Source organism: Cnephaeus nilssonii (genome assembly GCF_951640355.1).
Source record: "Cnephaeus nilssonii genome assembly, chromosome: 1".
In the NCBI taxonomy this organism is placed as follows: Eukaryota; Metazoa; Chordata; class Mammalia; order Chiroptera; family Vespertilionidae; genus Cnephaeus; species Cnephaeus nilssonii.
In genome coordinates this window covers 30,774,348-30,918,526 of record NC_137072.1, presented here as the reverse complement: position 1 = coordinate 30,918,526, position 144,179 = coordinate 30,774,348, and the positions used below count along the sequence as shown (strand labels likewise).

Sequence of the window (144,179 nt, the reverse complement as noted above, 5' to 3'; positions counted from 1 at the left end):
TCAACCCAGTCCCCACAGGCCAGGCTGAGGGACCCCACTGGTGCACGAATCTATGCACCAGGCCTCTAGTATGCATATAAGACCTTTGGTTAATCTCTTCCCACCCTTCTCCCTTCCCCCTTCCCTCTGAGATTCATCAGTCTGTTCCATGCTTCCATGCCTGTGCATTGAGCTTCTGCCCCCTGGTGGTCAGTGTGCATCATAGCTACTGGTCGAACGGTCAAATGGTTGAATAGTCACTTAGGCTTTTATGTATATAGATAGTAGGCAGTTAGGCATGAGCATAATAGGCCAGGTACAGAAGCTTATCAGGGTGGAAATCCCCGGGTGCCTAGCAACAGGCAGAACTGGGAGGTCAAGTATTGTACAGTGGGACCTTGGCCCTGGGGTGATCTTTTCCTCCCCTCGCTTATAGCTAGCCATGCAGTTTAGACACCCTGACCCTTCATATTGTTGGCCATATGGTTCAGACCCTCCCCTGACCTTTCCTCCCCTGGCATGTCACTAGTCATTTGGTAGACCCCTAGAGGAAGAACAAGGGGGCTGAAGAATGGCCTCATATGACTCCTTGCACGAGCACTTTCTTAAGCATTAAGCCCTCAAGACAATGAGGTTCTGACCCACATTATATAATCTTAAGAATAGATGTGCTCTCCCTCCTGAGAGCATGCCAATGCCTTTCCCTCCCCCTCTTCTTCCCCCACAGGCTTGCATCTCCTAAACTGTAAGAGGCCCCCCCAGACTTGCAACAAGGGGAGCAGTGGGCAGCAGCAGCTTGTCCTGACTTTCCAGTGAGCTGACAGCAGCCCTGCCTTGGCTCGCTTTCCCATAACATTTCTAGAGAGCCAAAGAAACACCCCCTCCCCCCAGGCTCTGTCCTGTTGCTTCATCTATTCTAAGCCCTTCCTTGTTTCACTGTCCCCAGCTTTAATAAGTGTATTCTCAAAATAAAAAATAAATTTTTTTTAAATAATCTTAGTAACAAAGCCTCGGGTCTATGGGCCACAGAGACAGTTGGTCAAACTAGAGACAACATCTAGGCCAGGTACAGAAGGTTATCAGGGTGGAAAGCCCCGGGTGCCTAGCAACAGGCAGAACTGGGAGGTCAAGTATTGTACAGTGGGACCTTGGCCTTGGGGTGATCTTTTCCTCCCCTCACATATAGCTGGCCATCAGCTCCAGGCACAGGTCCTCTAATTCCCAAGAAGACTCTCTTTATACATCCTATTTCTTCAAATACAAGACACCAGGAATTGTAGGACATGTATTCCAAGGTATTCAAGCATGAAAAAAAAAAACATGTCTTAAAATAGATGGAATACTGTAATATTCCATCCAAATAGTTCCAAATTGAGATAATGTAACCTCTGCCTTTATTTGGAGAACAGGATTCTCCCTTGTGCCATAAAGAGAATGTTTCCATTACGGTGTAATTCCTCCATTCAAAACACAGGATCTGAATAAAGATTTTCTTTCTGTGACTTAAGAACCTGTGGGGGGTGGGGTGGAGAGGGAGTGTATGGGTATTCCCATTAGTTAGATGAGCTCATGTGAGTCTTCCTGGAGAGACTGGAGCTGGGCGAGGGCCACATGATTCAGGGACAGCTGGCTCTAGCACAGGATAGGTAGGATGGAGTTCCTGGGATAGACAATCAGCTACTTCCTGCCTGTGTCAGACCTCAGGAAGGGCTCTGCTGAGTCATGCAGCAGCAATGGAGGTGGCTCTCCTGAAGAAACTGACATGTGACTCCTTCTCAACACCTTCTCGCTGAGTCACAGACCAGCTATGCAGAGAAATCTTCCAGAGCAGTGACACCTTCGACTGAGAAAGGAGCAACTTCCAGAAGCCACGTAGGCCAGTGCCATGATAACAAGGGCCCAAAGAAGAGGAGCACCAGGCCCTGGCGCCAAGCCCCTAAGACCCAAACTGGAGGAGTAGTGGGACCCAGGCAAGCAGCCATAGACATCGGGCTCAGAGTGGAACCAATCCAGAGTCACCTAATCACACATCTCAACAGTCCCCTAGACAACACCCAGTCTAGGAGTGAATAGAATTTGGGAAGATGCACACTTGATGGTGAAAAAGAAATCATTGCTTCTGTGAACCAACAACAGATATTTAGCATTTTAACTAGGAATGTGGGCAACATACCACATCAGTGGCATCTGTGTCTGCCACCAATAAAAATCATGATATACCCGTCTCACATTATGGTTAATGGCAGATATCATTCACCCTTCATCGGTACTTGGAATTTACAGTTGTATTTAGACTTTTCACTATATCTTGCTATATAATAATCCCTTTTTTTTTTAAGGCAAACTGCCACATGCAGCACCTCATTTGGAAGCTTGACTACCCTACGTTCTCCTACAAATGGACCTTGAGAGCTTGTTTGAAGGCTCTACTGGGGAGCAAGCTACTCATATACCCTTGACTGAAGAACAGTCCTCTCCTCTATCAGGGAAGGTCGTCCTCTTTGACCCAACACGCAGCTTCTGGAGGGACAGGGATGCACATGGAGCAGTGATGGAGGAAGGGGTCGCCTGCCTAGCCATCCAGATCAGCTGAATCAATCCTGGCGATCAATGGGGTGATCAATGGGGATGCCGCAGCCAGATCGCCCTCACGTCCTGTAATCCATTATTAAAGTACACATATGTACTATGCCACAAATGTTTATGTTTGGTATTTTGATAACTGTATTTCAATAAATGTTCTTTCCTTTGTAATCCAATGTATTTTATTTTTTTACATTTCAGCATTATTCTGAGAAGCCGCCCAGAGTCAGTCTTAGACCACCAAAGGGGTCCATGGCAGGGGAAAAGTTTAAGGACATCGTGTTAGTTTGCTAGGGTTGTTGTGACAAAGGGCCACAGACCAGGTGGCTTAAGCAACAGAAACTTATTGTCACACAGTTCTAGAGGCTGAAAGTCCAAAATCATGGTGTTCAGCAGGATTTGTTCCTTCTGAGGCCAATCTCCTTGGCATGTAGACACCATCTTCCCCTTACGTCTGTTCACGCTGTCTTCCCTCTATGTGTTTCTGTGTCCAAATTTCCCCTTTTTACAAGGACATCAGTCATATAGGATTAGAGCCAGATCTAATGGCCTCATTTTAACTTTATTACCTCTGTGAAGAGCCCATCTCCAAATAAGGTCACATGCTGAGGCACTGGGGGTTAGGACTTCAACATATTTGTGAGGGGACACAATTCATCCCACAGAAGACACATACTCTAGCCCATTCTCCATGTTTCCTCATGAGGCCCCATGCAATGGAGCGCCTGACAGAACTGCTAATAGACACAGGTTTCCTGGTGCCTCCTTCAGGGTTGGGAGGGCATTGTACACTGTAAAGACCCACACAATTGTAGGTCAGCTGGTGACTGAAACCCCTTGGAAAGTGGGGAGCAATCTCTCCACCTGCCGATGCTCTCAGAAGCCTGAGAGGCCCAGTCAGAATGCAAAGCTTTTCACCCACTGGGCAACTAGTTCTTAGGCGCCTGAAGGGAAGCGGGGAACTCTTCAGCATCATTTTATTACCTTCAGTTGGCAGCTGCTTCCAGTCTTGTCTTTAACTTTTATAACAGTCATGATCATCTGTATCACACATGTCAGGGGGCAGGTGATGGGGCACAGGGAGTCCACTTGTAGTCACCAAGAAAACGCCTACAACCTTGACTACACTTAGTAGTAGAAGACATTCGAACACTTCGGGAGAGTGGGAAATATTTTCTCACCACTCTTTTCTCTCTGAGAATCGCTTAGGTCCTCGGGCTTGTTATCCAAATCTGAAATCCTGTCTTCTCCATCTGACCCTGTTATCAAGGGAGCTGAAATGAAATCTGTCCACAGAGCAGCTGGCACGTACAAATCCAGGGTTTGGAACTAGTCCAACAGCATTCAGTCAAAGCAGAGAGCAGTCAGGGACCCGATAGACCTATTTCATTACACTGGCCATAAATCTGATGTATCATCCAGGTTTTAGTTAAGAATCCCAGCACCCTATGTCCTAATGGGGCCATCAGAATGACCTCATTCATTCTGTAGACAGTGTGACTTCAAGGAGGAGACAGGGAGACTATTACCTGCCAGCCCTAAAGTGACATCAGAGTTAGGAACTGGGAGGAGGGGGGTAAAGGGGAGGAAAATGGGAGATATCTGTAATATTATCAACAATAGAAAGAAGAAAGAAAGAAAGAAAGAAAGAAAGAAAGAAAGAAAGAAAGAAAGAAAGGAAGGAAGGAAGGAAGGAAGGAAGGAAGGAAGGAAGGAAGGAAGGAAGGAAGGAAGAGAAAGAAAGAAAGAAAAAGAAAGAAAGAAAGAAAGAGAGAGAGAGAGAGAGAGAGAGAGAGAGAGAGAGAGAGAGAAAGAAAGAAAGAAAGAAAGAAAGAAAGAAAGAAAGAAAGAAAGAAAGAAAGAAAGAAAGAAAGAAAGAAAGAAAGAAAGATCAGGGACATTTTTCATCTCTGAGCAGCCACCCTCCCCACCAGCCATTCACTAAAGCAAACCAACTTTTTTATAGCCCCTCAGTCCCATGAACTCAGAGCACTTTGTTCTTCTTTGTAACATGCTGAGTGCACACACAGGGTTAATTAAGCACACATTATTGCTTCACATCAGTCTGTCCTGCTAGATCGTAAGCAATATGAGGGCAGGAGCCATTGTGTACCTTGCCCACCACTGTATTCTCCGTGCTAGGCACAGATTCCCACAGGTGGCAGACACTGGTCAATGTTTTCTCAGCAAATAAAGGAAAGCCTCTCCCACTTCCACACCCACCTCTCTGATATCCTATTGCCCTGTTGCAGCACTTTCTCCCCTCCAAGGTTGCCCAAGTTCATCTAAATTTAGCTTTAAAAATATAAAAGCATGCCCAAATGTGGGAGCAGAAACTTGCGCCCAAAGACCCACCCCCAATCCCCCCGTCCCCAGGTTGTTTGGGGTATTAGTGTCCAAATTGCCTTTATTGAACACACTTTCTGTTACCGGTTGTGAGTACACTGCCTCATTCACTTCACACAATGACCTGCTTTAGAGACTCATAGGCTAAGGGGTTGAACATCTTGTTTGAGGTCACAAAACTACAGGATATTTGCAGAATAATATATATATAAAATTATCTTTGTCCCCATTCCTGGGACAAAGCCCCTTGGAAATTACTGCATAATAGGACTGTCTTTTGCTATTCAAAAGGAGCCCCTTTTGATCACACCTGAGTTTATGCTAATGAGGTGAAACAGGTAGTGCCCCTAGGTAGCCTGGTCACCTAGATGAGGCTGGTCAGCAGAAACACCAGGTGATGAGAGGGTTTGAACTTTCAGCCCTACTCAGGACCTCCGGGAAGAGGGGTGGAGCTGCAGATTGAGCTCTGTGGACTCTTAAACAAGGAGATAGGCTGAGCTTCCGGGTCGGTAAATACGTGGAGGTGCTGGGAATATGGCCCACCCAGACAGGGCATGGAAGCTCCACACCCCTCCCCACAAACTGTGTCCAATTCATCTCTTCCATCTGGGTGTTCCTGAGATGCATCCTTTATAATATATCAGTAATAGCAAGTAAACTGTTTTCTCTGAGTTCTGTAAGTCGTTTTAGCAAATTATCAAATCTGAGGAAACAAACTTCCCACCTTCACGGCCAGTGGGTCAGAAGTGCAGGTGACAACCTGGACTTGCCACTGGTGTCTGAAGTAGAGGATCTTCTGGGACTGAGTCCTCAGCCTGTAGGGTCTGCGTCAACCCAGGCAGATAGTGTCAGAATTGGACTGACTCGCTGGCCACCCAGCTGGTGTCAGAGAATGGATGGGTGTGGGGAGAACCCTGGCACAACTGATGTCAGGAGCGCAGATATGGCTGGTTCAAACATTGTGCTTAATCAGCCGGTTGTGCAACCTGCCAGGAAGTGGCTTCATGACTTTCAAAGAACTTTTAGATTCATTCCCTTCCCTGAACACGGTTATTTCATGGTCACGTTTGAAGTTTGACCTCTTGCCTCTTGGCTTCCAGGCTCCCAGCAGGCTTCCTTCAGAGCCCTTCAGTGGCTTAAAGGGCTTCCCAGTTGTCACACATGCACCAGAAAATAAACCAAAAGGCTAAACTCTTTTTCTGTTCTCAACCCTCCCTTATCTGAGGTGTCAGAGACGATGCTGACAGTGAGTGCACCAGTCCCAGAAGCAGCGGCCCTCACAGCCAGTCTGCCTTTCCCTGGCTGATTAGCAAGTGGCAGGAGAGGGCTCCCCAGTTCCTGAAATACCAGTGCCCCTCCCCCTACCTGGTAGGTCCTCACTACAATGCAGTTTTTTTAAAAAATGAACAAGTAAAGAGCAAAGATTTCTCATCCATAGCCTAGTGTGGATATTTCAGCAATTGCATTGCCACTGGTGTTTCCAGGAGAATCGGTTTAAATTCTAAACATGTTTTCTCTTGGCACTTGAAACCAGGTTCCAGACAACGGAAGTGGTTGAATACTAATCACTTGCAGCCAAGGACATTTGAAAACCATCTTTCACTTTTGTCACAGTTTAAATCATCTGCCCCTAATGCTTCTTGCCCCAACGCACTTTTCAGAAAGCAAGTTAATAAACTGACAAAATCTGTAGTTAGAATGAAATTAACAAGACTTCTTTCCTTCATTCATTTATTTGACAAATATTTATTGGGTGCTTACTATCCCCAGACAGTGGCCTTGAGGCTGAGGAGAGAGTGATGACCAAAATCCAGCATGGTTCCTACCCGTCAGGTGCATACTAGTAAGTCTAGTGAGAGAGCAGGCAGGAAGCAAATAATTACACCAATAAATGTAAAGTACAACAAGGAGTCCTACAGAAGAGAAGCATGTGGTCCGAGGAAGGCATGTCACAGGATCTGAACTAGTCCTGAGGTTGCAAAGACTCTCTTGGAGAAGTGACACTAGACACTCCCCCTGACGACGTGACAGTAGATGCATCAGAAACTAACTGGGCTGGGAGGAAAGGGGGACGTTTCTAGCCAGAGAAACAGCAAGGACAAAGGCCTTACAAATGAAGGGAGCACAGCAAGGGCAAGAGAGCTACAGAAAGTCAATGTGACTGGAGGAGGGTGGGCTAAGGTGAAGCAGGGGAGGTGGGTAAGGGCCAGGCCACCCAGTTCACGGTGAGCTGTGATTGCAGGTGTGTCATTAAGCTCGAGAACAATAGGAAACCATTGGAGGGCTTTAATCCTTGAGATGACAATCTGTTACCTCAACCACACTGCTCTAGTTTCATGGTAGAATAATGAGTAATATCAGCCACACTGCACTTTTCATGTGAAATGGGAAAAGTATGAATTATCATCTCCTCTAGAGATGATGATACTGACTCACAGAGAAGGAAAGCAACCTGCCCAAGTGGTAGCATACTAGAGGCTAAAACACAGGACTCTTGTCCCATGTTCCCAAGTCTCTCAACATCCATTTCAAAAAAGTAGATTATATTGGTCCAGAAAGAAACTTACTACAGACTGATGCATTTGCCTGTCAGCATAACTATTATTGCTCGTCTCACATTCGGTTCTTATAAGTATATTTCTAGTAACACATGATCTCACTCATCTAGGGGAAATGATGAACAACATAGACTGGTGAACAAGAACAGACCCAGAAACAAGGAGGCATGGATCGGACTGTCGGGCCTCAGAGGGAGGCGAGGGGAGGGGAGGGGTAGCGGGGAGAGATCAACCAAAGGACTTGTGTGCATGCATACAAGCCTAACCAATGGTTAAGTTCAACAGGGGGTGGGGGCATCCATGGGGAGGGGTGGGGGATGGGAATGGGGGGATGAGGACAAATATGTGACACCTTAATCAATAAAGAAATTTTTTTTAAAAAAGTAGATTATAAATTTGTCAGTAATCACTCTCGGTGCCCCTCCTCACTTATGCATTTGACATGCTGACTTCTGAAGTTGAAGTATAAATGACTTAGCCAGTGGCCTGAATTACAAACCACCTAATATCTGCCCCTAAGGATGGCTAACCCTTACTACCTCCTCTCTCTACACACTTAACCTATTTCTCCTCCCATTTCCCCACACTGAGTCACTCCCAACTCCTTAACTGCAGTGCCTTGCCTCCGGCAAAGGCTTTGTCCCCTACACTTTCAACATGACCTCATCACCACAGATGAAACAGATCCTGCAGTCTTGAAAAGGAAAAGAAAATGTTGTATGTCACTTTCTAAAACAAGTCTAAATCACCCTAGACCACTGAATCTGTAATTCAGCCTTCACTTTATTTAGGGAGAGTTATTTGTGCTCTCTCAGTCTCAGTATCTTCATCTATAAAATGGAAATAATAAGACTTCCACTCCTAATAATGGAGAACTAGTAATTCCAAAGTTCCTCCTAAGAATACGTAGGGCAGCTGAGAAAAATATTAGGGAGCTAAAAATACAGTGACGAAATGCCATTGAGGGAAGCTGAAGATCCAGAGAGATGAACCTGTCCATGTTGAGAATTGCTTTCCTCCTGGAGGTGTTTGCTCATTTTGAGAGGGGTTGGTTGAGAGGGTAAGCAGTGATTCTGTGGATTGGAGCACAGGGACAGGCATAGGAGTGGGACATGGTGAATGCCCCTCACTTTGGGCGGGAACCTCACAGGACTACACGATTAAAGTAAGGGTAACCCTATGGAACTGCTGCTACATTTCAAATGAGCTCAATGACTGAAAGTGAATGGAGGTCATTACAGAGTGTCAGTGCCCTCAGGCACCCAGCAGAAAAAAAATGTAAATCTTCTCTGGGAAAAGATAGCATCATATGAATTATTTCCACAAATAATTTTATAAGAATGTCCTGCACACAATAAAAAGTGACAAGGCAGATGAGGAGACAAAACAACATGACTAAAAATCTGCAGAAATAATAAGCAGTAGAAATGGACTCAGTGACTCCAGTTAACAAATACAAACTGTTAAATGCTTGCTATGTCCAAGAAGACAAAAGACAGTGGGGCAGTGAAAGCCTGGGGTGGGGGGCAGGGGCAGGGGAGGTGGGGGTCAATGGGGGAAAAGGAGGGACATATGTAATACTTTCAACAATAAAGATTTTAAAAAATAAAAACAAAATAAATATATACCAAGGAACAACTCTATGAAAATGTGGATGTACAATCAAATTACCAGAGAAATAAAACTTATCAAACCTGGCATGATAAAGTAGAAAATATGATTAGTGATTTAAATCCATAATTTAATACTTGCCCCTCCCCCACTCCCCCCAAAAAAGGCTCCTGGTTCAGATAGATTCATTGGGAATTCTGTCGAACACTCAGAGAAGAAATAATGCTACTCTTACACAATCTCTAACTTTTAGATCATGTTTGAGGTCAGCCTAACCATGATCCAAAACCTCTGAAAAACATCACAAAAATGGAAAATTTCAGACCCATCTTACTCATGAACACAGACACACACCACACACACACACACACACACACACACACACACACACACAACAAAGTAAGCATAAACCAAATCCAACAATATATAAAGAATTTCATACATCCCAGCCAAGTTAGACTCATTCCAAGAATGCCAGGTTGGCTTCTATTCAAAAAGCAATGTCAGAATCACATGACATCTCAATAGATGTGGAAAAGGCATTTGATAAAATTCATCATTTATACATCTTTAATTTTTTTTTCAAAACTTATAGGAGATTAGGAATACAAGATAATTCCTTGTCGTTTTAAGCATCTACAAAAGCATAATGTTATGGGTGAAAAGTTAAAAGCTTTCCTTCTGAGATCAGGAATGAGTCAAGAATGTCCATCATCACCACTTCTATTCAACACTATCCTGGAGGACCTAACAACAATAACACAAGAAAGATGGGTAAAAGATAAGAATTGAAAGAAAGAAATAAAATTGTCATAATTCTCTAACCAGATAATCAACTTAAGTAAAAAGAAAATTATTATGCCGGGGCTGACCAGCAGGCCTTGAGCAACAAATGAATGATCACTCTGATAAAACGTCTGCTGTGAAAGAGAGGGCTAAGAGACTGCCTGGCTAAAGGAACCAGACAGCCTTGATCACCTGCCTCATTAGGCTTTTATTATAACAGTAGTTTGAGATAAAGTTTATCTTTAAGATATAATCAGTAGGGTAAGTAATCTTGGAAGGACACATGTGTTTGCAGTGTCCTTTAAGCAAGGACACCCAAAGGTTAAGCATAAGGATTCCAGTAAACACCCAGGGATCTGCACGTTCACAGACTTGTTTGGAAAGATCAAGGAATAATTAGGGGCACTGCCTTCAGCACTCCCCTAAGTCAGAATTCCAATAAATAGGGCAGGCTGCCTTGAGCACTCTTTCCTGATCTCGGAATGTCCTCCTTACAAACTTTCCAACCAAGTCTCCTGTGCTCCCCAACACTATTAGAGATAGTTCAATAAATTTCACAAGATCCCAAGGTATAAAGTTAATTTTTAAAAGCAATTATTATTTCTACATAACAGCAATAAATAATTTTAAAAATTAATACCTTTTTTTATTGCTGTTGTTAATACTCACTGGAGGATATTTTTTCCATGGATTTTTTAGAGAGAGTGGAAGGAGGCGGAGAGACACAAAGAGAGAAACATCAATGTGAGAGAGTCACATCGATTGGTTCCCTCCTGCATGTGCCTTGACTGAGACCAGGGGCCAAGCCTTCAAATGAAGTGTGTGCCTTTGACTGGGAGTCGAACCCACCACCCTTTGGTCTGCAGGCCAGTGCTCTAACCACTGAGCAACCAGCTAGGACTTAATGATATCCTTAACCTCTTTGTGCTTGATCTTTGTGAATGTATTATCCAGCCCAAACAAATGTTTTTGATTAAAGTATTTTGTTGGGGCAGGGGAAGGGTAATTTTAACTATGGCATTTAAAAAACACACACAGAGAGAAACTAAGATGGTGGCATAGGTTAAGCACCTAACCTGCAGCCTCACACAACAATTTCAAAAATACAACTAAAAGTCAAAACAGACATCATCCAGAACCACAGGAAAGCTGGCTGACTGAAACTCCCACAACTAGAAGGAAAGAGAAAACCACAAGGAAAATCAGAGGAGCCGTAAAAGCCTGAGGTATGGAGACATGGGCACGCGCATGTGCGGGGAGGACGGAGCCAGAGAGGACGGGGCAGCTGACGGCCTGGCCGGCGTTCTCTAGCGGGAAGGAGATGAAAGCTCCAGATTGCGCTGAACCCCAGCTCTGACTGCACTGAACCCCAGTTCCGGGCGAGACCCTGGGAAGCCAGGCTCATACTGGGGGAATCTGGGCTGTAAGGCGGAAACGCAGGGGAATGGCGGAAGGCAGAGCCCCGGAGGCGCGCACGGGAATTCGCGCAGAGGATGGTCTGTTGACTGTGCTGCTGAATTGCCCTAGTGGGAAGGAGACAAAAGCTCCGGACTGCGCTGAGCCCCAGTTCCGACTACACTGAAACCCAGTTCCGGGTGAGAATCTGGGAATCCAGATTCATTGGGGGAAAGACTAGACTGTTTGGCAGCGAGCAAAACTCCAGGGTGCCTTTCTCTCAGAGGTGCTTACAGGGAGTACAGAGGGACACTGAGACCCAGGAACCTCATAGGGCGGGGCTGACGGGAAGCCAAGGCTGTAGGCTCCACCCTGAAACTCCGCCCCATCCAAGCTGAGCACAGAGGCTTTTACAATTTTGCAAGTCTAGTTGAATAAGGCTGTCTCCCGGCATAGACACAGCTGATCCTCACAGCCAATTGGACTGGAGGTCAAATCCTCCCAGTGTACCAACAGCAATCAAGGCTTAACAACACCAAGACTTTGCACTCAGCCCACAAAGAGGGGTACCAAGAGCAACCACCTAGGGAGATTGGGGAAGCTGAGCTACTGGCCCCTATAGGTCACTGACCACACAAAGCCACTCCATCAACATAGGGAGGCAGCCAAAATGTGGAGACACCGAAGCAGGTCACGAATAGAAGAGATGGAGGAAAGTAAACTAATGGACAACACAGTGTTCAGAACCACATTTATAAGGTTACTTAAGAATCTTCTGGAGGACCAAGATGGCGGCATGGGGCGGACGCCTGATTGTTGCCTACCACAACAATTTTGAAACTACAACTGGAAAACAGAGCAGACACTATCCAGAACCACCGGAGGGCTGGCTGAGTGGATGCTCTACAACTAGAATAAAAGAGATGCCAGTGAGCTAAAGATCACACTTTAAGAACTACGGCTCTGGAGACACAATGGCGGCCTGGAACGTGCTCGACGCGGTTCCCCCGGCAGTCTCCAGCTGAGGGGACGGCTCCGCTCACTGCCGAGCACAGACAGACGAGCTCCTAGGGGACATGGGGTGGGAGACTCCGCGCTTGCTGACCTCTGAGTCCTTCGAGAATCTCTGCGCCCCGGAAGCGGCCAGGTGCACACGCCCGGTGACTGGCCACCGCTGCAGACCCGAGCGCCGTCGCAGCGACCTCAGACCAGCCCGCCGCCACGAACCGGGTGCACCGGAGCCTCGTCGAGCCCGCCACCCAGCGAGTTCCGCTGCAGCCGCCCCGGAGCTTTGAGAAAATGGCCGGAGGATTTGCTGAGAAGGAATTGACCGATGGGTGTTGGGATCAGGAAGACGAGGCCCCGCTGGGTCCTGGATCCAGGTGCGCTCGCCCGGCGACTGGTCGCCGTTGCAGACACAAGTGCCACCGCAGCGACCTTGAACCAGCCCGCCGCCACGCACCGGGCGCACTGGAGCTTCGCCGAGCCCGCCGCTCAGCGAGTTCCGCAGCAGCCGCCCCGGAGCTTTGAGAAAATGGCCAAAGGAATTGCTGAGAAGGAATTGACCGACAGGAATTGGGATCAAGAAGACGAAGCCCCGCTGGGTCCCAGGTCCGGATGAGGCCGCGCGCCCCTGGGTCCGGGCGAGGCTGAGACCCGGGTCAGGGTGAGGCTGAGTCCCGGGTCTGGGTGAGGCTGCGCACCCCTGGGTCCAGGTGAGGCCACGCGCCCCTGGATCCGGGTGAGGCCGCACGCCCCTGGGTCTGGGTGAGGCTGGATCCCGGGTCCGGGTGAGGCCGCACGCCCCCGGGTCTGGGTGAGGCCACACGCCCCTGGGTCCGGGTAAGGCTGGGTCCCGGGTTCGGGTGAGGCCACGCCCCTGGGTCCAGGTGAGGCCACACGCCCCTGGGTCCGGGTGAGGCCGCGCGCCCCTGGGTCCGGGTGAGGCCGTGCACCCCTGGGTCCGGGTAAGGCCGCGCGCCCCTGGGTCCGGGTGAGACCAAACCAGAGGGAGTCGGACCTGCATTACCACCATTTGTCCACCATCCAGAACTGAAAAGTCAGTGCTGACATGTACACATAAGGAACTGGTGGACATTGAAATTGGGTCTCAAAAGAACTGTTGGTCCAGAAAGAAACTCACTACAGACTGATTCATTTGCCTGTCAGCATAACTATTATTGCTCGTCTCACATTCGGTTCTTATAAGTATATTTCTAGTAACACATGATCTCACTCATCTAGGGGAAATGATGAACAACATAGACTGATGAACAAGAACAGAACCAGAAACAAGGAGGCATCGATCGGACTGTCAGGCCTCACAGGGAGGGTAGGGGAGGGTGAGGGGAGGGGGGAGAGATCAACCAAAGGTCTTGTGTGCATGCATATGAGCCTAACCAATGGTTAAGGACAACAGGGGGTGGGAGCATCCGTGGGGAGGGGTGTGGGATGGGAATGGGGGGATGAGGACAAATATGTGATACCTTAATCAATAAAGAAATTAAAAACAAAAAAACAAAACACACACAGAAAAAAAGTTTTTAGTCTGAGGAGTAACAGCAGCCACTAGAATTTAAAATTTTTCATGAAACCTCCAAAAAAAAGCTTAAGATCTTCAAGGAGTGAAAAGAAACCAGACATGTCTTCAGCATTACCAGGACGAAGAGAACTTCAAATTATGCAGGGAACTATGCACCTATTCACACAAAGCTACTCCTGGAGCTCTGCTGCAGCATCATCACCTTGGGAATAAAGAATGGAAGAGCAGAGTCTTAGGAAATCTTTAAAAAATAGGAGACCTGTGAACTATGCAGTCTTCAGGGAGGACACTGTGCTAAGAAGGACACTGCACTTGGTTTAATGCTCTGTGACACCATCTTGAAATTCATAATAATTTTATCTTTAAAGTGATGTTTTGGGTGAAAGTGAAGTCTGATGCTATGATGCATGGGAATTCAGTGAGGCTCAAAGAGAATGCAAAGAAAATGTTATGTCTACAACAGGGTAGGTGAGCACATGCTTTGACCCAGAACTTGCTGTAACTGAGGACCGAAGGCAATGGCATCCTAGGAAACACTAACAACCAAGGAGCCTTAACATGACCTTTCTTACCCCACTTCTACTAGCCAGCCACATATGCTGAAAATGATGGCATGGAAAGAAAGGAAAAGATAGGTCAACCCAGAGTTCCCCTTCCTTTTGATCCTTCCTTACTCATCAATAAGAGAGTGTTGGTAGCCCGACATGTGTGGCTCAGTGTTTGAGCATCAAACTATGAACCAGGAGGTCACTGCTCAATTCCTGGTGGTCAGGCATATGCCTGGGATGTGGTCTCAGCCCCATGTGGGGGTCATGCAGAAGGCAGCCAATCAATGGTTCTCTCTCATCATCTTTTTTCTCTCTCTCTCTCCCTATCCCTTCCTCTCTCAAATCAATAAAAATTATTTTAAAAAAAGCAAAAAGAGTGTGTCGGTAAAAATGTGAACATATCAAGAAGTGAAATTAAAACTGTTGAGTTAGTTTCATATAATGATTCCATTATTTTGGTAAGAACAAAATGCATATGCATGTACAAGTTAGGAAAAACTAATTGTGTGATTTTGATGATTCTGCTGATGGGTAAATGCTCTTATATTTGCATTTAAAAGTGGCATTCCACAATATAAAGATGATCAGTAGAATTCATGCTAATTATATAACTTTAATTTTTCTTTATTTAGAATGATACTAAATCCAAATTTAAAAAAACACGGTAAATCAGAAGAAAAAACTTTATATTTAAGTATCTTTAATGACCTTTTTTTTTTTTTTTTGCTTTGTGAACAAATGGTTTTGTATTTTCATTTTGCACATGGCCCCCACATGAGGTATTGCCGTGAGTAGATGATGTAAAGCCCTGAGTAAAGCTTTGAGTTAATATTGCCAGTGAGCATTCTCACTATGAAAAAGCTTAATATAAGGGATGATGAAGGCAGAGCCCTCTTCACCTGTGTGAGACCTAGGTAGTCACACAGGGTCCCATGCTTAGGAAGGGCCCCTTGCTTGGTTTTATGCCCTCTGTTTCTGTCTTGAAATTCTGGACACATTTTGAATAAGCAGTCCCACATTTCATTTTGCATTGGACTCTGCAAATTATGTAGACAGTCCTGGGTGATGGCATGGTAGAATCCTGTGGGTTCTACTGGAATTAAAGATATCAATATAAACTTATGTTTCAAATAATATCCTGTCTAATAAAACAGTAATATGCAAATTAACCATCACTCCTCTATACCCATAAGCCACACCCACCAGCCAATCAGGAGCAAATATGCAAATAAACCCAACCAAGATGGCTACAGCCACAGAGAGCAGGAGGGAGGCTTGGGTTTCCCAGGCAATGGAGGAAGCCAAGCTTTCCGCCTGCCCTTGCTGGCCTAGGCCTCCACTCAAGGCTACAAAGTTTCAATTATAGAAGGTAAACAAATCCAAACAGAAATGGTGGCAGCCACAGAGCTGGAAAGAGCAGGAGGCTAGGGTTGTCTCCAGCAATGGAGGAAGCCAAGCTTTCCGCACACCCTGGCCAGCCCAGGCCTCTGCTTAAAGCTACAAAGTTTCAATTATAGAAGATACATAAACCCCAACAGAAATGGGTGCTGCCACAGAGCAAGCAGAAGGCTTGGCTTCTCTCCAGGCTACAAAGTTTCAATTGTAGAAGATAAATAAACCCCACATACCAGGGCCTCCGCTTGGGTCGCCAGGGGCCATGGCCAGCCTGCAAACCACCACAGGCCCCTTGCCCAGGCCGCCCCACACCCCAAGGGAACCCCCACCCTGATCTGGGACATCCTTCAGGGCAAACCAGCCAGCCCCCACCCGTGCACCAGGCCTCTATCCTATCTAATAAAAGAGTAATATGCATATTGACCATCACTCCAACACACAAGATTTCTGCCCTCATGTGGTCAAAGATCCTGCCCCCATGTGGACACAAGATGGCCACCACAAGATGGCCATCAGGGGAGGGCAGTTGGGAGGGACCAGGCCGGCAGAGGAGGGGATTTGGGGGTGACCGGGCATGCAGGGAAGGGCAGTTGGGGGGGACTCAGGTCTGCAGTGGAGAGCAGTTGGCGGGGGACAAGGCCTGAAGGGGAGGGCAGTTAGGGGTTACCAGGCCAGCAGGAAAGGGCAGTTGCGGGGGACCCAGGCCTGCAGTGGAGAGCAGTTGGGGGGGACCAGGCCTGCAGGGGAGGGCAGTTAGGGGTGACCAGGCCTGCAGGGGACAGCAGTTAGGGGCAAACAGGCTGGCAGGGAAGCAGTTAGGCATCAATCAGGCTGGCAGGGGAGTGGTTAGGGGGTGATCAGGCTGGCAGGCAGAAGCGGTTAGGGGCAATCAGGCAGGCAAGAAGGCAAGTGGTTGGGAGCCAGCAATCCTGGATTGTGAGAGAGATCCCAGATTGGAGAGGGTACAGGCTGGGCTGAGGGACACACACACACCCGTACATGAATTTCGTGAACCAGGCCTCTAGTATGCTAATGATATGCTAAGGCTGCTCAACTGCTTGCTATGATGTGCACTGATCATCAGGGGGCAGATAGTCGACTGGTTGACCAGTTGCTATGGCATGCACTGACCACCAAGGGACAGACGCTCCGACCGGTAGGTTAGCTTGCTGCTAGGTCCAGCCAATCAGGACTGAGAGAGATGGGCCCGACACTCCCTGGAGTTCTCCTTCAGTTCCTCCCTGGCTGGTCAACCTCCCATGTCCCTTCCCGGCTCCGATCATGCACCAGTGGGGTCCCTCAGCCTGCGCCCTCTCGCAATACGGGATCCCTTGGGGGGATGTTGGAGAGCTGGTTTCAGCCCAATCCTACTCAACACAGGAGCTTCACCCTGATGGTCAGTGCACTCCCACAGGGGGAGCGCTGCTCATCCAGAAGCCAGGCTCATGGCGGTGGTGGGAAACTCACCCACCTCCATGGCTGTCGGACATCCCCCGAGGGCTCCCAGACTGTGAGAGGGTGCAGGCTGGGCTGAGGGACCACCCTCCACCTCCAGTGCACAAACTTACACTAATAAAAGAAAAATATGCAAATTGACTGTACTTTCACGACACCCACCAGCCAATCAGGAGTGAGTATGCAAATTAACCCAACAAAGATGGTGGGTTAATTTGCATGCGTAGGCAGGGAGTGAAGACCAAAGGCTCTGGCCCGAACAAAGACTGAAAACTGAAGACTGAAGACTGAAGAGGCTTGGCTTCTCCACTGCGGCCAGAGCAGAGAAGCCAAGCCTCATTGCAGCCGGAGCAGAGAAGCCTCAAGGCTTGGCTTCTCTGCTACAGCCCGAGCGAAGGCCTGGGTCCTGGGTGGAGGAAAACTGGTGCCGGCAGCCAGGGGAAGGAAGGCCTATTACACGAATCTTAGTGCAACAGGCCTCTAGTATAATATAATAAGCATTGAATACATGGTAGTTATTATCTGACTAGAGGCCCGATGCATGAAAATTTGTGCAAGAGTAGGCCTTCCTTCCCCCAGCTACTGGCACCAGCTTCCCTCTGGCACCTGGGACCCGGTCTGCTTCCCTCCAGCCCTGGCTTCATCAGGAAGGACATCCAGAAGATGTCTGGTCTAATTAGCATATTACCCTTTTATTATTATAGATGTAGTACTACTGAGAGATGAAAGTAACAATAAACTTTGAGCTAGAAAAAAACATAACCCTAAAAGAGGGCTTACAGTGCTTTCTAACATATACTCAAGTCTGCAGGTAAAGGTTGAAGGTTAGTTTCAAGTGTGTTTACTACAGATAAATGCCAGGAGATGAATTATGCTTGCTGCAATGCCTAGCTCATGAGAGTCTCTCAATCATTATTAGAAATATGGATGGATGGATGGATGGATGGATGGATGGATGGATGGATAAGTTGAAACAAAAGTTAGTCTGATGCAAAATTGCAGTTCCAAGAATGTAGAGACGTTCTCCATGCAGTGCTCTTTGCCCCAAGTTTAATGCAGCATCATATACAACAGGGCTTCAGGCTTTGTTATAACAGGAAAGACCATTTTTGCTGAACATTTCATGGTACTTCCTGGCTGTGTACAGGCCAGGGTAATGGATTATATCAACCTGGATCTATAATATCTACCAAAGTGGGTAATTTCTTCTACCTACAAATTAAGGGTTCTTCCAGGGCTACCGATCTAGGCTCAAGGCAGAGTATGGGTAGTTTCTCCACCCAAACAGCCTCCCACAGAGAGCAGAGGCTAAGTTAACGCACATCCAATGGACAGGGATTCAAGCATGAAGGGGAAGAATTGACTGAAAACCTATTTTCCTAAGACAGCCTAAAATGACAACCAGGCATCTGGAATGAAAACCATCGAAGCCACAATTTCCAGTCCAGTATTGAACATAATTCTAGATTTCAAAGTATTGTTCCTTGCAGGGAAACGTCACATATTCTCTAAGTAGCACTATGCTCCTCACTCAGGATGGCCATCTGATTGTCAGAACTGCAGACCGAAAAGCCCAACAACTACAGAGGCACATGCTCTGGTTCATGGCAGAGGCCTTGTACATTGTGTTATTTTTTATTCCTATGATAAAAAAAACCTCTGAGTTGCAGGACAGCTTGTCTGAGAAATGGAATATGAAAAGGCATTGCAGACACAATTGCATTATCACAACCCTGGGACCAGGTGGGTACAGACAAAGCCTTCTCCTCCCTGTGTTATCAAATCTCATTCACCTGTAACTCTCACAGTCTCTTATGTCCCATCCCTTACTGTACTGAAAAAAACAACACCTCCAATTTGTGTCCTCTGGTTTGAGGAATAGTGGATCAAACCATCCAGATAGAGAATATGTTTGCTCATAAACTCTGAATGCCTTTACCTAAAAAAAAAAAAAAAAAAAAAAAAAATTAACACCTCTACCTACTCCTCCACCTCTCTTCCCCAACCCTAATCCCTCCTGCAGTAACACTACAGTTGGGTCTTTTTCCTTCCAGACTTTTTTCTTTACATGCACTCGTTTCTTTTTACTTTAAAAAAAAAATATCTCAGCCCAGCAGGTGTGGCTCAGTGGTTGATCATAAACTTCCAAAGGAAGGACTTTGCACTCTCACATCATTCTTTCTGTTAGTTGCATAGTAAAGCAGACACTCTAACCAGAGCCCTTGCAATCCCTTTACCATTCCAGTGTGAGTCCACCCCTGGCATGTGTGGCTTTTCTTTAGCTGCCTGCACCTGCATGTCTCTCCTGAGGCCTGACATTGGGCCTCTGGAGCCATTGGCCTGAGAGCACTGAGAAGCAGGAGGACCTGCAGGGTGATTATGAACGCCCAGCTCCTGGCCCCCAGTTGGTACAGTTTATGCTCCAGAGTTTCCCAAAGGGACCAGGCAGGTGCCGGAACTTTATAAAAAAATCACTCCCTGACTTCATTTCTTTTTCTTCCCCACTCCTGCCTCCCTCTCCTGATAAAGGAGACACTTCCATAATAAATCACGTGCAGCTGATTCCTCATTGCAGGTGTGTTGGGGAAAGATGACTTATGACACGTAAATTCCATGGTACATAAAATCTACCTAAACAGTCTCCTATTAGTGGATTTTATGTTATTTCCTGTCCCAGACCATGCTGGACACATACTTACACCTGCAACAGAGTCCTTCACCGCCCGCCAGCTGTTCTGATGAGTTGCTTTGGTGGTTAAGTCAGTTGTTTTGCCTCCTGCCATTATAGTTTAAAAACAAGAACGTGAACATGACTGCGAGGATCCCACTACCTTTATTAGTGACTGTGAAGTAAATGACTGGGCAGCTTGTTTGTTTTTCCTGGAGTTAAGTAAGGATCAAAAAGCTCAGCCCACACAACTTCCGAACTGCCTGCTCTCAGGTTCCGAAGTAATCAATGGTTATTATCACACACCTTCCCCAGAGGCTGGGTCCAGCAGACGAATTTTCAGATCAATGGCTCAGGAAGAGTCCTTTGTCTGAGGAATTACAGGGTCTTATTTCTCCGTGTCTAACCTCTTCCCAATGCCTTGGATAGTCCCCAAACAAAAAAGGTGAACTCTTACTGGCGGAGAGACTTCCTTTACTGTGAAGTTGTTTTCTGGAAATTTCTTAAATGAAAGGGCACCATGTGAGTTGAATATTGCTTTCAGAAATGAGCAGCAAGGACGTATGGAAATCTATTCTGAACCACTTTGTGTAGAAAACCTCTAAAAATAAACTAAACTGTCTTGCTCTCTGGGGAATCACCAGAGTAGAGAAATTCTCTGCACAGAACCTAACACAGCAATAACTGGGTTTCTTCGTTTTACCCTCCTCTTGGGTGAATTTGTTTTACCAGTGTCTGAAAGACCCCTCTCATCTCTGACTACAAATTTCCATTCACTGAATAGTTCCAAATGGAATGTCAGGATGACAAATCTCCATCACATTAACTGCCTCGTACTTAAGAGCCCCACCTCATTTTTAAAACTTTCCAGAGGAATTAACCTTTGCATTCAGATGTCGAGTGTGACTCGACACGGTTAGCATTAGAATAAAGGAATCAAGAAAAAAGCAAGCGAGTGCAAAGGGTTAATAAAGTCAGCCCTCTTACAACAGGCAGCCATCGTGTGAAAAAAAGAGGTGTGGTGGTTGCAACCTCTGAGTTGCAGGACAGCTTGTCTGAGAAATGGAATATGAAAAGGCATTGCAGACACAATTGCATTATCACAACCCTGGGACCAGGTGGGTACAGACAAAGCCTTCTCCTCCCTGTGTTATCAAATCTTATTCACCTGTAACTCTCACAGTCTCTTATGTCCCATCCCTTACTGTACTGAAAAAAACAACACCTCCAATTTGTGTCCTCTGGTTTGAGGAATAGTGGATCGAACCATTCAGGAAGAGAATAAAATCTCCTCCCAGAAAGCATCTCACGTCTGATGCTGAGAACAAAAGACACAGTAAAAGCCGAGAACATGGGCCCTAAAATCTGAGCTAGAAGGAAACCCAGAGATTAGACCACACGGGGGCAGTGGACAGAATAACCATTTTTCAGAGTTTAAGTGGCTTAACCCAAACCAGCTCCTTAGTGGCAAGTCAGAGACTGCAGCCTGCTGTCCTAACTCCTAGCCTGGGGTTCTTTCCACTAAAAGACGTTGCTAATGTTATTAGAAACACAAAGAGCATGGGAAAGAACAGAAGGTAAACGTCAAGGCCTCACAGATCACCTGCCCGCACATTATGTGCATTATTACAGCATGTTGTTGCCACATTTCCCCACACATGTGAAGCCACAGGGAAGCAGCAGCACTCCTTTTCCATCAGCGTTAGCATCATGCCTCCCCAAGCCTCCCCTCTGGGCCTCGGACTCGGAGCACTGCCAGCCAGGCCGATGTCATTCAGAACACCAGCCTTCACCCCATGGAATTCCCACAGCCAACTGGCGCACAGCACAGTCTGCCCATCCGGCACCAACGCTTGCTCGGCCTGGCAGAGTTCTGCATACTAAACAAAACTAAACTTTTTTAAAAATGACTATTTCCTTCGAGTGTACACAGTGAGATAAGGGAGACCCCTGTTGAAATAATCTCATCCTGCATTTTTGCATTAAGATTGATTGCGTTTTTAAAAAGTCGATTCAATTTCATTTCATTTACATGGAGATTAGAAAGAAATAGAAACGATAATGCTATGAATGGGGCCTGAGAAGACTAACGGGAAAAAACGTCAGGTTTTTAACAGAAAACAACATTTTCATTTGGTCTGTACTGGCACAAAACCACGGTATAGACACAAAAACGTATTTTGTACAACTGACGCTGGTCTGAGCAAGTGCCAGACAGAACAAGAAAACCTCTTTGAGGCCTGTCTTTGTTTCAGGTCAATGTGGTTTCTTTCAGCCAAGTATCTTTAGGAGCTGCTTCCAATAGAATCAGAGCCCCGCCGGCGTGGCTAGCGGTTGAGCGTTGACCTAAGAACCAGGAGATCACGGTTCGATCCCACCGTCAGGGTATAAGCCCAAATTGCGGGCTCCATCCCTAGTTTGGGGTCTGCAGGAGGCAGTTGATCAGAGATTCTCTCTCATCATTGATGTTTCCATCTCTCTCTTTCCCTTTCCCTTCCTCTCTGAAATCAATAAAAAAAATTTTTTTTTAAAGAGAGAAGTGGAGAAGCAGTACAAGTGCCTCTCTGGACTCCAGGATGCTGGGGGCAAGCCCCAGTTTTGCGCTTGGATATTGGTCACCTCTCTAAGTATCCACGCACTGCCCTGCCAGTCAGGGGTTGGACTAAGTGACCTAGGGTCCCTTCCAACATTGCATTTTTTTTACTCCTAAGTAGGAAAGAGCACATTTAGATTGATTGGCTTGAGTGGATAAACAAATGGGGATAAAGAGGGAAAACTAACCATCTGAAAATACATGAATTAAAAGACACTATTCCTGTCCCAAGTGAAATGTGCTCTTTTTCTTGTCTTGGTGGAGTACCAACGGCCCTCTCTGCTGCCGCCCGCCCCCATCCCCAACACCAGGCTGTGACATCACCTTTTCTTCCCCTCCCTATGCCAGCCACTAAGGTGGAAGAATGCTGGAACCAAGGCTAGGGGAGCTCATTCTGAGCTAACACTTCGCATCACAGACACACCTCACCCACCTGGCTGTTGGATGATGACACTGTCACTCTTGCCTGGAAAAAATCAGCTGCATTAGGAGGCTACATCCTGCCCCCACAGCCATTGACCTCAATGACTTGTTTGCAACTTCGTCTGGTAGCCAGTTCACTTCAAAGCAATTGCACAATTAGTTAAATTTCACACTTCAGATTTCTAGAAGAGAGAGTAATTTTTTTCACCTTTCCATAGGCAGCCAAGCTCTAAGAAGATGCATAGGAAGAAAACTAAAAGTCAATATATTATAAAGGAGCAGTTAAGATTTTATTATTTTTAATTATATATGTAATAGGTGTAAATGTTTTCATTGTAAAAGATCCAAATGTAGTTTATAGACTAAAACATACAGGCCCTGCTTTATCATCCCCACCCACTTCACCTCCAAAACTAATTTACCTCTATTAACATTCCTTCTAGTCTTTTTCTGTGCATTGCCATATAATATGTATAAATGGCATATATACATGTAAATATAAATAGAGACATACTATACTATACAATACAGCCATGTGTTGCATAATGACGTTTGAGTCAACAGCAGACCACATATACAAAGTTGGTCCCATGACATTATAACAGAGCTAAAAAATTCCTATTGCCCAGTGACAACATAATGTGGTAGCCAGTGTCAATCGCCACACAAGGCATGACTGTTTTTTGCTCAGCTCAGTCTACTGATAGTCATGCAACTGATAGAAATGCCTGAGGACTCCCTGGTCCCCGGTGAGCTTCCCATGGACCTCTCCCCTTTCTAAACCAAGGTTACAACTGGACCCAGCCTTGTGGTTCTTATTACCATTGCAAGATACCCTTCAGCACTAACCATTAGGAAACTTTGAAGAAAAAAGTTTATTCCTTACAGGCCGTGGGGAGTATAAGGCAGGCCAGGAGATGCACAGCCCGGTCATGGGTAGGGAGAGAGCACCCAAGTACCTGGGTTCTGCTTTTGTTGGGGTGGAGTGTGGGGGCTTAGGGTTTCAATGGATTCACTCTTTATTGGTGAATTTTAAACATAAGAACAGAAACTTAAAGCATCCAACATAAAGCTTTCCTTGTGATAGATACTCAACTAATGTTCTCGAGGTGACATTACATGCACCCTCATGAGAGTCAGTCTTAGGAACTCAATATCAGGAATAAAATTTAAAATCACAAATTTAATACTTCAAATAAAAAAGAGAAAATAACATTTCCAAACTAGATAAATTCACATCTTATACTTTTACATTGGCCCAGGAAAATGGAAGTGAATATATTTTCAGGGAAAGCACATCAATAAAAATGAAAGAAAAGGTTGGATTTCCCATTTCAAAAAATTGCTCCCACAGGGTTTCTTCTCTTTCTGGAGACTCATTGATTTTCTCTAATCAAGTTGGACCGAGCAAAACAGCAAAGACAGTGGCTTCCTGGCCACCTGGTAATGACGGTTACCTGGTTTAATTCCCTTTCTATCCATGACATTCTGTGTGATATAAGGCACATCACTTAACCTCTGAGCTGGAGTTTTCTCATATATATTGTTAAAAGATAAACTGAGACATATTAAAATTTCAAGATTTTAGAGCAAAAAAATCAATTCAAATTGGTCCACAGCATCTAATCCAGCAGATAGAAAGGAGCCCCAAGCAGCTGTACAAAATGGAAGGCTTTACAGTGGGAATAGGAAGCTATATTAGGTGAAACAGCAGTTAGTTACTGCAAGGTCACTTGCCTTTAGCAATTGGCAGGGATCTGCTGGGCAGATGATCTAACTAGTGCTAATCAGGCGATTCCTGATTAACAGGTTTAATGTTCCATTTCTGGAAGAGCCAAAACTGTGATTAAGTCTAAATTTGGTGACATGGGACTTAACGTAAGTGACTCCATTTTGGGACTGTTGTCTTGTTTTTAACAATGTAAATGGCAAAAGTATATAAGTACCTCATAAACTTGTGGTGAAATTTCAATATAGTGTTCTAAGAGTAAACATCTAGCTCATAGTAGGCATTCAAAAATTACTTTTGTTTATTCTTTGGGATCATTTCTTCATTTTTACCCTGGTAAGGAAATCCAGTTAAATTCTTGCCTCTAGTTCTTATTGAAAGAACACTTCTAATACTTTTGACCACCATAGAGGTAAGATTCCCCCATCAAAACCAGAAGTGGTTCCATTAGGAGGGGGTCTGGAAGGTAAAACATCACAGCAGTGGAATGAGAAAAGAGGTCTGGGCTAACCAGGGGAAAGAAAGATGGATTTTTTCTTAATGAAGGGAGAGATGAACTCTTGAACCAACTGGATGTTTTCCTTTGTTTTGCCTTCCCCTGGACTAGCCAAAAGCAATGGGCGGGTGGATGTGACTGCCTACTTCCTCCCGATTGTTTTTACCGACCTACATTTTGAGAGGGCTAATTGTTGGAGTCCTCTTCTTTCTTCCCCACAAGAAGAGAGCTTTGTTAGGCAATTAAATCAGGCTGCCTGAGACGCAAAGCCTTACCATTTCAAATCAAGGTTTGGCCCCCAAAATAAAAGAAGTATTGCCTCATTTTCACTTAGCTGACAGTGTTTACTCCTGCAGAGACTGAACTGGAGTTTTCCATCCGACAGAAATACTGGCCCAACCATGATGCAAAGCAGAGCATGAAGACAATTATTTAGATATCTCTGTTCTACTTGCAGTTGAAACGCAGAAATTAAACTGGAATGCATTGTTTTTCCCTGGGCAGGATGCAAAGGTGGCTTCCCGGGGTTCTTGCCCAAGTGGATTCGAAGAATGAAGCCACAGACAAAAAGGTGGTATAGGAAAAGATGGAAATTTATTGAGAAACAAGCACTGACTCCCATGTGAGGAGGGGGAGAGTGTCCCACCAAGTCCCTCTTTCTTAAGGTTTATAAAGCTTGCAGTTCTTTGTGTCCTGATACCCCTTCTGATTGGTCACTATAGTGGCTTCAGAGTTCAAACCCCACATGAGATTCCCCTCTTTTTCTCCCCTTTGTTCTTCTATTCCCTTTGGCCTTCCTCTTCCTTCCCTGAATGAGTGGCTTCCTTTCCTTTATTCTGTAAATGTATACCTTCTGCAGCTCCCAGCTTTGCCGCTCTGTGGTTCTCCCACATGGACCCCCTAATTCCTAAAGCTTCCTAAACCTGCCTATTTTACCCCTAAAAACTCCTTTCACAGTGAATGAAAACAAGCAAAAATTGCCTTTGGTTTATCTACATAAAATGGCCCAGCCCTCTCTCTTCCTTTGTTTGAGACTTACTGCACTCCAGACTCATAGAGAAAGGTCACCCCACCAGTCTCTGGGGGACGTGGGCTAGTCCTTGCTATCTCAGGAGGTTTGTTTGGCAGCCAGCTTTGCAAAACCGACACATTTTGCCCTAGCCGGTTGGCTCAGTGGATAGAGCATCGGCCTGCAGACCAAAGGGTCCCAGGTTCAATTCTGGTCAAGGGCACGTACCTCAGTTGCAGATTTGATCCCCGGCCCTGGTTTGGGAGGCAACCAATCGATGTGTCTCTCTCACATTGATGTTTTTCTCTGTGTGTGTCTCTCCCCTTCCCTTTCACTCTCTAAAAATCAATAGGGAAAAAAAATAAAAATAAATGGAAAAATATCCTTGGGTGAGGATTAACAAACAACAAAACAAAACACACACATAATTTTCTCTGATGTTCTAGAGAGCCCCAGAGAACTTCTCATTGTCGCTGTCAAAAGTGATTGTCTTTTCTGAGATTAAAGGATCGCATTCTGTGGCTTAACCTGCATGTAAACTACTTCAGTCCTGTCTTTGGGAAATACTGCCCATGTTTCCTGGTGCAAGTCACTTGGCAAAGTCACCCTCTAAGCAGGAGACTCTAAGGAGTGTGACTCTAGCAGGGTAGACAGCCAGCATCAAAAGGCAACCCCACTTGGACAGTAGAGTTGAACTGGAGGACCTGGAAGATCGCAGTTCGCACAATCTAGGCTTCTAAGACTAAAAAGCTCATATTGTGATGTGTTATCCTTCTCTTTGATAGGAATTAATGTTTTTCTCATCACCTGTAAAATTCCTCCTAGCATTTAGCACAATCCTGGAGCATAATAGGAGCTTCATAAATTCTGAATGAATGAGTGAGCAAATGGACAAACGAACAGAAGAACCTGGTTTAACTCAGTTCGTCTCACCTCCCCATACAGCACCGTAGTGACGTGGTGAGAGCCCCCGATATGCTTTTGTCCTTAACTTCCCTTTACAGCTTCAAAATCCACCCTAATCTTTTGTGAGCTGTGAATTTCAAAGACGAAGAATTCCTTGTCCATATGTAATCTGCTTGCCACAGAACAGATTTATTTTTGTGGAAAAAAGCCCAGGTGCTTGACTGGACTAAGTTGTGTTTTAGGGTCCAACTGACCCAAAGTTAAGGTGACCAGACGTCGCGCTTTTGGCGGGACAGTCCCGATTTTTAACAATTTGTCCCGCGTCCCGCGGCGTTTTAGAAAAGTCCCTATTTTTGGAAAGAATGCACGACAAGCTAGGGAACGGCGGGAGAACGGGAAGGGAATATACGGTTTTCGGCGGCCATGTGGCTATTTAGCCAGGATATGAGTTTTATATTATTTTTGTTAATTTTATAATGTTAAACTTTAATAATAACAAATAATTGTTGAGAACTGATTATCAAGAACTGCTTATCAAAGTTCGCATTGTTGATCAGTTGTTAGAATTCGACCACCATTGTTTGGACTTAATGAACAATGGCATTTTTTGGGATTGGCAACGACGAAAACATTTTGTAACTGTCTCTCAGACGATACACATCGTACTGCGTGCTAGTAAGCTAGTTAAACAAGTGATGTCATTACAAATCAGCTAATCAGATAATTTAGGTAAGTAATTTATTTATTTATTTCATAAATACATAAATTTTCTTGAATTTAGCAGACAGTACTCGTATTATTTATATTTTATAGTGGCGGCAAAAAGTCTAGCGCCGGCCTTGAAAGTGACACTTATGACTTACGTTACGGCAAATTCAAAGGAAAAATAATACAAGTTAGTATTGTTATTATTTAGAAAGAAACATAGGATTAAAATTAAAATAATTTTTAAAATATAGTAACTTTATAACAATCAAATTAATTTAATTTATAAACTAACAATAAAATATGTTCATGTAATTATGTACCTACTTACTGCGTTTTTAAGCAATATGTATATAATAATTTATAATACAATTTAAAAAAAATTTTTTTAGATTTTTAACATAATGAGTAAGAAAAGAGGATGCAAATTCAACGATGATCTAAGAAGTGAATTTCCTTTTATTAAAAAAACCAAAAGCGATTACAAAATAGACCAAATTTTTAATCAAGAATCCTCCCCCCAACCCCCTCCGGCCAATGGTGTCCCACTTTACCAATGTTAAAATCTGGTCACCTTACCCAAAGTGCCTGCTGATTATAGCTTTTCCTGGGCACTGTGTTTACTCTCAGGCCTGGCCCAGATTGCAATATAGTTAATATCTTTTTAAAACAGAGGGAGCAGCCTGATTGCCCTAGAAAGACCATAGTCTCTCCAGAAGTTCCCTCCCACTTTGACCAAACTCATCTTCCCGTGGCCAGTGGTGGTTCATCTACTTGGAAGACTGAGAGCTTGATCCTCACTAACTGGGCTTCACTCAGTCTCCCTGAGTATAGTGCTTTCTTATCCTCCAGGTGATTTGGTGTCATGCCCTTCCTTTGCCATGTGAGACCCAGAAAGGCTCAAACAGCTGAGCCAAGGCCACGCTGCCCTCTCCATGAGCTGAGGAAACAAAGAGCTAACACATTTAACTCAAAAGCCCTGAAGTTATAAAATGATGAATAACAATTTGTCTCACACCTTCTTTCCACTTCAGCTGAGGAGATGCAACGTGAGTTAGAAAGAGAACAGGCCCCAGGAGGAAACTGTTCCCAGCTCAGGAAGACCTCTGCCTTCAGCTGATGGCTCAGATGTGCAAATGAGATAAGAGTGAGAGCACCCAAAGGCCAGCCTGTTCAGAACAGCCAGTCCTTGCTTCCTTTCAGATGGAAGGGAGGGTTTCTCTGAAGCTGTCTCAATAGCTTTACCTCCTTCCCCTTCCTGTTCCTCTCTCTGTATTTGTCATTCCTCACTAAGTTCATCCACTGATGCAGTTGGGGATTTAAAAACAAAACACACAAAAAAGTAAAGCAATCTTGGATTGAGTTTCCTAAAATCATAGAGCTAGACAAAAGAAACTAAATTAATCATTCTGGGACCAGGTTCCTGGGACCAGCAGCAGCTCCATTTCTGATCACTACAATGTGGTATTTAAATCTCTCTTTTTTTTTCTTCAATGAGAGTCTTTTTCTTCAATTAGACCCTCGGAAGCTCTTGCTTTCTTCTCCACACGGCTACCTTGGCCATCTTGGAACTTTAAGAACCTGAGCATCTCTACTGAATCTATTAGATTGCTTGCTATAAAAGTGATACCACTGTAATTAGCCAATTAGTAATAGGAAAGGAGCAAGGAGAGGCCAGACATGTCATTTGGACAGCTTTCCCAGGAAGCTGCAAATTCACACTCCCCAGGGAACCCCTAAAATATATATATATTTTTTATCCATAAAATCTTTTAGGATTGATGAAGGAGGATGGTCTGTCTTTAATAACTTGCCTGCTGATAATAGTCATAGTCCCTGCCCATGTTACAGTATGGAAGTCTCTATCCCTGCCTGATCTAAGGGAGACAAGGGAATGAGATTTGAGACTGGAATAGAGAGGCCATTGGTTGGTTTTTCTAAAGTAGGGATGGACTGGAATTCCTGAAGTGTCATCATTTTGACATGGAGTCTCACTTCTGGAGGTAGTGATGTAGATAGACCTATATTATGTAAACAAATGATCAGTTATTTAATAAGGAGTATGCCTATGAAAACAGAAGAAAAAACAAAGGTTAATAATCATAGCAAATTATAAACCAGTTTCTGAGTCTATAAGACTGTCAATCTGGAGAAGGCTTAACGTTTCTTTTGCTAGAATGAAAGCAAGCAGTGACAATCTGATAGATCCTTTTTATCTGCAATTTAAATATCTTTGATGATGTCATCAGATGTTCAAGTAAATTCTGTATGGTTGACATTGTGATAACCAGAACAGTGAGCTGAGTTTTTTTCCCTCAGGGTCATGTCTCATGACCCAAAGAATGAGCACCATGGACCAGAAGATTTAAGCAAAAGTGTGAAAAATTTATTACAAGTAGATTCAGACTCCCCTGTATGGAAAGGCAGCCCAAATAATGGGTTTCCAGTGAAGCTAGTAGGTCTAGAGGTATATATGTGTTACAAGCCTCCTCTACCTATCTGTGTCGACACCGGATTGATTCCCTCATTGTTCTTGCCCAGTAATGGACCTGAACTTTCTCTGTTCCTATGCGTTAGTTTACCTTGTTGTTTGCAGGCGCTCCCTTGATTTCACATGCCTCCACTCTCAGTCCAAAAACATTCTATTATTACTGCATGGTTGGTTCCTGTGATTAGGCTTGCTCAAACTGCCGTGTCTGCCACGTCCTATGATCCACCTGCCTTTGTTTTCCACTGGCCCCCTGCCCTGTCTGCCTGCGTATCAAGCCAGTTCCTCTCAATTGCATCAGTAGGTCTCAATAATGCCAAGTCAAAGGATGGGGTAAAAAAGAAAACATTTGCTTGGAGGGTTGAAGGCAACTAGGAGAATTCAGAAATCAGTTCAGTTTATAGGTAAAAATAAAACTTTAGAGATGATCAACTGCACTAGAGTCCAATAATCACAATTGGGCATTGTGATTTCCACTGAAACACATTTTTCCTCCCTAAAAATCACTCTCATTTTTTTATCAAATAGACTGTATTAGATCCAGTTTTAATTTGACCTGATTATTTGTATAAACACAATAAGAATATCAATTGATGGAGAGAAACCAAGATGGCAGCATAGGTAAACACCTAATCTGCAGCCTCACACAACAATTTCAAAAATACAACTAAAAGTCAAAACGGACATCATCCAGAACCACAGGAAAGATGGCTGACTGAAACGCCCACAACTAGAAGGAAAGAGAAAACCACAAGGAAAATCAGAGGAGCCGTAAAAGCCTGAGGTACAGAGACACAGGCGGAGACACGGGCGCGTGTGCATACGGGGAGGACGGAGCCCGAGAGGACGGAGCGGCTGAGTGCCTGGCCGGCGTTCTCTAGCAGTAAGGAGATAAAAGCTCCAGATTGCGCTGAACCCCAGCTCCGGGCGAGACCCTGGGAAGCCAGGTTCATACTGGGGGAATCTGGGCTGTAAGGCGGAAACTCAGGGGAGCGGCGAAAGGCAGAGCTCCGGAGGGGCGCACGTGAATGCACGCAGAGGACGGACTGTTGACTGTGCTGCTGAATTGCCCTAGCGGGAAGGAGACAAAAGCTCCGGACTGCGCTGAACCCCAGCTCCGACTGCACTGAACCCCAGTTCCGGGCGAGAATCTGGGAATCCAGATTCATTGGGGGAGAGACTAGACTGTTTGGCAGCGAGCAAAACTCCAGGGTGCCTTTCTCTCAGAGGTGCTTGCAGGGAGTACAGAGGGACACTGAGGGACACTGAGACCCAGGAACCTCATAGGGCGGGGCTGATGGGAAGCCAAGGCTGTAGGCTCCACCCTAAAACTCCGCCCCATCCAAGCTGAGCACAGAGGCTTTTACAATTTTGCAAGTCTAGTTGAATAAGGCTGTCTCCCGGCGTAGACACAGCTGATTCTCACAGCCAATTGGACTGGAGGTCAAATCCTCCCAGTGTACCAACAGCAATCAAGGCTCAACAACACCAAGACTTTGCACTCAGCCCACAAAGGGGGGTACCAAGAGCGACCACCTAGGGAGATTGGGGAAGCTGAGCTACCGGCCCCTATAGGTCACTGACCACACAAAGCCACTCCATCAACATAGGGAGGCAGCCAAAATGTGGAGACACCGAAGCAGGTCATGAATAGAAGAGATGGAGGAAAGTAAACTAATGGACGACACAGTGTTCAGAACCACATTTATAAGGTTACTCAAGAATCTTCTAAAAACTGCTGATAAAGTTAAAGAGACCTTCAAGGACCTTAATGAGAATACCAAAAAAATAGAAAAGGACCAGTCAGAAATTATGCATACACTGTCTGAAATAAAGAATATACAGAAACTCAACTGTAGATCACCATACCCCAAGAGTCAAACCAAAGATCTGGAACATGAGGAAGCAAAAAACACCCAACCAGAGAGGCGGAAAGTAAGAAGAATCCAAAAGTGTGAGGATAGCGTAAGGAGCCTCTGGGACGGCTTTAAGCGTACCAACATCCGAATTTTTGGGGTGCCAGAAGAAGAGAGAGAGCAAGATACTGAAAACCTATTTGAAGAAATAATGACAGAAAACTTCCCCCACCTGGTGAAAGAAATAGACTTACAAGTCCAAGAAGTGCACAGAACCCCAAACAAGAGGAATCCAAAGAGGACCACACCAAGACACATCATAATTAAAATGCCAAGGGCAAAAGACAAAGAGAGAATCTTGAAAGCAGCAAGAGAAAAACAGTTAGTTACCTACAAGGGAGTACCCATATGACTGTCAGCTGATTTCTCAACAAAAATTATGCAGGCCAGACGGGAGTGGCAAGAAATATTCAAAGTGATGAACAGCAAGAACCTACAACCAAGATTACTCTACCCAGCAAAGCTATCATTCAGAATTGAAGGTCAGACGAAGAGCTTCACAGACAAGAAAAAGCTAAAGGAGTTCATCACCACCAAACTAGGATTACATGAAATGCTGAAGGGTATTCTTTAAGAAGAGGAAGAAGAAGAAAAAAAGGTAAAAGTAAAAATTATGAACAACAAAAAGACATCAAATACATACCTACCAACAAGTGAATCTAAAAATCAAGTGAATAAAAAAATTTGAAGAACAGAATGGACTGGTGAATATAATAGAATCAGGGACATAGAATGGGAGGCAACAGACAATTCTCAGGGGGAAGGTGGTGTGAGGGGTGCAGGAAGAGATTGGACAAAAATCTTACACCTATGGATGAAGACAGTGGCGGGGGGGTAAGGGTATGGGGTGGGGTGGGGAATCAGGTGGAGGGGAGCTATGGTGGGGGGGAAGAGGAACACCTGTAATAATCTGAACAATAAAGATTTATAAAAATTAAAAAAAAAAGAATATCAATTGATTACATAGGCTTTGTAAAATCTGCTTTGCTGGAATTTTATTCACACGAAATCTGCAGATTGAGCTTTAGTCAGCCCTTCAGGGCACAGAAGCCAAGCCACACAGCTACCATCCAGCTTTTCCTGCAATGCCTATAGGTTTGGGTAGATTCCTCAAGTTCTTGAGGTCCTTTCTTTGCCATCTCCCAGGAAAGCAACCTTCATTCTTACCTGAAAAGACTGCCATGAACCATGTGAATAAGCAAGGTACCAGGCCATTTTTTCCAAGGGGTAATTATGGGCTTCAAAGTCAATCTCAATTCCTTAAGTCTCTCTGATGACATCCAGAATTCTGGCAAGTCTCTCTTGATCATGACATTCCAGTCAAAGACTTGGTTAATAAAACCACAATTGGAATCTGGTTTTGTGTGTCCTATTATAAAGATGTGGACGAAAGGAACCACATACTAACCTGACAAGCTCAGGGAAGGCCTGCATGGCAGTCTTGCAAACTCAAAAACCTAAAGTAACCACAAAGGATGGTCTGAAGTTAAACTTTAAGTAAAAGCAGTCATGGTGGCTAGTCACCTCCTAGGCTGGTATCTTCCCAACAAGGTCAATCTTTACCTTAACTTGTTGTGGCAGAATGCACGGGAGAACAATCAGCCCGCACTCTGAGGGAGGAAAGTTTAACTTTTATTTTGCAGATCTGCTAGTCCAGGGGAATTCTGGATCCAAAGCCTGAACTGAACTCGTGGGGAGGCTCTGACCTATATATCTCCTCCTGTGGTGAGCCCCTGCGGGTCCCCGCAGCTCAAGTCAGTCTTGGCAGGGCCTTGGGGGCATGCTCCACAGCTCTGCCCAAATCAGTCAGAGTGGGGAAGTAAGACTACAGTTTTAACCAGATACTGAACTAGGTTGCAAGCCCCTTCTCCCCCCCCTCCCCCCCCCCCCCCATTTTCCTTTTCATTCCCCTCTCTTGTTCCAAAAGCTATTCTTAGCCTTGGGGATTACAAAAGACTCAGGAACTGAGGGTAAGGTCGACAAACCTCTAGCTACTTCCTGCTGAAGGGGGGCTGATGAAAAAGGGGGTTCAGTATCCTAAGACTTCACCATCTTCCCCAAGGGGGTCAGAGAAGTTCTCCTCCTGGTACCAGTCTGGGATTCTGGAGACACTTGTACTAGAATTCAGGTCGGTCAGGTGGATCCACCGTCTTCTTGAAGATGATCTGCAGGGGGTGGTTCAGGTCAGAGGTCACCTTCCACTCTGGATGCTGATTGTCCAGCTGGTGGCTGCTTTTACCCAGGAGTGGTGGATCCAGGTGTTCAGTCCTGCAACTTTGAGAGCTGAGGGGGTGAATAAGGTCCCTTCCAGGTTGGCTTAAGGGGTTCCTTTTTCCAATCTTTTACCCAAACCTGATCCCCAGGCTTGTGAGGGTGCACAGCTGTTCCTAGAGAGATGGGCAATCTATCAGTAACCCATCTGTGGACTTCAAGGATAGTTTTCCCAAGTCCTTGTAGCTGTTTCTGAATTTCTAAGTTCCCTATTTCCCCTAAATCTCCCTTTGGCTGAATTAAGGGAGGAGCTATGCCATATAGAATTTCAAATGGAGAGAACCCTACCCTGGCTCTCAGGGCACAGCGCACCCGCAGGAGCCCAAGTGGTAAGATATCTGTCCAGGGTAAGTTTGTCTCCTGGCATAGCTTAGCCATCGCCTGCTTGAGAGTCCAGTTCATGTGTTCTGCTTTCCCTGAACTCTGGGGCCTGTAGGCTGTATGTAAGTTCCACTTAATTCCTAAGGCCTTAGTTACCTGCTGTACTACCTCAGCTATAAAGGTGCCACAGTCTTTTCGCAACAAGGGTTCAGTAATCCGGAGAAGGGCTGCACATAAATGAATTGCGACTAGACAAGAAATATAAATTTGGAAGGCATTTTGGGGGAGCCAGATGGAGGCTTCACCCTCTAGTGGGGTGGCTCCCTGAATCTCCAGACCCACGGCTTTTTATTTACTGGAAAATACATTGGCCCTTTGGGAATGCAAACAGGAAAAGATTATCAGGTTAGAGAAAATGCCTACAGGTGTTCAGCAGCAGGTAATAATATGCAGATTTTCAGCCCTGCTGAAAATGTCCATCAGCCTTCTGATGAACTTCTCGCATTTATTATGCTAGCTACTGTTCTTAGCCTCCAGCATAAAGGCTGGGCCATTATCTGACCCTATGGTTAATGGCATTCCATGCCTCGGAATTATGTCCTTCAGTAACACCTTAGTGACTTCTCTCGCCTTCTCCGTGCAGGTAGGATATGCCTCAACCCAGCCTGAAAAGGTGCAGACAAAAACTAAAAGATATTTATTTCCTCTAGTAGGCCCTATTTCTGTAAAAGTCTACCTCTAGATCTTCAAAGGGAGCCTGCTCACAGCGCTGAATTCCTGTGTACCAGAGGAGGCAGCGCTGGGAGACTGAGGCACATAAGAAGGGGAGACAGGCAATTAGATAGCATCTGCTTAACAAGGCTTCCAGAGCCATCTTCCCTAAATGGGTAAGTTCATGCTGCTGGAGGACTACTCTATGAGCTAACTGTTCTGGAATGTAGACCCTATGACAGTGATGGCAAACCTATGACACGCGTAGCCATTTCTGATGACACGTGGCCGCTGAGGCGGCCGCATGCCGAGGATGAAATATTTGCTGCTCCTGAGGATGAAACATTTGCAAAATAATGTTTTTTCCTCAAAGTGACACACTACCCGAGTTATGCTCAGTTTTTTGGCGAAGTTTGACACACCAAGCTCCAAAGGTTGCCCATCACTGCCCTATGATCTGGGAATATCCACCAACCTACCTTCATCCTTTTACCTCCTTCTCGTTGGGCCCATTTTTTTTCTTGAGGGGTGTATTTCAGAGGTTCAGGTAATTCAGGAACCAGCATGATCCACAATGGCTCCACCGGCTCCTTAGCAGCTAGCCTTGCCGCTGCGTCTGCGTGACGGTTCCCTCCTGACACTGAGTCTTTTCCTTTTTGGTGTCCTCTACAGTGGATGACTGCTCCTTCCCTGGGCTCCCAGACCGCTTCTAGTAACTTCAAGATCTCATTCTGATTTTTGATTCCTTTTTCTCTGGCCGTCAGGAGCCCCCTTTCCTTGTATATGGCCCCATGGCTATGCAGGGTAGTGAAGGCATAGCGCGAGTCAGTGTAGATGTTGGCGTGCTTATCCTTACTGAGATTTAAGACTCTGACTGGGGCCCAAAGTTCTGCCCTCTGTGCTGACCATCCTTCAGGCAAGGCCTGCGCCTCTATTATCTCAAAGTTTGATACCACAGCATACCCAGCTCATCTTTTTCCTTCATCTAGGAAGCTACTGCCATCTATAAACAATACTAAGTCCGGATTCTGTAGAGACCTATCTGTTAGATCTGGCCGCCTGGAGTAAACCTCCTCTAGGACTTCTAGACAATCACGCTCTGGGGTTCCCTCTTTGATGGGTAGGAAAGTGGCAGGATTAGGAGTTGTTACTGCCTCTAATCTTATTTGTGGATTCTCACATAGGAGCCCTAGGTATTGAGTCATCCGAGCATGAGTCAGCCAATGTTGCCCCTTAGCTTCCATTAAGGTGATAACAGCATGAGGCACTTTAACATTTAAGTTCTGTCCCAGAGGCAGAGCTTGTCTGCCTCTTTGACTAAAAAGACTGTGGCTGCAAGGGCTCTGAGGCATGGGAGCCACTGGAGGCAACCAGGCCAATCAGTTTGGAGAGGTAGGCTACTGGCCTCTGCCAGGGTCCCAACTCCTGAGTCAGGCTACCCCGTTGTTCTCTTGAATGAAAAGGGTAAAGTCCCATGTCACATCTGGGAGCCCTAGGGCCGGTGCCTCGGTGAGCTTTGTCTTTATGGTCGTGAAGGCTTTTTCCTGTTCAGGACCCCAGTTAATGGGTGCCTTTTCCTCTCCTTCGAAGGCTTCATAGTGGAGCTTAGCTAGATCTGAAAATCCTGGGATCCAAATTCGACAGAACCCTGCTGCCCCTAGGAAATCCCGAATCTGTTGCTGGGTGATGGGGACTGATATGGCAATTACTGCCTATTTTCTTTCAGTCCCCAGTCTTCATTTCCCTTGGGTAATTCGGAAACCTAGGTATTTGACTTCCCTCTGACAGATTTGAGCCTTCCTTTTGGACACCCGGTAACCTGTTTCAGTTAAGAGTCTTAGAAGGGTTCTTGTTCCTTCCCAACACTGAGTTTTCATGGAGCTAGCAGGTAGGAGGTCATCTACATACTGAAGTAGAACATACCCCATGTTCTGTCCTGGAAATTTGGACAAATCTGCTGCTAGTGCTCCACTAAAAAGAGTTGGGGAGTTCTTGAACCCTTGTGGCAGTCTGGTCCAGGTGAACTGTTCCTTAGTCCCTGTGGTTGGGTTTTCCCACTCAAAGGCAAACAGGGGCTGACTGGAGGGTGCCAGCTGAAGGCAGAAAAGGGCATCTTTTAGATCTAGACATGTAAACCATTCCGCTTCTGACGGAATGAGTCCCAGGAGGGTGTATGGATTAGGCTGTGCCAAACGCAGGGTTATAACGGCCTCATTAACAGCCCACAGGTCTTGTACCAGGCGGTAATCATTGGTCCCAGGCTTCTTGACAGGTAAGAGAGGGGTGTTCTATGGAGACTGACACTGCTTAAGAAGTCCCCATTGAAGCAGTCGTTCTAGGTGGCCCTGGATACCTAGGCATGTTTTCCTTGGAATTGGATACTGGCAAAGTTTCACAGGCTGTGCCCCAGGTTTCAAGTCAATTAGCACTGGGGCGTGGTTCTTAGCAAGGCCCAAGGGATTTCCTTCTGCCCAGACCAGTGGGAATTCCTTCCCTAGTTCAGGCTCTAATGGTGAGTCCTTTGACTAGGAGGTATAAAGTCTCCATTCTTCCTCCGTAGGCACTGCTGAAGACAGAATCATTGGAGAGGTCCCCTCACCTAAGCGCAGTTTTGCTGAGCCGTCTGGGGCAAAGGTGATTTCTGCTCCCATTTGGATAAAAGGTCTCTGCCCATTAGAGGGACCAAGCAATCTGGCAAGTACAGGAATTCATGAACCACCTGGTGGCTGCCTAACTGACATTGGTGGGGGCAGCAGAATGGTCCCCCCATTCTGCTGCCCCCACCAGGTGGTTCATGAATTCCTGTACTTGCCAGATTGCTTGATAATGGCGACTTCCCATCCTGAGAGGGGAGCTACTTTCTGAGTAACTACCGAGTGCTCTGCCCCTGTATTAACCATAAAGTACACAGTCTGGTCCCCGATTTTCACTTCAACCATGGGCTCATGGGGGCCCATTTGGAAAGAGCCCGGTCTGTCTTAGTCTGAGTTGGCTGCCACCAGTCCAAAGAGGTCTGCCTCAGGCGGCTCTGGCTGATAGCAGCTGGGTGATTTGGACGGCCTTCCCTGCTTCTTCTGGTGGCTCAGACATTCATTCTTCCAGTGTCCTAATTCTTTACAATAGGCACACTGGTCCCCTTTAAGACTCGTCCTTCCTTTTCCTGACTTGACTCCTTGATGTTTCCCTTTCCTTTTCTGGGAGCTAGTTTCTATAACAGCCACAGCAATCAGAGTCACTTTTCTTTGTAGTTTCTCCTCAGCCTCCTTTTTAGCCTCATTGCCCCGATTAATGAAAACATTGTTTGCTATTTCTAGTAGCTCGGTTGCATTCTTTCCCACAAATCCTTCAAGCTTCTATAGCTTTCTCCTTATGTCTGGCTGAGCCTGACTACCGAAGGTTGCATTGACCATAGTTTGATTCTCTGAGGCCTCTGGGTCAAAGGGAGTGTAAACTCGATATGCTTCACAGAGTCTCTCATGAAAGGCTGCCGGACTTTCATCAGACCTCTGGAAAACCTCAGAGGTCTTGGCCATATTAGTGGGCTTCTTGGCCCCAGCCCGGAGCCCCTGGAGGAAGGCCAGCCGATATCTCTCTAATCTGGCCCTCCCGTCCTCCGAATTCGGGTCCCATCTGGGTTCCACATCTGGGAGAGTCTCCCTGGCCCATCTGTCTGTGTCTAATGTCCCTGGTGGGGCCTGGGTCTGGAGCCACTTCCAAGCTTCTGTTATTATTCTCATGCGCTCCTCAGTGTTAAAAAGCGTGAAAAGGAGTTGCTTGCAGTCGACCCAGGTGGGCTTATGGGTCTGAAAATTGACTCCAGAAGGTCAACCATGGCTTGAGGTTTTTCAGAATAAGCAGTAATGTGATGCTTCCAATTTAAGAGATCAGTTGTAGTGAAAGGCTGGTAGTAAAAGACCAATCCCCCCTCTTGTGGGGGTCATGTTTTCTCCAATTATATGAGGACCCCGCATTTCTCGGACAGGCATCTGGAAAGCCGGGCGTGTTTTGGGTCCCTGATCAGCTGAGCACGAACATCATCCAACTGGCTCTGGAGAGTCCAGTTGCGGGGAGATGGAAGGAGCTTCCCTGGCTAGGCGAAGGGGCACTGGGTACCACTTGTGGCACATATGGAGGTGGTAGAACTGGCAGGGCTTCCTCAGGGGGTTCCTGCAGAACAGGAGGTTTATTCTCCTTCTGAGGAGCCTGTCCTTTTTCCTTATATACACAAAACTGGATCCAAAGCGGCTTAAGCTCTGCTATTTCTAGCCACTGGTCAATATAAGGGAACTGGTCGGATGACCTGGGTCTCCTGTGATAATTCTGTGATCATTCCTGGTGGTGGGGACAGTATCTGGTTAAAGCTGCAGTCTCACTTCCCCACTCTGACTGACGTGGGCGGAGCTGCAGAGCCTAACCCCAGGGCCCCGCCACAGCTGACTTGGGCGGAGCTGCGGGACCCGCAGGGGCCCGCCACAGGAGGAGATATATAGATCAGAGCCTCCCCACGAGTTCAGTTCAGGCTTTGGATCCGGAATTCCCCTGCACTAGCAGATCTGCAAAATAAAGGTTAAACTTTCCTCCCTCAGAGTGCGGGCTGATCATTCTTCCGTGCATTCTGCCACAACAGTGCAGGAGGCAGCCAATCAATGTTTCTCTCTCTCTCTCTCTCTCTCTCTCTCTCTCTCTCTCTCTCTCTCTTCCTCTCTCTCTAAAATTAATAAAAACATATTTTTTTAAAAAATTAGAATTGTAGAAAACATGTGGTTGTCACTATAAAATTTATAGCTTTCCAATATTTCAAGAATTTTCTGATGAGAACAAAGGGATATTAATCAATGTAATTTTTAAATATTGTGTTATGAAATGTGTCAACATTTGGAAGATCTTCATAATGTTTGGGGCAAAATAGAATATTGGGAAATAGCTATGGTTATGAAATATTAATCATGCTCTATTAACAATGATTGCCTTGTTCTGATTGAAGACATTCTAACTTGGCTGGAAGTTGTATGCCCTCAGGGCCTGGGAGTCAACCTTGGAATGTGGTCCATTCTCATTTAAGATCTGCCTGTTATCATGGAAAGATTAACCACCTTGTTGCTCAAATGATGGAGTCCTACCCCAGCCTACATAGTTTACTTCCCCATGCCTGTAATCCCTGCTTCCTCATGTAATCCTGTCCTATCCTATATAAGCAGCTGGCTTATGGGGGAATGCAGAGCAGATTTCTGTGAATGACCAGCTGCTCTCCCATACTGCCGGCAGTATTGGAATAAATGCTCATATATGATTCAACTTAGTCTCTGCTTAATTGGCTCAAGTTGTACAGGCAGCACGGACCCATTGATTATCTGGTTACAATAACTCCAGTGAGCTAATACTTTCCAAATAACCTATGTTGGTTAAAAAAAAAAAAAATTTAATTCAAGCCCTAGCTGGTTTGGCTCAGTGGATAGAGCATCGGCCTGTGGACTGAAGGGTCCTGGGTTTGATTCCGGTCAAGAGCACATGCCCGAGTTGCAGGCTTGATCCCCAGGAGGGGCCATGCATCGGGCAGCCGATCAGTGATTCTATCTCTCTCTCCCTCTTCCTTCCTCTCAATAAAAATATATTAAAATAAAATGTTACTTTTTAAAAAATCAATTCAAAGAGCAAGATTGACAAAATGAATTTTAATCTAACAAAGTATAAAAAGTTCATTGATATAGCTTCAGATTTGACACCACAACTATTCTTTAAGAAACTATAATTTGTTCAGTTTGGGTATAGAATCAGAGAAAAATATTCACAATTATCTGAAAAAGATATTAACATACTCCCCCCTTTTCAGCTACATATCTGTGTGAGGCTGAATTTTTTTCATATACTTTCACCCAAGCAATAATATCACAATAGGTTGAATACAGAATCAGATAAGAGAATCTGCCACTAGAGAGACTTATAAAAAATACTAGAGGCCCGATGCATGAAAATTCATGCTCTGGAAGGGGGGTCCTTAGCCCAGCCTGCCCCTCTCACAGTCCAGGAGCCCTCAGGGATCAGAGGTGACCCGGCGATCAGGGGAAGGCAACACCCCATCACACCTCTGCTGCTGCCACTGCCGGCAGTGCAAGCCTCGGCCAGCCCTGGTTACCTGAGCCTCAGGTAGCCCTGGGCGGCTGGGAGGCTGGGAGGCTGAGGGGACGGGGGGACTCCAGAGGCAGGCGCCTGGCCTTGCCGTGTGCCTACCACCCCGGCGGGGCTGAGGGGATCGGGCACCGCCATCTTGTGGCAGTGGGTGCTGCCATCTTTGAGGGCATGGCAGTCAATTAGCATATTCCCTCCTTATTGGCTGTGGGTGCCACCATCTTTGCAACAGCGTGAGGGTCAATTAGCATATTCCCTCTTTATTTGATAGGATAAATGCTATTCTCACTAAATATTTTCAACAAAAGTAGTTATTGTGTATAAAACATATTAACTAATGTGAGGGGCTTTTCAGTTTTCATTTCAAACACACTAAATATGGACAATCTAGCCCACATAAGTAAGGGCTCTTTAGAGTCCTTAATAATTTTTAAAAGTGTAAAATTCTTATATACAAATATCATGTCATCACGTTGTGCATCAGAAACCAATATAATGTTGTGTTAATTATACCTCAATAAAAAAAAAAAACTTTTTTTTTTTTTTTTAGGTTCTTATTAGGCTTCGGGGAGGAAAAAGAGTGCAAAAGAGTTTTGAGATCAAAATGTTGGGAAACTGCTGCACTAACTTATACTGCTTCAGTTGTTCTAAAGTCAAAACATTCCAACCTTTAACAAAAAGATGGTGGAGGAAAGAAATCCCTGGGGGTATAGTGCCTGGATTAATCATTAAAGGAGCTTCTCTTTGTTGGGTGTCCTAGAGGTGTTTCCACACTGGGGGCAATGCACTTTAGTAAGCACTTTGGGGTGGGTGAGGGCATTGCCTTCTGTTTGCAAAGCAGAGAAACTATTTATTGTGCATATAAGCAAACTTCCCAGACTGTTTTAGAAAGGGTGAATGTAGAAGCTGAGGCTCTGGAAACCTATTCCTCTAAAACTATCTATGCAAGTGTACCCATGGGAAAGTCTTCATGTAACCTAGGAATAAGGTTTCCCAAGATGCTGGTCTCTAGGCCCTATTTGGAAGAGATGGGAAGGGGAAAACACGGAACCTTAGATACTGGATATCTGGTAAAGAAGCCTTTTATTCATTTGGTTGCAGAGATCTCTCTGTAGCCCCAGGAACACAAAAAGGGTTTGCTAATTAGCATGTGACTCAGTCCAATTCCTGCGGTTGATGATCCATCCAGCAGGGCCTTGCCCAGCTCTGTGGCTCTCGGGCTGTGTGATTGACAGTCTGACAGACCTGGGGCTTTCCCCCAGTTATGACTCAGCAGGATCCCTGAGTTCTCCTAGTCTCCACACCTGCAAAGTAGGGATAACATTACCTACTTGGCACTTAAAGCCCGTGGCACACATTATTAGATTAATAACTACCATTTCAGCGCTTACTCTGTGCCAGAAACTGTCAAGGGCTCTTCCTTTGTAAGATTTAGTCCTGACAAAAAGCCTAAAAAATAATTGAGGTATTTCTTTACTCATAAGGAGAATTTTTGTCTACATTCAACACATCTAAAATTGAATTTGGTCTTGCATTTGATGTGCACGTGGTTTGTCCTGTTTTGTACAAAGCTAATAAATTGATGATGCATCTTGTAATAAAAAATACAGTATGGATTTCCCCATTTTATGAATAGGGAACAAGTTAAAAAATATGAAGTAACTTAAGTCCACACATTTGGAATGTGGTGGGACAGAGAGGTGAAGCGTGAACCGTCCATCTCCAAGACCTGGGGTTGTTTCATTGATTCATCACACCTGGCTGGCGCCTCTCCTCTCCCCGCCCCTGGATGCTACTACATAGCCAGGACTTAATGGAAAAGAATCTGGTCCCACCCAGGCCTTGGGTGCCTCTTCTGTCCCTTTGTTCATTGAGTGTATTTGTCAGCATATCCCAGTGAGACATCTTTTGTTCAGTTAATCCTATATTTCCGAGACAGAGTTCCTCTGAGGCCTGCAGCTTAAGTTTAGTCCTCAAAGAACTAAAAGTGGACAGCGTGCATTGAGCACTTACGCACAATGCAATGTTATAAAATATTTTACATATGGGAGACACTCCTCCACCCCATCCCCACCACCACTAGGTTTCTTTCTAACAGTCCACCAACTCAGCCTGCCCCTAATCAATTTATCCTATGCGTGGAATCCAATGTGGCTACTGATCCCTGTGGGTGTCAAAGGAGATGAGGCTTCTACCACCAACGCCCACACTATTAAATAGACTTCTCTCAGAGAGTGGGCAAAGGGTCCTCTTTAGTCCTAAGTGGCCAAAGTACCATGCTTTGAGGTGCTTCTGTCGTCTTTACAGAGGTTCTTTCAGTATCATTTTAGGAGTATGTCAGAACCTGTAGTTGAAACCAGTGTCTTCATAGATTACCTGGGCCATCAACACATTGCCTGTGAAGACCTGCTCAAACTTCGAGAAAAACTAGATCTGAACCCACTCACGTTGTGTTGAAAAATGTGAGCTCAAAATGAAGTTTAGAAAACAATCTTTAGGACTTAACTCCATCAAACTTCCACTGTTTCATCTTTATTCTTTAAAACACTGAAAAAGTTTGTGATAAGGATTAAATAAAAGCCTTTGTCCAGGTATCTAGAAGAATCTCGGTGTTTTTCTTATCAATTCAGATGGGTCTCCAATATATATTTTAGGATAATGGGTGGTGGTGTTGGTGTCAAATTTGTTGCAAATGTTTCTTAGTATTTTTTTCCCCTTTTGCTTGATTTTTGATGACTTTGAACTTAAAATATTTACATTGTGAAATCTCAGTATTTCCTTTGTAGTTTTTCTTTTTTTTTTTAATTTTATTGATTTGAGAGAGGAAGAGAGAGGGGGATAGAAACATCAATGATCCCCTACTGGGGATTGAGCCGGCAACCCAAAAATGTGCTCTTGACCAGAATCGAACCCAGGACCCTTCCATCCACAGGCCGACGTCCTACCCACTGAGCCAAACCGGCTAGGGCTGTAGTTTCTTTTATTGCTTTTAATCTTGATCATTGTCCATCAAAAATTTAGACATTCACCAATATTTTTCTCCTTTTTAATAGTCTGATTTTTCTTTTAAACATATAGGCCTAACCCTGGCCAGGTAGCTCAGTTGGTTAGAGCGTCGTCCTGGTACACCAAGGTTGTGGGTTTAATCCCCAGTCAGGGCACATACAAGAAGCAACCAATGAATGCATAAATAAGTGGAACAACAAACTGATGTTTCGCTCCTCTCTTTAAAATCAATAAAAAATTTTAAAAAATCATATAGATCAAGGTAGATGGTACAATGCTATGATCTCATTAGCTTTTTCTTTCCAAATAGTTGACCAATTCTTATAGTGGTACCATTTATTAATTAATTCCAAGTTAAGATATTCTTAACCATGTTGGTGAGGAAAATGGAACGTGAGCCCAGGGCAAGGTGAGATGAGAATCAATCTGACCTGAGACTCGGATCAGCGATCAGCGACACTGGCCTGTAGGAGGGGAGCCCCTGGGGTGAGGAATGCAGGCTCAGACCAGCCCCACTGCTGTGTGAGAACTGCTGGTGTTGGAAAGGGATGGGGAGGCAGGGGGTGGAATGAAGAGAATAAAAACCGATGGGCATACTGTATACCATAATGGTGGATACATATCAGTATGGATTTGTCAAAACCCATAGAACTGTACAACACAGGGCGAACCCTAGTGTAAACTATGGATTCTAATAAACAACCATGTATCGATACTGGCTCATCAACCGTAACAGGTGCACCACGTTAACAAAATATGTTAATAATAGGGGAGACTTTGTACAGGGACAGGGGAGGGCACATGGGAACTCTGTTACTAGCTGCTCTTTCCAATAAACCTGAACTGCTGTAAGAAATCAAGTCTCTTATTGTTATTTTAAAGTTGACACAGCTTGTTTCCCAAAAGTTGGCACTAGGCGATCAGTATCTGCATGTCCTGTTTTAAGGAAGCAGTGCAGAGGGAGGTCAAGAACTGAGGGGTAGAAACTTCTTGCCCTAGCTGGTTTGGCTCGGTGGATAGAGCATTGGCCTGTGCACTGAAGAATCCTGGGTTCAACTGTGGTCAAGGGCACATGCTTGGGTTGCGGGCTTAATCCTCAGTGTGGGGTGTGGAGGAGGCAGCCGATCAATGATTTTCTCTCAGCATTGATGTTTCTATCTCTCTTCCTCTCCCTTCCCCTCTGAAATAAAAATATATTTTAAAAAAAGAAAAAAGATTCTTCTTCCGCCCAAAAAAGACCAGAAGTACACTACAGTGTATTTCAATTGGGTATTTTATTGTTCTGGCAACTGCAAAATATACAAATTTCTGAAAGGCAGCCCCTGTGTGAAAGCCGGCACAGCTTCATCCAGGTAATTAATTCAGACAAATATACAGAATGCAGAGAAGTCTTAAGTCGCACGTAAAAGGCCCCAAACCAACCGACAAACAATAAACCCAATGTAAGAGGTTTTCTATTTTCAAGCTCCCTTATACACATTAAATAAATAAATAGCACATTTGCTATCAAAATAATAAAAAAATAAATTTCAAGTATTACAAACGAAATCATCATTGGTGTGGTTCAAACAGTTTTTCTTCTTCCCCCAAATGAAGAGTTTTGTCCATGGTCTCAGGACAGAAAAAGGAGAGGGGTACACTTACCCAAAAACAAATATGCAAAGTTAAAAAAATTGGTCCCAGATATTTTTTGTGGGGGGGAGAGGGGGTGAGAGGCAATAAAGTAGCAGATGCTCCATGCCTACAGCTCCCATACACCCTCCATCCAACGCCTCCTCAGCGGTCACCTCAGCAGCATTCTGCTCCTCCAAAGCTCCCTCCCCATCCACATTCATGCCTATGCCCCACCCAGGCCCTTACAACTATGTTCTGTGGGAGGCAAAGCCTCATTTATCTCTGTACCTACTTCAGGCTGTCTGAGGCGAGGGGTGTGCACCTTCATGCAGCCCCACTCAAATCAGCTATAAGAGACAAAAACCAGAGCTAGCTCTGACAACCAGGAAGAGAATTCCAGAAAGTGGGACACAATGAATTCTTCCTCAAGAGCAGAACCACAGGCCCCTCTGCCTAAATATACGACCACCCTATAAGCACACACTCATGCCAACTGGACACAAGATAGTGAGAAAGAGGGAAAACAACCCATCTTCAGTGGCACAGAATGTTACATACAGATCCTCTCAGGCAGACTGCCAAGTAAGGGACAGGGGTTGAGTGATTTGGTGTGAAAACCTCAAATTTTATTGTATGGTATCTGAAGCATGTCCCACTTCCCAAGTAATCCCAATCAGAGAAACGTACACTCTCCAAAAGCTCCTCTCAAGTAGAAATAGCTGTTCTCTCCACTTCCCACTCCCGCTGTCTCAGCCTGCCCACCCCTACTCTCAGCTAGCTCACAGGCTAATCGGGGTGAGGATGTCAGGCTCAAAAGCAGAGGGCAGGAAAGGAACATGACCTTTGGCACCAGCTTTTAGAAAGATCCTTAAAGGGTCATTTGGACCAAAGCTGTCTCCAAACCGTTTCTTCTGGACCTCAGGACACCCTGTACTTGGAGGCAACAAGGAGATAGAAACTACAGGTATTTAGAATCACATGTTCCCCAATTCCTGCTCGAAATGCACCCCCCCCCAAAAAAAAAAATGTCACAGGTACCACTAAGGCAAGAGGGAACATTTCCCGAGGAATCCAACACCATGCTCAGCATACAGCAGATGCTCCATGAAAACGTGCGGGAATGAGCGGACTCCTGTGGGAGGCCATGAACACAGCCTCTCGGAGGAAGCGGCCCAGAGTGAGGCCTGGCTTGGGCCCTGTCCCCACCTGGGAAATATGGGAAGTGATGAACGTCCTGAAGGCAGGAGGCTGGATCCTTGCTCTTCTCCATGCGGTCTCCCAGGGGCTGTCTTGCAATGATCTGAGCTCTTGCTCCCAGCCATTTACCGGGGTTCCTCTGTGCGCCCCATCTCATGGGAATGCCTGACTCCCCACATTCTTCCAGAGCTCTAGCCCCCAAGGGCACAAAACCCAGACATCTAAATTCCTGAAGGGAAGGTGTCATTTTCAGGTCACATGTTCTGCCAGAAAAAAAAATCTGAAAGCAAAGCAGCCCCAGGGAAGCCATGTCTCACTCAGGTGCCGCTGATCCAGGCCTGAGGCGGAGGGACCATGCAGCTCCCGGGGAGGGGGAGGCCCCGGTGCCATCTCCTCTTGCCAACACCGCCAGACTGTCCAACATCTTCAGCGGCTAAGCACAGACCTGGGACGGTGTGTGGACACGGAGAGGGTCACTGCTTAGCTGATGAGCAAGTCCAGCTCAGGGACTTCTGTCTGTACCTCCAGACTGGCTCTCTGGCCGGCTCCACCCCAGCAACTCGTCTTTTCTTCACAGGTCAACATCCCAGGCAAAGACGCACCAACAAGCCTGATGAACGTTTTCTACATCCCTGAACCGTCAGCAACGGGGACCTAGGCCCCTTTAATTTTAGGATTCTGAGATCAGTGTCATCTTCCCAGCTGGGAACATTTCAGGCCAAGGTCACAGACACGAAACAGAACAGCACAAGGTGCCCAACGTCCCCTCCTCAGGGCCTTCTCTCACCTCCTCCACGGCTCATTGTCCTCACCAAGTCTTGTGGAGGGTCCGTGAGGCCACAGCCTGGACAGTGGGGAGAGCATGGGATGGGGGTGGCCGCAGAAGCATGGATTCTGTGCACACACAGGAAAGGTGTGCTGGGGTCTCGGCCGCCCAGGTGCTGCTGGGAGCAGAGGTTCACTTTGACCAGCAGACCCCTCTTCTACGTCGCCCAGCCCTTTCTGGGAGAAGTCGTTGGGATGGTCGGCCTCGGGTGGAGGGAAGAGCCCTACCTAAGTTGCGGGAATGGAAATGGAATGGAACCGACAGGTCTGCCTCAGTGTGTCTGGGAGGAGTCGACGCTGCTCTGGGAGCCATTCATGTTCTGTTTTCAGGAGAAAAAGGGTGGGGAAGGGGAATTGTTATTACTGTCGACTAGGTTTCCAAAGCAAGAGACTGAAGGCATGCAGCTGAGACTTCAACCTCCCTCCCCCCAGACAAAAACACAACCCCGGAGAGCATCAGTAACCAAACTGGTGGCAGTTGCCCAGGGAGGCCCCGGGAACATGTGGAGGTTAAGGCCAGGGTCGCACGGGAGAAGGGCCTCGTGGCAGAGGAAGGAGAGGAGGGACAGCAGGCAGCTCTGTAGGTCAGAGCTGTCCTGGGAGCAATGGGGCCAGCACCCTCCTCAGCTCTCAGCCCTCGCGAGCCGCGGGGCTGCCCCTGCCCCGGGAAGTCTTGTTGGCCACGCCAGGCAGAAGACGCTCCAGGGGGCCCTCTAAACAGCATTAGGACTCTCCTCCCCACCCGGCCCAAGCAGGGCCGCACACCTCAGCCCCTGGGGTCCAGATCCTAGGAACACGAGCTCGGCAGCTGGAGCACAGGTGCCGCGAGCGGGCTGGACGTGGGCACGGTCACTAAAGCTCTCTTCCCGTTCTCATAAAAGTAATCCCAGCCAGAAGCCTCACCTGTAAGAAGCGGGCCAGTACCAAAACCCCCTAAAAATGTTTTTCTAGCCCTGACCGGTTTGGCTCAGTGGATAGAGCGTCGGCCTGCGGACTCAAGGGTCCCAGGTTCGATTCCGGTCAAGGGCATGTACCTTGGTTGCGGGCACATCCCCAGTGGGAGGTGTGCAGGAGGCAGCTGATCAATGTTTCTAACTCTTTATTGCTCTCCCTTCCTCTGTAAAAAATCAATAATATATATATATATTTTATTTTTATATTTTATTGATTTTTTTTACAGAGAGGAAGGGAGAGGGATAGAGTGTTAGAAACATCAATGAGAGAGAAACATCAATCAGCTGCCTCCTGCACACCCCCCACTGGGGATGTGCCCGCAACCAAGGTATATGCCCTTGACCGGAATCGAACCTGGGACCCTTGAGTATGCAGGCTGACGCTCTACCCACTGAGCCAAACCAGTTAAGGCAAAAATATATTTTTAAAAAATGTTTTTCTATCAGCTGGGGACAGGTGATGGCTGCCACCGCACAGCAGCAATCTCTTTAACCTCCCTAATTTACCCACCAAAAAGGGAGACACTTTTTAAAAAGTGTTCTCTCCCATCCTGAGTGTTTACACCAAGATTGTCTTATAGGGCAGGGGTACAGAGTGGAACCCAGAGAGACAAATATGCAAGGACCACCTGGGCCCACTCCCCTCCCCTGCAGAACGGAGGGCGCTGGTGCAGGAATCCCTGCAGAAGAGAAGCTCGGGCTGGGAGCACTGAAGGCCAGATCTGAGCCTGCTCTCAGCTGGACTCAGGAGCCCAGGCGACCCGACCTCCAACTACAGCACATCAGACAGTCTCTGTGAAGTGGGTGTCTGTTGGGGAAGACTCTGTAGCCTTGAAACCAGAGAGGACCCAGTCAACTTGTGGGATCCGAGCGAGGTGCTGCCCAGCTGCCTCCAACCCACCCTCACACATGTCAAGCCTGACTCCGAGCACCCACAAATGGTGATGATGAGACAATGACACTGGGGGCCGCAGGCACAGGCACTGTCAAACCATTCACTCATGGTGTCCCTGGCTCAGGACACATGGAGGGAAAGGAGGAAGTGAGAGAGGGACCTCGGGACAATGGTGCTGCTCTTAAAAAAATCATGAGTTCTCTGGCATGGGGTGTATGAGTCACACACTTCACAATGGCCAGTCTTCACACAGACCGAGGCGCCCTGCCAGGCAGAGATGCCATGACTCAGAGAGATGCGGAGGGGACCGAGAGGGGCATGCACCGAGCCATTTACCTTTCCAAGGTTAATAAGGAGAAAACTTTGAGAAAATGTGACAGACAGTTCGTCTTTCAAGCATAGTGGGGGCAAAGGAAGAAACATGTTGGAAAAGAAAAAACAAAACACAACATCTTTAGTAGCATTTTGTTGTTAGTGTGCATTTGAAATTTCAAAGTCAAGGATGCATGGTGAATGGTTGGCCCCAAGCACAGGGAACAGCCCCCAGGACTAGATTGGAGGACACCACATTGGCTGGGCCGTCATGCTCGCTTTATTGGGAAACCACACTCACTGGCATCCTCCGGCCACAACCCTTAAGATCCCAAGGGTTCCCCCACTCCCCTCTCTCTTGATGCTCCTGCTGCTCTTGAGAAGAAATGCCACTGGCCTGTACAGAGGGAACAGGGGGCATCAAAATGCAGAGTGGAGTGCAAGCCAGAGCGCTGGACGTCCCCACCAAGGCACAGGGCGCCATCTCTCCCACCATAATAACTACCGGCCACAGGGCACTGGCTACGTGCCAGAGATTCTCTAAGTGCTACGTTACCAAAACACCTCGCAATGTTCCTATCTCCATTTCACAGACGAGGAGGTTGGAGTCCTAGAATGGCACCACCTTGCCCAGAATTCCAAAGAGAGAGGTAGTAGAGCCAAGATCAAACCCGGCTCAGTGTGACTAACAATACACTTTGGGAACTGCAGCCATAGACAAGGGCTCGTGCTCCCAGGCTGGGCTGAGCGCCGAAATCCCAGAGTGAATGCAGATGTGAAGGGTCCAGAGAACACTTGTTTGCTGAACTGGAGGGAGTCTAGCCAAAGGTGCTGTTAGCCTTAGAGATGGGCACGTTCAAGCCTAGTAGGTAGGGGGAGCCCAAATGGCCCCCTCCAGCAGAAGGATTTCTTTCCTGGCAGCTCCAGGCCAGGAGTCGAAAGAAACAGGAAATGCACAGATACACGGGGAGACTCCTAAAGCCTGAATTTCACGGACACGCCCACATTAAGTAAACACACCTCCGCCATGGGAAACAGCTGCATGGGAGAGGCGGCAAGAGCTAAAAAGATCAAACAGCTCCAGGCAGTGTCCCACCAGCGGTAAACGTCAGGTGCCCCAGGCAGGGGCAGGGGAACAGTATCGTGACTGTTCCCAGAAACCAGCCCAGAGAAAGCAGCCGGCCTCAGGACAGCAGGCCTGGTTCAAGTTCTGGTCCTGCCACTCACTGGCTGACCTGGGCCCAGTAACTGCCCTCAGACATCCTGGGGTTATTTTAAGGATCAAAGACAGGAGATATGTGCAAGCACTACAGGTGGTGCCACCTAATCTAAGCGCCAAACAACTCCTGTTTTCCCAGAGCAAGCCCAGCTCTTAAGCTTATCAGGCTGACCTCCCAAAGGCCTTTGGCTTCGGCATGAATGGGGGGAGGTACAGGAAAGGGGAAACCAAATGGGTCTGACTCAAAAGCTGCCCCAATCCTGAACATGACTATTAAGGCTGAGCAGGTTCCCATACAGGACAACCTGATCCAAAACCACAGTTTCCAATCAGACCTCTCCAAAGTGTGGGGGTCCTGGAGCCTGGGGGGGGCGGGGGGGTGGAGGGGAAAGGCGGGGGGGTGGAGAGGGAAGGCGGGGAGAGTCCCTGCCAGGACAAGAGGGAGAGGCTGCAGAGTCTCTTTCTCTGTTTTGCAGATTAGGCTCTGGGTAAATGTTCCCCTAGGAATGGAAGGACTCTCCTAGGGGGAGACACAGAATTTTAAATAATAGCAGCAGGCAGAAAACTTAGCTCACCACCAAAATCTGATGCCAAGGGAAACAAATGAGATTTAGCACTAACAGTAACCCAGGGCGCCAAGAGGGAGTGAGGAGCCAGCTGTGGCAGTGACAAGAAAACAGCTGGGCCGTAATTACTTTTGTGTCTTGTGCTCTAAATTCATGAATCCCTCCTCCAGTGGCCATCTTGCCTCCTTCATATTTCACAAAAACTCATTAACCTCAACATTTCAACAGACAGGAGGCCAAACTGGCAAGCAAGGAGAAAGAGGTGCTAGCAGCAAAACCATACAGAGAAAAATACTTACAAACAGGCTTTCCCTAGCAAAGGCTGCAGAGAGAAAAGGTTGAGAGAGAGGTCAGTAGAGGGACAGGGTACAAGGCCCAGGTCGTGTGAAATCAGGATTCCTCTGCTGGGACCCCCAGCCTGGCCCAGCTTCCAGACTCCCTGAGGATTCAGCTCAGCAGCCCCGAAGGACTGTCCTGCCAAAGTTGGGAGAGCCCCAGCTATGCATCCTCCGTCACCGGGGATAGTGCAGCCCCACACACCCACCACCGAACCCAGCCCAGGCCAGTCCCTACAAGTGTCGGTGACAGGAGCCTCTAAACTTCCAACTATGACCCCACAGTTTACACCAAAACAACGTCATAGGCATGCCACGTAGAACGTCAGTTGTTTTCATAAAACAAAAAACCCTCTCATTTTAGACCTAAAAGGAGTATTAATTAGATATCTCCAAGTCCTACCCCCTCATTTGGAAAGCTATTTGAAGGCCAGGGAGGGATGTAACCTGACAATAAAAGCCTATGGTTAGTGCCAAGGGCAGACACTGTGCTTGATGCTCAGCACGTATTCCCTCCTTTGATCTGCTATGGCAGTTGGCACTACTCCCCTATTCTACAGATGAGAAAACCGAGGCCTGAAGAAGTTCAATGACCAGCCCGAGGCTGCACAGCACTTGTCCCCACATCCCATTTCCAGACACCACAGGATTTAAATGAGCTTCAGGCAAAATGCAGGGAGAGTGCAGGCCTTAGTGCCAAACTCTTAGACAAATCCAATTCAAAGTTAGCCGTGACTTATTTGTAAGAGATAGAGGCCTGGTGGGTGGAGGTGGGGAAGACCCTGGGTGGGACCCAAATTTGTGCCCAGAGATTTCTATGTCTCACAGATTCTTCGCTGCCATTGAAGGAAAAAGTGGTTTTCTAAAAACAAATCCTAATTTGTTCGCCCAGTAGCGAAGATCTTTCAGCCTTTAATCTTCCCAGGGAATAAAGGGAAGTCTGGTAGGTTTTTTGCTTTTGGTTTTTCCGCTACCTGCCGAAGTAACTGCTGTGAGAAAGTGGCTGTTTCCAGACCATGCAGCCCTGGGAGTTGGGTGCCCAGGTCCCCACTGGGCCATGTGGGCTCCGGCTGAGGGCATTCTCCGAGGGCCCCCTTCAACTACAGCTTTCCCACAATGGGGAGCCCCGGGGAGAAAGGAAGGAGCAATTCTCAGCCATGGGCCTGGGACAGAAAAGACGTCCTCAGGCCATGCAGAAGCCAACGGCCCAGAGCTGCATGGAGACTTCCCAACCAGGGGCTGCCTTCCCCTCTGCCTTCAAAACCTACCCACCAACGTGAGTAGGACACAGGCACCACCATTTCTCCGGCTCTGCCCAGTGAAGGGAACCTCCTCAGAAAGCAGCTATGCACGCTCACAGCCATGGTCAGGACGGACCTGACTGGACCTCCAGGATGTTATAACCTTCAGGCGCTATCGCGTGTTCTTCCCCTCCCCCACCCACATGCAGGCGTGGGTCTGAGGCTATGGTGGCACCCAGGGGCTTCTCCCCATCCAGACAGGAGACACGACGGCCAGGAAGGAAAAGGGGGGTCACGCACTTGTCCAGGCAGCTGCGCGGGCACCTCCGGGGGCAGGCAGTTGGGCAGGGCAGCGGAGGCAGAGGCCACATGCTCCTCAAAGCTGTTGATGCGAGGCTTTTTGGTGGGCTCGGGGCTGGCTAGTGGGGTGACACTATTGCGTCTCATGAGTGGGTTAGGTCCCTTCTTTGCATCCTAAGCGAGACAAAGACAAAAGAGAGAAGGCGACAGTTACACGGAGAGGGGAGGTAAATAAGCCAAAAAAAAAAAAAAATCAAACCCAATCAAAACACATTTCTCTGCTTCTGGAGTTTAATGACAGGACAAGACCGACCATGGTGAACGACCCTGGGACCACGGGGTGCCATTCTGTCTTGCATCTCCCAATCGACAAAGGATGATCTCCACCTGAGGCCCTTTTCCAGATCATTCCAAGACACCCACCCAGATAAGCTCGACGTTCACAAAGCAGGCGAGGGGAGAACAGTAGGACCAGTTCTCACAGTCATTCAGTTACAGCGGACAACGAGGTGGGAGAGAAGGACCTTGCTGCCAGCCTCCCAGGGGAGACGTGGAGGGGAGAGAGGCCTGGGCGTGAGCTCGGGGAAGGGGACAGGACGGCAGGACAGGAGGGCCGGAGGGAGGTGTCGGTGCTGGACGCCCCCGTACTGACCGAGAGCCAGGATCTGCAGAGCAGGCGTGGAACAGCTCCTGCGTCCACACTACACCCGGCTCAGGACAGGAAAGGCGGGTTCCAAAGCCAGCAGGAGGCACGAGACCGGAGGGAGGCAGAAACAGCCAGCCAGAGCCAATCACTAGCCTTCCGACCAAGTGACACTGCGATTGGAGCGATCCCCGTGGCCTGTCACTAGAGCTCGTCACCCGGGAGGCCGAGTTGGAGTCTGTCTCCACCAAGGACCTGCCCCGGTTCTGCACAGTGTTCAGGGACCATCAGAGCCCCGTGCAGCCGAACCCTGATGCTGGGGGGTCAGGCTGGGAGGCTGCTCCGCACAGAGCCAGAGGAAATGCAGCATCCGCCACCCACAGATGTCCAGAGAGGCGGGTCACAGAGCCAGGGGATGCTGCCCTCCTGCGTTTCAGTCAACCAGACAGGCAACTGCCGGTGGAAGCCAGGGTTTTAATGCCAAAATCTTCTGGTCAAGCTCCCAGGGAACAGGAAAGTCCCCTGTACAGACGGGAATGTCATACTCGGTGTACAGGAAAGTGTGGGACCGATGCTGGCAAAGCACCACATTTCGACAGTTGGTACAAAGTAAATTCCAACTTTCTTCCATGACATACACGTGGGCAGAAAGTGGCTCTGCCCTGGGGAGAGCCCGCCAGGCCGAACATCAAATCTCGGCCCTCCCAGAGGATGATCGGATGCCACCAGGCACTGCTGTCTCCTGGAAAAGTTTCCACCCACCATCCCTCCTCTCCCTAATTTCCAAATCATAGGTTTCTCCACCCGGCCAGCATGGCTCAGTGGTTGAGTGTCAACCTATGAACCAGCAGGTCATGGTTGGATTCCCGGTCAGGGCACATGCCCAGGTTGCAGGCTCGGTCCCCAGTGTCGGGCATGCAGGAGGCAGCTGATCAGTCATTCTCGAATCATTGATGTTTCTATCTCTCTCTCCCTCTCCCTTCCGATCTGAAATCAATAAAAAATATGTTTAAAAAAATCATAAGTTTCTCCAGTCCCACTTCCCTTTTCACTATTATCCTTTCCTGGCAATTCTGCACCTACCCACAAAGAGGTGACCGTTTTAACCAGTGGCCCTGGACACTGAAAGCAGTTTTAGCTGCCTCACAGGAAAAGGCAACATATGTGTGCTGTGGCTACAGTTAAAGAGCAGAATGTGTCTCCCTCGTTGCTACTCCCTTCTCGGTCAAGGAGAAATGGGGGAAGAAAGCATGAAAAGAGAAAAAAGAAGACGGCAAAAAGCCACAAGAAAGACAGGGCAGGAGCGCACAGATGCTGAGAAAAGGGAGGGGAGAAAGTCACCCAGGCCCTCCTGGTTCCAACAAACTATCTCCGTGAGAACAGAGACTTCCTTCAGCGTTTACAGGCAACACAATACTAGGGACTTCCCAAGAGCTCACACGTATGGGTCCCGCCCCGACAGTCCTCGGGATGGAGGACAGGAAGGGGTGCTAAAGGGTGGAGGCCCGAAGCTTCCACTCACCTCTGACCTCTCCCGGTGTGTGTTCACGGACTCCACATTCAGGTAGATGGACTCTACACGGCAGCCTGGCCGGGGGAGAGAACAGCTCACGGTTAAAGGGGACAAGCCGCCTGCAGCCCCGCAGGCACCAGGAGCCACCATCCCAGGGCGGCAGGGCTCACGCGGCGCGGCCTGCGTCACCACACTCACCATAAGCGACTGGCGTCAGCTTCAGGACGGTGTGAAGGGGGCATCTCAGGTAAGGCATTTCCTCTGAAAAGATGAGAAAGGGCCCCACGATCAGACATGAGACTTGGGGACGGACATTGCCAGGCCCCCAGTGAGAGCTCGGCCAGGTCGGACCCTCAGCGGCATCTCCCCGGCCCCACCCCTCACACAGGCCCTCCTGGAAGGTAGACAGCCCTAGAAAAGACACCTAGCCCAAAGAACAAAATCAGAACACACCCCAAACCCGCTCTCACAGGAGTTACAGTTTAAAAAAAAAAAAAAGCGTGACAGGATTCAGCTGAACCTCTGGCCGACTCAGACTTAAATTTTTCAGGTAGTTTTCTGGGCTATTTGTTCATTAGAGGGGGGCTGCAGAGACGAGCTGGCCCCTCCCACCTGGCCCAAAGCCACTGAGAGTGGACGAGAGCTTTCAGGGGCTGTGACTAAAGCTGTTGGCCCACATGCCTCACGTCCTGCTATGACGGTTCCCAGGGGATGGCCTGAGGGCCCTCAGAGGGGGGGGGGTCCTTGCTAGCCCTCAGAAGCACAACAGCACCCTGCGCAGGTCGGGTACGGCAGGACCAGGTCCGCTGCTACCCCAGACTCAGAGGTCATTTTCCCCTCCTCCTTTCAGGATGGCAACGAGCTCCCAGCCCCCACCCCCCACCCCCAGGACGCTTTGGGGGATGCGGCACCTGCACTCTTATCCAGGAAGTAGGCCAGCAGGCAGCGCAGGACGGCCTGGTGGCAGATGACCAGCACATTCTCCTGCCGCTCCAGCTCCATGATCACTGGCTCCAGGCGCTGGACCAGGTCCTGATAGGACTGCAAGATGGAGGGACAGAGGGACAGGCGCTGTGCTGGAGCCGCACACACAGGAAGGCAAGATCTGGGCCACCTTGGCCACCCCTCACTATGAACTAGAGGACATACGATTGATCAGTCAACACCCAGGCGTGTCTTAGTGCTGCTGCCTATGGGCCCTGGGCCCACCTCAGCGGGCTCCCTCGGAAAGGAAAATCGCCCGTGTGTTGCTGAGGATGTGGAGAAGCGATCCTGAGGACACTGGCCTGTACCCTCCCTCTCTCACCGCTCCTTCCCTTTCCTGACCCTCTGCAGGGGGAGTGAGGACTGAAGTCCGACACACGCTGCAGCATGGATGAACCTCGAAAATGGTACACTAAGTGACAGGAGCCAGATACCGAAGCCCACATACTGTACAATCCCATTTATATAAAACTAGTGGCCCGGTGCACAAAATTCGTGCACAAAGGGGGGGTTCCCTCAGCTCAGCCTGCACCCTCTCCAATCAGGGACCCCTTGGGGGATGTCTGACTGCCAGTTTAGTCCTGATCCCACAGGGATCTTGCCCCCAACTGCTCTTCCCTGCCTGCCCACAGGGATTGGGCCTAAACCAGCAGTTGGACACCCCCCTCACAATCTGGGACCGCTGGCTCCTAGCTGCTCACCTGCTTGCCTACCTGATCACCCCTAACTGCCTCTGCCTGCCCCTAACCCCTCTGCCTGCTGCCTGCCTGCCCCTAACCTCTCTGCCTGCCTGCCTGATCGCCCCTAACTGCCCTCCCCTGCCGGCCTGATCTCACCCCCAACTGTTCTCCCCTGCCAGCCTGATCTTGCCCCCAACTGCCTCTGCTTGCCTGACCACCCCTAACTGCCCTTCCCTTGCTGGCCTGATCTCATCCCCAACTGCCCTCCCCTGCTGGCCTGATCTCTCCCCAACTGCCCTCCCCTGCAAGCCTGGTCTCGCCTCCAACTGCCCTCCCCTGCCAGCCTGGTTGCCCCCAACTGCCTTCCCCTACTGGCCTGATCTCTTCCCCCAACTGCCCTCCCCTGCTGGCCTGATCTGGCCCCCAATGGCCCTCCCCTGCTGGCCTGATCTGGCCCCCAATGGCCCTCCCCTGCTGGCCTAATCTCGCCCCCAACTGCTCTCCCCTGCCTGCCTGATTGCCCCCAACTGCCTCTGCCTGCCTGCCTGATCACCCCTAACTGTCCTCCCGTAAAGGCCTGATTTCGCCCCCAACTGCCCTCCCCTGCCAGCCAATTTGGTTCTGATTGGTCGGTCTCTATGCCAGTCAGTGTCAAAAGCTCTGCATCCTAGGCAGCCATTGGCTCCTCACAGTTCACCCAGATTTGGTTCTGACTGGTCGGTTTCTATGTCAGTCAGTGTCTCCGGGCCTATCTCCAGGTCTGATCAGAAAGGTGGGGCTGATCAGCAGCCCCCGCGGAGGCCTGGAGAGAAACAGAGTTGTGGCTGCTGGCGAAGCCCGGAGAGAAAGAGAGAGGCAATGGCTGATCAACAGCTGCCACGGAGGCTGCAGATGAGACCCTGCCTCTCTCTTTGGGCATCTCTCTGGGCCTGATCCACAGCACCCTCAGCAGTCAGTGCTGGGTCAACACAGCAACCCAGCACTGACTGCAGGACTAACTTCTGGTTGGTCGAGCATTCGGTCATTTTGGACATTACGGACCCTGGGTTTTTATATATGAGGATGCCCAGAACAGGCAACTCCACAGGAAACAGATCCGTGGCTGCCAGGAGCTGGAAGTAGGAGAATGGAGACTGACCGCTAACAGGTTGGGGTTTCTTTTTGGAGTGATGGAATGTTCTAGACCTAGTGGTGATGGTTGCATGGTATTGTGAATATACTAAAAATCACTAGATTACATACTTAAAAATGGTTAAAACAGTGAGTTTTATAGTATGTAAATTTTATGTCAATAAAAATAAGTTGAAAAAGGCCTCTCTGCTGTCCCCCTTCCTTCTCTTACTAACCAGGTCCCAGGAAAGAGGGCCAGGGTGACACAAAAGGATAGCATCTTGGGCTATGGGGAAACTGAGATGACAGGCCCCAGGTGGGCAGGGCTCCCGCTAGGTGTCACCTGCCGTGGACCCCCAGAGCACCACCTGCATTCCAGACTCTCTGACTAGGGCTCTAAGCAGCTGTTCACTTGGCCGAAGTGAGCTACATACGGCCTTTGGGGACTGCCCGCATCAGGGCCAATTCAGTCAGCACAGTGACTTGCGATGGCGGGTCTGCATCTCGCCTGCGGTCAAGGGGAGAACCCTCGCACCAAGGGAATAATCACCCGCCACTGCTATTCCTTCCCGCACTTGTGTGTGTCGTTAGAGAAACACATCTCTCACTGATGCTCACGGTACTTCCCTTGGAGCTGTTTACAGATTCGGTGTAGGAAGACCCGATTCAAAGGTGAAAGTGCCAGGAACAAGCATCAGAACAGCGCGTAGCTCACTGTGCAGAATCGGTTACCAGTAATGGTCCATCGGGGTGCCCAGCGGCCCTCTCTTGGCCTAGCCCGACACCGCAGCCCCTGAAGGACCGTGGTGAGCTCCACCAGGCACAGCACATAGCAGGTACACCTGACCATTGCTCGCCGAATGGACAATGACCCTAGGAGGAAGGACAGCAGGGCCAGCACACGTACCTCCCCAGTGGGGTACCGGTAGTAGTACTTGTCCTGCTCGCGCAGAGCGTACTCCTCAGGGTAGGTGTCCTTGATCTCCTCGTAGGTCATCTCCTCACAGACACCCTGGAGAAAACACCCGGTCACCTTGAGTTGGTCAACACACACGTGTGGTCTGAAAGGGCTCTCACGATTTACAGCAGATTCAGCAAGAAGAGGCTCCCTGGCCCTCTCGCTCCTGCCCCCCAACGGCCATAGCCAGACCCGGAACTCACAGCGTCGATTTCATTGAGCGCTTTCCACTGTTCATAGGGAAGCTGAAGGGCTTCTGCCGTCTGGATGGTGCTCTTCAGCTGGCTGGCCCACACCTTGAGGTCCTTCAGGTTCTGCTCCTCCACAAATTTGCTCAGGGCGTTGGCAAACTGAGGGCAGGGACAAGAGGGACACACACTGGACTCCAGGCTCCTGTGCCCCCTGGAGAGGCAGTGCCGGGCTTGTTCCCTGCACTAGGGACGGTCACTTGGTTGTCATTAGGATGGTGATGAGACAGAGAGCAACTGAGGAGCCACCCCCCACACACCCTCCTCACAGCCCTGGAGACACTCCCTTCCCATACACATACACACAAGCACACACACAGGAACACACACACATACATACAGAGATGCATACACACACACACACACACACACACGTAGACATATACACACAGGGGCACACAGACACACACAGAGACACACACATACACACTCACAACCCACCCTTCAGCCCCATACCTTTCCCCCTGTTCCCCTCCTACCTTCCTGCCCCTGACGGACAGGCCTGAGTCCCCTCCGATCTTCCCCTGGAGGTTGTGCTCGCTCTCTCCGTGCCGACACAGGTAGATGGTGCGGGGCTGCACGTGGATGTTCATCAGGTAGTACACAATTCGGCTCTGGATGTGGTCCTGAACTCTGTTCACCAAGAACCGCCGGCCCACGTCGATCACCTTGATCAAGGACAGGTCCCTGCAGAGGAAGGCAACCAGCAGGTCAGAACCCGCTCCCCCCATCAGCGCAGCACCCAGCTGGGGCCAAGGGCAGACTGGCCCCAAGAGAACCACACATCTGCCTGTATGTTCCCGGGGGGCACAGTCTGCATCTATGTGATCTAACAGTGAGTGTGTAACTCACACACAGAGTGTGTGGTCGAGAGGCTGACGGCCTCCCAGAAGAGGGGGAGAGAAAAGCAAAAGAAGGGAAAGAAAACCAAAGGGACCCAGCCACTGGCTGAATATTCACTTCCCGCACTGCCTACAGAGTTAGTGTCTGAAACAGTTACACTGGACATGCAGTGAAGGATTTTTTTTTTCAAAAGATACTTTAAGAGAGTTCCTGAAAGTATCCAGGAGCAACTGCATTGTGGGAACTTAAAAGCCCTAAAGTAGGTGATTCAGAGGGGATCCCCTCCGAAGAACTACCTGTCACATTTGTCGGGGTCGAGGGGCTGATAGCTGGCTTCATAGCAGTTAATTCTCTTCATGAAGTCCTCCATGGCCTCTGCTGAGTTGCAGTCTTTGTAATCCGGGCTGGAGATTTTCACTTCCTGTAACACCACAAAGAGGCAGCTCATGAATCATGCTGGAGACTTTCTGCTAAGTCGAAGCAGGATTTGGGGCAGGCAATCGGGGAAAGCACAGACATCCTTGGAATAATGATGATCCGAACCAGTGTTTAAGGGAAAAAGGAAATACACTGGTGCTGAGTCATAACCCGACAATTATGCGGGGAGGGCACCACGGCAGACAAAGGATCGCTGACTGGATGGACAGAGACGGGGGACCCACGAGGGTTCTAATGAACACCTCTGAATGGGCCACGATTCGGAATCAACCCAGTAGGCATGTCACCTTCAGCATCCCAGCCCTCAATAGCTGAGCTCCGTGTGAGCACCTGTGACATTCTCCACACCAACAACAGGCTTTCGGTTAGCAAAGCTGCCCCCGGTGCTGCTGCGATGGCCCGGACCCTGGGTGTCAGGCAGGACGCTTCCTCCACCGCCCATGGACAGGCAGCAACCAGTCCATGACTAGCACTTTTCTAACCCAGGCCCAGTTCCTTCCAAGGTTCGCTCATATGGGAAGGAGATGGAGGAGAACCAACTCTCGAGCCTGCCATCTCCTCCTCTACGTGAACAATAGGTCTGAGCAACCTGGCAGATTGTAGGGGAAATCTCTGAATTTTTTAATGCATGTGTCCTTTTCCTCAACAACTACCACAGCCACAAAAGAGAGGCAGCTACTCTTTCTACACCCGAGTCCAGCGGGGAGTTGGTGTTTCATGGTGCAGGGCTTCAATCGGAGAAGACGAAAAAGTTTCTAGAGCTCGATGGTGGTGGTTGCACAATCCTGTGACTATGCTGAAGGCCATGGAACGGATCCCTTAAAGACAAATCTTTTCTCCCAGCACAGCCACCCACACAAAGGTGACAGTTAAGCTGCAAAGTCGCTTTGAGGCTTAATCAGAGAAAGAGGCTTCTGAACACGAGTGAGTCCTGGCCACACACATGGTGACAGCTGCTCACAGGGAAGCGTGACTTTGCAGCGACTCTGTCCTTTCCTACCAAGTGGAGCTGGTAGGACCAAACCAAAGAAATACAGCAAAACCCTTTGTTTAGATTACAACAACTTCTGTTTCCCCGTCCTTTGAGCCTCTTCCGCTGAGACCACTCTGGGCTGATTTTCCACAATATGAATAGCCCTTCCTGAACTATGAACTCACTTCTTAGAAATGCGTGTAAATATTCCCACTGCCTTGGAGAACAGGCCCAATACCAGAAGCTCAGGAGCAAGCAGCAGCCTTTTAAAGATGCACACTTTATATGTAGCAATACCACACCATGCCCTGCAGCAATACCAGACCTGTTGCTCTGTATAGCGGTGTCTTATTCTGATGCATTTGAGCTAGACAGAAAATTATCTAGAAGGTGACTTGTGGTAAAGTCTTCACGGTAACTGTTTGTATTTACAATATACTGTTATCAAGTGATACAATTTCAGAATTAATCAAATTAAGCTGCCAATTACCCTCAGTTTATGCGGGCAACCTTCTCTTGGCACAGGGAGAAGAGGAGGATATGTTGTAGATTCACCAGCAGGAAGAGAGTTTGACTACTCCCATGCTTGCCAAACTGGGAATTCTGCCTTTAGTCCACTGAGTCCTATGGCCGCTGTCAATCCACAACCACTTACCTGCCTGGAGGGCTGAGCTGCCCCTTGCCCCAAGCAACCCCATCACCACCCAGCCTCAAGCTAATGCCACCCCCAGAAACTGTTCCCGGACGCTGCCTTACCTCCCATGTGCCACAATGAATGCTTTCTGCAGACTGTCTGAAAGGGCCCTGGATAAAGCCAGGCCAGATCGCTGAACATGCTTCTAAGTTAAATACCACTCGGCACTTCTGACCTCCCTGGATCCCACCTCCCAGACAATATCAACAACACGCTGAGAGAGGCAGCTTGTTCTCAGAGTCTAGATACTTTCTCTGGGCCTGACCTGGTTCCCTGCTTTTCTCAGACTCCGCCACTGGAGCGGGGGTCCTGCGTTGTCTTACCCTAATATTGGAGGCCACAACTGTAGGGTCATCGCACACTGACTCGATGAAAAACACCTGGGAAGAAGAGAGACAGAAACGTTAGGAAGCAATAAATGCGGTAACGCAAAGGGCCAACTTTGGTATCGCTGTAATGCCATCACAAATCCTCAAAACATAAAAAAGGAACCACTCACTCAATCTCAAGTCCTTCCCCAACGGAGAGATGCCTCCCCCACCCCACCAGGCCTGGTAACCCTAAGAGCCAGCGCCAGGAAGGCCCTATCTACATGTGGCAAAACCAGGGCAGCAGGAGCTGAAGGACCAAGTATAAATCAGCTGATTCCTCAGGGTTCTCCTCTCTCCTGAGCACTCCAGGGCAAGACAAGCCGTTTGACTCACCTTGAAATCATTTTCTTTGGCAAAATTAAGGATCATGTGTCTCCTCTCTCTAGTGGTATTGGTGGCATCGAAAACCTGGGAGAGAGCAAGGATAGTGAAGAGAACCCAAGTTTGAGTTTTAACAGCATTTATTTACCAAGTCACCAAGGAGATCAGGCCTGTCACTTCTAGGTAGAAGCCAAAAAAATGTGGTTCCCGGAGAGACTGCGCCCTGCCCCACGGCCCTCGGCTCTCTGCCCTCTCCCACAAACTCCGGCTCCCAGGGAGGGGAGGGAAGGTGGGCACAATCCTTAAAGCAAATGAGTCACAGTAACCTGCAGGGAAGGTGCACATGGAAGGGACACTGGCTCCGTGGCTGCGGCCACCCCAGGTCCAGCCTGCCTTGGAGGGTGGTGCCCAGTGCACACAGAGGAGGGGTGAGCAGAGCACACCAGCTGGCTGTGCCCGAGTCCGCCCGCTACCCACCTTCCTGGGTCCCTGTGCTACGCTAGCCCCCTGCTTCCCTCAACCCTCAGGACAGAGGCACTCGTCCCTATTGGAGGTGTCCCCACAATGGCTCTTGGCAATGGCTCGGCTGTGTCTACATTTCACCCTCTCCAGGGCACCATCCCACTTCAGGACTGGAGATAGAGGCAGCATACTCCCGACTTACTGAAATTTGGCCCCCTTCCTTCGTCAGGTAACTTTTGACGTCTCTCAAGGCAGCGAGGGCACACTGCCTGCAACACGAAGAAAGAGAACATGCATCAGAGCCTGCCCATCCAAGCAGTGACTGGCGATCCTACTGCTGAACTGCCCTGCTGGCCGGGGCTGCCAGGTGCACACCCCGCAGGCCCAGAGGCTCCCCACCAGAGCTGCACAGAGGGCTGCAGTTACCGTCTGGAAGTGGTGCTCATGCTGGCTGCACACTGAAACCCCCTGGGAGCTTTTAAGAAACCGATGCCCAGGTCTGGCCCATAGATCCTCACCAAACTGGTCTGGGGTAGGCCTGGCATTGGGATCGTTCCAAGCTCCCTGGTGATTCTAAAGTGTAGCCAGGGGTGAACACCATTGCACTTGGGTTTCATGATCACCTTGGGCTTAAAAAACAAAACAAGACACCACCGCCCTTTTCAGTATAAACGGCTGATTTCCCATAAAAACGATTTTGTTCATTCTTAATAATGAAACATTGTTGTCGAGCTGGATTAGAGCATCCGGAGCAGATAAAAGCAGCAAGCCTCAGAGCGGCCAGGAAATTTCTCCTAATACACATGGAGGTGGGGCCAGCTCTGATGGTCACCTACAGAGAGCCACACTGCTCTCTGCAGGCCAGCTTCCTCTTTCTCTTACCAAGCCTGGCTTTCAAAAGCAAAGCAAACCAAAACCCAAAGCCTCCTGCGGCAGCTCAGCAGCTCGGGCCTTACTTCCGGACTCGCATGGCCTCCTCATTGTCAGGGCGGAAGAAGTTGTAGGAGCTGTAGTGCTTCACGGCCTCCCGGCGGTACTCTCCAACGTTGAACACTGCAGAGGGCACAGAGCGGTCACTCAGCTGGCCCCCAGGAAAAAGGGGCCACTCACAGCTGGGAACACTCTCCAAAAAGGGAAGCCAAGCACACATACACACACACACACACACACGCCAACTTGAATAAGATCCCGGTAAGATGTGGAAAGCAGAAAGTGAACTGCCTTGTCCAGTGCAATCACTGACCTAGAAGGCAGCCCAGCTTCCCCCAGACCAAACACGGCTCAGAGCCACCTGCTTTTCCACAGGTTGTCGCCTACAGCCCAGCCCTGTCCAGCCTCATGAGGTCAGGGGCTGGAGGCTGAGACTGTGAGAATAGGTGGCAGCCATACATCTAACGAAAACAGGCAATGCTTTCTGCCGATGGTGCCCAGGAGAGAGTGGGCTTGCGCACCACGGCCAGGTCCAAATCAGCCACTCTTCTGCGGACGGGGCCGCCTGCCCCCACAGGAAGCACTGGGTATTTACTGGGCACTTACTATTTGGGGCGCTGTGCTGGGCCCAGCGGGGAACAGCAAATGTAAAAGTTGGTCCCTGTTCTTAAGACATTTCCCATACAGTTGAGAAACCAGGCAAAGATTCATCACAATATAGTCAACCGTATGGAGCACTTTATGACTGTCAGTGATGAATATCACAACTAAGTGCCACAAGAACTTAAAGGTAAAAGCTCAGCATAGACTTCGGGGCCAGAGAAGGCTTCTTGGAGGCATGGGCTGAGCTAGGCGGGATTCAGGGCAGAGGGACTAACAGAGCAGCCAGTCAGAAAAGATCTCAACACAAGGTAAGGGAGTGTAAACAGCATGGTGGGACACAGCCACAAAAAGTGCCCCCAATATAGGGAGAGATCAAGCCAAGATAGTCCCTACGTGGTGAGCCCCAGCAGCTGGAGATGGGGCAGTGGGGGGCTTGGTGAGCAGGATTTGCAACACACAGTGTGACTCTCAGCCTTGGGACATGGCCTCACCTTTCGTGGGGACACCAATCCAGTTGAGGTAGCGAGTCAGCTTCTTGGATATGTAGGTCTTACCCCGGGCTGGGAGGCCCACCATGACAATCACTGTTGGGGAGTTGGTCAGCTTTGGCCCACAGGCTGCAAAGAGAAACCAAGAAAAGTGCCATGGATGAAGCAGTGCTCAAGGATGGACCAAGTCCTGTGCCCCACAGCAAACTTAAAAATTCCACAGAAATTCCTATTTCATTCCCACCTTAAAGCTCTGGGCATTACACAATCCAGTGGGGCTAGCGCCCCCTGGTGGCCAGAGCCCTTTAGTCACACCTTGTAGTCCACCTTGTTTTCAGGTGATGAATGACAGGAATCTTAATTCCCAGCCTGATACCAGAGCCCTAAAGCCAGCTGGGAAGCCGGTTACTAACCCCAGAGTAGAAGGCACTCCACCCCCCAACACTAATTAGCATGAGGTCAACAGGTTCCAAATACAATCTGTAAATTGAGGTGGCAGGTAGGAGTGGGGCTTCTACAGTTGAAATACAGAGAGGCCAATCATCAATTTCCCAACCTCCACACAGTAGGTCTGGATGACCTTCCTTAAAACTGTTTTTAAAGAAGACAAGTAAGAGTTTATCAATTGAAAGTAGGTCAGGGACCCAGAATGCAGTCCCACCCCCATCAAGGGTGACAGATAAATTCCTCTGTCCTTGAGACTCTCCTGCCCTTTTCTGCCAAGTTCTGACTGATGCCAGGGCTCTGCTTAAGAAATGGCAGGTCAAGCCCTGGCCGGGTAGGTCAGTTGGTTAGGTCATCATCCCCATATGCTAAGGTTTCGTGTTCGATCTCTGGTCAGGGCGCAAACTAGAATCAACAGCCAATGAATGCATAAACAATGGAACAAGAAATTGATGTTTTTCTCTCTCTCCCTCTCTGAAATCAATAAATAAAAATAAAAAGGAAATGCAGGTAACAGAGTCCCAGATGCTCCAGGTCACAGAGCCTTGGCAGAGTCCCAGGAAACCCAGAAGGTCTTGCCTTGTGAATCTCCTCTTGGCTTCGCTGCTTAACTACTGTCCCATGTTCCTCAATAAGAGAATCTCAATAAGACGAAACACCAGGGAGAGAGGTTTTTCACTGTGTTTTAAGAAAGCAGCCAAAAAAAAAAAAAAAAAAAAAGGGGGCATCCCAAAGAGCACCACTCTAAACATTTCACACACAGTATTTCCTTGGCTGGCGTCTTGCCCCTGAGACTCTCAGGCAACTCCAGTATCCTGGTGACGAGTACACGTGAGCCAGGGGCTGCCCACTGGGAGCAACACTGGCCATCTGCCCACTCCCAGCCCAGCAGCGCTGCCTGGAGCTCACTGGCTGCCACAGTCAGCCCAGCTCTCCTCAGCAGCCAGGCAGCACTGCTTCCCAGGCACCGGCTACAAGGGTGCAGGCAAAGGTATTCAGGCCGCACCCCAAACCTAGACCATGGTCAGATTTAGACAGGGGCTCTGTTTCTAATAGGCCAGTGCCAGATGGGGGAGAGGAGAGAGAAAGCCACCAGGCTACTGACAAGCACGGGCTTGAAGGAAGAACGCCTCCTCTGAAGCTGGATGTGCCCCCACACAGACCCACACTCGGCCTGGTGACCAAACCGAGGTCAGATGTCCAAACGCCCACTACAGGTCTAGGATCTGTGCCCTGGACCTATAGGCTAGGGGCAAGGAGGAAGCAAGCACACTACACAGGGGCTGTTTCTTTCATGGTTTTGACCATCAGTGACCTCCATGCAGAGTGAGGAGGAGTAGGAGGAGAAGGAGGAGGAGGAAGAAAGGCCATCAGGAGGCCAGGACACATTCGGGAGCCACAAAAGCTCAGGCCAAGATTCCTCAGATCCCGGTGGCCATGACCAAACAAGTGGCTAGAAATTTCCCTGCCCAGAGTGAGCACATGAGTAGAGGAAAGAAGCACCAAAGGGCTTTCTTGTATCCCAAGGGACAAGCAGAGAAAGATGACAGGCTCCCCAAAACCAATGGGAACATAAGACACACCCTACTATATACGTTGTGGCAGCTGTAGGTGATACAGGAGGAAAGTGTTCTCACTTGTGCCCCAAAACAATACTTACTGTACTAATCCTTCCCCCAAGCCATTGGTTTTTCCCTGGTCTTATCTGATGCCCTCACAAAGCTACTGCTCCCAAGAGCATCCAAACATGCAGAGACAGATGGACACACACACACACACACACACACACACACACACACACACACACAATCTCTGAGCTGTGCACATTTAGGAAATACTTTCGTTGGAGTCATGCCAAGGAAGTGGAGACAGATATTGACTGATTTATCAAACTGGGGATTAGTTCTACTATCCACTAATCATACGAATGAGCTCCAAATCTCCTCTGGCAGTAGATGCTTTGGCAGGAAAAAAAGCACAAAGACATGGCAGAGTAAATATCCTAAGCTAAAAAATCAGGTTAAATCTCAAATCTAAATAAACCATCAGTCCCTTGTTTGGCAAAGCAGAAATCGTTCTTCCTATTCCTTTGGCTTGTTGTATAAGAGTCAAAGGAGCTGGAAGGGGGACTGCCAAAGGTGGCCACAGCTGTCCCTGGGCTCAGGTGCTCCGGGGTCTCAAACAGAACAGGAAAACCACAAAAACTTTTGACTAAACCTTTGGGTCTTAATCTCCATCATCCCTCCCTACTCCTTATTTTGTAATATTTTATTTAATGCTCACCAGAGAATATGTTTTTACTGATTTTTCTTTTTTTTTGAGAGAGAGAGAGGGAGGGAGAGAAACATCAATGTGTTGCCTCTATACATGCCCCAACCGGGGAGCAAACCTCACAACAGGGACATATGCCCTACTCAGGTCCATATACCAGAACCTCTGATGTATGAACTCCAGTAGCCAATCCTGAAAATGGTCAGCCAGAAGGACAGAGGCTGCAATTCCAATACCAGCCCTACAACCCAGGTTAATCCTATTTAATAAAAGCATAATATGCAAATTGACCATCACTCCAACACAAGATGGCTGCTCCCATGTGGACACACAAGATGGCTGCCACAAGATGGCCAGGCCTGCAGGAGAGGGCAGTTGGGAGGAAACAGGCCTGCAGGGGAGGGCAATTGGGAGGGGGGGGAAACCAGGCCAGCAGAGGAGGGCAGTTGGGGGTGACCAGACTGGCAGAGGAGGGCAGTAAGGGGAGACCAGGCCAGCAGGGAAGGGCAGTTGGGGGGCACCAGGCCAGCAGGGGAGGGCAGTTAGGGGTGACCAGGCCAACAGGGGAGAGCAGTTGGGGGTGACCAGGCCAGCAGAGGAGGGCAGTTGGGCGGGGGGGGGGGGGGGGGGGGGGAACCAGGCCTGCAGGGGAGGGCAGTTGTGGGCAATCAGGCCAGCAAGGGAGGGCAGTTAGGGGTGACCAGGCCAGCAGGGGAGGGCAGTTGGGGGGGACCAGGCCGATAGGGGAGGGCAGTTGGGGGTGACCAGGCCTGCAGGGGAGGGCAGTTGGGAGCGACCAGGCTGGCAAGGAAGGGCAGTTAGGGGCGACCAGGCCTGCAGAGGAGGGCAGTTGGGGGCGACCAGGCTGGCAGGGGAGGGCAGTTAGGGGCAATTGGGCTGGCAGGGGAGTGATTAGGGGGTGATCAAGCTGGCAGGCAGAAGCGGTTAGGGGAATCAGGCAGGCAGGCAGGCGAGCCGTTGGGAGCCAGCAGTCCTGCATTGTGAGAGGGATGTCTGACTGTCCGTTTAGGCCCGATCCCAGTGGGATTGGGCCTAAACGGGCAGTCAAGACATCCCTCAGGGAGTCCCAGATTGGAGAGGGTGCAGGCTGGGCTGAGGGACACACACACACACACACACACACACACACACACACTGTGCACGAATTTCGTGCTCCGGGCCTCTAGTCTGATAATATGCTAACATATTCTCTATTAACTTCTCTGATAATATATAACCCACTGACATAAGCAGGTACTTGACAGCTGTCCTCATCCACTATGCTTATAACTACAACTCATGCTCAGAATATAAAATCAACTATTGGAAGACACTTTGCTATTGCTCCCATCCCTCCTACAAGTCTTCTACCCAGAAACCCTCCAAAATGCTAACCTCAAAAAGATGCCCAAGTCATTTGTGTTCGCTTCTACAAATGGGTAAGTTATTGCTTCAATGACAAGTCCAAGGGGAACAATTAGAAGGGGCTGTTTGCGTGTAGCCCTGACCAGCATTGCTAAGTGGTTAGAGCATCGGCACCCCCCACCCCCACCCCACAAACCTCTGCATCAAAGGGTTGCGGGTTGGGTCCCAGGCACAGGTCAGGGCACATGCAGAAGGCAACCAATTGATGTGTCTGTCTCACCTCTCTCTCTCTCTCTCTCTCTCTCTCTCCCCTCCTTCCCTCTCTCTCTAAAAATCAATGGAAAAAATATCCTCGGGTGAGGATTAACAAAAGAAAAGACAGACACATGCAGATGGGGTCAGTTCCCAGCATTGCCTGATGGAATTTTGATCACTGTGTGTTTACAGTAACCACTGAAACCTACTCCCACCAGGCAAGGGCACACCAAACTCTGTACAGAAAGACCTGCTGTGACCCTGCAGTTACACCATCACCTAGGAAGGGCTCTCTGGGAAAATGGCTGCATACACTTGGCCCTAGGAGAATGAAATGCAGGCTCAGAAAATGATAGCAAACACTTAACTCTTGTCTACTAGACATAAACGCTCTCTGGGATCACATTAGCTCAAAGAGTCTGCTTTAGTTGATGTTTAAAACCAACATCTAGCCCTAACTGGTTTGGCTCAGTGGATAGAGCATCGGCTTGCGGACTAAAAAGTCCCAGGTTTGATTCCGGTCAAGGGCTTGTACCCTGGTTGCGGGCACATCACCAGTAGGGGGTGTGCAGGAGGCAGCTGATCGATGTTTCTCTCTCATCGATGTTTCTCACTCTCTATCCTTCTCCCTTCCTCTCTGTAAAAAAATCAATAAAATATATTTTTTAAAAATAAATAAGTAAATAAAACCAACATCTAAGTGAGCTTGCCCCAGGGGCGTGTGCCTGAGGCTTTTTTTTTTTTGGGGGGGGGGGGGAGAACCTGGCTGAACCAACCTTTTTTCAAAAGCTATTCTGTACTATTTGATGAATAACATACTCATTATTTTGCATGCACATTTTAACACATGCCTAACTAATCTGTGTCCAATGAATGGCCCTCCCAACCCTACATGGTCTCTGCCAAGGACACTGAGGGACAGGGCAGTTTTAGTGAATCATTTGACAACCTTGGGAGGCAATACAATAGCATAGTGGCTCAGAGGGCAGGGCCTGGAGTCAAAGAGAGTTCAGAGCCAGTTCCCACAGCTTCTTTGGACTTGGAACAAGTTCCTTGATCTCTCACTGTCTTAGTTTCTTTTTCTAAGTGAAATGGAGGGATGCTTCATAAAGTTTCTTGGGAGGATTAACTACAACGTAATACATGGGAAATGCTTTCTTCAGCCAACCTATGTCAGCATCAGCCTTTATAGCTGTCATCACCCCAGATGAGGAAACGAAGACCCACAAGTGAGGAGAGGGCCCACCATACAAGTACTGAGAGACATGGTTGGGGCTCACTGAAGTCTCTCTCACCTGAAATTCTTTAAGTGCTCTTTCCTAAATTAGTGGTTCTCCACCAGTGGCTGAACCTACAGCACTCTTTAAAAAAACAGGATGCAGCCCAGCCTGCGTGGCTCAGTGGTTGAGCGTTGACCTATGAACCTGAAGATCACGGTTCAATTCCCTGTCAGGGCACATGCCCAGGTTGCAGGCTCCATCCCCAGTGTGGGGGGTGCAGGAGGCAGCCAATCAATGATTCTTTCTCATCATTGATGTTTCTATCTATCTCTTCTTCTCCCTTCCTCTCTGAAATCAATAAAAATACATTAAAAACAAAACAGGATGCCCAGGCCTCCCCTGTGGCAATTCTGACTTGGTTTAAAGTATCATATTGCCGAAACCGGTTTGGCTCAGTGGGTAGATAGAGTGTCGGCCTGCGGACTCAAGGGTCCCAGGTTCGATTCCGGTCAAGGGTATGTACCTTGGTTGCGGGCACATCCCCAGTAGGGGGTGTGCAAGAGGCAGCTGATTGATGTTTCTCTCTCATCAATGTTTCTAACTGTCTATCGCTCTCCCTTCCTCTCTGTAAAAAATCAATAAAATATATTTTTTTAAATAATAATAATAATAATAATAAAGTATCATATGGATTCTGCCCCCCGCCCCCCAAATTATTCTAATGTGTAGCAAGGGCCAAGCATCAACAGTATAGGTATGAATTCCTCTTAAACACGCCCCCTACCTTCCTTCTTTAAATTAGAATGCCATCCGTGGCTTTTAGGCCCTGCTGAGATGAAAACCCTTCTATCAGTACACAGTATGCAACCTACTTTACAGGTGAGAAAACTGAGGTTCTTTTTTTAAGTTGATTTGAGAGAAGTGTTGATTGGTTGTTCCACTTGTTTATGCATTCATTGGTTGCTTCTTGGATGTGCCTTGACCACAGCTCGAACCCAAAACCTTGGCATATGGGGATGATGCTCTAACCAACTGAGCTATCTAGCCCGGGCCGAGAAAACTAAGATTCTGAGTGGGTAAATAAGCAGGGACTCCCATGCAGAGGCTCTCCACTTTTACTGATGATAAACAAAGGATAGGCAGCCCTTGCCAGTCATTTTTGACATCCTTGTCGATGAAGCTGATTTACCAATTCAGTTAAGTCTCCCCAAGTTACGGTTTGCATTTGAAGGAAGCTGCAGGCTTTGTAAGAAGCATTTACCACCATGTGGGTATCCTAACAGGGTATCCAATGGATGTGCTTCAGAGGAAGAAATATCATACGAATCACTCTGGGGTTTCCTGATGTTTCATTGCTCTTTGCACATGAATAGTAATGTTCCCCATGCCCTCAAAGGAATCTGCTGCAGACCCCCAATTACGACACCCCTTAGAAAGATGCCAAGAAGAAACACCGTTTTCTCTATTCCGATGAAAGGCAAATGTGGCTATAGGAACCAAGAAAGGCACCGCTTCTTGAAATAAGGGCATGTAATAACTATTTAGGCTGCGGTTATTTTTATAAGAACACATCTGAGACTACACTTCAGAACCACACGCAGAATTCCAGACGTAGGCGGGGAAAGGGAATTAATCCATCAGCTTTAGCATCCCCGGCCCCACCCCCAAGCTCTGAAAGGTTCTGACAAGGATTTTTAGGCAAACCTCTCATCGGCGTGTGAGACGTGCAGACTGACAGAGTCTAATGGATGGGTCTCTGATGCCTGGAGGAAGGAAGCATCACTGCACATTTGTGTCTCTCATAATCACACGACTGGGAAAATGCAGTCAATCCGTGCCCTCTACATGGAGACTCAGGGTCGTTCCTCACAGACCTCAGCCCACCACCATGAACCTCAAGGAACTACTAAAGGTGCGTGTGTGTATACACACACATAAATGTATACATTTACATATAGAGAGAGAACCAACATATATTCATATGACCAATTACAGTTTACAAAGTGCTCCACAAATATACTTTATTCCAAGTCACAAAGGGATGAATTGAATTGTTTCTGCATCTTGCTGTAACCAAATCTCCCTCACGATTTGAGACACTGTATTCCTCTCCACCAATAGGTTTTATAGAAATACAAGCAGACTGTGGTCAGTACAGTTTATAAACTATTTAAGAGCATATCTAGCCCTAGCTGGTTTGGCTCAGTGGATAGAGCGTCAGCCTAAGGACTGAGGGGTCCTGGGTTGATTCCGGTCAAGGGCACATGCCTGGATTGTGGGCTCAACCCCCAGTAGTGCAGGAGGCAGCCAATCAATGATTCTCTCATCATTGAATTCAACTTTTTTTTTTTTTAAGAGCATATCTAGTCCTGGCCTGTGTGGCTCAGATGGTTGGGCGTCATCCCATGCACCGAAAGGATGCCAATTCAACTCCCCGTCAGGGCACTTGCCCAGGTGTCAGGCTCAATCCCTGGTGGGGGATGTACAGGAGGCTCTCACATCAATGTTTCTCTCTCCCCCCTCCCTTCCTCTCCCTCTAAAAGTCAACAAAGCATTCTTTAAAAAACAAAAGAGTCTATCTAAAAGATGCAGGCCTGCCAAACTCCCGGCTACCTTGCAAATAAACCCAGTTCTCCTTAAGGCTTCCGTGGCCCTAAGACCCTGCAGGTCCAGGAAGGGCGACAAGCTGATGGAGGAGGGGCCCCAAGTGTCCGGAGTGCCTTACCAGGTCCCCATCACCTCTATGGCCAAGGAGCACCACACGGCCAGTTCTCCCCACCTCCTGGGGCAGGTGGGCGTTGGGGGTGGGGGCAGTGGTTCACACCAGAGCTGTCACCACAGCTGTGGGAGCTGTCATGACAGCAGAGGTCAGCGGGCCACCTCCCCTAAACAGCCACTGATGCCTAGAAGCCATCCCTAGGGTTTGCACCTGGGATCCCACGTTTACTCAGGCAATCCAACCTGGCCCGGGGCAAAACACCACCATTGGGTTCTACCCAATCCGCCTGACGGGCTCCTGGGCAGGTTACCTGGAGGAGCGGTGTTACCTTCAAACCACTGACTACCCATTTAAGAGATGACTCTCTCTGTAGCTAGGGATAGAACCTACGGTAAACCTTTCCAAAGCATTTCTGGCCAACGACAGACGGGGTAGGTTGGTGAACTGCCAGCAAATTCCGAGCACGGTCTAGTGCGTGCAACTCGCGCGCCCCCGCGAAACGCTGCCAACTGTACAGTCAGGGATCCACAGAGCCTCCCCCAAACCGGGGTCAATGGCTTGGTTCCTGGGAAAGCTCTCTTGTGGCCCCAGCACAGGAGCTAGAGGTGGGAGCAGAGGCAGGAGACAGATATACCTACAGAGGGAAAGAGAGAGAGGTGAAAAGAGAGGACAAATATAAAGAAAAGTAGAGAGATTATAAATATATAGAAAAAAGAAGAGATATGGGGGATGGAAATATAAAGATGAGCTAGAAATGTATGGAAAAGGGGACTGAGAGAAAGTGGAAACAGAGGCAGGGAGAAGACAGAAATATAGAGGGGCTAAGGGAGGCGATGGAAATAGAGGTAAAGAACAACAAAAAATAAACAAACAAAAGCAAAACAAAAAGAAATAGATGTAAAGAGAGAGGGTTAGAGAGAGGTGAGGTAGAGATGGAGACTCGTCCCTTGGCCGGACTCAGCCCAGCGGCGCACGGAAGCATGGCCGAGACTGGGGAACACGCGAGCGTCCCTTCTCAAAGGTCCCCGAAGCAAAGGCTCACGGCGGCGCCTGCGCTTCCCGCCCCCGGCTCTCCGGAGCCAGTACCCCGGCGCGCTCGCGGTTTCCGGCTCCCTCTGCGCTGGAGGGAACCCGGCGGGGCCAGCCGAGCCACGGTGCGGCACACACCGGCCAGGGGAGGCGCAGCGCCGGCGCAGGAGCCCGCGCTGTCCCCGCCCCGCGCTCCGGGGAGGAGCGGAAGGCGCCCCGCCCCAGCCAGCAGAGACTGCGGTGGAGGGAGGCACCCGGCCCCGCAAGAACGCGCTGGTGGCGAGGAGTCGGTACAAAAGCTCCGCGCCAGCTCGCGCCGCACAATGGCTTTGCTCTCCGCGCGGCGCGCCTCTCCCCTGCAGCCTGGCCCCTGCACAGGTCTGTACTCACTTCTGGGCAGCGAGGGACGGTGGTCGATCGGGATCCAGATCTTCTGCACCCGGCTCTGAGTCAGCTCCAGGGGCATCTTCACAGCCTAGACTCGGCGGCCCTCCTCTTGCGAATAACTTAGACTTGGGGAAGGGATCGGCTTGTCGACTCCCAGAAACAAAGGGAAAGAGGGAGTGTGTGCGCGGGAGCGCTGCTCGGGCGCTCTCCTTAGCGCTGCTTTTTTGGAAACGTGCTTTGTGCTAAATGATGAACGCTCGCACGAGGCGAGAGGCTCCACGAGCGCTTCGAAAGGGGCGGGGGTCTGGGGATACACCCGCAACTTCCGCAGGGCCTGGCTCGTCCACTCAGTAAGTCCCCCACTCAGGGATGCTCGAAGAGCAGTGACAGTCGCAGTCCCAGTGAGCCAGCTCCAGTCCTCCGCGGTTTCCTCCCGCTCGCCTCCTCTCCAGCTCTGCTAGAATGCCCCGCGCTCCGCTTGGGCTTTTAAGAGTCCGGCCGGCAGCGAGGCACACGTCAGCCTTGGGGCGGGAACGCATTCTTCTGGTTCCAGCCCCTCCTTCACGTGGGGAGCGGGTGGGGAAGGGCGGGGAAGGGCCGTGAGCAAGCCAGGAGGCAGCCTGCTGGTGCCCCCTGCAGGTTAGCATCAGTAGTGCGATAACCAGCTGCAGATAACGCCCTAAACCCAGCCTTGGCTGAAGGGCCTAGACTCCGGGAGCCTCCTCCTACCATCCCCTAAAAACGACGGGCATGGCTTCCCAGAATAATCACCTCAACTGTGCTGGGAGGAAAGGAGCGCTCCCGTCCACTGGTCTGTAGACCCGCGCAGCCGAATCTCCCAAGAATGCTGGTTAAAATGCATCCTACTGTCGGCCTCTGGGAGTGGGACCCCAATACTCCGCATTCTTTTAAAAAAATTTTTTTCTAGTTAATTCTCACCCGAGAATACTATTTCCATTGAGTGTTAGAGAAAGTGGGAGGGAGGGAGAGAGAGAGAGACAAATATTGATGTGAGACACACATCGATTGTTGCTTTCCCCCTACACACACACACACACACACACACACCAGGGCGGGGGATGGAACTGCAGCTGGGGTTCCTGCCCTTGACCAGGAATCGAACCCGCGACCTTTGGTGTGCTGGCCCACGCTCTAACCGCTGAGCAACCTCTGCCAGGCAGTAAGTACTCTGAATTCTTAACATGCAATCCGAGTCAGGCACAGTCAAGTTGAAGACTCCGCTTAATGTTACAGGTTGGAGAGAGGGAAGCCTGAGGGAAGACGCTGAGAGCGCCCGTGGGGCACAGCTCTCGGGGTCACTCCTTGCCAGAGATGCTCCCTGCTAACACTTAGGAGTCTCACCAGGATCCCCGCCACCCCGGTCCTTCGTCCTCACCCTGCCCACTTTCCTAAATCCCTTAGAAACCTTGACTTGTCCTGAACATTGCTCTCCCAACAATCATTCCCAAGATCTGGAACCCGGGCAGCGCATGAGGTGGGGGGAAAGCCCCGGAGACAGGACCCAAATAGACCCAAATATCTTGGTTCTCTCAGTCACCATTCACAATATTTTCAACATGCCTTTATCTCTCCTAGTAGAAGAGCACATAAAACTGGATCCTTCTGCAACCGGCAGTTGATTATCTGACTATAAGCCCCACAAGTATCGCGGGGACTGCCCCCGGATAGATGGCGTTACGGCGGAGGTGGGGGGGGGGGGGGGGTGTGCGCGGTGCATCAGCACAGAAGCGCCACCTGCCTCGCCTAGGTGCGTACCTCCAGCCGAGGCTGGGCTGCCATTGCAAGGAAGTGGGCGGCGCTCCCAGAAACCCACACTGCAGCAGAACGGTCTGAGCAGGGGCTGCCGCCACACGTCTCTCACGTCCCACATGGCTCCGCTGGGACGGCGCCCGCTCTCCTGCGGCGGCCGGCACAGCTGTTCCTGCACCGCCCCGCCCGCCGGGGCCTCCCCTCTTCCCTGCACTCCAGCCCGCCCACGGGCCGGGAGCGCTGAGCGATGCCCTTCGGGCGGGGGCCCTCGACCACCCTCCTCAATCCCCGTTCGAGCCCCGCCCTCCCCGGAATCCCTGCTCTCCCTTCAACAGCTTTGCTGACTGTCGGGTTTCGGTGCTCGGCAACGGTTCAGAAATCCGGTGCATTGCATTGGGCCTGTTTTTCTGCAATAGGAGCAAATGCCATATTTGACACCCTATAACGCCCCAGGGAGAGTCCCACTCCACCCTTGAAATAAAAGTGCGCTGATCAAAGAGAAAAGCATTCACAAGCAAAGCGCCCGCTCCTGGAGGGGCGGGGGGGGGGGGGGGGAGAGGGGGATTGCTGCCCGGGGTTTCATAGAACCAGGAAGGGGGGCCGCTGTGCCTGTGATGGCGGCTGCACCCCTGGATGCCTGCACACTTGCTTCCCCGGGAAGAACCAGTGTGCCTGCATGCCTGCTACTCTCCCACCGGATTTTTTACACACACACTTACAAACAGGGCCAGGAGACGAGGCGGCATTCTTCCACCCTTTAAGTTTGCAAACAACTGCGGTGGGTTTCAGCTTAGGGAGTGAGAGGTCCAAAACTTGGAGGCACGTCTTTCATCTCCTGACCCAATAACGTGTTTGTCCAGGGTCCGGCTCCGAGGGCACGAGGCAGTACACAGAACTCGGAGATCCCAGCTTAAGCGTTCGCACTCGCCAAGCGGGCCCCGCACGCACTTCCCCTGCCTGTGTATCAGTGACGCCTTAGGCCATTGCTGCCCCAGCAAAGACTGAGTTCTTCCTCATCACTTCCTGCACCTGATGGAGAGCGGGCAAATGGAAGTTCACGTAACCCCCCTCCCACTTCTGACACCTAAGTGCAAACTGGGAATGAGTGGGAGGCAAGGCTGAACTAATACTTTAAAGAGGACAGCTTGAATTGGTGCCACCCTTGCAGCCCTCTAGTAAATTAGTGTGGCACCCTATGGGAGATAAAATTACTTCACTGAAAAGCCGCTTACCAACAACCCAGCCCTGGCAGGTGTGGCTCCGTTGGTAGGAGCTTAGTCCTGTGCACGGAAAGGTTTCGGGTTCCATTCCCAGCTCAGGGTACATACATAGGTGGTTCCATCCCCCTCTCGGGGCACTTACCTAGGTGATGGGCAGATACCCCGTAGGGGCAGGGTACAACCAATGGTTGCCTCTCTCATACATCAGTGGTTCTCTCTCTCTCCCTCTATCTCTCCCCACCCCTCTCACTCCCTTACCCACTCTCTAAAATCAGTAAAATATCCTCAGATGATGATTTAAATATATAAATAAAAATAAACAACCCAACTGCAACTGAACGTACTGGTTCAGAGTTTATGGTTGAGACATCCATGTGACTCTTCCCCTAGTTCTGCTGATGGCCCCATCTTCACCATCTTCTAGGGTTTTTTATTAAGATTCTGGTCCCCAAGCTGGTGGGCAGCAACTCACTCCACTCACTCCTTCAAAAAAGGCTGCAGACAGTGTAAAAATATCTTTAATACGAAAAAAAACTTTTTTAAAGACAGGACAGCTCCAAGTACTAGGGGAGATTCTATAATCCATAGCATTATTAAGGCTAGACAATCCAGTAATGTTTTAAAGAGAGTAGAGGGAAGTTTAGAGATTAGAGTGGTTAAGAAACTAGATCTAAGGTCAAGAAACACAGCCAGTTGGACACTGACAAGTTTCCCGGGGGACTCGTGGTGCACACCGCCTAACTCTAGGGTGCTGAGTGGAGTCCTGAAGGGGAAGACCACACTGAGCCAGCCCAGCTCACTCAGAAGAGTTGAGCTGTTTGGCAAGAAAGCACAGAAAAAGAACTCCTTGTGCAGGAAGCAATGCCTGGTGGAGGCGCTTAGCTAGGTCTAGAGGCAGAGAATGGATGGTGGCAGTGGTTTTTCTCCATGACCTCTGTCTGCCCAGTTCACTCTACTGACCAATTCATAACCCGCATTCCTGCTCCCTGTTGCTGCCATAACAACAGCAAAGAGCAACCCCATATCCATGATTCAGTGCCAGCAGGCCAGCTTGAAACAGTTAAACCATGCTAGTACCCACCTCCTCCCCAGTGAGAGAATCAGAGAAAGAACAAGCTGTGGCAGGCTATGAGCAATCAGAGTTGCTAATTAGACACAAAGGGTCATCATTTGCTCCCATGAACCATCCTATGTCTAAGAGAATGCAGTGAGACACCAAATAAAAGACAAAAAAAAAAAAACCCTCACCTCACCACCCATCCAAAGACAGGGGAGAGGGGCAACTTTTTAAAAATGTTTGTTCCTCAAACATGAATGGGAACACAGACACAGGCATCCATATAGTGCCACATCGGCAGATTGAAAACCCAAAACCTGCCTGATGAGACCAGCTAGTGGCTCAGCTGGGTGAGCGTCCTCCTGTGCACCAAAAGGCTGCCATTTTGATTCTTGGTCAGGGCACATACCTGGGTTTCAGGTTCCTCCCCCTACCTCCCTAGAAGACAACAAATCAACCAATCTCTCTCTCTCTCTCTCTCTCTCTCTCTCTCTCTCTCTCTCTCTCTCTGTCCTCGAGCAAAGATTTTAAAAATCCTACTTAATAATAGAGTAACATGCAAATTGACCGTACCTCCGCTATGCCTGCGATTGGGCCGGGAGGCACAGGGGGGCGGGACTTGAGGTGGCCGGGGTAGCCGATTGGGCCGGTGAGAGGAGCGGGGGGCGGGGACTCGCAATTGGCCACCGTGCTGCTGAGCAGGGACCAAATGGGGCCGGCAGGACGCTGAGCTTGCGTTGCCAGCGGCGGCGCGAGCTCAGCGTCTGCGCCATGGCTGTGCTGCGGCACAGCGGGCCGTGCGGCGGGAGTAAACGGGCCTCCGGGGACGCGCCCCCGCCCCGGCAAGCTGAGCAGCGGGACTTAAAGGGCCCCCCGGCGCTGCGCGCACGCGTCTCCGCCCCGGCCGGCCGTGAGGCGGGACTTACAGGGCCCCCCCCCAGCGCCGCGCGCACGTGCCCCCGCCCCGGCCGGCCGTGTGGCGGGAGTTACAGGGCCCCCCGGCGCTGCGCGCACGCGCCCCCCGCCTCGGCCAGCCGTGCGGAGGGAGTGAACGGGCCTTTGGGGCCCAGAGCTCAGCATCCGTGCGGCAGGGGAGGAACCAGAAAAATGGATCTTTCCAGTTCCTGATGCTGACAGCCCTATGGGTGCCGGGGTCCTCCACCTGCAGCCCCCAGTCACAGCCCATCAGCCCCAGTCGCAGACTGGAAGCCCCCTGCCAGCAGTCCAGACGGGACCAGTGTGGCGCTGTGGTGGTGGGTGTCAGCGGGCATGCTACAGACATCAAATCACTGCCAACGAGGCCACCCACACACACACACACTCGCAAGTAGTATGGTCCAACGGGGTGACTCCTAAGGCAAGGCTCCCATGGCAGCTGATGCTCACCAGACCTGAAAGCCCAAGCCCCTGAGTACCCGAACTGCAGGGCGTCGTGGGCCAGGGCCCTGAGGAGGCCCCAGGACAAGCATCTTCCCAGAGGCTGTGCAGAAGGAGGGGAGGAACCTCTGGCTAGAGGCCAGGGTGAGGTATGCTGGCATCTTTGCAGGCCAAGACAGGGCTCAGGGACACACACCCACCCCACCCCCCCCCCCCGCACCCCCGTGCACGAATTTCGTGCACCGGGCCTCTAGTAGAAAATAAAAAACCTGCACAGTGAGGTTTATAACAGCTTTATTCATAATCGCCAAAACATGAAAGCAGCTAAGATGCCCTTCAGTAGGTCAATAAATAAACTGTGGTCCATCCAGACAATGAATTATTATTCAGCACTTAAAAAAAAAAAAATGAGCCATCAAGCTATGAAAAGACATGAAGGAACCTTAAGTGCATGTTTACTAAGTGACAGAAGTCAATTTTAAAAGGTTCCAGCCCTGGCCAGTATGGCTCTGTGTTTAGAGTGTGGGCCCTCACACCCAAGCATCTGGGGTCCCATACCCAGTCAAGGGAATGTACCTAGGTTGCAGGTTCGATCCCCTGGCCCTGGTCAGGGCACGTGCAGGAGGCAACCCATCGAGTGTCTCTGTCATATCTGTTTCTCTCTCTCTCTCTCTCTCTCTCTCTCTCTCTCTCTCTCTCTCTCCTCCCCCCCCCCCCCCTCCACTCTAAAACTCAATGGAAAAAATATCCTCGGGTGACGATTAACAAAATAAACAAACAAACAAGGTTCCATACTCTATATGATTCCAACTAAAATACATTCTACAAAAGGTGAAACCATGGAGATAGTAAAAAGATTAGTGGATGCCAGGGATTAGGGAGGAGAGAGGGATGAATAAGTGGAGCACAGAGGAGTTTTAGGGCAGTGAAACTACTCTGTATGACACTGTAATGGTGGATACATGTCATTATACATTTGTCCAAAGCCATAGAATGTACAATGACGAGAGTAATGCTAATGAAAACTATGGACTTTGGGTGATGATCATGTGCCAGTATAGGTTCATCCTTTAAAAAAAATGCATCCTTAAAAAAAATGATGTTAATAGTAAGGAGGCTATGCATGTGTGTGGGCAAGGTGGTATATGAGAACTCTATAATTTCAATTTTTCTGTGAACCTAAAACTGCTCTAAAAAATAGAATCTATTTTTTAAAAACTGTTATTTTTCTGTGTCATATATACTTTTCTCTAATCAAGTAGACTTACATGTTATAGGGAGTGTGAGGACAGTTTACGGCCACAGCCTGACTTCGGATGAATAGACAAAAACAGTGCAACTGAAGTCCCACTGAACCTCCGGCAAGTTTCCATTTCCCCCTGCCCAGTCCATGCTGCTCTACTTCCTGCGGGCCTTTCCTTTCCTTAGGGCCGTGGTCGGCAAACTGCGGCTCGCGAGCCACATGCGGCTCTTTGGCCCCTTGAGTGTGGCTCTTCCACAAAATACCATGGCCTGGGCGAGTCTATTTTGAAGAAGTGGCGTTAGAAGAAGTTTAAAAAATTTGGCTCTCAAAAGAAATTTCAATCGTTGTACTGTTGATATTTGGCTCTGTTGACTAATGAGTTTGCCGACCACTGCCTTAGGGCACACCCTAAGCTTGGGAGCATTCTCTTAAAACTGCCTGTTGGTGTTTCATATCCAGCATCATAACACACATGACTACTGCTTTCAGAGTATTTACACTCCTTGTCAACCTCCTCACCCAATATCAAGACATAATATTTGTGTTTAAAGTATTGTTTTATGACTTCAAAATATTTGTGCTTTAAAAAAAAACAGATCTCCTGTAATCTAGTTGACAGTACTGTACCAATGTCAATTTCTTGTTTTGATATTTTACTCCAGTCATTTAAGACATCAACCTTTAGAGAAAGCTAGGTTATGGGTTCATGGGACTCTATGTTCTATTTTGTAACTTCTTGTATTTCAAAATAAAAAACTGAAAAAAAATTAAAATCAGTGCTAGCTCAGTTTGCTCAAATCCTGGAGAGAGAAAAAAGAAAAGCGTAGATTGTGTAGATTCAGGCACTGAGGGAGAAGAGAACTGGCAGGAAGGTAGTCAAGATTTGCATGTGTTTCTAACACCTTCGCTTCTTGCAAATGACAGACATACATGTACAAACAGAATTTGCATGATTCCTGCACCTGGAATCGAGCTCAAGTTATGTTTTAACTTGGGGGTGGGGGGGTTCTATTTTGGGGCTTTGCATGGATCTTTGGGAGAATATCAATAAGTTTGCAATCTTTGTCACCAATTTTCATGCTTAAAACAAGAGGAGGAAGAGAAATTCATACAAAGTTCAACTAAAGACACCAAGAGGTCAAGGCTGAGCCTTTTTCTTTGATGGGAAAGGAAGCACAAAGATGAATAACTACTTGAAAAGCTCTCTGTCCATCTTCCTCTGGTACCTAGCATTCATTAGATGCTCACAAGCAGCAGCTGTGTGTCAGACACGCTACACTGGACATTCCAAGCTACACTGGAATCTCAATTATCTTGGGTCCAGCCAGGGAGAAGTAGGTGATCAAATAGCTGTCATCACGGTGTTCTGTGCTCAGTCTCATGCTGGGTATTACAAAGAAATGGCTTCCAGGCCCAAGAGCTTATAATTTAAGGCCAGATGGGTAAATGTAAATATATACATTTAGAATAAAATAAAAATATTAGAATAAAAGTAAGGAACTAAGAGAGAGGTGTTAGGTAAGTCAAGAATATGCCAAATGCAGGCTAAGGATAAATCCATATTGAGATAGTAAGAAAAGTCTGCCTGTACGTGGGGGCAGATCAACTGGGAATTTCCTATCCATCACATTGTTCTTCATTTGATCTCTGCTGAATCCAAGAGAACACGTGGAACTAAAAAGGTCAAGGTCTCTCACTTCTTTCTACATCAACAAGTATTCACTGAGAGCTGGCTGTACCAGGAGCAATGGATTATAAGTCAAGTAAGATGTGACCCATGTCAGAATTATGAATTAACTCGCTTTTGAATTTCAGAGTGTCCCTTGATCTCTCTCTCTCTCTCTCTCTCTCTCTCTCTCTCTCTCTCTCTCTCTCTCTCTCTCTCTCTCTCTCTCTCATATGCATACTCCTACCTTTTCCCCTTAGAGTTAATGAAGCTGAGACACAGAAATATTAGCTTACTTGCCTGTGATCCCAGAGCTAAAAAGCCAAGGAATAAAAAACAAGATGTCCTAATGTTCCTTCGAGTTTCTCCCAATTAAGCTACTTTTCAACTAGAATGCTCAGTGCCCCTCCCAACAGCAATGCCAACAACAAAATTTTGGATCCAAGTGGTTTCATTGACAATCTCTAAATTACTTAGTATTTGGTTATAATGTGGGAATAAGAATAATCTTAAGAAACTATTATGAAGATTAACAACTAAAAACTTTCAAATGACCCTACAATGAGAAGCTCTACTTAATATATAAAAACAAAGGGCTAGCCTCTCAAAGGTTCACAGACCTTTATGTTTCAGCATACTGCCTCATGATGCAGAAAAGGCACATGGTCACTACTACAGTAGAGCCAATTTAAAAAGAACTAACAATTTTATGAGATGAAACCGAATCAGCCTTAAAAAAAAAAAGAAAAAAGACCCTGGCCAGTGTGGTGCAGTTGGTTGAGCATCATCCCATGCACCAAAAGGTCACCAGTTCAATGCTGGTTTCAGGCTCAATCCCCAGTATAGAGTGTACAGGAGGCAGCCTCTCTCTCTCTCTCTCTCTCTCTCTCTCTCTCTCTCTCTCTCTCACTCTCTCTCTCTCTCTCTCTCTCTTCAATAAAAATATATTTTTGAAAAAAGAAAATGTGGAGGAGGTCTTGGGCTTTTTGTGTGCTTCTGAAAAGTTTTAAGATGACCTAATGTATTAGTAAAGGGAAAGAAGAAAAATAAGAAATACTCATATATCCCCACATCATTCAAATTATTAGATCAATCTCAAATTAATAATGTTACCATACATTTTTACAGAGTGGTGGCCTCCCAGGTTTTCAATAGCATGCCATCTCCATGAGCTCTGGGGCGGCGCAGCCCCATAGATTTTCTAGCAGTAAAAAGACACAGGTGAAATGAATATCAATGACAAGTAGAATGGTTGACCGCCAGGGCAGGGAGGGACCTTCTACATATTCACTGAAGCATCCATCCTGAGTTCGGGTTTGACCAGCTATGCTGGAGTGGGTTTGCCCAACTATAAAACGGGGACATACCTACCTATAAAATAGGGTTTTCTTGTGAGAAGCACATAGCTGAGTGCCTGGCATGTAGTATGCCCAATATTTGGTAGCCAGGAGTTCTATGCAAACCGAGACTTCAGATTTCTATAGAATTCATGTCTCTCCCTGAACCCTAAACCAGGTGGTGGCATGTAAGCTAGAAAACGGAGGGTTTCCCTGATTCCTCCTGCTTTCCCACTCTACCCAATTCTGTGAAATCAATCATATATGTGGGAGGTTCCATTCCTTCCTGTATTAGTCAGGGTTCTCCAGAGAAACATATGTATATGTATGGACGTATACGAGGAGACTTATAGGAATTGGCTCACGCAGTTATGGAGTTTAAGAAGTCCCACATCTGCTGTCCGCAGCTGGAGACCCAAGAAAGCCAGCGGTGTGGTGCAGTCTGAGCCTAAGGCCTCTTTGGGGAGGACCATCTGCTTTTCTTAGACTTTTGATACCAAATCAAACGCTAACCTCTTCCAGAAATACCCTCACAGACACACCCAGGAAAAATGTTTTACCAACTATCTGGGCATCACCTGGCCTAGTCAGGTGGACACACAAAATTAACCATCACATTTTCCAATAGCCACTCTCCCCATCTTCCTTCACAGCATAATTTCTGGTTTTATTTTATTTTATTATTATTATTTTTTTTTTGTTAATCCTCACCCAAGGATATTTTTCCATTGATTTTTTAGACAGGGTGGAAGGGAGAGGGAGAGACAGAGAGAAACATCGATGTGAGAGAGTGACATCGATTGGTTGCCTCCTGCACACACCCAAGCAGCGCCGGGGAACTTGCAACCAAGGTACATGCCCTTGACCGGAATCAAACTCAGGATCCTTCAGTCCACAGGCAGACACTCTATCCACTGAGCCAAACCGTCTTGGGCAAGACTTCAGTTTTTAGCTGCCCAGCTAAATGATATTTTTCAGGCTTTCAGGTTAGACATGGCTGAGTGGCTAAAGTGTGGCTAGAAAAGAAGGTTCATTCCATTACTAAGCAGTGCTACTAGCCAGACGGATATTTCTTACCCTGAGCCAAATGTATCTTCCTGTAATTTCCCCTGCTAGTTCTTATTCTGCTGCTAAGTACACAGTAAGCATGTGCCCTCTTCCAGGCCTCAAACATTTGTGAGCAGCTAGCATGTTCCCATTAAAATATGTAAACTTCAGGCTAAGAAGCCCACTCCTGGACTTTAAAACAGTGTAAACAGTTTTCACCCAGCATAGAGCAGAGCCAACCAAGAGTGAATTTGCCTCATGATGTTAGAATCAGGTTCTAGGGAGAAGGCTGTTGAGTGACAGCACTAGGCCTATGGCAAATACCAAAATGAGCCGGGTACTCAAGATTACTATGACAAAAATCAATTCTAATGAATCTGTGGATAATCTAGGTTTAGATTCTCAACTACTGAGAACAAACTTGTCTGAGCTCCAAAGCTTATCCCATGGGGGTAGGGGTGGGGGTATGGGCGACACAATATAGTGTAGGGAAGGGGCTAGGAGCTAGGAGCCTGGACCTTACAACAGACCCTGCCTATCTATACCAGGCGGGAAGACTTCCCTCTCTGGACCCCAGTTCCCTCATCTGCTGATGAACCAGATGTTCTCCAAGCATCACTTCCTCTTCTCCAATGATTCTAACTGTTCTTAATGATATATCAGTATAAAGTTGACAGTGATTACTAAACTACAGTGTAAGCAACTTAAAACAGGGACAGCTATTCATTTTTTGTATCACCAGAGCCTACTATAGTGTCAGGCACATAGGAAGTGTTCAGTATATGCTTGTTTGATGAAGTATGATTATATTTGCAATGATCGTATTTGTATGGGTCACATTGTGGGCTGTGCTCCCATAACTGTCCCAGGAATCACAGGGCTCGTAGGGGGACAGACAGCCACTCACTGTTGCGATTAGTTGGTTCATCTGTAAAAGGAGGATAATAGCTGCCCTGCCTGCCTCATGAGGTGGTTATGAGGACCAAATCAGATATGAAGACAAGCTCTCTTGGAAACACTGTGAAGTACTCAACAAATATATGAAGACTAGCATTTTGAAATTATCCAGGCCCTGCCCGAGATGGGTGATTGAGATGTCTGAACAGACGTTCTCTGATCTTGACTGCTCTGTGATCTGGTCTCATCCCTTGGTTTCCTCAACAGGTTGACTACGCCCCTCCCTCCTCCCCCCCCCCAATACACACACAAAGGTGAGGGGAAGAGCTGAGGCAAAACAACTGAGGTCCCTGCCCCAAGACTTTGGTGAGGGCAGAAACTGACAGCCAAACCACTTTCTGCTGAGTACGAGAAGCAAAGGGAGCCCGGGGTTGAGAAAGTGGGGAATGGGCACTGTGTTGCAAGGCCTGCTTACGCGGTGTGGTACGTATAAGTCTGCGGAGTGGTGCAACTCCAGGATTGAGACATCGGAATTGGCATTCTTTCCCTTCTCTGTTTCCCCTCATACTACTTCTTTCTTCCAGTGGAAAACATTCTAAAAATAGAGAAAAATATTTTGTTTTAAATGCAGGTTTTGGAAAACATTGCTGACTCGATGTTGGAAAACCTACCACAGCTGGGCTGCATTCATGCGCAGTGTTCAAATTAGATAGTGGGGTGGTCTGTAACTGCCTGTGTTAGGACCACACGTCAGCACTGTGTTCAGTTCTGGGTGACACCTTTTAAGAGAACATTAACCAATTCATATTCCTCCATATAAAGAAAATCTGGATATTCAAGCCATCTGGAAGCCATGCTCTGTGAGGAATAGCTGAAGAACTAGATGTTAGATAGAGAAAAAGATTATGAGATAAAACAATAACCACTTACAAATACCGGAGGAGCTGACTTGCATGGTGTTGCTCGCGTGAGCTGAAACCAGATTGCTTGCTGGAAGACTCAGGGGAGGCACCTTCAGCTGTCCCACAACTAACAATGGGATAGAAAGGTAGCAACTGCCTGCCCCACTAGGATTCCCAGCAGCAGCTACATGTCCAGTGTCGAAAGCTTTGCAGAGGGCTCCCGCAAAAGCTGGCAACCAAACTAGTGGCCTCTGGTGAGCCCTGCAGATGGGGGATCCTATGATTCTGTGAGAGCTTAAGCTCAAGTCCCAGCTCACCAACTTGATAACTGAGCAGGATACTTCTCGGCATATCAAGTCTAGAATGATACCATGATCTCAACTGCAATATTACGTGAATCTGGGCATAAAGCTGCTGACCTAGTATTTAGTCGTACAGGGGCCATGGACTGGGTGAGACATAGCTTTCACAAACCCCTTGGAGTCAACCTGCTGGCATCGCAATGAGAACTGTGCTACAATTTCTTTCCATTCACACCTTGGGGCAACTGGAGATTATTATGGCACCTCACAGGCAAATCAAAGACTGGCTTAAAGCGCCACATTAGACGTCTGACATCTACCCCAGTATTCCCTATCTAGTGTTCATTGATACCTCAGGGTGGTATAGCACTCCACATTCCAAGTAGAGACAGTTTTGTTTCAATATTTAATTTTAAAATCAATAAATTCAATCTTTAAATATTTTTCCTATGGCAGCCTTAGAGGAATGCGGGTCTGACCTCCCTGTGAGAAAAACTTGCATATCAGCTGCCCGGAGGGCAGTTAAATGAGTCTCCAACTGCATCACCTGGGGATCTGAGGCAGCATCTGAACTGAGGCCACGCTCTTCCTGGCCACTCCCAGGTGATGACTGAGCACAGCAGTGCACCAGGGCCTGGCCATTTCTGCCCACAATGCGGCTCCTCTACAGGGAGCTTTTCCCTGAGCTCCCACAGGGCCAGCTGCGACTTCGCAGAGCCACCCTGACATGTGAGGCTCTCCCCCCACTCCCACTCGCCTTCCACAGGTATCAGACCTACAACCCTCCCCCTTTAGTTTTCACAAGCATTATCTCAATAAATCTTTTGCACTTTCAATTCCATCTTAATGTCTGCTTGCCAGAAGACCCAACCACTACATTTTTCCATTAAAATAAAATAGCTTGAAACCATCTGAAAGTATCAAGTGTACAAAGTTAGGGTGCAAGATGAGTGTACTCCTGACATTCGGCTGGCTCATCACTCAGATGAGTTATCACAAGCTACTGTGATAGGTTTGGTCATTAAACAGCTTCAGATGGATTTAATATCAGCCATTTAGTATTTAATTTATACCTGTAATTGATCACTGTTTAAAGATGGGAAGCATAGGAAATACTAATGTTGAAATATTAGTCATGAGCAAATGATAAGGATATGTCAAAAAAGACACAAGAGGAAAGAAAAAGAAAAACAAAAAGAAAGGAAAGAAAACCCTAGCCAGTTTTGCTCAGTGGTTGGAGCATCGGCCCTTGGACTGAAGGATCTTGGATTCAATTCCAGTCAAGGGCACAAAACTCAGTTGCAGGCTCAATTCCCAGACCCAGACAGGGCATGCAAGGGAGGCAACCAATCAATGTGTTTCTCTCATACCAATGTTTCTCTCTGTGCGTCTCTCCCGCTCCCTTCCACTCTCTCTAAAAATAAATGGAAAAATATCCTCAGGTAAGGATTAACAACAACAAAAAAGGAACAGAACATAAAAGACACAAGAGCTTACTTTAAAGGGTTCCACTGGCCAAAGCTGGCACATTCTGAGCAACAAAATAAATAATAATAGTAATCCTATATAATAAAAGCCTAATATGCTAAGTGTCCAATCATCCAGTCATTGGTTCAACCAATATGCTAATATCAAGCGTATATGCTAATGATATGCTAAGCATATCAAGCGTAATATGCTAATGATATGCTAAGGCTGCTCAACCGCTTGCTATGACGTGCACTGACCACCAGGGGGCAGACGCTCTGACCGGTAGGTTAGCTTGCTGCTGGGGTCCGGCCAATTGGGACTGAGCGTGATGGACTGGACACACCCTCCCGTGTCCCTTCCCGGCCCTGATAGTGCACCGGTGGGGTCCCTCTGCCTGGCCTGTACCCTCTCACAACCCGGGACCCCTCAGGGGATGTCAGAGAGCCAGTTTCAGCCCAATCCTGCTCAATGCAGGAGCTGCCCCCTGGTGGTGAGTGTGCTCCCACAGGGAGAGTGCTGCTCAGCCAGAAGCCGGGCTCATGGCTGGCGAGCGCAGTGGTGGTGGCGGGACCCTCTCCTGCCTCCGTGGCAGTGCTAAGGATGTCTGACTGATGGCTGGGAGCAGGCCTAGGTCGTCAGTTGGACATCCCCCAAGTGCTCCCGGACTGCGAGAGGATGCAGGATGAGCTGAGGGCCCCCCCACCGAGTGCACAAATTTTGTGCACCAGGCCTCTAATAGATTATAAACCTGAGAAAAATTAGAATCCCCAGATCCATTCAACTATAAATAAAACAAATGAATAAATGAATGAATGAGTGCAGGAGATGAGCTAGCTTTTCCTTAGAGCAGAATGCGGACAAATGTAGAAGGAATGATGGAATTTGTAAATCACCACTTGGTAATCACCACTGTAATAATTATTTCAAACAAGAATACTCAAGTGAGTGACAGTTTGACAAGAAACAGGATATATGCATTCTCAAAATACCTCCCCACAAAATAGCTATTAATTACCACAAAAAAAAAATAGTAACTTTACAGTAGAGAAACATGGCAGACACCATCCTACCCAAGGGATCAAAGTTAACACCACCAGGAATGGGAGAGAGATATCATGTGTCTCCTCATGGGATGCACTGAAGATGCTTCACCACTTCTCAGGTGTTCCTGCCAAAGATGCAGAACTTGACTCTAATCATAAAGAAACAACAAATGAACCCCAATTCAGGGAGAGTCTAAGAAAGAAATGGCCTGAATCCCAAAGGAATATGGCACACCCATGTTCATAAAAGCAGTATGCACAGTAGCCAAGAGATAGAAGCAACCCAAATGTCCATCCACAGATGAATGGATAAACAAAATCCAGATTATACATACAATGGAATATTATTCAGTCTTTAAAAAGGAAGAAAATCCTGTTATATGCTACAACATTGATGAACCTTGAGTCCATGTGCTAAATAAAATAAGCCAGTCACAAAAAGACAAATACTTTTATGACTCCACTTATATGAGGTACCATGGGTGGGTGGGAGCATAGATAGATAGATAGATAGATAGATAGATAGATAGATAGATAGATAGATAGATAGATAATAAGTAGGCAGAGGAGAGAGGGAAAGATTGAGAGAGAAGAAAATGAGAACACAAATAGGGTAAAATGTTAACATTTGCAAAATATGGGTGAAGGCTATCCTAGAATGCTTTGCGCTATTTTTGCAACTTTCTTGTAAGTCTGAAATTATTTCAACACGAAAAATTAGTGCTTGCTTCAGCAGCACATATTTAAAAAAATAAAAAGAAAGAAAAGAAAAATTTAAACGTAAGCATTTTAGTTTCAGGAGGCACATAAAATGGTAAACATTCTGAACATTCACCTCAAAAGGATTTCCCTCATATTTGGAAGTTTCGTGCATCTGATCAAAGTTATTTTTAAAAATATATAGATATTTTTTAATTTTATTAACTTGAGAGGGAGGGAAGAAGAAAGAGAGAGAGAGGAACACCAATCACCAATCAGTTACCTCCCACATACACTCCAACCCATAACCTGGGTATGTGCCTTGAACAGGAATTGAATCCACCACCTTTTGGTGCACTGGATGACACTCCAACCAACTAAGCCACACTGGCCAGCGCTGATCAAAGTTCTTATACAACAAATCAAAGACGTCTCTAAGATGTCAAAATCTAATGTTGAAATATAAAGTATAATGACAATTTTCAACAAACCCCTTTCAAGAGATAGAGTATTTTCTCATAAAAAAAAATGTACAATGCCATTTATTTTTCTTGCAATTTCTTTGTATTGAATTTATTGAAGTGACATTGGTTAATAACACAATGCCATTCTTGAATTTATCTCTCATGCTTCCCTTCTATAATGAAATTAAATAGCATGTGTTAACTGTAAAATATAAAAAGCTGAAGATTTATTTCAGTTTATGTGGAGACACTGTTCTTTGTGGCCCTGCAGCCATCCCCACATTTCTTCCTGGCTGACTGAACTTTGATTTGGCAAATGCCGGGAGGCAGAGATCCCCAATTTCAAGGCAAGTTGCCTACCATACCATCCATAGGGATGAGTTGTGATTGGGCTCATCCACCCACCCACCTCCCTGCACCCACCGCCACTCCCCTCGCAGGTGAGTTGTCTGGATGTAATCATGTGGCCAGTTCCTTACAGTAAGCAATAAACAATGTCCTTTGGTTTAACCTACTATTGGTCAGGTATTCTGTTACCCAAAAGCATTAGAGTCCAAAGCATTCCTAATTAGTAAATATATCATGAATGTCATCAAAATCTACTAATACAGGCCTGGCCAGATGGCTCAGCTGGTAGGAGCATCGTCAGTACACCAAAAGATTGAATGTTCAATTCCAGGTCAGGGTATATACCTAAGTTGTGGGTTCGATCCCCAGTTGGGCACGTATGGGAGGCAACAGATGGATGTTTCTCTCTCACATGGATGGTTCTCTCTCTCTCTCTCTCTCTCCCCCCTCCTCTCTCTCTAAAATCAATAAACATATCATCAGGTGAGGATTTTTTAAAAATCTACTAATACAAATCAGGTCCTGTGCTAAAGTTTTACATACATTTTCTCAACAACTCAATCAGGTAAATAATAGTGTTATCATTTTTCAGATGAGGAAATCCATGCTGAGAAGTAAAAATCTTATACCAGGACATACAACAGGGATTCTAATCAAGATGTATCAGATCGAAAAGTTGAAATGAACCATACTACTAACCACTGTGCCCCACTGGCCTCCTGAAATGAAACCCTTTTTAAGGAATATATATATATGAATCTGGTTAAAGGAATCAAGAAAAGAGGAAGATCATCAGATCCTAGGTAGAGAAGGTCTGCTAGGGAACCTTGGGAAGGGGGGCCACTGGGGACCCCCCATGTCACCTCAGAGGTGTATGCCAGAGGTATGCCAGGGAGCCTCTCACCCCAGGCCCTAGATGTTTAAGTTCCCAGGCAGTGAGCCTGAGCTCATCAGCACTAACCTCTCCTGCTCACTTATCTGCTGGTGGCAGATAGAGCCTGTCATTTCTCAGTTTGACCTCCAATGAAAATTTGAGTTAGCACTCTAACAAAAACAGTAGGATATAGTAAACAATTAGCAAGTATTACAGAGGGTATCTTCTGAGTCCTTTCTTCCTTTTTTTTTTAATGATGGGGTGGCAGTTGTGCCAGAGAACTCAGGAACCCCAGATTGGAAACTGGAGGGAAAAAAAGAAATTCCTGGGTCCCAGCAGCTTGGCTTTCTTTCAGTAAGCTGGGGATAGAGCAAGGCTGTGCCTAGATAGGGGTAATTCTGTCACTTCTTGTAATGTGTTCAAATGTATTGACAAATCATCTCATATTAAAAGGAGCTTTCTTCCAAAGGATTCCATAACTGAGAGGTCCCTGTGTATTGTCTCAGAGATGAAGTACCCTTGTTGGAAGAACACATGGGCCAGTTCAGCCCTTTCCGTATGAAATAGAGAATGGAATTGCTTGGCCTCTATTACATCATGACCTCAGGGAGTACAATTTGGAGAGCTTTACCTAAAATGATGACTCAAACTAGGGTATCACATATGTATTATGTAGTAAACAGAGGCCATAGGCTTCCAACAATGTGCACCCCACAACTTGGGCCCAGGTCAGACACATTGATCACTGCACACTAAAGCATCAGTATAAAGTGGATGAGTTGAGCCACCTGCAGAAACAGCCCACCCTGGGATGCTTTGTAAGTGGGTTACAGGTTAACCCAGTAGTTGTTTCTATAAACAATGATGGATCAAATGAGAATGTATGGAAAGAACTGGAAGACCTTCTGGGTAGATAAGAGATTCACCCGGAAGCCATCTGGGACACATTCTGTTCATCTAAGTATTTCTTCCACTGCAGTCCTCATGTAAAGCGAAAACCTGGCCTCCTGGCTATTTAAATCAGCTTTTTTATGTTTTGGGTTTCAATAAGTTGTGATCCCAATCTGGCCCTGTGGCTGCATTGATTGGAACATTGTCCCATAGACTGAAAGGGCTTGTGTTCGCTTCCCAGTCAAGGCAAATACCAGTCAGGGCATGTACGAAAGGCAACTGATCAATGTTTCTCTCTCACATCTTATGTTTCTTTCTCTCCCTCCCTGATTCCTATCTCTAAAATCAATAATAAAGATCCTATCTAATAAAGAGGGAATACACTAATTGACCATCACGCCCTCACAAAGATGGAAGCACCCACAGCCAATAAGGAGGGAATATGCTAATTAACTGCCACGCCCTCAAAGATGGCGGCACCCTCAGCCCCACCAGGGCAGCAGGCGTGACATGGCCAGGCCCACCCCGAGGCGGTTCCGGCCGCTCTGCGTGCCTGCCTCCAGAGTCCCCCAGTTCCCTTAGCTCCCCAGCCGCTCAGGGCAGGCCCGAGGCACAGGCAAGCCTCAGATGGCAGCTGCCAAGCCACCCAGGGCCGCCCAAGGCTCAGGTAACCAGGGCCAGCTGAGGCTTGCGCTGCCGACAGTGGCAGCAGCAAAGGTGTGATGGGGGCGCCGCCTTCCCCTGATCGCTGGGTCGCCTCCCGCTCCTAAGGGCTCCCAGACTGTGAGAGGGGGCAGGCCAGGCTGAGGGATCCCTCTCCAGAGCATGAATTTTCATGCACTGGGCCACTAGTAAATAAATAAAATGAAAATAAAATAAATTGGAGGTCCCATGCTGATAAGCTAGATAATGTAGAGTGAACACCCAAATCTGAGTATTTAACCTACACCATGATATAGATTACTGGCTTTCAAAAATCAGTGACACACAAGAATCATCCAGAAACTTTTAGAAAACACATTTGACCCTTGAACAACATGGGGATTAGGAACACTGACATGGGCCAGGCAGTCAAAAATCCACGTATAACTTTTTATTTTATTTTGTTTTAGAGAGAGGGAGAGAAGAAAGAAAGTATTGGTGTGAAAGAGAAACATTGCTTGGTTGCTTCTCATATATGCCCCAAGGGACCAGAACCGAAACCTAGGCATATGCCCTGACTGGGAATCGAACCCACAACCTTTTGATATACAGGATGATGCTCCAACCAACTGAGCCACATTGGTCAGGGATCCATGTATAACTTTTGACTCCTCAAAAACTTAACTACTGAAGGAACCAAGATGGAGGGTAGGTAAACGTGGTATTCACATTCTCCCACAACGACATCATAATTACAACTAAAATACAGAAACACCGTCATTCAGAACCACCTGAAATCTGACTGAATGGAAGTCCTACAACTAGAGAAGAAGAAAGCACACTGAGACTGTAGGTGGGCCTGAGGCTTTGCAATTTTTTCTTAACTTCTCAAGTGATTCCAGTGTTTAGCTAATAAAGATTTCAAATGATAGTCACCACACCTAGTCACAGGGCCAGCATGTGCTGAGCTTCAGGATGGGCCTACGGGAACACAAACATTTTATATCTCGTTGAGGAAACAAGAGATATATGCATGGGAAACTATTAGTAAACCAAATTGTTGAATTTGGAGGTATTTTGGAGAGATCTGTGAACAAAAAATCAAGCATCTAGAATTAGTGAGCCCCTTGGTATTTCTGCTGCGTCAAGTCTTTTTTCTAGGTGGCTATAACAAGCCACTTTACAGCCTTGAATCATTTTTTTGTTTTTTGTTTTTAAGAATGACCTTCTGAAGGAAGGCTGGATATATGTTTAGGATACTAAACGCCCGGTAGTTTCCAGAGAACATTCTCTCCTCCAGCCATCATAGGCTGGAAAAGTCCCCTGAAACCTCATCAATCCCACCCAGTCCCTTCGCCCATGAGACTGGAAGTCCCCAGCTGAGAGCAGCAGGTGTGGTGTGTAAGGGATGAGGCTGGGTGCCTGTATGTGTACATGTGTGTATCCGCTCCAGGGCTCCAGACCCTGCAGGTCTCGGTCATGCCCATTTTCTGAGCCTGAGGTCAGCAAGGCGGGTCCATAAGAACAGACAGCCACTCTGGCTGACCCTGCTGTGGAGCAAGCAGGGTCCGTGGGGTGTTGGTAAAGGATTGCACTGTCTGGCAGAGACTCAGCTCTCTGCCCTCCTAAGCCCTGGCCCCGGCCCCTGGACTAGATGACAAACTTCACCCACATTTGGGTATCGTCCAGCTGAGACAGTGAGAGTATGAGGCAGTCTCACCTCCCTCCTCTACTGAGTCCCACTGGCCTCAGAACCAAGCCCACTGGCCTCAGAACCATATCTCAGCCTGGTAAGGCAGAGCCTAGAGGCGGCCCAAGGTCGGGGGGGTGCCAGGCAGAGGGCATGCTGCATTTCCATTCGTAGCCCCCCAGATGGAAGCCTGCAGCTCTGCCAGTCCCATTACACTTTAAAGTGAGACACAGAGCCTGGCATGGAGCGCTGGCCCATGGAGAGCCTGGGTAAAGGGTCAGGCCTGTGATTCAAGCAGCTCTGCTTCTCCAGGAAGTGGCATTCGTACTCAAGCTGCCCACTTGTGTGCTGGACTCCCATCTGCTGCCTTTCCTTCCCACTCCCCTCTTCTAGTCCATGAGGCACAGATTACTCTCAGGCTTGCCCATCTTACCCCGTCTCACCCCCTCACGTGTCTGATGAGACATTGGCAGTTTCCGGAGCCTTTGCCTGTCTGCATTGTGGAAGAAAAAGGGGTTCCATGGAAAGTAACCTCACAGGGAGATCTGATCATAAATTCCTAACTGGGCAGGTCATGGTGGGTAGTCATGCCTCAGGTATATAATATCTTTAGTAAAGGGTTTATCTTTGCCTTAATTAAGCAAGCCCTGTCCAGTATGCTGTGCATCTAGGTTAACACACCTTTGAAATAAGCCAAAACCACCCTCACGAAAGCATATCATCGTGTTAACTACCCTGTAATCCAACCCCTTACCTTGCTTTTTCCCACCTCCACGTAATCTTTGCTCCTTAATTTCAAATGCATAAAAGGAGCTGCAAAGCTGTCATTCTCAGGAGCATTTGAGATCTTGCTCCCCAGCATATGTTGTCAGCTTGGCTCAAATAAACTCTTATAAAAATTCCCTATAGGTTTGGATGTTTCTTACATTGACATAGACATGGTCTTTCAGCACAGAAGGGAACAAATTGTTGGCAGATAAATGATCAGAAAGCTTTGAGCAAAACTAAGGGAGTTCGACAAATAGTCCAGAATCAGCAAAGTACAGAGCAAGTTCAAGTTTTTGCCTACTTCGCCTTCATCTGCTGCTCCTCCTCCCGGGAACCAAACTGCCTGAGTTCAAGTCCAGCTTTATAACAATGGAAAGTTGTAACCCACCCACAATTCTTCGACATTGTGTAAATGGTAACTCTGACTAATACGTAGCTTGTAGATAAAAAGCACATTTATTTTATTTGTTAGATATGTTTCTATTGACTTTTAGAGAGAAGTGGAAGGGAGAGTGGAAACATGGATGAGAGAGAAACATTGATCAGCTGCCTCCTACACCCCCTCCACTGGGGATTGAGCCTGAAACTTAGGCATGCGCCCTGACAGGGAATCAAACCGGTGACCTCTTGGTGCATGGCTCAACATTCAACTACTGAGCCACACTGGCCGGGCAATAAACAGCACATATATACTTTTTATATATTTTTATGACTGTTTAAACCAATAATGCTAAGAGCAGCAAGTCATCCACAAAAATTTTCTCTGCACATGACCATAAGCCAGCTGCTTATATTGGGTAGGACAAAGATTACATGGGGAAGTGGGCAAAAGGAAAAAGAATGGGTATGCAAATGGGTATTACAGTGAGGCTGGGGCAGGACTGCATTATGTGGGCAATAAGGTTGTTAAGCTTTCCATAGTAATCGGCAGAATGGACTGCATTCCAAGGTGACTCCCAGGTCCTGGGGACGTACAACTCCCAAACAGGTTAGAATGCGCTTTCTGAACGTGAAAGTGTGGGTATGAGATCCAGGCCCCTGGAGTAAATAGTCTTGTTTTCATACCCAAGTTCTGACCGAGTAACCTGGGAATTTTGGCTGCATAGAGGGAACTGAGTTTGAGACAGGAAGTGCAGACTTTGGCTCCCACACCTGTGGCCCAACCTTGCTCACATGATTCAATAAACAGCATATTTCAATAAGAATCCTAGGAACTAACTCCAGAAGATACAGACTCTGCCCTTCAGTCATCCCAGTTCTGGATATCTGCTGACCTTCAAACATAGAACCAGGATGAAGAAGACCAGGATGACACACACTAGACCATCACTGGACCAGTTTCAAGGTCCTTTTTGGAATGGACTGGACCACACACAGAGATCTTGTCAACCCCCTTCCTTTGATTTCTTTGTTCTGCTTTGCCTCTCCCTCCTCATAAAAACCTCTGTCTGCACTGAGACGTGGAGATGGGCTTTGTGACAAGAGTCCCCCGTCTCCTCAGGTGACTGACACTTGAATAAACCTCTTTCCTTTTTCACCAGCATCTGTCTAATGAGTCTAGTTTCTGTAGTGGCAGGCAGCCGAACTTGGGTTCTGGTTACAATTTCACCGCTTACCAGCTGTGTGGCCTTGGACCAAGAACTTAACCTCTCTGTGCCTTACTTTCTTCACTGATAAAATGAGAGATAATAGAGCCTAAGATCACTCTCTGCCATGGTGTGTTGTTGACTCTTCTTCACTATGTCTTCTCACAAAACTTTCAGGATCCAGAGGTTCCTGGCCAAGAAACAAAGGCTGAATTGGCTTATTACCCAATGAATTTGAATGAAAACTGGTAATAAAATCAGGTACAACTCCAAGAGGAGACATTGAAGAAGAACCAAGCTGGGTCTATAGGGAATCGCACATGAGATGGCACACATACTTATGCTATATCCAGGTTGCTTGCATCTTACCACGTCACTGAAAAGGTCACTACTATTTGGACAGCTGAGTGTGTTTTACTGGGAAATTATTGGAAGAATGATATTATGTTAATACTAGTGGCCCAGTGCATGAAATTTGTGCACATTAAAAGGGAATTAATTAGGAAATATTTTAATATTGCTATTCGCCCTTTCTCTATAATAGAAGTGTCAGAGATTAAAGAAAATTAGTAAAATGTGTATGAAAATCTTCTTCCTGTCAGAGTCTGGGGCATGCCACGGGACCCAGAGTCAAGTCCCCACTCACCTGCGTGCACCTCGAAATCACGTGAGACCCTGGCCAGCCCCACCCTCATTGGGCGAGATTCGGACCTGGGTGGCCCCACCCCCATCAAGCCCTGCCAGGCGGGGGGTGCAGCCTCAGGTCCCCCGCCCTGGCCCGGCGCCATGCAGCCTGAGTTCCCTGCTGATCACTCATTACGGCTCGTTAGGGGAACCCCGCCTCCGCTGTGGGCGCAGCCATCTTGTGATGGTGTGACTAAGTGAGGGTCAATTTGCATATAACCTCTTTATTATATAGGATGTTTCTGCACTAGTAGATTGGATCAGTAATAAGTATGTGAGACCTTTAAAAAAAATAGAGCCTAAACGTATTTTCCATTTTTATTCTTAGCTGATAAAGTCATAACAGCTACTGAATGTACCAGGCATTGTTAGGTACTTTAAACAGATTATCTCTAATCTTTATAACTACCCAACCATGTGGGTATTATTGTTATTCTAGAGATAAGCAAACAATCTCAGAGAGATTAAACAACTTGCCCGAGGACACTGAGGGTGGAGGTGATGGAGATCGTTCATGGAGGTTATCCAAGGTAGGCCATTTCCCAAGGTGTTTCAAAGGTGATGACTGGCAGTACCCCAGGTCCAGAGTAGGTGCACCATAACCATTTGCTGAGTGGATAAATGAAGGAAGGAACTGATGGCTGTACAAGTCAGTGTGTACCCACAGTTTCACAGGCAGGCTTAAAGTAACTGAACCAAAGAAACACCGGGACCTGAGTAAACATGCTCTCCCCACGGTCTGGAAATCACTGATTTTGGCTTCCTTAAATGCCCCATTATGACCAGGGCTGACATGCAATCAGCCTGCAGCCTCAGGAGCTTCATCGGGTACCTTGGCCTTCCCACAACTGGTCTTCACACCAGCCCCTATCACAGTATCCGCCCTCACACATCCATCTCCCAGGCACCCAAAGCTCTCAGTCTCACAGTAGTTTTCCATGCTCCCAAAACAATCCCATGCCATCCCTGCCTCTGAAATTTCCCATTGACTCCATTTTATTGCACTCTATTATGTGAAGAGTGGAAGCAGGGGTTGGGGGGTGGGGGGGTGGGGGGGGTGGGGAAGACCAAATAAGAGGAATTCATACTAAGATGTGAATGGCTGCATTTCAGTTATCAGGTAGCTTCTGAATTTTTGTTTCATCTACTAGGAGGAAAACCAATCAAATCAGTCAAGCCCTACCCTGTTATCGTTTATTGTAGAGATAAGAAATGTGTCATATGAAAAGCCATTACAGAACAATTAAGTACTAAAATAGCTCTGTGTAGGCTGAGGGCCTACCCCAGAGTCACAGGATCCCCAAGTTGGCCAGGCCCTGGGAGGTTGCCTCCTCGGATAGGAAGCCCATCTTCTGCCGTCTGGGTATTCCTGCCTACTTCCTGGAGCCCTGGCTGGGCAGAAGCCTGCACCTCCCAGCTAGGTTTCACCCCCAGTTTCATTACAATCCACTTGATCTGTTTCATAAACTTAGATTTCAGATAAGGTTTTGTTTGAAGAGAAGGTTCTCTTGCTACAATAAATCATAGATTACTTGCTTGAGGCACTCAGGAGTTAGTGGCAGCTAAGACTGGAACCCAGGTCATTTCTAAAAATAAATATATTATTGAAGTATAATATACATACAAAAAAAACCCCATAGTTCATGTTCATAACAGCACAGTTTACAATAGCTAAGATCTGGAAACAGCCCAAGTGCCCATCAGGAGATGAGTGGATAAAAAAGCTGTGGTATATCTATACCATGTAATACCATGCAGCAGTAAAAAAAGAAGAATCTCTTACCCTTTGAGACAGCATGGAGGGAACTGGAGATTATCATGCTAAGTGAAATAAGTTGATTAGAGAAAGACAAGTATCATATGATCTCACTCATATGTGGAATCTAATTAACAAAATAAACTGAAGAACAGAGTGGATCCAGAGACATGGAAGCATGGAACAGAGTGCAGAATCTTGGAGGAAAGAAAGGGGAGGGTGGGAGGGTGAGCGATAATCAACCAAAGACCTTGTCTGCATATATGCATAACCCATGGACACAGACAACAGGATGGTGAAGGCCTGGGTGGGGAGGGGCAGGGCGGCTGGAGGAGGTCAATGGGGGACACAACGGGACATATGTAATACTTTCAACAATAAAGATTTAGTTTTTTTAAAATAACTCAATAAATGCTCAAAGCTAACACACCTGAATAATCATTGCCCAGCTCATGAGCTAGGTCACTGCCGGGACCCCAGAAGCCTCCTGTGCTCCTTCACCACCTGGACCAGCACCTTGACTTTGTTTGTATGGTTTGAACTTTATGTCAGTGGAATTGCACACATGCATTCTACTGGGTCTAGCTTTATTCACTTAACATTTTGTTCACAAGATTTGTCCATGTTGCCTCTTATAGCTGTGGTTCCTTCTTTTTCCTTGTTCTATAGCATTCCATTGTACTAATATACACAATGTATTTATCCATGTTGATGGAATATTGAATTGTTTCCACTTGGGGCTATCACAAGTAATGCTGTTGGGAACATTCTTGTACATATCTTAATGCTACATGCAGTCATTTTTGCAGGGTCTATGCCAAGGACCGGAATTGTTGGATAACAGTGCATGCATATGTTCAGTAAACATTGCCAAATAGTTTTTCAAAGTAATTATATCAATTTTTACTCTCATATGAGAGTTCCTAGTATTCAAAGTCTTGCCAATACTTGGTCTTTTTTCTTTCTATTAGAAAAAGACCAAGTATTAGCCATTCTGGCTAATATAGTAGCATCTGACTGTGGCTTTAATTTGGATTTCCTAGATGATTAAGGAGGTAGAGAAGTTTTTCATTGCTTATTGGCAATTTGGATATTTCCTGTTATGAGCACCATAAGATGTATAACTGTGTTTTCATGTTAAGCTATTTTTGGTTTGCTTGGCTTTGTCTTTCCTTTCTTCACATTGACTTTTGTGGGTTTATACATATAAGGAACAAAACTATCTCCTGGATAAGGTCTCTGGAGCCAAATTGCCTTGGTTATGTTCCAGTTTAAGCAGGGACTAGCTGTCATTCTGGGCTAGTCCATCCCTCTCCATGCCTCAACTATGCCATCTATAAAATGGGGTTGAGGATACTAGGACCTTACTCCATAAGCTTGAATGAGTGATGTGTGCACACATCTAGAACAATGTTTGGCACGTCATAAGTGTTCAATATGTTGGGATTTTTACTCTTATACTAGCATTCTGTACCTGAAAGCACCCAAAAACTGCCAAGAAAGAGGAGAGAGGACACATAGCAAGACTGAGATGAAATTTCACAATTTGTTGTTAATTTATCAGCAATTATGCAACAACCTCATATTTCTCCCAACTAAAAAGAGGTATTTCCTTTGTGCTTGGGAACCAAAGAAGAGGTGAAATTGATGTTTGAGTAGAGTAGCTGGGGTCAATTAATCTCATTTGGAAACAAAAAAGAAGCTGAGGCACATAAAGACCATACACCCCGGCATCACCCATCACCGCACAGGCTGCAGAAGAGGAACACTGAGCACACAGCCAAGGAGACCCCCACCTAACGGAGCACCTTCCTCTTGCCTCATGAGAAGCTCACCACTGAGGGAGACAAAATGAGGAGGAAGTACTTCATTCTGGAAGTACTCTCCCCTGTCCTGCCCAAGCTTCCCCCTTGCTCTGGTGAGCCAGGTCTCTGCAGTTCAGTGTCAGCCAGTCTGGCTTCTCAGAGTAAAAAATCCACCTGACCACTGGGCCTCGGGTCTTAGCTGCCTTGGCCAGGGGAATGCAGACAGCTCCGGGCAGCGGGCCCAGGAGGTCAGCCTGGGCCGTGGAAGCCCTCACTCTGCAGAACTTGAGCTGCTCACCAGAGTGCCCTGTCTGAATGCCTTGTGATATGGCCACACCAGGTGCTGAGGGCATAGTGACTTTGCTAAGAGCCCCTATGGACTGAGAAAGTAGGTTATCTGACCAGATAGAAAGAGTTCAGGGAGGTCTCTATTTCTTCTGGTAAACAGGTCCACATCATTGAAATGATGCAAACAGCTGGTCTGTGCTATGAGACCAGAATGAGTCACAGAGATTCGAGTCCCTTATTTTACATGTAAGGAAGCTGAGGCTCAGAGAGGCTAACAGACAAAATATAGGCTGTGGGTCAAGGCCCATATTACTGATTCCTCCTTTTACTCTAGTTTGCTGCTTTAAGAGTCTCCAATCCCCATAGCTAATTAGTCACCAACTCCTAAATGTCTCTCATAAATTTCGCTCTCATATAAGTAATATGTTCTTCCTACTCCTACTGTCTACACTCAGATTTAAGCCCTAAAAACCTAACCTAGACTATAGCTCATCACTTCCCAACTCCTTCCCTCCAGCCTCTTCGATTCCAACCATCATGCAGAGCACTGACAGACTCATTTTCTAAAACAATACTTTCGTTCTCTTCTTCCCCTGCTCATAAACTATCACTGGCTCCCTACTTCCTCTAAGAGCACTATCAACCTCCTCAGTCTTCACTGAAAGTCCTCTACAGTGGGCTCTGAAGTAACCTTTCTCCCTTATTGCCCCTCCAATCCAGCCATTTGATATGCTTTGTCCCCTCAAACTCTCCTGCCCATCTCTGCTTTTCTACAGAGCACTTCACCAGAAACCCCTTTCTTCTCCTTTTTGTTTGATCCCTAACCATCCGCCATATCTTTTAGCATCTTTCCCTTGCTGTAGCCATAACCTTTTATTTCCCATACTAGAGGCCCAGTGCACGAAATTCATGCACTCGAGGGGGTCCCTCAGCCCAGCCTGCGCCCTCTTGCAGTCCGGGAGCCCTCGAGGGATGTCCGACTGACAGCTTAGGCCCACGAGCCTAAGCCATCAGTCAGACATCCTTAGCGCTGCTGCGGAAGCAGGAGAGGCTCCTGCCACCTCCACTTCACTCACCAGCCAAGAGCCTGGCTCAGGGCTTCTGGCTGAGCGGCACTCCCCATGGGAGCGCACTGACCACCAGGGCACAGCTCCTGCATTGAGCGTCTGCCCCCTGGTGGCCAGTGTGCATCATAGCGACCGGTTGTTCTGCCATTCGGTCGATTTGCATATTAGCCTTTTATTATATAGGACTAGAGGACTGGTGCACAAAATTTGTGCACTGGGTGGTGGGGGGGGTGTCCCTCAGCCCAGCCTGCACCCTCTCCAATCTGGGATCCCTCGGGGGATGTCTGACTGCCAGACAGGGATAGGGCCTAAACCAGCAGTCGGACAACCCTCTCACAACCTGAGACTGCTGGCTCCCAACCACTCGCCTGCCTGCCTGCCTGATTGCCCCTAACTGCTTCTGCCTGCCAGCCTGATCACCCCCAAACCACTCCCCTGCCAGCCTGATTGACGCCTAACTGCTCCCCTGCCGGCCCGATTGCCCCCAACTGCCCTCCCCTGCCGGCCTGGTCGCCCCCAACTGCCCTCCCCTGCAGGCCTGGTCACCCCCAACTGCCCTCCCCTGCAGGCCTGATCACCCACAACTACCCTCCCCTGCCGGCCATCTTGTGGCAGCCATCTTGTGACCACATGGGGGCGGCCATTTTGTGCAAGGGCATGACAGTCAATTTGCATATTACCACTTTATTATATAGAATTACATCAAAGGCTGGTGTCTTGTCTGCAACTTTTCACATCAATGGACAAACTAGTACATTGTGTGTGGTTCCCACCCATACTGTAAGCTTCTTCAGAGCATGAATATTCTTCTCTGTAACCGACCTAGTGCACAGCACAACCCCAATGGAATGCAGGTGCTAAAAACATATGTTGACTGACTAACACACAAGAGAAGCCAGCAATATGGACGGCCTTCCTAATAAGCGCTCCCTCCAGTAAAGTATGTGCTTGGCACCAGGAACACAAAGATTAGAGTGTATCACCTCCACCTTTCATGGGCTGCTGGTGACATGGACATGAACACAAGCAATGACCGCAATGATACGGCTTCTGTTACAAAAGTGAGTAAGGTGGAAGTACTCAGAATAATGCTCCTATTCTGTTGAAAGAAGTCAAGGAAAGCTTCATGGAGAAGGTGGTGTGAGGTGAGTTTTAAAGTGATCAAGGGGGATAGGGGTTGTGGAGGGCAGGGTTGAGAGAGAAGAGGCTATCTCAAGTAGGAGGAAGAATGTGTGCAAAGGCATGAGGGCTGCAGCAGAGATCATGTTTGAGGAGAACACTGGGAAGATCTGATAACCGTAGTGGGTGATGGCTGATGAGTGAGGCTTAATGAGGTTGAAAGGGTCATGGAGACACACAGGATTATTATAGAGGGGCCTTCTTTCCGGGAGAGACAGGACAGATGTGTTCCAGCATTTCAGGTGGAGGTAGAAGATCTAGTTCTGTTCCTTTTTCCTCAAGTTGTCTGGCCTTGGGCAAGCTTAAAAATTGCTCTGGTCCTCAATGCCCCAGTCTTTAAGATGGATTCAGGTATCCCTCACTTTCCAAAAGTTCGCCTTATGCCACTTTGTTTTTTTTGGTTGAGACACACACACACACACACACACACACACACACACACACACACACACTAGAGGCCCAGTGCACAAATTCGTGCACAGGTGGGGTCCCTCTGGGTGGCCTGTAGGAATTGGGCCAAAACCCACAGTCAATGCCGCCTGCAGCTCCTACCTGCCGCTCCCGCTCATCCAGGTCCCACTGTGCCTGCCGTGGGCTCACACCCAATCAGTTCTAATCGGGAGAGGCTCATGCTGCCACAGCAGCACTCACCAGCCATGAGCCCGGTGTCTGTGGCCCTCCCAAGGGGAGTGGCCTGTGGGATGAGGCTGAAACCGGCTCTCTGACATCCCCAAGGGGTCCCAAATTGCGAGAGGGCACAGGCCAGGCTGAGGGACCCTTTCAGAGCACAAATGGGCTGGGGAGGGACCGCGGGAGGGCTCCAGGGCGTGTCTGGCCCATCTCCCTTAGTTAGAGCATCTGCCCCCTGGTAGTCAGTGCACGTCATAGCAACTGGTCAACCAATTGACTGTCTGCCCCCTGGTGGTCAGTACATGTCACAGCGAGCGGTTGAGCAGCCTTAGCATATCATTAGCATATTACACTTTGATTGGTTGTTTGGTTGTTCTGCCATTCAGTCTATTTGCATATTGCCCTTTTATTATATAGGATAATAAAAAATATATAGATAGATATTTTTATAGGGCAATATATATATTGCCCTTTTATTATATAGGATAATATATATATATATATATATATTTTTTTTTAATTAATTTATTTTTTTTTTCCCCAGAGAGGAAGACAGAGATAGAAACATCAATGATGAGAGTGATGAGAGAGAATCATTGTTCGGCTACCTCCTGCATACCCCCTACTGGGGATTGAGCCTGCAACCCAGGCATGTGTCCTGACAGAGAATCAAATTGTGACCTCCTGGTTCATAGGTCTATACTTAGCCACTGAGCAACACCGGCCCAGTATGCCACTTTGTTTTTATGGAAGACCTACCTTATTATGTTAGTGGCTTCTTTTGTAAAAGTGAAAATGCTCTTCTATTTTCTTTCAGTTAACAAAAAACAGGTAATAATACTCTTCACTTTAAGCCATTTTGGCTTACTAAAGGTTTTGCAGGAAGGCTCTACTTTCGGGTAGTGGTAAGGCTAGTGGGAGGAAGGGAAACCTATATTTTTTCTTTTATTTTTTTTCTTTGTTGTTGTTGTTTCAATTGATATTAGAGAGAGAGAGAGAGGAAGGGAAAGAGAAACATCAATTTGTTGTTCTACTTATGCATTCATTGGTTGATTCTTTCTATGTGCCCTGACCAGGGATCAAACCCTCAACGTTGGTGTATTGAGATGACGCTCCAACCCAATGAGCTACCTGACCAGAGCCATTGTTTTTTAAATTTAAATTCCTTATTGTTTAAAGTATTACATAAGTCTCCTTTTTCTCCCATTGACCTCTCCCCAGCCACTCCCACCCCCTAGCACATGCCATCCCCCTCCCCCGCCCATCTGTGTCCACTGGTTATGCTCATATGCATACAAGTTCTTTGGTTGATCTCTTACCCCCTCACCCCCCCGCCTTCCCTCACAGATTGGACAGTCTGTTCGATGCTTCTATGACTCTGGTTCTATTTTTGTTCATCAGTTTATGATGTTCATTATATTCCACAAATGAGTGCGATCATGTGATATTTATCTTTCTCTGACTGGCTTATTTCGCCTAGCATAATGCTCTCCAGTTCCATCCATAGGGCCATTTTGGGGGGCAGGGGGACCTGAATTTTTACCTTGTTTCCCACTACCCACCAGCTTTACTTTGAAAGAGTCCATCTGTGCCTTAGGAAAACCATGTCTGAAAAAGCAATCCAACATTCTGCCAGGTTTCCCTGGTCCTCAGAACCCTGGGTCTTCAGGTCCAATTTAAGTCATTCGAAATATGCCTCTCCTGGCTCCCGAAAAGGAAGAAGCCCATTTGCATTGACCACTGGGTCTCCTTAGGGATCTGAGAACTTAGTGGCTGAACTGCAAGGTCACTGAGTAGTGACAGAACACATCAACAGGGCATTGGGAAGTTTACCTGGAGGATGACCTTCCATTTGAGTGGTAAAGACAGAGTGGATGTTCACCTTTCCCACGCCCAGAGCCAACCCCTTCTGCTACAGGATGTCCAAACCCGGCCTGGCCATTACATTTTAGGCTTGAGGTAAAGGGTTAGAAATACTGTTTTCAAAGCGATTTTTCTCGAGCTGTCAGAGCTGTTTACCACCCCCCAGACCACCATAAGATCTCCATTGAGTTAGTGTAACTTCCATAAGTACACTTACACTGATCAGCAATTCATCATCATCAGGTGTCATTGTGAGGCCAGTGGGCTTTTCAGGCAAGAAAGAGTGAGAGGGGAAAGGCTGGAGGCCCTAAATGACGGGAAGTGGGTATGAGTGTGGGGAAAGGGTTCCTAAGCTGACTCCTCACCGGCAGTTCTCACACCAGCCCTCCAAACTGAAGACCTAAGCTCCATGAGCTTCCACACCCAGGTCACTGGTTCTCAGGCCAACTACTGAGGAAATCTTTAGAGCAAGTAGGCCGAACCCAAACGCAGACTCTGGCTCAGAACAGGCTAGGAGAACAACCTTAACTGCCCTCCATCTTTGTCCCATGAGGGGAATGAGAGACAGGGATCTTTCGGTTCTTGTGCGTGAAAACAGTTTATGATTACATTAAATATAAATTATCTAAGCACTAAATAAAAGACAAAAAGAAAAAGCAAGCCCAACTATAAGAAATCACTTTAAATATGAAGACATGGATAGTTAAAAGTAGAAGGGTGGAAAATATTCCATGCAAACACGCACCCACAGAAAAGGGAGTAGTTATAACAGCAAAGTATATTTCAGGAAAAAACAAACAAACAAACAAACAAACAAAACTATTAGCAGCATTCAAGAGGGACATTTCACAATGATTGAACGGGCCGATCCAGCAAGACATAACAACTGATGAGCGTTAAGTCATTACTTTATTAGGCTTCAAAGGTATTAATTGCCATCATTTCTGTTTGGGTGGTATTGAGGAGAAATTCTTGAGGTCTTCACACTGACTCCCCTACTGGTAGTGGCCTCCCCTCCTCATTTACTCTGTGTTATTTATGCTTCAGCTCTCAGCCTAGACACCTCTGCATGTTAACCTTCTTTGCTGCCCCTTCCGTGGATCTGGGGGCCCTCTCACAGTGCAGTGACACTCCCATAGCGCAGTGACCACCCCATCACGGCACTGAACAGAGTCTGACAAGTGCATCTTTGCTTCTCCATCTCGCTCCTCTACGACCAAGGACTGCGTGGTTCATATCTGAACTCGGGAACACTTAGTACTGGACACATCATAGATATTTACTTGGTGAGTGAATGAGTGAGAATTGTAGTCCTCAAAAGTTCAAGCCTCTTAACTCCCACTGGCTCCCAGAATAGAAGCAGTTTTTTTGTTTGTTTGTTTGTGTGTGTGTGTGTGTGTTTGTGAAACCCAAATTTATTTCTATTTAAAAATGCTCAAGAGACTCTAAAAAGGCCCAAAGGCGTACAGGTTTAATTTAAGATCTTCCTGAGGTGGTGTCTGTAAGTTTCTCCTTTTGTGAGGCATCAATTTGATCCTTGATAATGAAACACCCCGATAATTCTCATTGGATCATGGCGATTTCCTGTGACTCCCAGTATCTGTCACAAATGGCCATCAGGCTATGAACGATGAGAAACGTAATACCAAATAATCATGAAACATCTGCAGATTCTACTTGAATATCCTTTCTGCCTTATTCTGCATAACTGGACCCACTGATTACCAATTCGAGTAGCAGAAATCATGATGAGTGTCACCTGCAAAGGCTGGTATTAAATGCACCTCTTTCAGAACAGAAACCAGCCAACACCCTTCAAGATGAAACACCCAGAAGCAGTTTTTATTCAAATAGAAGAAACAACTGAGCATGCAGTCAGAAGAATTTGCCTTCCTCTATTACTTACAAGGCCATAAGTCACTTAACCATACAGGGCCTCGGTGTCCTCACTTGCTCATATGTATATTGGCCTCATGGAGCGGTCATTTTTCAGTAGCAGTGTTGAAATGTGTTTGGCAAATGTCAGTTAACATTAGAAGCAGTAGCTCCTGTTACAGAGTGCGGGACTGAGGCAGGAAAGATAAGTAAGACGCTGAAGTCCACCTAGCACAGACAGCAGGCGGGGGCACCCCAGCTCTAATGAGCACACCTGCTCACCTACCTCCCCTCCCACTTCAGAGGCATCAGCTTTTTGGCTTTTCACTGGCTGCACCCAGCACCTTTCCTTCTTGTGAAGTGGGCTACCAGAGCCTTGTGAACCAAGAAGCAAATTGACATCACATAACACATGACAACAGACACACCCCTTATGGAATAGAAGCCTGCAACTCCGCTGATGACTCACTGCATGGGGACTTCCTCACAGTGTCAGTGGTAAGGCCTGGGTGTTCCACGGAGGAAGGAGACGCCAGAGCATCTGTGCCTGACTCCCTGCTGGCTTTTTTTGGGCTTCCCTCTCTGACTAAGACACCAAATGGAATCCTGCAGCACAAAGGGGATTAACACCATCTCGCTCCTTCTGAGTCAGCCTTCCAACTGCAAGATTTTGGGCTCTAGCCCAGAACTACTGAATAGAAATTTACATTTTACCATCTCCAATGAGTCACAGGCAGTCAAATTTGAGAAACACTGGTTGTTTGCCTGCTCTGTAGCCATTTCTTTGAGCGGTGGCATCCAACCTTCTTTAGCACAAACTACTACCTCTCAATCAGATGTGTGTTTTTTTTATTAAGATTATTTATTGTTTAAATTATTACATATGTCTCCTTTTCCCCCCATTGACCTCTCCCTGGCTGTTCCCACCCCCCGCCCCAGCACATGCTCTCACCCCCCTACTGTCTGTGTCCATCAGATGTTTCTTCAGTTGTAACTTATACACATGTACTACCGCACTGATATATTATGCGCATTATAAAACTTGAACAAAAAATTAGGAAGTAAAAAGAATGTGCTAAAAAAATAAATAGAAAGCAAAGTTGTAATATTTGCTTCCTGCACCTAAAGTAATCCTTTGGTGGCCAAGGAAGCAGACATTACAACTTTCCCCAATGCCAGATTAAAGGGAGAGTTCTGGGGTCATGGAATTGGAAATCTCCTGTGGGTTTTCAGAAACCTCTCATTCCTCTGTACCCCCGCCCGTCCTTACATGGTCATCTCTTACACTGCCCCCTACCGCACCCTTACTCCCACCCCTCCATTTTTGTTCTTAATCTTCCCATTCTCATCCGCAATGGCCCCAGAAATTTTTGTGGCTGAAAGTTCCTAGTTCCACTTAAATTGGTGTCTTCTGTATTTCACTTGTTAGAGGAACAAAAGAAAAACAAGAAGTGGAGGAGTGACAGCGAGTTTTGAAGGTAGATTTCTTTATGTCAAAGCAAATAGCATTTCTTTCTCATTTCTAGATCACCAAACAATCCAAGAAGTACCTCAAGTTAGGTGACAGTCAAGCTGCAAGACTTTCAAATGGCTTTTAGGCACGCAGCACCCCCTGTTTGGGCATCAGGTTCTATTTCTGGAGCTCACGTAGCAGGCAACCATGGTTCTCCTGCTTGAAGCAAAACCACCCATCTCCTCATTAGAGAACCAGAGGGTCAGCCCCCAAGGCACAATCCCCCAACCCCACCACTTCAAAATAACCCCAAACAGAAGTCCAGGAAATTCAACTCAAAAAAGACACCCAAAATGTTACTAATTAAAGGTTTCTGCAAATAGGGAATAGGAAAAGTAAATTCTTTCCAGAGAGCAAGCCATACATACTACCAATAAATATTTCAATCTCCTCAGTATATCTAGACCCAGAACCTCAAAGAAGCTGGGAAAGGTTTAAGGAAGTGCACACCCACAAAATAAAAACTTTATAAAAACATGAAATTGGGAGTCAGATAAGGGCCACTCCTGCCTTGGGTCTCTGACCCGCATGGACAATTTTGTAGACCGTGTTCAGTGACTGGGAATTAGCCCCAGGGCACAACATTAAGAGGATGTCGGGGGTTTTGTAGGGTTTTTAAGATCTGCACACTTATAAGCCTCCCTCTAGACCTCAGCAACAACCCCCTTTCTCCCTGTTCCTCACCCACTTCCCCCTCCACCAGTCAGCAAGCCACACCCAAGGCAACCTCAAGACTATATGCGCAAGATTAACATAAGAAATACTAAGGGAAGATGGGTCTGCTCTGTATCTACTGATGACCCCTGTCTTCTACCCCCGGCCAACAACTCCGACGACTGTGGCCCAGCTTTGAGCTGTCTTCATTTCTCCTTTTATTAGGATTCTGCCCTGTTGCCCCCACATGCCCCATTACAAGCCAATAGGTAAGAGTGTAAAAATGGAGAACCTCTTCCCAGGCGTGCCTAGCACCAAGCACCTACATCTGACAAGAAGTATAACAGGGGCCGAAACCGGTTTGGCTCAGTGGATAGAGCGTCGGCCTGCGGACTGAAAGGTCCCGGGTTCGATTCCGGTCAAGGGCATGTACCTTGGTTGTGGGCACATCCCCAGTAGGGGGTGTGCAGGAGGCACCTGATCGATGTTTCTCTCTCATTGATGTTTCTAGCTCTCTATCCCTCTCCCTTCCTCTCTGTAAAAATTCAATAAAATATATTTTTTTAAAAAAAGAAGAAGCAGTATAACAGGGGACTCTTAGAAAACCTGGGGAGGACAGGAAGGAGAAGTGCTTGGCTAAGGACCACTTTAAGAGGTGTGGTCTTGGGCAGGTGGATCACTGGAGACTGCCTGGTTTTTGGCAGGGCAGGCCTAGAAGACCAGTTAGCACTGGGGCAGCTGCTGTGCTAACCAGCCATCCTGAGTCTTCCAGCCCATTTAAGCTAATACAGAAGCATGTGGTGGCAGCAACTGCAGAGTGTCATGGCCAGACTGAGGTCTCCTTCAAGACAGAAATAAACAGCCACCACCTGTGAAACACCAAGCACTTGCCTGGCCATGTTTGGAGAGCTTTGAGCACAATCCTCACAACCACAGGTGAGGAAACAGGCAGAGAGAGATTAAGGAATTTCTCCAAGGTTACATAGCTACTAAGTGGTAGAGCTGGTGTCTGAACCCAGAAAGCCTGACCCCAGAGCCCATTTGAAACGTCCCACCTCTTTGGCTTGCATTCCCAGCCTCCAGTCAAGAGCCTGGGAGGGGGACCGGGGGAGGGGAGAGCCTGGAGCTTATTAAATGAATCCCCGCCCCTTTATAAATGAAATCAAAGATGGTCAAGGTGGGTGACCAGGACCTGGCTCAGTAAGCAGGAGCAAAGTGGAGATCGCATGACTAATCTTCCAAAGCACACATTACGTCCACCTCCAGAGCCACCCTACAGGAGCTGCACTAGGAAGAGAATGTTGGGTTGGGGAGAGAAGGAAGGCTAGGAACAAAAGAGTGACGTACTTTAATTTAACCTTTGCCCCTACTCTAACCCTAAATTTTGTATGCCCTAAAGTCCGTCACTAGGATAGGGTTTTCTTGAGTTAAAGATCTTTGAAGTCAGTTAACATACAATTTGAGCTACTATCACTTAAAGATGATGCCAATGAAGGACCAGGGGATTTGGCAGGAGGAGAGTACCTGAGACCTAGGAAGGAACCGAGGAAGAAAGGAAGCAGGCAAACAGAAACCAAGCCTTGCTTAAGTGGGCGGCAGGGGCGAGGGAGCTCCAATGACTTCATACCCTGGAAGCAGAGGAGAGAATTAAGACTTAGGAAGTTAAGGATGAATAATCAGGTGACTTAGTAAAAGGAAGGAAAGTGGACCTTCAGAGATAGACAGCTTCTAGAGCTCCAAAAATTGTGTTCTGGGCAGAAAGGAGACCCAATCTGGATGCTGCCTCAGCAAATTTCTCCGGGGGAAGAGGGCTCAGTTCAGTATTTTCTGGCTGTGTTTATGGTAAGAAATTGTAACCAGATTTGCTAGAGATCCAAGAAAAACCAGATGCTGCCTCTTTATAACCATTCCATACCCCTCCCTTCCTCCCAGGGATGCTAAAATGGGTTTTATCTGACAACTTAATACACTAGCAGAGACAAAAATAGACTCCTAAAGTGCTCTTGTCTTTTCAGAATGTATGAAGCTATTACATCATAAAATGAATCCAAGACCTCTGTATGGATCTTTATGCATCTTCCCTACAGACTACAAGTCTGCAATATCAGACACTGAGGGTCACCAAGGAATCAGATCAGCCCAGGTTTCCCTTCCTGACTTTTCAGGGCACTGTAGCTGGTGTTGCTGGGAAGGGGGTAGGGGGACTGAAATGCACTCAGATCAAGTTATCACTCCTCCAGTCCTGGGTTCTTACTGCGTTGGTTCCACTTCTAGCCTGGTCTAGGTAGAGGGGTGGACAAGGGGAAGGAGTGTCAGATTTAAAAAAAAAAAAAGGGCCAGGAGGCAGTAAGAAAAATGGATGACAGCAGGATACTGTGATCACATTTGTTAATGTTATGGTTATTGTGTTCACAAGCGCAACAGCACTTATAGGGACAATGGGTCAGAGATGTGTCTGCTGGAAAGTCTGACTTGCTGGTGTGACAGGAGGCCTCTTCTATGTCCTGTAGCCCTGGTATACTCTCTGACCAGAACAATCTCCCTCTTCATTGGAGGTAGAGAACCAGTAACAGAGCCAAAACAGGGCTGAACAAATCCTCTTCTAGACCAATGCTCTCAACCAATGCAGAAACCATTCCGCACAATCTTTATTCCCAACGTAACCAGATGCAACATGAAAAGACAAGGGCTTTGGAGTCTGGCAAATGAGAATTTGAATCTTAGCTCCACCATTTTCTTACTGATGCATGTGTGGACAAAAAGGGGCCACATGCTAACCTGACTCAGAGAAGGTCTGTGTGGCAGCCTTGCAAACTCATAGACCTGAAGTAAACACAAAGGATGATCTGAAATTAAAACCTTTTCATCAAAAAGCAGTTTATAGTGGCTAGTCATGTCCTAGGCCAGTATCTTTCCTGGCAAAGATCAATTGTCGCTTTGCACCTAAAATAACATACCTGTGGGAATATCAGGGTGACTTGTAACTTCCATTTTTCCAGACCCTTCAGGGCACAACAAATGGCGGCAGGGCACAGACCACAAATTCCCTCAATGTTATTGTTAGCATGTTAATTGTTGACTGTTAACTAACCTGTACCCACCTATGTAAAAGAGGCATGTGTCTATCACTTTACTTTTTATCCAATCCCAGAGGTTTACCACCACCCCCCTTTGCTTTCTCCCTCCTCCCTAATCGATCACCAATGGATTTCATGTAACCCATTTACATCTCCTTTGATTGTAATGTATAAAAATAGGTGAAAAACCGCCATTCTCTGGATCATTGTCTCAATGTGGAGATTCTGCTTCCCAGCAACTGTCAACAGTTTGGCTCAAATAAATTCACAAAAATTATGTATAGGTTTTAATGTTCCTTATGTTAACATATGTAAATACTTAGCTGCACCTAGTTCCTGCAGAGAATGCCATAAACATTCATTCCTGCCCCCTCTCTGTAACTGACCTAAAATTCACCTCTGATAAATATCTCCTGTCCCGGCAGCCCGCACCAGTCTAATCTCTCGTTCATAACAGTCTCAAATATTTGCACACAACCTTAGGTGCACTCAGTGCCTGTCTAGTCTGGGCTAAACAGCCCCACTCCTCACGGTTTCCTGACCCTTTACTAGCCGAGTCCCTCTCCCCAAGGTGACTGCAGGCTCTCTTAACGAAGAGTCGAAGAGTGGGATACAGCCAGGATCCCAATTCATTCTAGGCCCTGGGGGTGGGGGTCCTCGGCTCCGGGTCTGGGTTTGGGCGCACAACCAGGGGCTGGAAGAGCGTACACCCAGGAGGTGGCTGTCCTTTCAGGGAACCACTGCGGCCCTCAACCCTCAGGAGGCATCTTCCCACAGCAGCTGCGGGGATGTTTACATGCTGTTACACAAAACATCGCGTACACGTTCAGCGGGTTCGGTACATCTTTCTGCCAAGCAGGAAAAAGCAGCATCGGGCACTTAACACTATTTACTCCCCAATCCCTACGTTCAGAACTTTTATTTAATGCTTCTCGGCGTGCACGGCTGCCCCAGCCCCACCCAGGATTCGTCTAATCACCCGCCGACCTATTTCCTCTGGCGAATTTACAAAGCACAGCCATTCCCAAGGCTTTGAGGGTAGCGGGGAGGAGGAGGGGGGTGGAGAACCCTTTGCCAGGAAAATGAAAACCAAAACAAGCCGCAAGCGGGGGAGGCACAGGGCCGCTACCAGGGCCAGGCTGAGCCGATGCACACCGCACCCACGTGCGCAGCCCCGCGGCGCGGAGCCAGCTGGGGCGACGACACGTGAAAGCGGCGTGCAGCGCGGCGGGGCGGGGCGGGGCGTGCGCTGATCGGCTCTTGCCCTGAGCCTCCAGCCAATCAGCACGGACGCCCGGCCGCCGGCCCCGCCCCGCCCCCCTCTCGCCCGGGTCGCACGTCCCTGGCCGACCTCTCCCGGGCCCGCCAGCTCAGCTGTCTTCCACCCGACGTCAGCGCGAGTGCGGGAGAGGCCGGCCGGCCGGCTGCAAGGAGCCGGCCCGGGTACAGGAACCCTCCGGAAGGCTGGCGGGGCCGGGCGGGGCGTGAATAGCTGGGCTGGCTCCTCCCGGTCCCCCCGCCTAGGCAGGGAGCTGCAGAGCCCTTCCCTCTGCCCCGCATCCCTGGTCCCTGATCATCGCTGTCCCCACAACGCCTGGCTCCCGTGGAAAGGTACCAGAAGATGCCACCCCCAAATATGCCTCTTGACAGAAGGATTATTTTAGGCTTATTCTTTTTGAGAAACTTTTAGACACGGGAGAAGCTCTAAAAACAGAAGTTACTCTTGTGTAAGGGAAATTGGCATTAAAAAGGAATAAAGCTATTATCAATTACCGGAGACCACGGCACCTGGGAGACTTGTCGGCATGGCAGGGCAAACCTTCCTCTTCTTACCTTCCAGTGAATTTTCTTCCTCCCCTTTGAAGCCCAGACCCCTATCCCTTTCCTTAGCCCAGCCTTTTTAGTGGAGTTCCTTAAACATAACTAAAAAAGATTTTCCTACCTGTTCTTTTTTTTTTTTTTTTTTACTGGGGGTGGGGGATGTCTCAGCCAAGAACCTAGGATAGAGGGAAAAATTATTTTTCCTGCCCTACAACATATAGAGCATATATATGGTATTATACAGCATACAGCACCAAAGTGTTGACATCCAATCTATATAGGGTGTTTGGGGTTGTTGTTTTTTTTTGCCTTAAAAAGTTATATTTGTTATTTTTAAAAAGCAATATACATTCATTGTGAAATGATTGGGGAAATGGAAAGAACAGAATATTCCTGGTTGTGTTTCCTTTGAGACTGTCTGGTATGTGCAGACTCATTTATTTACTTGTTAATCCTCACCTGAAGATAATTTTCCCATTGAATTTTTAGAGAGTGGAAGGGAGAGGGAGAGACAGAGAGAAATATCAATGTAAGTGAGACACATTGATTGGTTGCCTCCTTAAAGTTCCCCAACTGGGGCCAGGGATCAAGCCTGTAACTGAGGTACGTGCCCTTGATTGGAATTGAACCCTCAACCCTTCAGACCTCAGGTCGACGCTCTAACCAATGATCCAAACCGGCTAGAGCGATTTTTTTTTTAAACCCCAGAAGATTAGTCCTCACCTCTGCACTGAATTTACAGTCTCCTCAATGTCATTGTTCATGGGGAATTAGATATTAATCATGAGGAATTTTATTTTCCTAATTAATAATACCAGGAGTAAAGGAGATTCAAGATTTTTTTTTTAATTTGCTGGAAAATATAAAAAGCAAATGGAAGCTACAACTAGAATAGGAGAGGAAAGGAAGAACTGTCTGGTATTGGACCAGAATAAGAGATAGAAGTAAGAATTTATGGTTTTTTAAAAATGTTTCCTAGTTCTGTCCATTAAAAAGGCCCTAGAGCCCGGCCTGCGTGGCTCAGTGTTTGAGTGTCAACCTATGAACCAGGGGGGTCACAGTTCAATTCCCGGGGTGCAGGCTTGATCCCCAGTGTGGGGTGTGCAGGAGGCAGCCAGTGGATGATTCTCATTGTTTATGTTTCTATCTCCTTCCTTCCTCTCTGAAATCAATAAAAATATATTTTTTAAAAGGCCCTAGAAACAGTGATACCCCAGTAGCAAGAAGCACACAAGAGCCCAGAGCTTTGTTTCTATCATACTTCACTACAGGTAACCAGGGCTCCTTCGGGAAGTGGCTGATCCCAAGGCTGAGCCTGGATCATCTAGTTCTGGCAGAATACAAGGAAGAGCTAAAAAATGATGGGGATGTGTCAACAGGACATGGCAACCAGCTTGAAAGGGCTTTCAGCGAAATTTGGGACAATTTGAGCATCAAAATGAATGGCAGGAATAGACTCTAACGTTGTTTGTGTGTGTGTGTGTGTGTGTGTGTGTGTGTGTGTGTGTGTGTGTGTGTGTATGTTTAATCTTTATTGTTGAAAGTATTACATATATCCCTTTCCCCCCCCCCCCCATTGCCCTCTCACACTCCCCTTCCCCCCGAAGCCTTCACCACCCTATTGTCTATGACTATGGGGTATGCATATGAGTTCATTGGTTGATCTCTTCCCCCACCATCCACCCTCCTCTGCCTTCCGTTTGTTCATCAGTTTATGTTGTTCATTAGATTCCACATATGAGTGAGATCATGTGATACTTAATCTTTCTCTGACTGGCTTATTTTGCTTAGCATAATGCTCTCTAGGTCCATCCACACTGTTGCAAATGGTAGGAGTTCTTTCTTTTTTACAGCACCGTAGTATTCCGCGGTGTAGATATACTGTTTAAATATATTTTTTATTGATTTCAGAGAGGAAGGGTGAGGGAGAGAAATAGAAACATCAATGATGAGAGAGAATCATTGATTGGCTGCCTCCTGCACGCCCCCTACTGGGGATCGAGCCCGAAACCTGGGCATGTGCCCTGACCAGGAATCCAACCAGGAACCCCTGGTTCATAGGTTGACACTCAACCACTGAGCCATGCCGGTTGGGCTGCAGTAATAATTTTTAAAAGCCCTAAATCTATACTATTACTCTTACATTAATAGTAGTAAAATTAAAACTATTTTAAAGGGGGTGGTGGTAGGAAAGCTCTTCTTTGTAAAATAATGCCAACTAATAAATGTTGAATGACAGAATTAGTAAATTGACATTTTTTAGCCACCATAATTATGTTTCAGTCAAGAATAAAAAATACACATTAAAACCATTGCATAAAAGATTATTGGGAACAGCCCTGGCCAGTGTGATTCAGTTGGTTAGAGCATCAGCCCATACACTAAAACTTAGCGGGTTCAATTCCTCAGCACATAACCCAGGCTATGGGTTCAATCTCCTGTCAGGGTGCGTGCAGAAGGCAACCGACCAATGTTTCTCACATCAATGTGTGTTTCTTTCTCTCTCTCTCTCTCTCTCTCTCTCTCTCTCTCTCCTCTCTCTCTCTCTCTCTCTCTCTCTCTCTCTCTCTCTCTCCCCCCCCCCCTCTCTCTCTCTCTCTCTCTCTCTCTCTCTCTCTCTGCCTTCCTTTTTCTAAAATAAATTTTAAAGATTATTGGGAACAGAATATTTTATTCATGTGTTGTGGGTGATCCTAAAATATCCTCAATAGATATGTTTTTAATTACAAAGGGGGAAAAGTTACCTTTACGAATGACACAACAAAATATTTACATCATGATTAAAGGGACCAGCTAACACTCTAGTCCAGTGATTTTTAAACCAATGTGCCATAAGAATTTTTAATACATGCAATACCTATTTAATCAGGGGCACTGACCTCTTTTCCCTTAGATTGTCAAATAAAAAAATGACAACAGTCAACACAACCATAGCTGTCTGTTGTGAATGAATCAAAATTATACCTATTGTTTTTGTCAGATCAGCAAAGAAGTGTATTTTTTGGTGTGCCACAGAATTTTAGTAATTAGTTTATGTGTGCCATGAGATGAAAAAGGTTGAAAATCACTGCCCTAGTCTGTTGATGCCAGTAAGAAGGACACACATTATCTATGCAATTTTCCTGCCAAAAATGTTTGACCTGAATCTAATAATGTACAATCAGGCAATTTGCTTTCTAGGGGGAAAAAAAAAGTGGCCTGGATCTTCAAAAATATCAATCATTAAAATAGGATTAAGACTATCCCTGCCCGGCAGGCGTGGTTCAGTGGTTGAGTGTCCACCTATGAATCAGGAGGTTACAGTTCAATGCCAGGTCAGGCCACATGCCTGGGTTGCAGGCTCAATCCCCAGTAGGGGGTGTCACAGGAGGCAGCCAGTCAGTGATTCCCATTATTGATGTTTCTATCTCTCCCTTTCCCTTCCTCTCTGAAATCAATAAGAACACATTAAAAAAAAAAAAAAAAAAGCCCTTAGCTGGTTTGGCTCAATGAATAGAGCGTCACCCATGGACTGAGGGGGTCCTGGGTTCAATTCTGGTCAAGGGCATGTACCTCAGTTGCAGGCTCCATCCCTGGCCCAGGCAACCAATCCATGTGTCTCTCTCACATCGATGTTTTTCTCTCTGTGTGACCCATGGGCGGTTGGCCGGCCTGCCTGCTGGTCACATTCCTGGTTGAAGGGACAATTTGCATATTAGCCTTTTATTATATAGGATATACACTGAGTGGCCAGATTATTATGAGTTCAGAGATCATAATATTCTGGCCACTCAGTGTATATAGAGGTTATGTTATACACTGGCTGATTTTTTTGAAAAGGTTTTACCAGTCATTCTGTTATTCCCAATAAAAGCGAGCGAAAGGAACACAGCCACAGAGAAAAAAAGGACTGTCTCCTTGCTCAGTACAGTTGGTTCTTCTATAGAATGGATTATGATTTTACTGTCATGCTGTGTGTTACTTATTGGTATGCATTCCAAAATGTTTTGTTTTTTTAAGTTTTGTAAGGTTAAGAAATCAATTTCCTATAAAGCAGCAGTGACAGTATGACCTTTGCTTCATTCAAATGGCTTTCAACGAAAAGCTTTTATCTAAACCAGGATTTGCACAAAACATGATTTCAGCTTTAAGTGGATTCCATTTTTCTCCATTTTTATCTGGGAAATGATGTAACAACAGCAAACATGATTCATGGTAAAGTGGATGCTAACTGACTCATTTTTTTTTTTAATTTCTTTATTGATTAAGGTGTCACATATTTGTCCTCATCCCCCCATTCCCATCCCACACCCCTCCCCTTGGATGCCCCAACCCTCTGTTGAACTTAAGCATTGGTTAGGCTCATATGCATGCACACAAGACCTTTGGTTGATCTCTCCCCCCTCCCCCCACCCTCCCCTATCCTCCCTCTGAGGCCCGATAGTCCGATCGATGCCTCCTTGTTTCTGGTTCTGTTCTTGTTCATCAGTCTATGTTGTTCATCATTTCCCCTAGATGAGCGAAATCATGTGTCACTATAGATATACTTATAAGAATTGAATGTGCGACGAGCAATAATAGTTATGCTGACAGGCAAATGAATCAGTCTGTAGTGAGTTTCTTTCTGGACCAACAGTTCTTTTGAGACCCAATATCAATGTCCACCGGTTCCCTATGAGTACATGTCGGCACTGACCCCTCAGCTCTGGATGGTGGACAAATGGTGGTAATGCAGGTCCGACTCCCTCTGGTTTGGTCTCGGCTGGATCCAGGGGCACTGCTTCACCCGGATCCAGGGGCCCACGGCCTCACCTGGACCCGGGGCCAGGCTCACCCGGATCCAGGGGCCCGCGGCCTCGCCCGGACCCGGGGCCCAGGGCTCACCCGGATCCAGGGGCCCGCGGCCTCGCCCGGACCCGGGGCCGAGGGCTCACCCGGATCCAGGGGCCCGCGGCCTCGCCCGGACCCGGGGCCCAGGGCTCACCCGGCTCCAGGGGCCCGCGGCCTCGCCCGGACCCGGGGCCCAGGGCTCACCCGGCTCCAGGGGCCCACGGCCTCGCCCGGACCCGGGGCCCAGGGCTCACCCGGCTCCAGGGGCCCGCGGCCTCGCCCGGACCCGGGGCCCAGGGCTCACCCGGCTCCAGGGGCCCGCGGCCTCGCCCGGACCCGGGGCCCAGGGCTCACCCGGCTCCAGGGGCCCGCGGCCTCGCCCGGACCCGGGGCCCAGGGCTCACCCGGCTCCAGGGGCCCGCGGCCTCGCCCGGACCCGGGGCCCAGGGCTCACCCGGCTCCAGGGGCCCGCGGCCTCGCCCGGACCCGGGGCCCAGGGCTCACCCGGCTCCAGGGGCCCGCGGCCTCGCCCGGACCCGGGGCCCAGGGCTCACCCGGCTCCAGGGGCCCGCGGCCTCGCCCGGACCCGGGGCCCAGGGCTCACCCGGCTCCAGGGGCCCGCGGCCTCGCCCGGACCCGGGGCCCAGGGCTCACCCGGCTCCAGGGGCCCGCGGCCTCGCCCGGACCCGGGGCCCAGGGCTCACCCGGATCCAGGGGCGCACGGCCTCGCCCAGACCCAGGATTCAGCCTCACCCGGACCCAGGGGCGCACGGCCTCGCCCAGACCCAGGATTCAGCCTCACCCGGACCCAGGGGTGCATGGCCTCGCCCGGACCCAGGGGCACGTGGCCTCACCCGGACCCGGGGCCCAGCCTCACCCTGACCCAGTTCCCAGCCTCACCCAGACCCAGGGGCACGCGGCTTCACCCGGATCCAGGACCCAGCGGGGTTTCGTCTTCTTGATCCCATTTCCTGTTGGTCAATTCCATCTCAGTAATTCCTTCGGCCATTTTCTCAGAGCTCCAGGGCAGCCGCCGCAGAACTCGTTGGGCGGCGGGCTCGGCGAAGCTCCGGTGTGCCCGGTGCGCGGCAGCGGGCTGGTCCGGGGTGGCTGCGTCGGCCCTTGGGTCTGCAGCGGTGGCCAGTCACCGAGCGTGCGCACCTGGCCGCTTCCGGGGCGTTGAGATTCTTGAAGGACTCGGAGGTCAGCAAGCGCGGAGTCTCCCACCCCATGACTCCCAGGGGCTCGTCTGTCCGTGCTCGGCAGCGAGTGGGGCCTTCCCCTCAGCCGGAGACCGCTGGGGGAACTGCGCCGAGCACGTTCCAGGCCGCCACTGTGTCGTCTGAGCCGTAGTTCTTAAAGTGTGATCTTTGGGTCGCCGGCATCAGCATCATCCCGAGTACCCCTCTCTTTTATTCTAGTTGTAGAGCGTCTGCTCAGTCAGCCCTCCGGTGGTTCTGGATGGTGTCTGCTCCGCTCTCCCGTCGTAGACTCAAAATTGTTGTGGTGGGCAGCAATCAGGCTTCCGCCCTATGCCTCCGTCTTGGTCTTCCTTTGTATAGTTAAGTCTTGATTGTTGTTGGTGGCGCTGGGAGGAATTGTCCTCCAGGCCAATTGGCCGTGCAGATCCTCTGTGTCTATAAAGGAAGAGTTGCTGTGTAGGAGACAGATTTATGGGCCGGGTCTTGGTGCAGCAAGGCTTTGGCGCTCATTGATTCTGCCTCTGGAATGTGTCCTTTATGCGAGTGGTTGAAATATGGTGTCATCTCACACCGACCACTAGATGCCCTCGTTTCTGGGTCTCCAATGGTGTGTAGGTCAGCTACTACCTGAGACCACTCAGCAGGACTTACGGCAGAAACTGCAGTTTCCTCCTCCTGTCTGAGCGTCCCTAGAGCAGTCCGACTAGAACCGCAGTTTATCTGGTCAAGCTGCCATAGGGCAGGCCACCCACATGCAAAAGCCGTTGCTTGGAGCCCAGGTGTGCCTTCAAGACGTGCGGGGCGGGTCTGCAAAATGAGCGGGGCGGGTCCCAGGGCGGGGCGGGTCTCAGGGCGGGGCGGGGCCTCAGGGCACCACCAGGCCATGGCGAGGCGAACCGCACTGGCTGTAAGTCTGCTTTTTCTGTTTTCCACGTTTCCAAGCCCCCTCATTCCGCACTCCAGCGCAGCAAACACTGATTGCTGGGCGTACCTCCACAAGGAAGTCACTCCCACTCTCCGACAGGAAGGCCGAGAGTCCAGCCTCTTCCCGCAGGCGTCTGGGGAGCTAATCTCCCCTAGGGTTGGAACAAAAGCCACAAGTCCCTTCCCCCGACCCACGCGCCTCCGCACCTCAGCTTCTCCAGAGTTCGCTCTTTCCTCTTCTCTCTTAGCTGTAAATCCACCATTCAGCCAGCTCTCCTGTGGTTCTGGGTGGCAGACGCTCTGTGCGCGGCGAAGTTCCTTTGTTTAACTTTGAAATTGCTGTGCGCGAAGTTCCTTTGTTTGACTTCGCTGCCTTCTTAGTTCTCCTCTCTCAAAATGGCTAGAGGACTTGAGTGTAAGACAGGAAGTCTTAAGAATCCTCTAAGTCGGTGTTGGCGGTCTCCGGGGCCCCCGAGGATCTCAGTGGGGAGCTGGGCCAGGTCGGTGACGCGGGTGGGCCCGTCTCGCAGAAAGATGGTCTCTTCCTTCACCGAGAGCCGCTGCGCCGAGTCCGCGGTCGCCGCCACAGCAGCTGCCGCGGCGCCCACGAGCTCATGGCCCCAGCTGCGGTGCTGGCTGAGAGGAGCCGCCGCCCGGTCTGGGGAGACGCGAGCAGGAGTCGCCGCGCTCACCAGTCCATCTTTTAGTTGTTTTTCCAAAACTGCCATGCGAGGCAGCAGATCAGCCGTTCACCTCCGCCGCCATCTTGGCTTAATCTCCTAACTGACTCATTTTTATTATAAAGGAATGGCATTCAAGTTTTAGATGTTTCACACAGAACCAGGCCATTTGCAGATTCAGATTCCTTTAGTGTTAGTTACTATGAGGCAGCATGTTGATGATAACATAATTCTTGTTTTGATTCTCTAATATGTCTGTCGACAGAATTGATTTGAAACGTATCTATAGTTTCAAGTCTGTGGTCCATGGCCATAAAATTAAGGTGGATTCTTTCCTTTCATTATTCAAACATTAATGAGATTTTAAAACCCATTTCTCTAAAATGAGGTCATCTAGCTGTCATCAAGCCTATAGCTCAGGGCTTGGCTGGAGGTGGGGTGACCAACAATCCTGGATTTGCCTGGGATTGAGGAAGTTGTTGGGTCTCCTGACTTTCCATGCTAAAATGGGGAAATTCCAGGCAAACCAGGTTGAACTGGTTGCCCTGTTTGGAGGCTAACGTGGTCAGCTCAGGGCTGGGCTGAGTTTGTTCAGGAAGCCTTCCTAGAGCAGGTATTTCCCCTTCCCCCACAATGGAGCCTTTCACTGTTTATGGAAACCGAGGAACAGACAGAAATGTAACTGCTAACTAGGCAACATGGAAAACCTACCAAATGCTTCCCCACCATCTTGGAAAATATCCGCACTCAGTACCCATGTGTAAACCACATAAAAACTTCACACATCCCTCAGGCGCGGCAATAATCAGCAACCATGATTTTGAAAGCCAGTTTCTTCTTCAAAGAAGGGTCTGTCAGGCAGTTGGCCAGAGTATAATGTGTCTTTCTTTTTTTCTTTTTTAAATATATTTTATTGATTTTTTACAGAGAGGAAGGGAGAGTGATAGAGAGTTAGAAACGTCTATCAGCTGCCTCCTGCACACCTCCTACTGGGAATGTGCCTGAAACCAAGGTACCTGCCCTTGACTGGAATCGAACCTGGGACCCTTCAGACCGCAGGCCGACGCTCTATCCACTGAGCCAAACTGGTTAGGGCATAATGTGTCTTTCTAGAAGGCTGTTTGCTGAGTCCCCATCCTTTCGACCCACGGACAGAAACAACCTCAGGGAAATCCCATTGCTACTGTCGTCGTTACTCTACACGGTTGCAGAGCTCAAGGAACTCATAGAAAACTCAGCCGCTGCTATTGGTGCAGCTGTGAAAACAGGCAGTGCTCACCAGCATCTCTACATGCCTCCTAGAATGAAGTTAGGACGCTTCCACAACTCACTCTCACCCACATCCAATCCACTGACAAATCCTGCTGTCCCTATCTCCTAAATATATTCAGAATCCAATCACAACCACCTGTCCTCCACCATCCTGACCTAAGCCAGAGTCACCGCTGCCAGATAGATCTGGTCTCCCTGCTTTGTCCTCATCACTCTACAAGCTACTTTCAGGAGGGCAGCCACATACTGTACAAATGGGTTATAATATGCAGTTTATTAATTCCACGCCTCCGCTAAAACCCGATGAGGGCTTCCCATCCCACTGTGTGTGAGAGGCCAAGGCCTTACAATGATCTCCATGATCCGCCCCTGTCTTTCTGACCCTTGCCCCACACTCATGCTGCTCCAGCCTCACTGACCTCCAACATTCAGCACAAGGAGGCCCCGCCTCTGCACCTACACTGCTCCCTGCTGGAGCACTTCCCTAAGATATCACATTGCGGGTAGAGGGGGAGAAAAACAAACAAAAAATATGTCACAGGGCCCACTCCTCACTCCCTTCGGTGGGCCACCTCTCAGTGACATCCTATTTCAAAGGCCCCTGCCTTGGCCCTGGCCGGGTAGTTCAGTTGGTTAGAGCATCATCACGATATGCCAAGGTTGTGGGTTCAATCCCTGGTCAGGGCATATATAAGAATCAACCTGTGGCCCAGCCAGCATCGCTCAGTGGTTGAACTTATGAACCAGGAGGTCACGGTTCAATTCCTGGTTAGGGCACATGTCCGGGTTACAGGATCGATCCCCAGTGTAGGGCATACAGGAGGAAGCTGGTCCATGATTCTCATCATTGATGTTTCTATCTATCTCTCCCTCTCCCTTCCTCCCCGAAATCAATATATATAACTAGAGGCCCAGTGCACGAAATTCATGCACGGGTAGGGTCCCTAGGCCTGGCCAGCAATCAGGGCCGATCAGGGCCTTCTGGCTGCCAGCTGGGACCTTCCTTCATTCCACACTGCCCCCTGGTGGCCAGCGCACATCATAGCAAGTGGTCGAGCTCCTGGTCTGTCTAACTCCTGCCAGAGGGGACAGTTTGCATATTAGCCTTTTATTATATAGGATTAAAAAAAGAATCAACCAATGAATGCATAAATAAGTGGAACAACAAACTGATGTTTCTCCCTCTCTTTCAAAAAAAAAAAAAAAAAGTCCCTGACTCTGCTTCCTCTTTCTTGCTTGACTTTTCTCTTCAGCACTTGTACCCATCAGGCTCATCTGTATTTTCTCACTTCTCTGTTTATTGCCCATCTTCCCCTATTAGAATATAAGCTCCACGAGGCAGGTGTTTTGTTCAAGGCTGCACCCTCAACACTTCATCCACACCTGGTCTAGTAGGCACTGAACAGCTGTTTGCCACAATATTGAAGGGTTTATGGAAGTGACTAAAGTAACATCACAGGCCAGGGCAGGTACCAGCTGGCTTCCAATTGTGTTTCTTGCCTTTTCTACCAAATTTCCTCAGATACCAAATCTATAACCCTCCCTTTCTTAGTGTTCCCAAAATGTTTATTTTATAAATGCACCCAGAAAAATGTGGCACTTGCGGATGGCTGGTTGTTGTTGGGCCTCCATCTTTTATCCAGATTCACTGCTTCTTCCCACAGCTGCCTAGCTCAGTAACCCCTCACAAAGAGGTTGTCCACCTTCAGTGCCTGCCTGCAGAAGCCCAAAAACAGATCAACCACATCTTGCTGGAAACCCTAACTCACACCTGGAACCCTAGCTACAAGGGCGTCTAGCAAATGCAGCTGATAGCTTCCCAGCAACTGCAGTACAAGCTGTTGCACTAGAATGGCATTTTCAAGATTGTGCTTTAGTCCCCATTAGTGGCCTCAAAATCAATTTATTGGAACCAGCACAGAATTTCCTTTTTTTTTAAATCCTTATCCAAGGATATTTTTCCACTGATTTTTAGAGCGAGTGGAAGGGAGGAAGGACGGGGAGGGAGAGAAAGAGAAACATCAATGTAAGACACATTGGTTGCCTACCAGGGCCAGGGATCAAACCTGCAACAGAGGCACCTGCCCTTGACTGGGAATCAAACCCTTGACCCTTTGGTCTACAGGCTGACACTCTAACCACTGAGCAAATTGGCCAGGGCTCTTTTCTTTTTTAAGTGAAAGTGAGTTTATTAGTGAAGCAGTGAGACACAGAATGGGCTACTCCACAGACAGAACAGCCCAAATTTTTTTCTAGTGAAATGGAATAGATGAGAAAATGTCAGCGTGTACTGTATGTCCTAAGGATAAGTACTGTTTCATGAATATTTCTGTCCAGTCCTCAACCCAGAACTATTAAGTCAGACTTTCTTGGCACATCAGACTTTTTAAAAACTCCCCAGTGAACTCGAATGTGTGGTCAGGAATAAGAGCCACAGATGTCTGATTTTGTTCTTAGAGAATTGGTGGTTCTGTACCCGTTGTTTCAGGCCAGCATCTGGCTACCATGAGTCAGGTCTTGGTACAGAAGGCCAGGCTTTCCCTAGATTCCATCTGCATCAAAATGCATCTTTCTCATGGCCAGGATCTTCTCTTTCTCTCTTCCTGCTTCGAAACCCACTCTTCTTGGGGGCACCTCTCAAAGCCCCTGCTTGCCACCCACTGACTGCTGAGACCTTGCTCTGCCTGTGACTGGATGGCCCACGTCCCCAAGCTTCCTGGATGACTTCAGCAGCCGTGGGGAGGGCTTCCTGAATTGGATCGCTGGGGTTCAGTACGTCAAGCAGACAGGCAAAATACCGAAGCAATTCAGGCCTAAGAAAGAACATAGCTGTTTCCTCAAAAGATCCAGGACAGCTCTGCACCCTGCACATCAAGGGAGGAAAGCCAGGCAAGGTCCCTCCTCCAAAAGACCTGCTTGTTTTCCATCTGGCCTATGACACGGGGAGGAGGAAGCCTCTCTTTCTGACAAACTGGTGGTTAGCACAGGCAGGGGAAGTGCGCTTGCTGAACTGTCATATCAGATGCCTTCCGGAGCAACATCTGGAGGGGCTGCTTGTGGATGGGGTAGGATAGCCACAAACCCGTTTCCTCCTCAGACTTCCACAGCCTGGCTTCCAACCAGGACTTGGTACATCCCCAGGGTCAGGCACCCCTTGCTCAGTCCCTGGACACAAGATGCAGCCAGGAGCCATAGGTGCTGTTTAGAGCCAATAAGAAGGGGGCCACTCCTCCCTCCTACTGTTGTCCCCTCCGCTAGCCTGTTCACCATGAGGAAACGGTAGAACTAGTCTTCTGCAGGACATGAAATGATGAGCAATTTTTTTTAATACTTTCCTGCATTTTCCAGGTTGCTTACAATTGAACGTATATGGAAAACACTAGGGCTTCCAATTTGTGAAATAAATTAATTCAGTCTCTTCCTGACAGTCTTTCTTGAGGTTCTGCATGGGAGGACCTGCTACTAAGGATTACTTTAGACTCTGGGAAGAGTCACAGAGTTCTTAGCCCTGGAGTGACCTGAAGGAACCGAGGACCTATGATGATAACGGCCTGACCTCAGAGACAGAGATCTAGACGGGCCTAGTAGGACAGAAAGGTATCGTGTGCATCCATGGTAGATGGGCTCCAACACCAACTTCCTTTTGGCACGAATTTCAGTCCTGAAATCAAAGCCACAGAAGCAGAGACCAGAGAAGCCAGGGCCATGACTTCTTCATTTGCTACATTGCTGAAAACTTATCCTCTGGCCTGGAGACACTGGGAGAGAGCAGGCGGGGTCCCAGGACATGGCACAGAGGGAAGCCCTCTGTCTCCTGCAGCCAACTTAGCCCAGAGGCTTGGCACACTCTGTGTTGCAATAAGCATCCAGGCAATTGGGAAGCATCGATGTATGAGTCAAAGTAGGAGGGAATCTCAGTTCACACCCTTCTTTTACAGACAGCTGAGGCCAAGTGCTCTGAAGTGGCTTACTTGAGATCACCATCCAGTTACTGGCACAGACGGACCTGTCACTCCCTGGACTCTGAGCTCCCAAGCTACTGTTTTCTACACATTCCATTCCTAATGAGGGCCGTGTCCTGCCACACCTCAGAGGCTCCATCCAGCTTCCTCCGTCACCACTTCTACTGCATGTGGGTATCTGCCAGGGCCGCTCTCAGAACTGTCCTGGCAAAGGACTAATAAATACTTAGAGACTAACTGATCCGTAAACAGGGCCACATTCCTGCACAAGGAGTGGTCTGGTGTGCCGTCGCCTGGGAGCCACCATATTGGGGGCCCAGCTGATGTTAGAGAGGACCTAGGGTCTTGTGTCCTCAGACCCCAACTCCTACAGAACAGCAGGCAGGGGTCAGGGCTGGGGGCACCGCTCCCTTCTCTGCCCTCCTCCTCCTTCCTCTGTCCCACTGCCTCTGCCTCTCCCACCGCCCTTTTGTGACATCTCTCCCCCTTGTTCATTTTATCCAGCTTTCAACATAAACACATAATTGGGAAGGATGGGGAGACTGGCCTTCCTTACACCCCACGGTGCTGTTTCCCACACCTCCTGGGGATTGGCTGCAGATATGGAGGAAAGGAAAAGGCTAGGTACTAGGACAAATATGAAGACCCCAGCCCTGCCCTCAGGAAGGTCCCAGTGGCCTGGAAAGTTAGAAGAGACTCACAATTCACTGCAGAGGATGAAGAATGTGATGGATGCTTGAACACTTCAAGGCTCTACTGGTGTTTTTAGCTCTCTACAAGAAGAAAGCCTGCCTGTGTGAGACTCCCCCTGAGCTGAATGAACCAATATGCAGTCTACACCTAGTGCTTGCAGCACCTGTTGATATTGTTAATGTTGTTCAGAGTCCCCCAAAAGTACCAAAATGGTGACCAAAGTAAAAACCAGAAATGTGTCCGCCTTGCTTACATTTATGGCTTGGTATTGTCTTTATTTTAAATTTACATGTGGGGAGAGGACCATAATCTTTCAGTGATTATGGTTTTGATTATCTTAATTTGGCTATGCAACTACCCATTCCAGAGAAATGGGAGTTTTTGACAAATGACCAAGCCCAAGAATTTATGAAGCACTTGCTACCACCTGGCCCTGTAGAAGTATGATATACAGACCCTCCCCCGAATAGCTGACAGATGAACACCCAGGAAATACTTTGAGGACATGTTTGAAATGTTGGTTACGGGACAGGATATACCCACAAGAGCCCCATCTACTTAGATTAGCTGGAAAGGGGCAGAGAAGACTTGAATTTGAGCAGGGCAGTAAGGAATGATGAGAAGCATTCACGTGTGTATATGCACGGGCACGTGCATGCCTGTGTAAATGTAGCGTGAAGGATGGCAGGCATTAGGGAGGGTGTGGGTCCGAGAAAAAGCATGTCAGAGGGTAGCAACAGGTTGCAAAAGCACAGGGTGGCCTTGGGCTGGCCACTAGTGGACGCTAAGGAACACACCTGACCACAGCAGAGTAACAGGAAAATGTTAGAAGGGTGCAGCTCAATGATGAAAGGCCTGCAAAGACACTGTCAGCTGAGAATTCACAAGATACAAGATCAACCAGAGGGAAAACCGGGGATGGAAGGCCCCTGATCAGACACTGAGCCAAAGCCGATGTCCCGCAGTCCCCTTCCTTGGGGAGCATGCTGCAGTCGTGTCAGGGGCAGAGGTCTGAAGTGGCCTGGGGGCCCTGTTCTCATCCAGTAAGCTGGCAGGCCCAAGGGAGGAGAGAGCACCCCAGAACATAGTCTGCCAGTGCAGACACCCAGAACAGAGGGCGGCGCCTGGCACAGCAGAGGCGCACAGGAAAGGAAGGAGAGAACCAAGGGCCAGCCCAGCTCCGCCTGGACAGCGTCTTTCAGGATCTGCTCTTTGCACTCCCACGGGAGAGAGAAAAGAAGGAGAGGTCCTGGTTTGGGATCGAAAACTGTTGAACTCTGCCAAAACCGGTTTGGCTCAGTGGATAGAGCGTCGGTCTGCGGACTGAAAGGTCCCAGGTTCGATTCCGGTCAAGGGCATGTACATTGGTTGCAGGCACATCCCCAGTAGGGGGTGTGCAGGAGGCAGCTGGTCGATGTTTCTCTCTCATCGATGTTTCTAGCTCTCTATCTCCCTCCATTCCTCTCTGTAAAAAATCAATTAAAAAAAAAAAAAGAAAACTGTTGAACTCTGTGTGATAGAGTTCTCGTTGCAGGCAGCTGACCTGCAGGAACTCCAAAGGGGTTGCTTCCCCTTTAATGGCACAACTCGTTTTTCCCTGTGTTCCCTGGGCATCCCTGGAACCTTGTGACCAGAAGGGGACTGATCAGCTCTCTGTGCAGCTGTGGCCTGACATCTGGCTGGTCTATCAACCCCACCACACCCGCCAGGAGCTCTGTGCTCAGCACCTGACAGCTGTGTTCTGAGTGACCTCAAAAGAAGCAGAGGCCAGCCATCCTCATGTGCAGGCCCATCTGGGTCTGTCTGCAGACATCTCTCAATGATTCAGATGAGTCAGGCATCTATGTCTGTCCCTCTACTTGATTCTCATGTGAGAAAAGTTTCTGGTTCATAATGTGACCTGTCATCCTATATGGTTTCTGCCTGACATACATGATGTCCTATCATTGTGGTCTATGCTGAAAAGTCAGAATTCAGACATCCAAGTCCCAGCTCCAGTTAGCACCCAGTTTGATGAAGGAACTTAGAAAAGTTATGCAACCTTTCTAAGCCTTACTTCATTTTTACAATGGAAATAATAACACCAGCCACATCAGAGGGCCGTTGTGAGGATAAATGAACACATATAAGGCAGCACAGCACTTAGGACTTGGAAGGTGCTCAGTAAGTGTTAGTTTGCTATCTTATTGTTATTTAGTTAGAACCTCCACCTGCTAGTTGCCTGACCCTTCCGAAGGTGGGGGTGTGCAAGAATACTTGGGGCACGCCATCTGAAGACATTTTTATAGGTTTCTTGTCCTGAAAAGGGACATCACGAATTCAGCGAAGACCCCCCAATCTCTGAGCAGAGCCACACCTAAGTGACCTGAAAAATCACTTATCTTATTTTTAAAGCTCTCCTCTCTTAGAGGAACTGCCTTAACTTCCCTTCACAACTAGTTTCCAGCTTTTAAAAAAATACATTTTTATTAATTTCAGAGAGGAAGGGAGAATGAGAGGGCGATAGAAACATCAATGATGAAAGAGAATCATTAATCAGCTGCCCCCTGCACACCCCACACTGGAGATCAAGCCCACAACCTGGGCATGTGCCCTTGGTGGGTGATGGTGAGTGGAGTTAGCCGGGTTCCAGCTTTTTTTTTTTTTTTTTAATTAATCCTCACTGAGGATATTTTTTCCATTGATTTTTGGGAGAGTGGAAGAGAGAGGGCATTGCCAAGTCTGTCTTATTGTCCCCGCACCTAGTGTATGCCTGGTGCATAGCAAGCCACTCAATCTAGAGAATGAATGAATGAATGAATGAATGAGTCCCTCCCAAAGTCTTACTTGTCAAGACACAGAAACACAGCATGGGAAGGGAATTGACAGTTAATTAACCTTCAAGAAGGTTAGCCAGAAGGAAGTCCTCCATCTGGCTTCCCTTCTTTTTGGGAAGGAACAGCAAAATTTTTTCATTTCCTATTTTTTTAATTACTTTTTTTCAAACCTCACCTGAGGACACATTTTTATTGAGTTTAGAGAGAGAGGAAGAGAGAAAAACATCTATGTGAGAGAGAAACATCAATTGGTTGCCTCCCATACAAGCCCTGACCAGGGATCGAACCTGCAACCTGGGTATGTGCCCTGCCTGGGAATGGAACCCACAACCTTGTGGTGTATGGAAGGATGTTCCAACCAAGTGAGTCACTCGGCCACGGCCTTAAATTACTTTTCTGAATAGCCAATACACTCATATAGTTAAAAATTCAAAATATATATATAATTTCCAACCCTTGGAAGTCATTAACCACCCGGAGCCTCAGTTTCTTCACTGGCCAAATGGGCATTTGAATAGGGATGGCTGTGGTGGGACTGGTGAGACGGTGCACAGAAAAGCAAACACTTAGCGAGGTGAGATCTGCGCAGACAAGGAAGGCGGATTCTGAAGTCTCCACCATCTGACAGTTGCAGGAACGGGGTGCTGCACCACCCTCACAGGCAGAACTTTCCACCTCTAGGCAGCTCCAGGTGACGTCTCATCACCATCTTACCTTATAATAGACAAATATGCAAATTGACCGCACCTTCGCTACGCCCAAGCCACGCCCACCAACCAAGCCACGCCCACCAACCACGCCCACCAGGAAACCGTTGCAGGGACATTGGGGTGTGGCGGAGCCCAAGGCTGGGAAAACACTGGGGGTCAGCTCCTACGATCCATAGCAGGGACGCTGGGTGCCGCCTAGCCCAAGGCCACCGCCCGGGGCCAAGCCCCGACCCTGAAAAAGGCAGAAGGCGGTGGCCACAGCCAAGGCCTGGGTCCCTGGTGCCGGCAGAAAACTGGTGCAGGCAGCCAGGTGAATGAAGGTCTATTGCACGAATCTTCGTGCAAACGGGCTACTAGTATTGAATAAGCCCTGTCGCCCTGAAATAGATCAGCACTCAATGAAGTGGAGGGTGGTTCTGCCTTGGACTCGAAACCCTCCAGAGTCCCCACCCTGGCTTACATCAAGGCCTCCAGAAAACCCAAGGACTATTTCTCACACCCTGGGAGTATCAGAAATCAGCATCCATAGAATGAAGGGACAGTATTTTCCTCTTCATGCAGCAAAGTTCTCTTCAGATTAAAAAAAGACAAACAAAAAAGTTTACCATGGTTGGCAGTGTGCAAATGTTTCGTCCAGTGCGATATAATAATACACTAAAATATGCCGTCATAAAGTGAAATTTTCATACATAAAAATAACCTAACAGCCTATTTGTTTGATCCTTCCTGCATAAGGGTTCCCAGAGTGCTGGCTGAAGTAAACAGGCATCTCTGCCTTTTAGTGTTTGCCACCAGAGACCTCAAGGACACAGTGGGCAGGGGAAGGGTTCAACTCCACGGAGAAATGACCATTCATACTGCCGGTAAATGAGGTCAGGTGGGGGCTCGGAGAGAACCTCCCGAGACAAGGTGCCATGTTATATACGGAATAATGGAGACATTGAGGACAGTAACCATGGGACTAAACGTCATCAGCTGACTGAGGACCTGACAGAGCTCAACCTCGCTGTCCTTAGCTGTCTCCTTCCTTCTCACCACCGCCCGCCAACGGGACAGGAAGTGCCAACCATCCCCCTTCACAACCAGGAGCTCCGTAATGGCATCTTAGCAACCTCTGTTTAAGGGACAAAGGGCAATATGGTGCCACGGCAACTGTAGCACCAACCTGACACTCTGAATTATGAGAGAAGTGAAGAGAAGGCAAGAAAGGTGGGGTGGAGGGAGCAGGGAGCAAGCTCACAGCATGGTCCCAGGTCCCAGGTTCCCCAGAGTCAAGGCTTCCTTTCAGTTCTCACCTCAGTCGTACCCAAGTGGGGGTAGGGAAGCTCTGGGTCTAGAGTGATAATGAGTCACCAGAGGCCAAGCCTCCCTCAACACAAATAGAAAAAGCAGAGGAGTCAGATAGTTCTGACTGGAGAGTAAATTTGCAGCTCCCTCCCTGTCACAAGGCTCCCACCCCAGCTCTGCAGTGCCCTGGGAGCAGCAGGGCCGCCATGCCCTGCCCCTAAATCGGCCAAATACAAGGGCGACCCCTATCCAGGCAGGGACCCTGGGAGCCTCTGGGACTTTCTGGCAGACCTTGCACACACACACACACACACACACACACACACACACACACCACCCCGTGCTGAGGAGAAAGCGCCAGTGAAATGCCTAAATGCATCCTCACCACCTAGGCAAGGCCTGCAGGTGGGCCCGCTGGGGCGCTCCAGGCAGGGTGCCCTGCACACCGAGGAAGACCTCGCCGGAGGGCACCTTCCTACTCCAGGCCGGACTCGCCTCGCTAAGTGTGTGCTTTTCTGAGCACCGTCTCACCAGTCCCCACACAGTCATCCCTATTCAAGCGCCCATTTTGCCCATGAAGAAACGGAGGCTCCAGGCGGTTGGTTCCACGACTTCCCACGGGTCGAAGGTGGGACAGGGAGAAGACGGGGCTCACATTTGCATTCCGCCCCGGCCGCGCCCCCAGCCCCCCAGTCCCCCTCCTAGGCTCAGACTGCCATCAGCGCGCGCAGCCGGCCCGGCGCCGCGAAGATCCCGCCGCTGCAGAACCCCCCCCCCCCCCCCCCCCCGCCCCGCGCCCCGTTCCCTCCGGAGAACCCTCTTCCACCTGCATCTCGGAACTTGAGTGGAGCGCGACCGAGGGGGACTCGCGCCCCGCTCTGCACACCGGCTCCGGGACCCGGCGTCCGCCCGCGAGCGGCCTGAGGGGGGGCGCTGGCCAGGGGGTCGGTGCGGGGCTGGAGCCGGGAACGCGGAGCCGGGCGGGGGTAGTCCGGGACCCAGAAGGGAAGTCCTGGCCCGGAGGGGACAACGCGGCGCAGGGTCTCGGCACCGCCCGCGGCCGCCCCGCCCCGCCCCGGGCTGTTCACCTGGCCCGCGTAGGTTTCCCGGCTGCTTTCGGGAGGGACCCCGCCTACCTTTTCGGAACGGCATCGCGGAGGCGCGCTCCCCGCAGGACGGGCCTGGGACCCTGACGCCGGGCGACGTCCAAGTGCCAGCCCCTCGACTCGGGGGCGCCTGCGGGCGTCGGGCGCGGGACCAGGGAGGGGGAAAGGGACATATTTGGGCAAAGCCCGGGCGCGTCACTCACGGAGGAGGAACCCCGCGAGGCGAGGCGGGAAGCGCGGCGGCGGGGCGGGCCCTGACGGAGCCCGCTTAACCCCTGCGCTCCCCGCAGGCCGCGCCGCCCGCGGCCGCCCCCGCCTCCGGAGCTGCGACCTGCTCCTCCCGGGGCCACTGAACCGAAAGCAAGCTGCCCCGATCGGGAAGACAACCAGGTCCGGGGGCTTTTCGAGGACATCATCCCTGGAAGGATTTGGGGAACTTTATCCCGTTTTTATCCTTAGGTCCTCGGGAGCGTAGGACAGGTACAGAGGACTGCCCAAATGGCTGCTGGGCTCTAAGTGAAATTACATCAAGGCTGGAGGGAGTCACCGCCAAAAGTACATCTGTGACAGTCACCCTGGCCACTCGTTCAAAATCCTTCCTTCTCCCTCTTCTCCTGCCCAGCTTTATTTTTCTCCCCAGCACTCATCACCTCTATTTTTCTCTTTTGTTCATTGCTCTTTCTCTCGAACGAACGAACGTTGAGCAGTACCTCACACACAGGTCAATAAATATGTTAATAATAATAATGATAATAATAATAGGACTTAAAGAACTCTAACCTAGAGAAATAGGAGACATCATCCCTCTCATTCCTACTTACTTTGCCTCTATGAAGGCCAATACCTGAGAAAATGCTTTATCATTTGGTGGGCTCAAATGTCTCAAAGGCAGCTCACCTTTCCAGTCAGGTAACTGTTACTTCCTTTGAAAAGCGCTGTTTTATATTGCAATTTGAAGAAATAACGTTAGGAACAACCTTCTGATCTAATATTTAAAGCACCTATGTCCATCTTTCAATGTAGTGGGGGGAAAACATCCAGGTGAGCTGAAAAGTCAGAACCAGTGGTTGGTGTTTTTTTTAATCATTTCTTTTAAAATAAATAAATATATACACTAGCAGCCCGTTTGCACGAAGATTCGTGCAATAGACCTTCATTCACCTGGCTGCCTGCACCAGTTTTCTGCCTGCACCGGGGACCCAGGCCTTGGCTGTGGCCACCGCCTTCTGCCTTCTTTCAGGGTCGGGGCTTGGCCCTGGGCCGTGGCCTTGGGCTCGGCCACACCCAGCGTCCCTGCTAAGGATCGTAGGAGCCGACCCCCTGGTCATTGCCTGTGATCCGTGCAGGCTCCCCGCTGGTGCCCAAGGCCGGGAAAGCCTCAGGCGGAGGCTTTCCCGGCCTTGGGCTCCGCTGCACCCCAAGGTCCCTGTGACAGTTTCCTGGTGGGCGTGGCTGGTGGGCGTGGCTTGTGGTATAGCGAAGGTACGGTTCATTTGCATATTACTCTATTATTGGGTAGGATATTAGGTAGGATTATTGATTTCAGAGAGAAAGTGAGGAGAGAGAGAAACATCAATGATGAGAGAGAATCATTTATCGGCTGCCCCCTACATGTCCCCCACTGGGATCAAGCCCACAACCCTGGCATGTGCCCTGACCCAGGAATCGAACCATGACCTTCTGGTTCATAGTTCGATGCTCTCCCACTGAGCCACACCAGCCAGGCGGTGATGAAAGTTTTTTGTATGCTAATGAGATGACTGGGGCGGGGGGGGGGGGGGAGGTTAGATAGCTTCAGGATGGGGTTGGTGGAAGATCAAGTATGATTAGAGGGTTGGAACTTTCAGCTTCTCCCCATCTCCAGGCAGGTAAGAGGGGCCAGAGATGGTCAATGATTTAGTCAATCATGCCTGTGTAATAATACCTCAATTAAAAACCCTAAATGATGGAGTTGGGAAAGCTCGGGGTGTTGCACTCAGAGAAGAGAGTATGGAAGCTCTGTGCACCTCTACCCTCTTACCTTGCCCTATTCATCTCTTCCATTTGGCTATTCCTGAGTTGTATCCTCTATAATAAGCTGATAATAGCAAGTAAAGCACTTTTCTAAGTTCTGTAAGCCTCTCTAGCAAATTATTGAACCCAAAAGGAGGGAGTTGTGAGAATCCCCGACTTTGTCACCAAGTTGGACAGAGAGTGGGTAGCTTGGACACACAATACTTGCAACTGGCATCTGAAGTTAGGGTAGTCTTTTAGAACTAAACCCTTGACCTGTACATAGGGTCTGAGGTTACCTCTGGGTAGTTAGGGCCAGAATTGAATTGAATTGTTAGATACCCAGTTGGTGTCAGAGAGCTAGAGAACTGGTTGTTGGTGTGGAAAAACCCCACACATTTGGTATCAGAAGTCTTATAAGTGAAAACATTTCAGACTCATGTAGTCTGAAAGCTCCACATCCTGGGTAGGGAAAGAACATGAGACTCATCACTGTCTTGTTTCTGGTCCATGTTTAGTGAGCAGCCCTCTCAGATTGTTGTTGTTTAATAACCTGGGGAATATTTATTATTTTACCACCAATCAAATTAGCTGACAAGGATTGATGTCAACATTTAATAACTCTGAGTGTTTCTGCTTGTCCCCCGCAGAAGGGAGGAAAAATGAGGCAAATTCACATAGAGATAAGAGAGTGGCAGGGAAATTAGATTTGCTGAAGTGACAGCCAGTACCTGTTGGGGACATGGGCCGGAGTAGTGGGACATGGCCTTCAGGGTTTTGATGAGGAGAAAAGATATGAAATGATTTTAAATTGAGACTATACTCTCAGGTTCTGTCAACAATATAGTATGAGGCATAGAACCAAGTAATTTTATCATTATTCACCAAACTTTCAATTGTGTCTGCTAACATTCATGTTCTCAGTCTAATGGACTATTGATTTAACACTGCTCCTGTCCTGGGGAGCTCTTACCATATCAAAGTGTTGTTGAAGTCTAGCCTAATTGCTAGAACCCCTCCGGAGGGCTGCCTAGCCAGGCTAGTCTTCCTCCCACTTCATCCAGGTCCCTGTTTATCCTCATTTTAGAATGGTCACCACCAATAGCATAATCAGGTCATCTGAGGTCCTGCAAACAGAGGTGCTCAAATTTGTGGGGAGGCAAGCAAGCTGGAGGGCTGGTTAAACAGATCACTGGGCTGCAGCCCCATTTTCTGATTCAGTAAATCTGGCATGGGGCCCCAAAATTTGCATTTCTCACAAAGTTCCAGGTGATACAGAGGTTGCTAATTCTCCTAGTTGCAGAGGTCACTCCGAGAACCAAAGAGGAAAGGGGAACTCCGCTGTGAGGTGAGGGCAATGGAGGAACAAGAGCAGACCTGGAGCTCCTTTGATCCAGGCAGGAGCACCCTTCTTCCTGGGCATGGGTGCTGGCTGAGTGCTTCCTGCCATGGCTCCTGGGGCAGGAAGTGCCTAGGGCCACAGCCTCTGGTTTTCTTGCTGCAGGCAGAAAAGGGCCCTCTTCCCAGATTTATTTTCCAGTTCAGAGGCCAAAGGCTTTCATGCTCTCTCCAAAGGAAGGGTAACCCTCAAATAGGAAGATATCTGATACTCTTTACCCTCAGAACCTTTCCTTAGCACAGCCTTTCCTTAGCCAGGTATTCGGGTATGTTTTACATTTCCCAGCCTTTCCTTTCTAATGACAGAATGTAAGGTTTTGTCTCCAATGAAGGGATTCCAGGCCAAAGAAGGGGCTGAGCACCTTTTCAATGGGGGTCAGGAACAGGTAGGAAAGTGTGTGTGAAGGAGGAAGAGAGGAGAATGAGGGGTGGGGAGGGGGTAGCAGGGCCCATCAAGGACTTGACAGCTCCACCCCCACCTCTGCTAGACTCCCTGGTGTGGAGAGCCCAGCTGCTGTCTCCACTACCCTGGCTCCCACTGCCTGGCCATCTCCCCACTCTATGCCCCTCCACATGGTATGGTTCCAGTGATTTCAAGTTCCTGCTGCCTTAACCTTCCCAGCTCCTAGGGGTTTGCCCAAAGGCAGACCTACAGCCAACCTTAGGGTAGGGTGCAGGCAAAGGTCAGGGTTGGGGAGAACTGGCTGAGGATCTCTGCTTATTGTGCTGTGTGACATACCCCCTGGAGCCTCAATATTTTGACTATGAAATAGGAACAGCAAATCCCTGCAGGCCCTAGAGCACCATACTCTGGGTCAAGGTAACCTCCGTGGTCACTGTGGGGAGCCAGGCGCGGCTGGACACGCGTGACCATGTGGCATCAGCTTGCCCGCACCAGTGCGCCTCTCCTACGAGTGCCTTTATCAGGTTCTTGGGCAGTCCCACCCACCGGTGCTGGCCTAAAGACGCTGCTCCCGGTGCCAACTTTCAAGGATGTTTCCATTCCTGAAAGGCCCAAGCTTAGATTTGTTGAAAGGATACCACTTGTGCCAAAGTGCGAAGGGAACCTAAGAACTTGCGTGACATACAGGGACCTTCAACTGAAGATACTGAGTTCACAGAAGGCAATTTTGCAATCTTGGCACTGGGTGGTGGTTACCTCCACTGGGGCCATTTTGAAATGATGCGCCTGACGATCAACCACTCTATGGACCCCAAGAACATGTTTGCCTTATGTCGAGTACCAGCCCCTTTCAAGCCCATCACCCGCAAGGGTATGGGACAGCGTATGGGGGGTGGCAAAGGCTCCATGGATCACTGTGTGACTCCTGTGAAGACTGGCCACCAGCTTCATAGTAGAGATGGGTGGCTGTGAATTCAAAGAGATACAAGGTTTCCTCCACCAGGTTGCCCACAAGTTCCCCTTGCCAGCAAAGGCTGTGAGCCGTGAAACCCTAGAGAAGATGCAGAAAGATCAAGAAGAATGAGAGTGTAACAACCAAAGCCCCTGGACCTTTGAGTGCATGGCCACTGCCAACATGCTAGGGATACAGAAAGTACTGAGCCCGTATGACCTGACCCAGAAGGGGCAATACTGGAGAAAAATCTACCTGCCTAAATGTGTGTAGTGAGAATATGAGAAATAAGTGTACAGAGAGAAGGAATCTACATTTTTGTTCTCCTCAGTTACCCTGAAAGTCTGGGTAGCTCTGATGTCATAACCAAGTAGCCGCATATGAGTGCTGTAGATGAAAGTGCATTATATTTATATTAAATAAAATTTCAGCATCACCTCTGGCTAAAAATAAAAAAGAGAGAGAGACAATGCATTCTTCATGAATTGCTCTGAGGATCTGATGAAATCATGTTTGCCTGGAGCACAAGTGCTCAATAAAAGGTAGCTGCTGTTATTAGTAGTATTAATATTACTAGAGCTGGAAGCAGGGAGAGGGTTCCTGGGTGGTGAATGGGAAAGATCCCAGAAGAGGAGTGATGGGAGCACGTGGGCTGAACCAAGGAAATGTAGGGGCTGAGGTTCAGTGGGGTCAAGTGAGGCAAGAGAAATCCAGCTCCTTGACTACTGTCTTTTACCAAAATGTGAGTCTGAGTGTGTGTGTGTGTGTGTGTGTGTGTGTGTGACTATGAAAGGATGAATGATCCATAGTATCAAAGAAAACTACAAACATTTAGAATAGTTGGACACAGTAACTCATAGATCTTGGTTTCTAAATATCATTCTTCTACAGGAGATCTTTCAGGGTTGGAGATGACCGCAGGACATCTGTGGCACCAGAAAATGATCACTTTGCTGAGGTCCCAACCAATGACAGAGGCATGTCCAAAAGACACAGGCCAACCTGAAAGGCTCCTCTGGGACAATCATGAAAGAAATGGATTGTGACCCAGAGGCTAACGTAAGACCCCATGCGTCCATCCTACCTAATAATAGACAAATATGCAAATTGACCGTACCTTTGCTACGCCCACCAGCCAATCAGGACGAGTATGCAAATTACCCCAACAAAGATGGCGGCTAATTTGCGTATCAAGACAGCTTAGAAAGAAGCCAAGAGATGCTGAAGGGAGCAAAGCTGCGGAGAAGCAAGCAAGCCGGGGGGTGGGGGGTGGGGGGAGGAGAAGGAAGGAGTGGAGGCGGGGCCGGGGGAGAAGGAAGGAGAGCGGGGCAGGCTGGCAGAGAAGGCGGGCTGGGGGACAAGGGAGGAGTGGAGGCGGGGCCGGGGGAGAAGGAAGGAGAGCGGGGCGGGCTGGCAGAGAAGGCGGGCCGGGGGACAAGGGAGGAGCGGAGGCGGGGGGGGGGGGGGGTAGAGTGCAGCAGGAAACCCTATTGCAGGATTTTTCCTGCAACAGGAACGCTAGTATTGACATAAATAATTGGTAGAGGAAGGAAAGCTCTTCTCTACAAATTCTAGAATTTATAGAATTATTAGAATTCTAGCTAATAAAGAAGAAAAGTCACCATTTGGCAAATGCCACAGTAATAATTAATTTATAGGAGAATCATCAGTGTATGCTAAAATTAGTAAAATATGACGAGAAACATGATATTAACAGCCTCACAGAATCTCTCACAAGGTAATTATTAATCACAAAGGGGAAAATGGTAACTTTACAGTAAAGAATTCTGGCAGCCACCTTAACCAAGTGATCAAAGTTAATGGACCAGGAATGGACCAAGTCAGCATCATGTGCCTCTTGATAAAGGCACTGAAATGGACACACGATATCTGTAATATTCTTGCCAAAAAAAATCTATAACCTGACTTTAGTCATGTGAAAACATGAGACACCTAAAATAAGGGCCATTCTACAAAATAGCAAGTACTTCTTCAAAAATGTCAAAATCATGAAAGACAAAGAAAGACTGAGAGAGTGTTCCAGACTAAAGGAGACTAAAGAGGCATAATGACTAAATGGAATATGTGATTCTGGGTTGCAAACTGAACCACAAAAGGGAGATTTATAGGACAGCTGGTGAAATTTGTCTAGTATTGTACCAATATTAATTTCCAAAGTTTGATTACTGCACTGTGGTGTAACATTTAAGGAGTTGAGGTGAAGGGTATATGAAAATTCTTTGTACTCTTTACAACATTTTTGTAAGTCTGTAATTAATTCAAAATGAAAAGTTTAAAAAAATTAAATTGTAATTGTAGTTTTCTCACCAAATGAGAAAACTCCCAAATTGATTTGGCTGTGTAACCAGCTACTAATTACTGTTACTGATGGAAATTGCCTAATTTCTAGGCCACATAATGAGGAGCATTAACATAAATTTAGTGGCTTAAAATACCATATGTTTATTAGCTTGCAATTCTGTAGGTCAGAAGTCA

The 144,179-nt window shown here is 48.1% G+C and overlaps 1 protein-coding gene and 1 pseudogene across 4 annotated transcripts; one reads left to right on the top strand and one right to left on the bottom strand.

Moving 5' to 3' along the window:
• Positions 1-45,821: 45,821 nt before the first annotated feature.
• On the bottom strand, positions 45,822-137,208 carry PFKFB3 (6-phosphofructo-2-kinase/fructose-2,6-biphosphatase 3). 3 transcript variants are annotated; one of them, XM_079774945.1, is made up of 16 exons: positions 136,969-137,208; positions 88,062-88,181; positions 66,286-66,411; positions 65,218-65,314; positions 64,464-64,530; positions 63,812-63,886; positions 63,431-63,487; positions 61,299-61,423; positions 60,639-60,846; positions 60,115-60,261; positions 59,861-59,965; positions 57,091-57,220; positions 56,378-56,440; positions 56,189-56,253; positions 54,024-54,197; positions 45,822-48,522 (listed from the first exon to the last, which is right to left on the bottom strand). In XM_079774945.1, the coding sequence occupies exons 1-16, from the start codon at positions 136,982-136,984 to the stop codon at positions 48,475-48,477; spliced, it is 1,623 nt and encodes a 540-aa protein (XP_079631071.1). In that variant the 5' UTR covers positions 136,985-137,208; the 3' UTR covers positions 45,822-48,474. The 3 variants fall into 3 exon arrangements, with proteins under 3 accessions (XP_079631071.1, XP_079631073.1, XP_079631072.1); XM_079774947.1 differs by lacking the exon at positions 88,062-88,181 and having other exon boundaries at positions 136,969-137,201; XM_079774946.1 differs by lacking the exons at positions 88,062-88,181; positions 136,969-137,208 and adding an exon at positions 75,976-76,482.
• Positions 137,209-141,052: 3,844 nt separating this feature from the next.
• LOC307102959 (large ribosomal subunit protein uL16m-like) lies at positions 141,053-142,118 on the top strand (annotated as a pseudogene). The gene has a single exon. The product of its transcript is annotated as a large ribosomal subunit protein uL16m-like (transcript).
• The last annotated feature ends 2,061 nt before the right edge of the window (positions 142,119-144,179 follow it).

What these genes read in the sequence shown, in the direction of transcription:
- PFKFB3 (XM_079774945.1), bottom strand. An exon ending in GATTGGTGTCCCCACGAAAG is followed by an intron (nt 65,315 to 66,285) that starts GTGAGGCCATGT and finishes TGCCCTCTGCAG; the next exon opens with TGTTCAACGTTGGAGAGTAC. An exon ending in TGTCCGTCAGGGGCAGGAAG is followed by an intron (nt 60,262 to 60,638) that starts GTAGGAGGGGAA and finishes CCCTGCCCTCAG; the next exon opens with TTTGCCAACGCCCTGAGCAA.